At 41.6% G+C, this 141,561-nt stretch overlaps 4 protein-coding genes and 1 long non-coding RNA gene across 6 annotated transcripts; 2 read left to right on the forward strand and 3 right to left on the reverse strand.

The window, feature by feature from the left end:
- Positions 1 to 1,613: 1,613 nt before the first annotated feature.
- Positions 1,614 to 45,081, reverse strand: LOC137665990 (uncharacterized). Of its 2 annotated transcripts, none has more exons than XR_011048578.1 (6): positions 44,989 to 45,081; positions 43,836 to 43,881; positions 30,260 to 30,337; positions 21,320 to 21,358; positions 11,171 to 14,356; positions 1,614 to 4,836 (listed from the first exon to the last, which is right to left on the reverse strand). It is a non-coding gene; the product is annotated as an uncharacterized lncRNA (long non-coding RNA). The 2 variants fall into 2 exon arrangements; XR_011048577.1 differs by lacking the exon at positions 44,989 to 45,081 and adding an exon at positions 44,727 to 44,881.
- On the forward strand, positions 11,584 to 37,924 carry DYNC1LI1 (dynein cytoplasmic 1 light intermediate chain 1). Its single transcript, XM_068405525.1, has 13 exons — positions 11,584 to 11,819; positions 12,102 to 12,175; positions 23,210 to 23,326; positions 24,997 to 25,227; positions 28,588 to 28,757; positions 29,943 to 30,036; positions 31,671 to 31,806; positions 32,183 to 32,294; positions 33,727 to 33,786; positions 33,913 to 33,957; positions 34,911 to 35,031; positions 35,215 to 35,373; positions 37,702 to 37,924. Exons 1-13 carry the CDS (start codon positions 11,656 to 11,658, stop codon positions 37,812 to 37,814), a joined length of 1,596 nt encoding a protein of 531 aa, XP_068261626.1. The 5' UTR covers positions 11,584 to 11,655; the 3' UTR covers positions 37,815 to 37,924.
- CMTM6 (CKLF like MARVEL transmembrane domain containing 6) lies at positions 44,490 to 54,624 on the forward strand. Its single transcript, XM_068405526.1, has 4 exons — positions 44,490 to 44,765; positions 52,390 to 52,566; positions 53,479 to 53,577; positions 54,465 to 54,624. The coding sequence occupies exons 1-4, from the start codon at positions 44,643 to 44,645 to the stop codon at positions 54,612 to 54,614; spliced, it is 549 nt and encodes a 182-aa protein (XP_068261627.1). The 5' UTR covers positions 44,490 to 44,642; the 3' UTR covers positions 54,615 to 54,624.
- A 12,928-nt stretch (positions 54,625 to 67,552) lies between these two features.
- CMTM7 (CKLF like MARVEL transmembrane domain containing 7) lies at positions 67,553 to 92,001 on the reverse strand. Its single transcript, XM_068405072.1, has 5 exons — positions 91,699 to 92,001; positions 74,808 to 74,981; positions 71,882 to 71,980; positions 70,784 to 70,865; positions 67,553 to 70,429 (listed from the first exon to the last, which is right to left on the reverse strand). Exons 1-5 carry the CDS (start codon positions 91,846 to 91,848, stop codon positions 70,416 to 70,418), a joined length of 519 nt encoding a protein of 172 aa, XP_068261173.1. The 5' UTR covers positions 91,849 to 92,001; the 3' UTR covers positions 67,553 to 70,415.
- Positions 92,002 to 102,380: 10,379 nt separating this feature from the next.
- CMTM8 (CKLF like MARVEL transmembrane domain containing 8) lies at positions 102,381 to 140,004 on the reverse strand. The gene is made up of 4 exons (XM_068405070.1): positions 139,770 to 140,004; positions 110,581 to 110,754; positions 106,149 to 106,265; positions 102,381 to 102,922 (listed from the first exon to the last, which is right to left on the reverse strand). The coding sequence occupies exons 1-4, from the start codon at positions 139,938 to 139,940 to the stop codon at positions 102,839 to 102,841; spliced, it is 546 nt and encodes a 181-aa protein (XP_068261171.1). The 5' UTR covers positions 139,941 to 140,004; the 3' UTR covers positions 102,381 to 102,838.
- Positions 140,005 to 141,561: the final 1,557 nt, after the last annotated feature.

The following is a 141,561-nucleotide window of genomic DNA, read 5'->3' on the forward strand; positions in this document are numbered from 1 at the left end:
AATAATCTTTGGTAGATTTACAATCATTAGATATATTATTTTTTCCAGCTAGCAACACTAGCCTCTATAAAAGCAGAAGAGCAGGAAAATTGCACCATCTTTTCTCAAAATCAGTATGTTCCCTACTCAGCACAAAGGAATATGCTCTTATTACCATTCTTCCATGTAGCCTTTTATTTTCTACTACTTTCACATATTTAAATTACTTGCTGTCATACACATTCTGGTTTCAAAAAAGTCCTAGGGGAATATCATTTACATACCTCAATTTAATATAGTTCACATGCAAATAATATGACATGGAACACCACTTAAAGTAATAAGCAACATGAAGTGGTTTAAAACTCTCATTATTTTCAGTGCCTTTATGAGTGAGGTGTTAAAAGCTAATTCATTGAATTTTCGAGATTTTCCACTTTTTAGTAAAGCTTCACAAAAATCTCAAGACCACACGCCAGGATAAACAGCAACCTGTTTGTCAAATTGTGTTAAAACCAATGTTATCCCTTTTGATTGATAGAGCTAAAGTTTGGACTCCTGGAATTTGTTTCAGATAGGAAATGTATTCTAGAATCTGTTGGGGGTTTTTGTTTGTTTTTTTCCCTTTCTCTTAGAACTGCAACTTGACCTGCAGCTGAGCAGACCTAACTGCTCACTGCCACTGAAAGGGCATTTCCATCCTACTGCTTTCCAAACTCAAACTCCTTCTTCCTTCTGCTCTTCCTTCTCTCCTTACTCTCTGATCAGTTCTGTTCCCCACCCTTTGTTCTGGCTCTGCCCTTTCCACAAGCTGATTCAATTCACTAAATCGGAAAAGTTCTTCCGCCATTCTAGTAATCATTTTTCTGCTATTTTAGTGATTTAAAACAGCTGACCCAATAGTGATGAAAACCAGAGATAACAGAAGAAAGGAATTCATAGCAGGCCACATGGAGAGAGAAGAGATGGGAGCAGAAACTCCGTCTTTCAACTGTGGGAAGCTAATTTGCTCTGCTGTCTTGGGAAAACTTAGGGTCATGCAACAAGTGTTGTTTCTTGGTGGCTTTTCAGCAGCATTCCTGTATTTAGTGGTCACCATTTACTGGATGACACATGTCTACCAAAACTTTACCAGTTTTCTGCATCTGCATTCTGTCCACAACAAAATACTTCCGACCAACAACTGTGCATCTGTTATGACAGGTACCTGTAATTCAGTATATGGCTACTATTGTTTCACCTATTTTATACCTAAAGGACCGTACTGAAATTTACTTTCATGAACGGTGACTTACAAGTTCCAACACCTGATCTCTACTAAAATAACCCATGAAAGGAATGTCCATAGTTTGCATTGCAAAGCAACAGAAAGCCATTGAGAGAAACATATGAAGAAAAAAAAAAAAAAATCACCTTTTTCCTGTTTTAAAATACTACTTAAAAAGCAGTCTTTTCTGGGAAAAATAAAAATTAAACACAGCAGCAAGAAAAAACTTAAATACAAACTGCTGGCACACATAAGGTGCTAATATTGCCACTACCTTTCTGTACATCCAGAGGCTCTGGGAACGTGCATCCTTTGTTTGAAAGACAAGTACACAAGGAAACATTGTTATAAATGAGGACTCGAGAAATTGAGCAATTATGGTTTATTGCCAATGATATGATCAGTAAGCAAGCCACAATAAGCAAAGACAGCGCTGGGCGGCCGGGGAGTCACCACTCCACCAACAGCGCACCGAATCATACGGGAAACATCAATTTATTAGACAAAGCATACATATTCATTCAGATGAGTAAGGGTTATTACAATTAGTTCTGGGAATGGGTGTGATTATGTTAATTATTTTCAGGAACTCATTATCGTAAGTCTCCTCCTGTCAGTGTTCTGATAGTTCCTCTTGTCGGCGGTTGCCGTTAGTTGGTTGTGCTGATAATTCCTTACCTAGTTACAAGCTTAGCATATGTTATTTTAAACCTACTATCTTACCTAACAGGGTGGTCGTCTAGGAACACATTTTTCTTGTTATACGAATCATCCTATTTACGCCTCCCCCCTTTATACAGTCATTCGTTTTTGACAAACATCTTGTACTGCTTAGCAAGCGTATTAGAAATTTCTGATTACGCAGCTTTCACGAACAAACATCCTGCACTGCTTATTACAATTCCTCCCTCTTTGTTTTTACTCATTTTGTTCATTAAAGCGTTGTAACTCCTGACTGCTTAATACAAATAATTCAGCAGATTCATCTTGGTTCGGCAATTGTTTATATTTAGCTCTAATAAGCATCAAGTGTGCTGCTTCCAAGAGTCCTTTAACAATATTAATTACTTTGTTAAAAATACACGGCCTAAAAACTAAAACCAACGTGAGTAAGATTAATGGACCTGCTATTGTAGATAAAAGAGTCATAAGCCAAGGCAATTGTTTAAACCATGATTCATACCAATTTTGTCTTGATTCATATTCCCTTTTGCGTTTTTCCAAATTTTCTCTTAATTTGTTCATGGTATCTCTTACTAGACGTGTGATCGGCGTATACACAACGTTCTTCTTTTAATGCTGCACAAAGTCCTCCCTCTTTGAAGAATAGTAAATCTAATCCTCTTCGATTTTGTAACACGACCTCGGATAGGGATCTAACCGACTTTTCTAGGGCTGTTATGGATTGCTCTATCCTTGTAAGATCTTCATCTACGGCTACTCTCAGCGCTGTAAATTCTTGGTTTTGTTTTACTAATGCGGCTATTCCTGTACCTGCGCCAGCACCTCCTATTACCATGATCGTAGCTAAAGATAAAGCCGTTATGGGTTCTCTTTTTACCCAGCGATGTGTCGAAGCAATTTCCAATTGATGACCATACTCTTTGGGATGATACATTATTCTAGGCACTATCAATACTTGTACACAGAATTCATTCATTGTTTTTAAATATGAGACTGATACACATGATGTAACCCCTGTTTTTGAGCATACCCATTTAGCATTCTTTGCTGGTATCAGCCATTCTCCTACTTTCTTTGCCTTTAAGGTACCTTTGTTTAGACATAAGTGTTGTTTCTCCGGGGGTATCTGGCCTACGCATCTACCTTGACCTCTAACTTGCTGTAAAGATATTCCTTGTGTTCCATTTTCCCATCTGCAGGATCCAGGGTTTGTCCCATTGGTAAATCTAGGTCCATTACTTATTCCCATAGCTTCAAAATAGGGAGGTTTAGTATTAAAACACAGCCAACATTCCTTGGTTAACTCAGGGTGTGTTTTGTTAATTACTTGGTAACTTACGTCCATCAATGTCCAAAGGGAATTAGGATTTACTTCGTCTACTTGAGTGAATGCATCTATATCTGAATCATTAGTGATTATCTGACTTTTAGTCACATTAATTCATCTTCTGGAGTTTGTTTTATTCTAACTCCCCTGTGATTATGGTATTTGGCCCCACGGGTGATGGTTCTTCTGCAGGAGCTTGTTCTTTTCGTATTTGAATTATCCCTCCCCTGTCTTTTCCGGGCTCCCAATATCTGACTCCCCAGATTTTTCCTATCAGCCACCCTTGATCTTCTGGTTGCAGAACAGTGAGTATTAAATGTTTGCAATTACTACTTCCTACTATTCCTCCTGTCGAATCATGTTCGGGAATCTTACATCCCGAAGGTCCCCAAGCTGCATTTAAGAACTTATCTCGTGTATCAGTTACCCAGGCAGAAGCAACAGTTTCGCACCCCCAATAATTACAATAATATTGATTAGGGTGGTTGCAATAACCTTTCCCAGGATTAGAAGAAGGACAAAAATAATAGGCTTTTTGATCTAAACATGGTTGTATAGGTGCTAGCTGGCAAAGGGAAGCTGTAAAACTAGGGGGTCCTACTGTGATGTTTACTTTTATTATTTTAGACTCTTCCAATTGAACTAAGGTCCATTTATATGGTCTGCGAGCCGCTTCCACGTAATATATCATCGGTAACAGCAGCATTATTATAGTGAGCCAAGAGGTATGGGATTTATGTTTGTTTGCAATTGTAACCCTTGAGCCTTTTATAATCTCTAGGTGTGACCGTATAGCTTTATTCCTTAGGTTAACACTGGGGTAGTTCGGCCAGCATTTTGGCGTGGTCCCATTCGGGTTCTTGTCTCCACCATGGTTTACCCCTCTGCCTCGCCCGTCGGCTCGGTTGCTTCGAGTCACGGGGTGTACCATCTTCTCGGTAGCAAGGATATTCTTCATGAGACCCCGAAGGTCCTTGTTTAATATGTCTTTGTTGATACACCACCCAGTTACAGTCCCTGACCAGGGGAGAGTTACACTCTATCCCTTTTATAGCTTTCCGGCAGCACACCTTAACAATTTGTATTTTTAATGGGGTTGGCTCGTTGGGGTGATAACAAAATTGTTCTGGTCTTATTCCATAAACATATAATTTCCACCAATTTAAATCCTCAAATTGTATTTCCCCTGTGGATACTTTAAATTTTATAGCCGATTCGGTGTTTTCTCTTTCAACTGTATAACAACTATTACAGGTTCCATGAGGGGGAACTCCGTCTTGACAATGTGACCACCAATTCTCTTGGCACACTATACACGTGAAACACACAAAAGGATAACAATTACAATTTACATTTATACACTTAATTCTATAATCGCTATTTATGGGATACTTATATCCTGCTAATGCTCCGAAATTCTGTACTTGCACGATTTGAACTTGTAAGTCCATCTATTGTTTCCGCAGCTTGATCTTCATAGGGTTCTCAGTGGGTTCAGCTTTCCAAGCTGTAGTGTGGAGGGGTCCTTTTACTCTGCTTGCGTGTGTCCACCCCTTTTCTGCGGTCCGGATAGCCGTTTCTGTAGTGAGTAAAACCACATAAGGTCCCTCCCATCGAGGAGTTAATGAGGATTCTTTCCAGGATTTAATTAACACTTTATCTCCTGGTTTCAGTGTATGTATTTTTATATCAAGAGGGGGCCTTTGGACAATTAGCCCCTTATCCCATAATTGTTTTCGCCTTTTCAATAGTTGTGTTAAATAATATCCTATCTGTGAATCCTCAATCTGGGGATGATTTGAGGGGATTTCTAGGTCATAGGGCATTCCATATAACATCTCAAAGGGTGAAACCCCTAAGTCTGTCCTCGGCTGAGTTCGTATATTAATCAAAGCTAACGATAAGCACTTTACCCAAGATAGCTTGGTTTCTAACATTAGTTTGGTGAGTTGCTTTTTGATTTCACCGTTCACTCTTTCTACTTTTCCTGAACTCTGTGGGTGCCATGGGGTGTGGTATTGCCAATTGATACCTAATGTTTGAAAAACCTCTTTGATTACAGTAGATATAAAATGTGGGCCTCGATCCGAATCAATAGTTTCTATTATTCCGTACCAGGGAATTATTTCTTCTAATAGTGGTTTAACTACAGTCCGGGCAGTAGCCCTGGCTGTAGGGAATGCTTCAACATAATGGGTTAAATGATCAGTTATTACTAGTAGATATCGATATCTTCCTACCTTTAGCAGTTCGGTAAAATCGATTTGAATTTTAGCAAATGGTCTGTACGCTAATTCCCTTCCACCTGGGATACTTTTTCGTAATTGCAGTTTGTTTACTTTTTGACACGTTAGACACTCTTCCACTATCCTTTTAGCTATGTTATAGGCTCCTATACATGCGTATTTTATAGCAAATTGGTCTACTAGGGCCTGTGTTCCCCAATGGGTAATATCGTGGAACCTGCGCATAATTTTAACAGCCCTTGTTTTTGGTAATATTTCTCGCCCATCCTCTAATTTCCATTGCTCCCCTTGTTGTTTTGCTCCAAGCTCTGTTAATTTCTCTTTTTCCGGTACTGTGAAAGTGAACAGTGAAAATATTTTTCCATGGTGGAAGCAATGATCGTATTCGGGTCTTTCCTCGTTTGTCATATTACATCTACAGGGTACCGCATCCATACTAAACTCTTTCCAACATGCATAACAGGGGAATTCCTCTTCCCGTCCTGACCCTTTTCCACAATTCGGACAGCCCCTCCTGAGTTCTTTTGGTTCAAAGCAGGACTCATTTTCTGATTTTGACCTCCCATTACCCTGTTTAGGGTTATCTGCTTTAAGGATTAATAGAGCTGCTCTCTTTGCTTCTTCATCGGCCAAATTATTTCCCCTGACAACGGAGCTTAAACCCCTCTGATGTCCCTTTACGTGGACTATAGCTATTGCTTTCGGTTTCCGTATTGCTTGAAGTATTTGTATAATTAATTCTTGATGTATCAACTCCTTTCCCCGTGAGTTTATAAGTCTCTTTCTTCCCAAATTTTGCCAAATGTATGTACCACCCCAAAGGCATATTTTGAGTCTGTATATATTGTTCCAGTTCTATCTTCCAGTCGCTGTAAAGCTCTTAGAACCACATATAATTCACATGCTTGTGCTGACCATCCAGGATTTAATGGCCCCGATTCCAAGACTTTACCCGTTTTTCCATCTATAATTGCATATCCTGATTTTCGTTTGCCATCCACCACCCGGGATGATCCATCTACAAATAACTTCTCCCCTTCCGATAATTCTTCCTCTTCTGAGTCAGGCCTGACCTTTGATTGTTCCTCTATAACTTTTATACAATCGTGCAATAATCTTTCACTCGGTTCCCCGTACAGAAACTGTGCAGGGTTTTGTAAGGAGGTAGTTTCTAATGTCAATTTAGGGGATTCTATCAATATGCCTTCATATTTTAGAAGTCTAGAATCAGTTATCCACTTATCAGACTTCTGTTGTAAAACACCGTGTATGTTATGTGGTGTGAGTACATGCAGCTCTCCCCCGAAGGTTATTTTCTGTGATTCCTCTACTAATAATGCAGCAGAGACAATAGCTTGTAAACATGTAGGCCAACCCCTACTGACAGGGTCTAGTAATTTAGAAATATATGCTATGGGCTTTTTATGTCCTGCCAAGTCTTGTGCGAGAACCCCGTAGGCAGTCCCTGCATCCGTATTGACAAACAAGAAAAATGGTCGGTTTAAGTTCGGTAGACTCAGAACTGGCGCGTTTACTAATTCCTCCTTTAGTTCTTCTAATTGTTTCTCATCTTCACCTGTCCACCACATTAATTTGTCTTGAGCTAATTTTTCATATAGGAATTTTACCTTTTTACTATAATTCTCAATCCATTGTCTACAATACCCCGTTAACCCTAATATTTGTCTGATTTGTCGTTTTGACTTGGGAGCAGGTAAGGACAGAATACCGTTTACTCTCTCTGGATCTAATCGTTTTGTCCCTTTACTTAGTTGGTGTCCCAGGTATTTTACTTCTTGTTCAACAAATTGTAATTTCGATTTTGATACTTTCAATCCTTGCAGGCTAAGAAAGTTTAGTAACTTAATACTCTCTTGCCTTACCACCCTCTCACTCTGTCCTGCTAACAGTAAATCATCCACATATTGTACTAAGGTGACCCCCGGTGTTCGCTCGTAATCTTGGAGTATTTGTTCTAAGGCTTGCCCAAATAAATTAGGGGATTCTGTAAATCCCTGGGGAAGAACCGTCCACCTTAGTTGTTGTCTTCTGTGGGTATCTGGATCTTCCCATTCAAAGGCAAAATAATTTCTACTTTTCTCATCAAGTGGGCAAGCCCAAAAAGCGTCTTTTAGATCTATTACACTATACCATTGATCTTCAGGCCCCAGTTGACTTAGCAGTGTGTGTGGATTTGCAACTACTGGGAACCGACTCACTGTTCGTTTGTTGATCTCTCTTAAATCGTGTACAAGCCTCCATTTTCCGTCCTTTTTCTTTACGGGTAAGACAGGGGTGTTAAAGGGAGACACGCATGCTTCTAACAGACCTTGTTTGAGTAGTCTCTCAATTTCTGGCTTCAACCCCCTTCTCCCTTCTTCGGATAGTGGGTATTGCCTGATGCGCACTGGTACATCAGGATTGGATATAGTCACTGAGAAGGGTTTTATATCTAATTTCCCTGCCGAGTCTGGGGTATACCAGACTTCAGGGTTTATCTGTGCCTCGTCCTCCACCCGAAGAGGATACAACTTTATTTTAATTTCTTTATTTATTACTTCCAGATTTATTCCCAATTCAATTATCAAATCTCATCCCAACAAATTATATTCAGCTTCTGGGACTAAAAGTAATGTACCGATTCCTATTTTAGATTCCATTTCCAGTAATACATTTTTTATAACGGGGACACTGAAAGGCTCCCCTTTGGCTCCAATTACTTGTATTTTCTCGGGTGAAATTTTACAGCCTCTAGGTAAAGTTTGCACAGTTGATTTTTCTGCCCCGAAATCTACTAGAAACTCCATTACTTGCTGTTGGGGGCCCACTTTTAATTTTATCAAGGGCTCTGTTCCGTTCTGGGTCCCCAATAAAAAGAGCCCCTGACACCCCTATGCCACTTTAAACATTTTATCATCCATCATTCTTTTTCTACAGTTTCGTTTCATATGTCTTTTCTTTCCACAGTAAAAACATTCTATTGCTTCCTCTTTCCATTCTGTTATATTCCCTTTCCTCATGATCGGCCCCGTAGTTTTATCAAAGCCTCGATTCTGCACCTTTGGTCCGGATCCCCGATCCACTGGCCTCCGAGCTTGCGTTTGTGTCGTGCCTTCCCTTACTGCTGCTACCATCATTTTGACTGCTCTCTTATCCTTTTCATCTTCTCTCCGAACATACACTTTCTGAGCCTCTCTCAATAATTCATCTAGCCCACGATCCTGCCAGTCCTCTATTTTTTCTAACTTTTTTCAAATGTCTGTCCATGATTTAGCAACAAACTGCGTCTTCAGCAAAGCCTCCCCCACTGGCGTATTAGGATCCAACCCGGAATATAATTGCAGATTTTTCCTTAACCGTTCTAACCATTCTGTGGGGGTTTCGTCCTTCTTCTGATGTTCGCTTAAGGCTTTGCTAATGTTCTGTCCTCTTGGTACTGATTCCCTTATACCTTGAACCAGTATAAATCTTAGATCTTGCACATGCCCCCTATGTACCGGGTCTTGATTATTCCAATCTGGTCTCTGCAGGGGCCACTTAATATCTGCTGCAGGACCCTGTTGATGTTGTTCATCCCATATTCTCATTCCCGCCCTCCTGATCATTCCTCTCTCTTCTGCAGTGAACAATATCCCTACTATTGATTGTAATTCTTCCCACGTATACATTTGGGCCCCAAAAATTGATCCACCCGCTCTGCCACTCCCAGAGGGTCTTCCAACAAATTTCCCATTTCCTTTTTAAACTCCCTAACGTCACCAGAGTTAATGGGGACCGCTACATATCCCATACCAGCCTGTGGACCTCCCATTGCAATTTCCCTTAAGGGGTATAACCGGTCCTGTGGCTGTTGTTGATTTCTGGATCGGCTACGAGTTACAGGACCCACCGCTTGGTCGGTTTCTGACTCTGAATTATCTGTGTCAGGAGGGGGTGCAGCGGGTGCTGAGGGTGGAGGGGGTTGAGTCGGTGGCGGTGGAGGGGGTACATAGGGTGGGGGTGCTATCGGGATCTCTTCTGGTTGTCTATTTCTTTTCCGATCCCTGCTTCCTTTTTCCTTTAGGGGATATAGATTAACCCGTGTTTCTGACCTAATCCACAAAGACGCATACCCACTTTCCTCCAGGCTATACGGCTCCTTGGAGTTTACATAGATATTTAAAGCCTGGCAAATCCAATCCTCAAATGACCCAAACACTGGCCAATACAGATAATCTCTTTACCACCCCAGACTTCCATATAATAATGTATCATTCTTGTTTTACTCTTACCCTTCCTAGAAGGATAATTATCCCAATGTTTAATCATCAACCCCAATGGACTATTTGGTGGAATCTGGGGAAGCCTACCCTGCGGTTCCCCTCCCATGGAGTCAGAAGGCTTGCTTTTCTTCTGCCCCATCTTCTGAGATACCTTCACACACACTCACACACGCTCCCCTCGTTCGTGACTCGCTCCCTCGCGGGCTACGAGAACTGCACTACTGGAGGGTCCGCACTCGCTTCGTCCGCGATTGGACGTCTCACTTAGCGTATCTCAGGATACCCAGCCCCAACCGAGTGGTAATCCGGCCTATACTCACGCGTCCTGCGTCTTCACTCGGGTCTTCGTGCACAAAGTTTACGAGGCTACCGGTTTTCTCTTTGCTTATTGCAATTTGGAAGGGTTCGTTGGTAAAGGTTTCAACAAAAGTTTTCCACAAGGGCCACTTCAATAGCAAGTGGGGCGCCTCCCTTAAAGGAGCTCTCGCCAAATTGCCTTTATCCGAGTCACGGCACCAAATTGTTATAAATGAGGACTCGAGAAATTGAGCAATTATGGTTTATTGCCAATGATATGATCAGTAAGCAAGCCACAATAAGCAAAGACAGCGCTGGGCGGCCGGGGAGTCACCACTCCACCAACGGCGCGCCGAATCATACGGGAAACATCAATTTATTAGACAAAGCATACATATTCATTCAGATGAGTAAGGGTTATTACAATTAGTTCTGGGAATGGGTGTGATTATGTTAATTATTTTCAGGAACTCATTATTGTAAGTCTCCTCCTGTCAGTGTTCTGATAGTTCCTCTTGTCGGCAGTTGCCGTTAGTTGGTTGTGCTGATAATTCCTTACCTAGTTACAAGCTTAGCATATGTTATTTTAAACCTACTATCTTACCTAACAGGGTGGTCGTCTAGGAACACATTTTTCTTGTTATACGAATCATCCTATTTACACCTCCCCCCTTTATACAGTCATTTGTTTTTGACAAACATCTTGTACTGCTTAGCAAGCGTATTAGAAATTTCTGATTACGCAGCTTTCATGAACAAACATCCTGCACTGCTTATTACAAACATCATCCCCTGTGTTAGGTTTTCCCTGAACCGAAGGGACAAAACTCACGCAACGAATTTTTAATTGAATTTGAAGCCATTCATGTATTACCCTAGCAAACATGTTACCTCTGTAAATTAAGGGAAAAGAGTTGACATGCTTGCTTGCTTCTTCTGGGACTTCTAGCAAGAGTCGAGTTGTGAAAATGATAACGACTCGACCCGTCTTTTTCCAACTCTAAAGCGATACTTGTGAGAGAAGAATAAGTAACAAGTAGGCCTCTTAGGGAAGATAAGACCACCCTATCCTCCCCAAAAGGCACGTCTCGCCCCTACCCCCACTTACTTTTCTTGGATGCAAGCTGCTTCCTTCAGGGCCGGGGCTGCCCAGGGAGCAAGCGGCCCTCGGCACACAGCAGCAGCTCCCTGCCCCACACCGACACCTCGCAGCAGTAACCGGTACAAAGGCGGACGACGGCCGCTTCACCTCACTTCACCAGGGTGGCCCTGCCTGCGGGGCTGGGACCTGCACTGGAGACAGTCCGAAAGAAAGGCACTTGCTCCCCGACTCGCGGCCTCCCTCTCCTCTCCCGGGGCGGCTGATAAAGACCCGAGAGGGCGGCGGGAGCCGCGGGACGGAGGGGGCAGGCGCGACGCCCTCAGAGGGACCGGCTGAGCGGGAAGCGTGCGGGTCCCCGGCAGCTGCCTCCGCGCGCCCCCGCCCCGGGCCCCGCCTCCCAACATCCGGGTTCCTGTCAGCCGCCGCCGCGGCGCCGCCGCCCGCTCCCCGGCTCAGGGAGGCGGCGGGGAAGGGAGGAGACTGCAGCGAAGATGGCGGCGGTGGTGGGAGGGAGAGCCGGTTCTTTCGGCTCCTCTTCGTCCGCGCTCGGTTCGGCTGCCGGCTTTTCTTCTCCTTCGTCTGCCGCTACGGCTACGACCAACAACAACGCGGAGCTGCGGGCAGGCGGCGATGAGGATGATGGGCAGAACCTCTGGTAACCGCCCGCCCCGCCCCGCGGCCGGGGACCCGGGTGCGCGCTGGCCGTTACCGCCCTCGCAGCGGCTCCTTGCCCTCGGTGGGGGGGCGAGAAGCGGGGGAGGGCTGGCTAGTCTCCCCTCCTGGCGTTCAGTCCCTCTCAGTCAGCGGGCTGGGGGGGGAGGGCTCCTCCTCTTGGCGGTGGCAACTCCTGCCCTGCCCCCGCCCCGGCAGATGGCGAGGGTGGGGGGCAGGCGGCAGCGGGACCCCCCTCCTGAGCGTTCTCATCTCTCCGCGCCAGGTCCTGCATCCTCAGCGAGGTGTCCACGCGCTCCCGCTCTAAGCTGCCTTCGGGGAAGAACGTTCTCCTGCTGGGTGAGAAAAGCATCCGGATCCCTTTCCCCGTCCTGTCGGGCGCAGGCTGGCTCCTTAACCCTCTCCTGGGCGTCTGGACCTTCTCGTGTGTAGTGCCCGAAGGGAGCGGGGGCGGGGGGCTGATGGTGGCAAGGTGCTGGCTTAACCCTCTCGCTTCTTGCCTTGCATGTTTTTGCTTCATTTTCCATATCCAATACCCAGAGATGCTTTAAATATCCCCCTCATCTTGGGCACCTTGCCATAATACCCTTACTGTCCTTCTCCCACCCTAGTTCCTTAGGTAGAGATGGCTTGGAAGGGTGGTTTTTATTGTCTTTCACCCCCTTTGAGTGTTGACTTCGGGGTTCGTGTGGGTCCTTCAACCTTCTCTGCCTCGTTCGTGCAACCAGTGCTGCTCGCTGGTCCTTATGGTGTGTCATACAAACACAGAAATTGCTTCCGTGGCCCGTATGGTATCAATGACGGCTGCTCCCTGTGGGCCGGAGGGCGGGGTAGGCTCTATGGGCGTGCTGGCTCTGTCCTGCCCACATGCACCGAGCTTGTCAGCAGCAATATATATCATCAGCAAGTTGTGCAGCAGCAGCAGCAGCAGCGGCATCGTTTGCTGCTGGCTTTCATTGTGCTGCTATCTCCACCCAGTGCGTTAGTCCAGCCTTGCGTTTGGCAAGGATTAGGAGTTACAGAATGAGACTTTGACAGGGCGATAATGAGAGACACAGCTATTATTCAGTGTTGAGGGAAAGAAGAAAAATGATATGTCAAGCAAAATTAAAAACTTCATGGGGGAGGGGGAGAAATGGATGTTTTCAAGTGTGTACGTGTATATTTTTATTGTTACTAGTGGGGGGTTTTTGCCTGAAAGACTATTAAATATTATTACCAGTAGATAATTTAATGAATCCAAGTGATGGATTTGTTAACTAGCTGCTTCTTCCCTCCTTTGACAAACTCCTTGTCCCCAGAAAGGACTGTGTGTTAGTATTTGGAAACATGGTTAAAACCCAGTAAAGGTATTCACATGGACTCTATGCACCCTATGATTCTATGTAGTCTTGTGGTTTGTACTCTCCTGAGATTTTTCAAGTTAGTTTTTTCCCATAATCCTAAAGCAATCACTGTGACCCTTTTCGTCCTGTTTTGAGAAGCTGAGTGGTGGCTTAAAACTGACTATGAAGGAGAAAATTGTGCAAGGATGATGGGATGGTCTAGTGAATCTGTTACAGGACTTACTACCCTTTAATTTGTTGCTTTTTATGTTACGTAATTAAGTAGGATACTGAGATTGGAAGTTCTATTGATATTAAAGAAAGGAAAGATTTTGTAATGACTGACAGCTTTTTATGTGATTTTGAAACTAAATTGGATTACTGTCCTTGGAAGATTCTTCAAGCTGTGATCCTTGCCAAGTTTACATTCTTGTTTTTCTTCTCTCTTTGTAGTCAGGCAATCCTTAGTACTCAGTAACTGGAGACTCTGCTTCTTCAAAACTAGAGAGGGCACCATAGGATGTTTCCAAATGTTTGTGATGTTTAATCTGTTGTACAGAAATTTTCTCTTTAGCTGTTTATGTAGAGCTTATAGAATGACTTAATGTAACACTTTTTTTTTAACTGATGCATTTTTTTAAAGAGGTACAGATTTGTAGAAGAAATTCTAGTTCTCTCTCAGGAATTGTGTTTTCTAGAAGGCTGTGGTCCAAAGAATAAGAGGTCTGGCGTGTATTTAGGAAAAAGAACATCAGATCTGAGGACTGGCCAATGAGGACCATGGCCGTGTTCTTTGTGAGAATACCTAATCCATGTATTACACTTTGCTGTTCACTTGCAAGTCATGCTGCTGCTCTTAAAGCACACTGGCACAGGAAAAGGAGAGGTCTTATGTATTCTGTATGGGACAGATTCAGTATGTGAAGTTCTGTCTCCTCAGGTTCTCGAGCTGTGTGTTTGCATTTCTCTGTTACTTCACATTTCTTCTATTTTTAAGCTTTGTTCCTTTAAATAGTTTTGTACTAGCTTTTGTTGTTAATACAGATCACTTCTTGCCATGACTATTTTAGTTTCATCGCTCTTCAAATATTTTTAAGCAGGACTTGTAAAGCTGACCAGGGTCTTGATGGTTTTCACTCATTTTGTGGTAGGCAAATATTTGTAGTACAAACAGTATATTGGTCAAACTTCCTAGCTGAAACATGATATATAGTGACAAATGAATGTTTATTTTCAATACAAATAGCATTTTAAAAAAAAAAAACCCTTAGCCTCCAACCCACTCTCCCTGCACCTGGAAAAAAAAACCACCAGAAAAACCCACCACTTAAGTGTTCTTTTGTTTGCTAGGACAAGTTTTCTAATTTGCCTACAGCATTTATATTTTTCAAACACTGTATATACTTGTATGCCTAGTTGTTCTGGGAACCTGGCTGTGTCTGGCATGCTAATTCTGCTATTTCGGTTTTTATTTTTAGCTATGTTAACATCTAAACCTTAAGAACCTGGAAAGCAGTTAAAGACATCACAGAAATAACTAAAGGAAACGGGAATGCCAAATGTTAATCTCTAGATATGGCACATGGTTTTGTGAAGTGAAGGTTAACATGTAATACTGGTAATTCTCTGCTCAAAATCGGCAAAAAAAAAATAGATTAACTTATAGTTTTACTTCTTCACAATTGTTTCACTTACAGACATTTTTTCAATAACTGTTTTTCTGTGAAGACTTTAAACTTTGATTGGCACCACATGTAGTATAAAAGCATTTTTCTATTCTTGTATGAACAAATAATAAAAATGCAAGCTTTCCTAAATGTTTCTGTAAGGCAAGTATGCTCTGATTCCTAGGCAGTTCTGTCGTAGTGTCCACAGCTACCTCATTTAGCAAACTATACCAGCAGAAAATGTAAGATATCCCTGCTTTCTTAAGGAAATTGGGTACCCTCAGTGACATTTCTAGCTACTTTTTGCAGATAGCCAAATGACTGTGTTCTTGTTGTGTTTTTCTCTTTCCCCACACCCTTCCTCCCTCCTGAACTGTCTCTTCTGCTCACTCCTATAATAAACCAGTGGCTGATCAGAGGAGATTGATGCTTTTTGTTGAGTGTGATGAGAAAAGTGATGCTTATAGCTGGGAGCTCTTTTGTTCATTCCCTTCCTGCTATAATTATATCTGAACCGGGAAGTGGAATAGAGGGAGCAGCTCAAAAGTCACTGTTGCAGGTTACGGATGGAATCAATAGTGTTGTAGAATGTGTTGAAGGCTTGAATTCAGAGACCCAAACCAATCATTTATCCAGTAAACTGCAGCATGCATTCAAGCAGTAATGTTCAAAGTCATTGCAGGATGCACAAGAAAACAGGCTCCCAGCTTGCAAGTGAACTGAATAGCTGCTTTCTATCTGGCTTTGTATTTCATACATTCCTGTGTCTCTGAAGCACAGTAGGTACTTTGCCTGCAATTCTAATGATGTTAAACCATCCACTGACACATGTACACCTGACTCCAAGTGTCTGTATTACACACTTAAAGCTTCTACTGAATCACTAGCATTTTGGTTTTCTTTATGCGTTTTACCCCCCTTGGTGATAAAGGCTTTGAGTTCAGTGGGCAGTGAGTGTTCAGCTGCCTTGTGTCCACATTTTCTCTTTACCCCAGACATCTCACTTTTCAGGGCCAGGCCTGTTTGTTTGAATCTTTGAGCTCTGCTCCTGTCCAGTGGCTGTCAGGATGCTTGAGAAGACATTTCCACAGTCTACAGCTAATTTACAGGTACACTTTTTTGTGTGTACATGTATTAGGAATGGCTATTATTGTAGAAAATGGTGCATCCTGAAGAGCAGTTTTAGCTTGCTGCTTTCTTTTAGTGGACTCATGGAATATCGTGAACTTCAAAATTAAGTTCTGATACAGAAAATTGTCATGAGAGTATATAAAATCAATACAAAATCTGCTTACTTAAATTTGTACTCAATACTATAAAAATTACTTTTCCACTTTATTTTTTCCTGTTCAAATAGCTGAAAATTTCGGTGTGATCATTTTGTCATTACAGCTGGTGAAATACTGCTTGTTGATACTGTCCGTATTGTTCATCTCAAATGTTTCTTAATTCTCTAATACTGCAGAAGTTAAGTCAGCTTCTTTTCCTCCTCTTGCAACTTCTTCACCTTCTACAGGTGATGAAAGCCTTCCAAATGTAGCTAAGTTTTGTTTCAGTCAGCAGAGTTATACTTCTAAAGTGTCAATTGTTTTGATGGGGCATTGACCTAAATAAAATTCTAATTGCTTGTTTTGCAGCTATGCTTTTTTTAGAACTAAGTAGTACTTCTTCGTAGTGTCCTTCCTGCTATAATACCTTTCCAAAAAGCCAGAATTACATGAATGCTGTGTAGTAAAACTTACTTAGAACAACACAGAAAGTTCTGAAATTCTTGAGCTGCATTTATTTTGATTTGTCTCTGCTTTGCCAGAGGTGCTGCTGATTACTGGATCTATCTCTGAAATAGCTCCAAAAGTGAGGAACAGTGAAAGGAATTGTGCTGCTGTGTTCTCCAGGCAGGTTAGTGGCAGGAGTACCAATAAAGATGTTCCTTTGATAGTAACACGGGATTATTCTATTTTGGTAGTGAACCTGGGTAAAATACAGTAGCTGACGTACTGCTGTGTTAAAGGAGAAGGCTTGCGTTAGAGATAAATGTGTTCATATTCACTATAGAATTCTTTGCAGTATTTGGCTTTCTCTGACTGTAGGTTTCTCCAAGCATAAGTAACACTGTTACTGCTGTACCTGTTTCCAGTCAGGCTGTGTATTCTTGTGGTGCAGGACTTGACAAAAGGCATGCTGGAGGAGTTGTCTACAATCCGCTTTTTATCGTGTTGTAATGCAGAAGTGCAATTAAGGTACTCCTCAGAAAAGTTATTTAATTTTTCAGTGCCACAAAGATACCGAATGAGTCACATGTGAGGGAAAAGACTTATCTGGTGGAGTAAAAGAAACTTAGAGGAAGATAAGTTTTTTTTATCCAATGAGTAAATCATAATTTAGTGGCAAGTTATTTGAAGACTTGATATGACCTACTTATTGTGAACTTCCGTGTTGTTTTGAGGGATTCTAGAGAAGGATCTTATCAGCATGATTAATTTTGTTCTTCAGTTCTCTGAAAGCAAGCTAAATTTGGCTTACTCTGATTATTTTGGTGGTGTGCTGCAAAAGGCGTTCTTCAATTAGTATAGTATGTGTAAACAAGTCTCTTTCACTAATATGCAGCTGTGGAAAAGGCAGGTATTAGCTTGTGAGAAGTATTTTTATCTTGAGAATAACTACAGCACACATGCGCTTTGTTCTATTAGGAAGACTACTGTTATGTCTCCAGTCCACTGTATAAGGATTCAGACATTCCACATGGTGTGGAATAGAGATCACTCTGTGATTGTGGGAAGGCATCTTTGCCCTGTTTGGTAACTCAGGCTTGGGTTTGATGACTTTGTTCTATCATAAGTGAGATGAGTTTTTTCTATTAATAAAAATATTCGATATTTTATGTTAGAAATATTAGATGTTGTGAATTGTTCTACCCAGAAGCTGTCTTTTGTTTTGTAAAAAGTATAAAGCAAGTTCACAAAAATATGCCTTTTGGGGGAAGGTGGAAGGTGTTAATTAGGATCATTATCTCTAGTTTTGCTTGGCCTTGCTTTAACATATTTTTTAGAGATTAATTGTATAATTCCCATATCAACCTGAATTTTAATTGATGGTTTTAAAAAGCAAACAAAAAACTCCCTCAAGGAACCAGTAGGATTAGAGATTACACACAATTAAGTGCATCTAGGGCTTTTCAAAGAGCTATTGAAAAAAAAATCAGAGCCCTGAATGGAAGGGGGGCAGACCAACAATACTGATGACACAAAAGAAACATTCACCTCTGCATCTTTGCCTTGCCATATTTTAAACACACTTGACATTTTGCAGTGAAGAAACAGTTCAAATAAAAAGTCAAAACTCATGTCTGTCCTGGAGATAACACGTTGATTGCTCTTCCATGTACAGACTTCTGTGAGAAGTAAGAAATGTCTTGTTTTAAGACAAGTGAAAATCTACTCCTGTTTTCATTTTCTCAACTGAAAGAAATGTGGAAATAGCATGAGTAGTAAATATTCTTCATTTAAAAATGTTTAATTGAAAGTTTAGAGAAGGTCTGTAATAGAGAGCCTAAGTTGTCTCTAATGTGATAGTTCATGGTTGAACAGTTTAAGTAGCAGTTCATAGATAAGTGCCTGCTTGCCTGCATTCACAGAAGGCGATTCATTCACCTCATTGCCCATCCTTCCCATCTGTGGGTGACCGTTCTACTAAATTCTGTATTGTAGCAGAACACTTAGTGATACTCCATTTTCTGCTGAGTAAACATGCTTTTTGCCTGGAGTCATGAGAAGGGAGGAGGCTGGGCAGGGTTTATTATTATGGCTTCCTGTATCTTTGAGGGCAGCAACAAGAAGGATGTCATTAAACTCTCTTTTGTAGACAGAGTAGCACCTTGGACAGAGAAGCTTTGACAAGCACAGCCCCAAACTTAAGGAGCTCATCAGCGGAGTGCAGTCTAGCAGCATGGGGATAAAAATGAAACGGCTTTTGTTTAGTTGAGTATAAGACTTTCCATTTTGTTAACAAGATGGTGAAACACTGTGTGTAAGCAGATTGGTTTGGCTTTGTTTCAACTGCTTCCTAGCCTGACTTTTCTGCAAAATTAAATCTGTTGTTCTTCTTTTACTTGTGTATAGCTCGGCTTGCTAGAAGCATCACTTCTGTTTCCTCACTGTAGTATTAGTGTGTAAGTGCAGTTTGATGTAATGGAGAATTTTAGTTCGTTAGGATTTACTCTGGAAAAGGAGGACCTTTTATGTAACTTGCAAAAGAAGGATGCAAAATCTTAAATTTGTAACAGTCTACTTGAGTTTTATTCTACCTTGCAATTCTATACCGAGAATTGTGTGTCAGACATGTTTTGCTCTGTGAGCTTACATACAGAAGTCAATTGTTAATTTGATTATCACACAGTTAGAAATAAAGAAGAAGCTAAAGGATCCATCTCAAAATTTTGGAGGGAAGAGGAGGATCATGATGATTCATCATCATCAGGTGCATGAGGCTCTGTTTTATATATTGCTTCAGTAGCAGTTACAAAAAAATTCTGTTTCATAATATTAACATGCAATGATGTTTAAGTCTGAGGAATATGAAATTCCCCTTTTGTCTGAAACCAAGCAGCATTACTTTTTCATACACTTTAGAGATATCCAGAGACAACAAAAAAGATAAATATGCTTAAATGTCTTAGGTTTTGTAATTTCAAATGCCATGTAGTATGTGTATATATGTATTCTTATTGAGAAATTATTTTTTTAAAAAGCATACTTTTATATATGTCCTTGGTAGTACTTAATGCTCTTTGCATTACTATGCTGTACATTATTCATCAAACCTAAAATAGCAAATAGACTTTAATTTCCTCACAAATACTTCCCCCCTCTTCTGGTGGAGAGAAGCTTCTACAAATACTAAAGCCAGTTTTGAGAAGTCTTAAAAGCTAGCATTGCATGCACTTAGAATTAATTTGCTAATGAGATTGGTAATAACTGTTCAGGAGTTTTAGATAAGCACTGGTTTAAGATTGATTTGTATTTTGATATTTTTGCTGAAGAGTAACTACAAAGCAAAATTGTACTGCTGCTCTTCCCCAGCATAACTTGATATATTCAAAGTGTGTGACTTTTCAGGTGTTTTATATTGAAGACTTTAGATTGGAAAAATAAATTAATAACAAGGATACAAATACATTTGCAGCTGTCACAATTTTAAAAGGTATGTGCAACTTCTAAAAATACAAAGTAGATGTAGATGGAACCTCAGATCTTAGCATGTACTCTTGGCCAAGACAATCATCTTTTCCTAACTTCTTATGATAAATTGTGTGGGCAAAAACGAGGAAGTCCTTATGTCATATACGATGGTCCTGGTTTTACTTTCTGACAGCTTTTTCCATAATATTGGCTCTAATTTGACTTCAATCTGTTGAGAACTCTGGATCTCCTGTGGAATAGGGCACAGTCAGCCAGGCAGCTATCTTGCACCCTTGCAAGTGAGTTGTTGTATTTGTAGACTAGCTGGTTTATGCATTGCTAACTTGTTTTGGACCACTTGTCAGTATTGCTTTTCTCCACAGATCTTTTGGTTTCTCTTCTATAATCTGCAAACTGTACTATTCTCTTCATTTACCTGAGTAAATTAATGAAAGTAGTACCAAACCCTTCAAACTCCACTCATGCATCATTCTGTCTTTCTAGTGAATGATGAGCACTGCATGCAGTAACTTGTATGATACACTTATGTACGTCAGTGATCCACCTGCCTGATCTTGGTGTTTTGAAATGGGTGGATATCTGCTGAGGAGAAGGGAGTAGAGAATATTCTTCACAGAACAGATTAAAGTTAACTAATTCCGTAATGGAAGGCTGAAATGACTACTGTGCATGCATATGTGTCCAAAGGTACTAATTTTACATCAAATCAACTTGTCTTATGCTGTACCAATAAATTTGCTTTCTGTGTAGGCTCTGAAGATAATGACTGGAAAACCTGAGGAGGGAAAATTAAATTCCAGCTCTTGTTTTGCTGTAAGACGTTACCTTAACAGTATTGAATTTCAGTTTACTTCAGGCATTTGGAAATACGGGGGTGGGGAGGAAATCACACAACACACAGAAATGATAAGGGGCTTGTGGGACGTATATTTCAAGTTTGCCTGTATTGTTTAGCATGGGCGCTTTCAAACAATAAAGTTGCATAGGTACTAACTTTTATAAGTATGTTTTAGTTTAGACTGCTTAAATGTATCTTTTGTCGTGTTTAGAACTTTTTACAACCACAGATATTTCTTAGACTTAAGTTGCAGCCAGTTTTGTTAAGAACTGGCAGATGTACTTTGCAGAAGATGCTAAACTTCCCTAATGCAAACAAGTTGTAATCTTTATTGCCGCCTATGTGAAACAAGCTAGTATGCAAGAGAACTTAGGAGTCAGCTGTTCTGAGAAACTAGGAAAGCTGTTAAGTGCAACCCCTCTTTAAAAGGAATAACAAATCTTGTTTTGTCTTACCTTTTGAGCCTTCTGCTGGCACAAATGAATTGAAGCTGCCTGTTCAAAAAGGTAAAATAACAGAATGAATCATACAGAAATTGTTGGCAAAAGTAATAGCAACTTCAGCAGCATAACATGTCAGTGCAGCAGCTCTTAAAGTCTCCCCAGTTATTTGTAGATGACAAATTTAAGAAGCTTGGATAAGTACTTGGGTGAGTGCAGAGGAGGAGTTGTAATTCATCTCTGGTAAAGAAGCTTGAATGAACTCTTCACTTCTTGGGCAGAACTTTTCCTCTTCTTGTGAGAATATTCTTTTAAACAAAACTTGGTGTATGAATAGAAAATAGCTGTGCTTTCCAATGTTTATTTGAAATTACCTATAATTGTTTTCTTAGATGTGTCTTGAGTTAATAAAGTTAAGGACCTAGCAAACAAACTCTTAAATGTTGAAAAAGTTAAACTGATACAACTTCATTTTCACTTAACTTTTCTACACTTAATCAGATCTTAAACTTCAGTTCTGGTGTTATTTTTTTCTCTCTCTCTCTCTCTTTTTTTTTTTTTTTTTTTTTTTTTAAATGCCTTTTCATTCCATTGACTAAAATCCCGTGGGCTACTTAAACAGTCTTATGCTTTCAGGTAGCTTCTAGACTATTAGTGAAATCTGAACCTAAAACTGAACTCTAAATTGAAGACTTCATGTGGTAATCTTGGGAAGAATATGTTGAGTAAATTCAAAATCAGTCTATCAAAGTATGATTTTTCTGCTCTTTTCTGTGGTTATTTCTGTAGTCTCTTTAATGTAGCTGTAATATTGTCTGTAAGATCATGGTCAATTCCCTTTCAAGGGAAAACTTCATCATTGCTTTTAGCAGTGAAAATTACTGTCCTTGAGCTCTTTTCTTTGTTATGTAGTTAAAAGCAACTGTTTATACTCTCCCTGTATAGGAGAGCCTTGGAAAAAAAATGTTCTGTTTGGCATAACACTGATAAGGTACTTCTTAGGAACCTGGTTTTAGTTTTATAACTTGTGAGTGAATTCCAACAATTGTCTCATGTCTAACTGTTATGTGCCCATGGTACCGTCAAATTGGAGTGGCAAAACCCCGCTTCATGTCCAGATTCAGCTTGGTTATTCTTTCAAACTGGAAAAACTGCACATGAAGTTTTCCAGCTCTGGGACATATGATTAGAAAGAGAAGCTTTTCAAGCAGATTCTCTGGCAATAGTGGGGGTGTTTACACTGTGCTTAGGCTGTAAGGTTCACTGGTTATGCAAGCTGCCTTTGGAGGGGAGAGGATAGGAGTGAATGGATCTGGATTGCAGGTTTGTCACTGTGTGTGTACCCAGATACACATGTATTGTAAGGCAATGGGCTGCCTGTTTGTAGCCTCTTTTTAAGGTTTCTTTAGAAGTGTAACAGAGAAAAGATTCAAAGAAACCAACCCATAAAAGCTGAGGAAACAGATACGCCTTACTGAGCCTGGTGGTGTCTGCCATTTGATACCACAGAGTTCTAAATTGTATTCTTCTGATTGTAAGATGAGCTTACTGTGACTTGAACTCTACTTTAGAAAGACTTTGTTTCCACTTTGGTTGCAGTTGAAAGACTGAATTTGTTTGAGGTGTTTAACTACTCCTTAAGGTATCTTTTTAAAGATACGTATAAGAGCCTATTTCAGATAGGATAATTAGTGGCAAAATTGCATTTATCAATAATTAGAAACAAGATTTGAAGCTCAAGCATGTACTTTGAACATATGGATGAGTTGGGCGAAGGCCGCTGTATTTCAAAACTTAAATGAGCTCAATCACCCTGTTAGTACATGGTTTCTTTCTTGCCCCCGGTGGTTTTCAATATGTAACTGTGATTAAAGATTGAGTAGTATCTAACTTCTGTCTCTCCAGGTGAAGATGGAGCAGGTAAAACTAGCTTAATAGGAAAAATTCAAGGAATAGAGGAATACAAAAAAGGAAGAGGAATGGAGTATTTGTATTTAAATGTGCATGATGAAGATAGAGATGGTAAGTTTGTATCTCTTATAATATCTTAAACCAATTTGAAAGCAATGGTCCAGTAGTGTGATATCTGGAATGACAGTGGGATGTTTTTCTTTATAATTTGCAGGAGGCCAGCTTAAGTCATGAGTGATTTGTATAATGAGGGAGTTTCTCAGTGTAATTCGTTTAGTAGATACCATGAATGACCATTTAAGTAGTAGAGGAGGAGAGGAACCAGTCAAAAGAAAAGGCTGAAAAGACAAGACAAGGGAAGCAGTCTTAGCTGCTGCAACATTCTGAATGGATGGTAGGCAAAAGTGCATTCCTCAGGACTAAAGGAAAAGGTGCCTAGGCTCCTATCTTCCATCTCAATTATTGTATTTATCTATTTGAATGTATAGAGACCTTTGTCTTGGTGGTATCAGAATCTGCAAGACTATGTATTGTGTGTTCATGGGTAGGAAAATGTGCACAATGCTAAAGGAGATTTTAAAAACAAACAATAACAAAAAAAAAAAAAAAGCAAACCACCAACCCAAAAATCTGAAGGAAGGAGAAAGTAAAGGAGAGGTTATGTTTCAGCTGGCTTAAGTTGGCTTATGGCTGGAAGATAAAAAAGATGTTTAAGATCCAGACCCCAAATACCTGCAGTTATGGAATGGATAATTGATGCTTATATATGGGGGAAACAAGGGAAGGAGTATGACCAGGCACTGTAGAGGTTCAATGCATTATCTAGAGGCAATACTTAGAGGGAGTGGGGTGTGAATAAGGACATAGTGGGAGCTGTGGGGAAAATGGGAACTCTTGTCTATACTATAAGAACAAATATAGACAGAAGAACCAGAAGAAGTTGCCCCCTTTTTTCCTGATATAGCCTGCTTTCCTGACTTCCATGTCTGGCTATTGGTCTTAAAGATGACTTCACCAGGGTTAAGAGGATTGGGATATTGATCTAAATGTCTTCCTCAGAACTACTGTAACAAGTAATAAAAACTTACCTGAAGGCAAAATGTAATTATATTAAGCTATCTAATTTTGAATCACCAGCTCTTCATTTACTGCAGAAGTGTCTCTGAATAATGGAATATAGTGTTTTGGGGGGAAAAAAGCAATGGGATGGTCTGTTTGTGTGGTGATTGTCCTTTTCCAAATCTGAAGAATAACTTTCTTACCTGCTAAATCCATGTAAATCATTAAAAACTTGCAGTTCTGCTCCCGTTTTCTGAAGGGCCAAGGTAGATTCTGTTCTTTAAGAGTTATATAGGCATATCACATTGGAGTTTTGAAGGGGAGATGGCAGTCCTTGAGAGCTTAACAGACCAAGGGCTGAGAAAGGATGGCTGAATTCTCCCAATTCCCCACTTCTAAGTTGCATCTTGATGAAAATGTTTTTCCTCTTTAAAATGGTGAACATTAATTTTGGAAATGTTGAGTGCTATCTCTGGATTCTCACTTTCAGGTAATGTATTTAAGATCTTCAGTTACCAGCCATTAAACATCAGGGTTTGGAGGGGAGAGGGGGCGGTTCTCCACAAGCTGCGGTTTGGTGTGTTGTTGTGTATGTTCAATTGACTGATAAAACGTATCATCTGCTTTCTTCCTTGTATTTTGCATGTCTAAAGAAGATTTAATAGTCATTATGTAGTGGACTGCTTCTAGAAGTCTTATAAAATGTTTTTCTCTTTTTGTAGACCAAACAAGATGTAATGTATGGATTTTGGATGGTGACCTATATCACAAAGGTCTTCTTAAATTTGCGATGGAGGCAGGCTCTCTAAAGGACACTCTAGTTATGTTGGTAGTAGACATGTCTAGGCCTTGGACTGCACTGGATTCTTTACAAAAATGGGCAAGTGTTGTACGAGAACATATTGACAAGTTAAAAATTCCTCCTGAAGCAATGAAAGAAATGGAACAGAAGTGTGAGTATTCTGCAAATACGTAGGAATCAATTTAAATCAAATATGCTTAATGCTTTCTGCACCATTTAATCTCTCAATTGCATTATTTTTCATTCTTTGGAAATGTTACTTAAAATCAGGAGCTCTCAAGCAAGTCAAGCTTCAGATAAGTCTCAAGTAGCTATATGAAAAATACTAGTATTTCTTTCTAACAGAAGTACCTTAATTTGGTGGGGGGAAGCTTTCAGAACGAGCACAGCTGGGTTGAATTTACAATCGTGTTTCTTAGAGATTTTTCTAGATTAGATTCTCCCATGTGAAAAAACTTCTTAGCTTTCAATTTTTAAATTTTATTTATTTATTTTAAAGGCAAATCACTGCATCAGCTTCTTAACTGTTCCTGTAATTAGTCAGTCTAGAGAATCTGGGACCTGTTCTCTGCCTACCAAAAGTGTAAATGTTGAAAGGATTCATGACAGCATGGTGATGTCTGGGCCCTTTCTACTTGAAGAGTTTTATCATAATTATTATTTACACTAATGCAGCTATATGTTTGGTTTGGCATTGATATTATATAGCTCTATCAGTGTCTTGTCTTTTTAGTTTTAAACATGTAGAACACAAAGATTTTGCAGGATTCCTTAAATTACCTGACTAAGCTCACTAACATCATAGCTCCATATTACTTTTGGGTAGCCACTGTATTTCCCTTGGGGTACTGAAACAGAAATCATTCCTGTTCATCTCTCAGTGAATTACTACAAGGAAGAGCATTTGAGAAAGCTGTGTGTTAAGATCAAATAGCATGATTAAACTTCATTTATAAGTCTGAAGTTGTTCTCTGGAACTGGTATGTTCTTAAGCAACGGACTGCCAGATTGATGAATAGCTTTTTCAGAAATGCAGGTTGTAGCCAATCTGTGATAATGTAGCCCATAAGGTGACAGTTGTAGATACTCTGGAATGGGGGATGTTGGTTGTTTTGTTTATTCTTTTGAGAGAGATATTCTTCTAAGGGAAGTATCATCCTTGAGAATCATATCTTCTACAACAAGAGCTTGTTTAGGAGGGAAGAGCTGAGCTCTCTTGGATGTGGTTTTGGTTTGGTTTTGTTTTCGGGGGGTGGTGTTAGTGTGTGTGTGTGTATATGTATTAAACACCGCCTCTTGAACCGTTTCAGGATAGGATTTTACTGGATGAAAGTAGTAAGGATGCAGTATCTCTGTTGTCAGAAATGTGTAGCTGATAGTTTTGCTTTACTGACTGAGTGAACAGAATAGTGAAACACTACAAAATACAGAAAATGTGAGTGATGAAGTGAGTCAAGAAAAACAGCTACTCATTAAAAGTTTTGTCTACTCTCTTGTTCTTTTATCATCTGGTCTAATTCTTATAGATATTGATGGTCTGCATGTTGGGTATAATGGAAGCCCTGGACACAATCCAGATATGACTGGAAACTGGTTTCGTTTTGAACCTCCTGTGACATGGCTTCATGCATTGCTAGGCAGGCAGCAGCCTGACCCTGCCAAAAGGAGGAGGGAGGAATCCTGCTTGCCTAACTTTTGGCTACATGGTCCTACTTTATTCTTGTGTCAGACTCAGTGCTCCTGAGAGGCTCCTGAGAGCTGATTTAACTTGCTAAGAGGACTGAAATCTACTGAGGGTTTGTCTGTAGTTTTCTGGATACATCTGCTGCTGTGTTTGTCTACCAGTTCTAGCAACTTCAGACAGGCCCTGCGACGACTAAAACTGGTATGGGAAGGCATTAGGGAATACATAGCAGCTGTGTGTGAAGGGTTGGAATAGCTCTTCCTGTTACTGAATTCAGCTGTGTCAAATGAAGCCTTGTGGCCTGGTCACTTTAATTGTGTCTCCAAGGAAGACCTGAGATGGTATTCCACAGTCTTTGAGCTGTGATATACTACATCAGTCCTCCTTTTTACTGTTTTCTGTACTTGTAGAAAGATTAGTATGTCATGATCATACAATTGGGAATTTTAGGAAGCTGCTGGAGGACTCCTAGCACTGGAATAGTGTGATTTTTATTTTAGCATGCAATTATCCCAGAACAGACAGGATGCTGCGTAGGAAAGACTCCCTTGAGTGGCTGGCATATCCTGGTGAAAACTGTGGGTTTAAATCGTGATCAATTTGAGAGGCTCTCAGAAGCTCTCAGACCAGACTGAAGTAGCAGCATTCCCTGAATAAGAGCCTGCATTGACCGTTCAAGTAGAGATGATAATCTGTGCATGTGCGTTTTGTTATTATGAACTCCAAGATCTGTAGAAAAGTTGAATAATCTTGGCTTAATACATCTTTTTTTCTCTAGGGTGTTGAAATAAGTCTTGCTCTGTTAATTCCACTAATGCTTTTCTAGGTATAAACTCAGAGGGCTTCAATCAGTTTAGTGAAGGTAGGGGTAGATTAACATGCATCAGGACAAAGCAGTGAGAACGTACTGAATTAGTTAGATGCTCTTGTGCATGATTCAGCTAAATTGTCTTGCTGCCTGATTTTTGGCTGAATCAGGATGTATTATTCATGGAAAAGTAATCAGTGGTAGGTTTTGGTAGAATCCTGTTTCTGCTGTGTGAAACAGGACATGTGACGTGAAAGGTACAGACATTTTATGCCTAATATTGCATCCCTGACTGTAGGAATAGTTAAGTGACCCTGTAGAGGCTTGGGTGTATGCATGGGAACCTGACAAGAGAGTTACACTTGTAACTTTATCTTTTTTCTAATTCTTATTATATTCTGACTTACCCTCCTTGCTAAATTTTAAAGTAGTATCTGATCTATTGTAAAAGCATACTAAATATATAATAAGCTATTAACTAATTGTAAAGCTAGTTAATAACTCATGTTTGTGTATTCTGTTATTTTTGCTTATTACTACTGTAGATTCACTGTACAGAGAGAGAGAAGTCTGGACAAAGAGTTTTTAGGTAAAATCTGCTATATGGTAGTGGCTAAGCAGTATGTGTAAGGCTTAATTCTGTTTATTCTAACAAACCATTCCATTAATTTTGCCAAGAAGAATGCAAGGAAATTTATGTCCTTTAGGAAATATATCAAGCAATAATAGTTAATAGCAACTGCCTAGTGGTTCCACAATTATAAAATTAAAATGGTTTAATGTTGTCCTCATGGACAGTTTTATCTGGTCATGTTCTGGCTCCAAATCAAGCAGATCTCAAACTTACTAGTTCTCCCTTGTGCTGCATAGAGCAAACAAATAGGGTGCATGCTCAATTTTTTCAACATAAAGAAGCAAAAGTACTATATAATCAACAGTGCTAGAGATCAATGGCAGTGGAAATCATTGTTGAAATAATAAAGTAGCTGATCTTTTAATATAACTTTTTTTACTTTCAGTGGTAAGAGACTTCCAGGAATATATAGAACCAGGCGAGGATTTTCCAGCTTCTCCACAGAGAAGAAATACTTCATTACAGGAAGACAAAGATGACAGTGTGATTTTACCCCTGGGTGCAGATACACTAACATGTAACTTAGGCATTCCAGTAGTAGTAGTTTGTACAAAGGTTTGTTTCACATTTTAGGTTTTTTGCATATTTTATTTAAGCAACTCTGTCAATTGTGGATTTGGGGTGGGAAGCACATGGTTATTAAGTCATTCTGAATACCTTGCCTAAGAATTCTTTTAAAATGTCTAATGTTGAAGGTTGGTTATCTTCTGGAAGCCCTCATTGCATGTTATTTTGGGATTAGTTTCTCCTTTAGTTCTACCAGTTTTCAAGGGATTGAGAAATACCTCAGACCTGATTTTGCTCACAGAAGCGAGCTAGTCAGTAAGCAACTAGAATTCCCCTTGATCTCCACAGTCCTTATTTTGCAAATAGTGTTTTGGTAGGTTTTTTAATATTTCTGATCTTTTTCTGAAGATGAATGTATTTGAGAGTTCTAGTTAATAAAATGCTGCTCTATTTACTTTCCTCAGTTCTTAGGGTGTTTCTGTGATCCATTTTGGTTTCTGTTAGATATATAACCACATTCTTAGTCTAAAGAAAAAATGGTGTGATTCCCTTGTGTCTGGTTTTTGGGGTTTGGGTTGTTTTTTTTTTCCCCTCTGGCTCTTCAGTTCTCATTGGCATTAAGCATAATGCATCTGCAGCCTCTGCTGGTCCACAGTGAAAGAAGAAACCTTTTGATGCATGTGCTGTTCCTTCAGTAGAAGGCTAACCCTCTCATTTGAAAAACACCTTTTTTTCTCACCTGCTAGCTCTCTGTTATGGTTGTCCCCCCCTTCTCTTCTCCCCCCCTTTTTTTTCCTGCTTCCACATTTCTTGCTTTTGCCTCCCTTTGCAAAGGGCTAGTTAGTAACTAGATAAAAACCACTATGTCCTGTAATACCACAGTGTGTAAAAATACATTGGGCAGAAAATGGTGGTGTCATTCAGTGGGTCAGTCTTCAACAGAGACTTTGAGTTACTGCATTGCTGGGGGCGAGGGGGAGTGAATGAAAAATGGCAATCACTTAAACTCCTAAGCTAGTGCTGACCACAGTACAGGCACATCAAGTTATATAATATTAAAAAAAAAAAAAGGTTCAATTATGCTTCTAAGCTATCTTAGCAGGTTTTTGTTTTTCTCTGCACCATCCACCCCATTCCATCCCCCTTGCCCAGTTGTGACCTAGATGCATAGCAGTACTGCTACTTCAACAGATAACTGAAAGTGGTGTATTAATTTTGTGTTTCTTTTGACAGTGTGATGCCATCAGTGTTCTGGAAAAAGAGCATGACTACAGAGATGAACACTTCGACTTCATTCAGTCACATATCAGACGGTTCTGCTTACAATGTATCCTTTAACACGTCATAAAGATGATAAAGACTCAATTAAATCTTCGCATTAATTATGACAAGCTTAAAAGAATATTTGCATCTGTACCAACATAGGATGCAACTCCTTTACTGTAGCTGGTAGTCTCCTTCAGCTACCCATACAGGCAATGTTGAATTAAACTTTTCTGTTTTATTTTTTTTTTTTTACAGAGCTGCAAGAGTCTAGCATGTCCCCTTACCACGAATTTCTTTGCTTGCCTTCATTTCCATATTTAGGAGTCAGTTCACAAATGAGCACATCTTAGCTGAGAAGCTCCCTAAAATAATAAGAAGAGAATTCATTTAAGTATGATCTTGCTTCAGATGCACATAAGGCATGTTATTCTTTTTGACTTAAATATGCAGTCTCTTCAGTGTTCAGTAATTCCACAGGATGAGGTGATGAGGGAAGGAAAGAAGTGTGAATTGCTATAGCAAAGATTCACTGGCTTCTCTTGTGTTGGTACAGAGACAAGGCACATAAACTGTTGCTGTGCTATTATTATTTTTAAACTTCATTTTTTTTAAAAGAAGTGTATAAAATACTGTTTGCTGGTGTTTAGTCAGCCATACATGCTGAGATCGAGGTTTTAGATGCCAATAACATGCTTACACTGTGTCGTCGTTTGTGCTGTGGTAAAGGGAAGTTTAAATGCTATTGGAGGGACAGCAGTTAATGGATAGAAAAATGAATTCAAGGACCTGAGACCTCAGCTGAGTACAAAGATGGCACTTCCTTCAAAGGGCTTCCAAGACTTAATTTTTCAAAATGGAATTATGAGTAATTGTAATAAGTCTTGTGGATGGAGGAAGAATACAAAATATTAGTAGGAATTAGTTTCTGTGATTGTATACGCCAAGTACAACTTGCAATTCTATTCTAAACTTCACTGAATGGGAATCGAATCCCATTATGTAACTTTCTTCTAGAATTTGAATTTGAATGCATGTAGAAATAAATTGGGGGGTATGGCATTTTTATAATCCCAAAGTAAAAATTACTCAAAACTTCCCTGGCTGCTTTTATTAATCCTGTGCATAAGCTTGTTAATTTGATACTGAGCCATGCTGGAATACTAAGAACTCTCTTGGTCTTTTAGTAATTGATACACAGCACAACTTGCTTGCCTTAATTTCGCTTGAAAGCAGATCGCTATATAATGTAAGAACTTGCTCCCCTAATTTAAAAACCCAGGTGGGGAAATGGAAGATCTTTGGCTTTTTTGAAGCTACTAATGTTAATTCTGTAGTGTCTGTGTTGCAGGATGGCATGACAAGATATGGCATGAAAATTTTTGTTCACTAAAAGCAGAAGACAGTTTTGAAGGCGTCATAGTGAAACCGTTGGTATTGTGGGCTTTGAAAGTGAGAAAAGCCTGTTCTTTACTATAAAAGCAATAGCTGAGTGGGCCTAAAACAAATGCAGAAAGAAATATTTAAATTACTGAATAGATTATTTCAAAAATCAAGTGTTGGAAGTTGTTTGACCTATTTGATTTTGTATTCCCCCTCTAAATTCTACCAATAAGATAACCTTTAAACTTAAAAGAGTGTTACTTTAGTATCTCTCACTGGCCACTAAACTGAGTTTTCCTTAACAAGTTTATTCAGATGGGGCAGCACTTATTTACACTTCAGTAAAGGAGAACAAAAACATTGATTTAGTGTATAAATATATAGTCCAGAAGTTGTATGGATTTCCTTTCAATGTTCCAGCTGTTGTTGTGGAAAAAGATGCAGTATTTATGTAAGTTGTCTGCATTATGATGTGTATATGACTACAAAAATATATTTGAGCAAGACCCTAAACAGCATTTAGAGACTTTTTTTGTTTATGCTTTTTAAAGTTCCATTTAACTTTCTCATGAGTTGGAGTTTGGTGCGTGCCAGTGGGTTGAGATTCCAAATACTGACCCACAGAGAAACGTTAAAGCCAGAGATTTTGCTCTTCTCTGTTATGGTGAACCAATCTCTAACTAGTTTTACTAGTCAATAACTAGCTTGCACAGGAAAATGGGAGCTATGGCAACTTTCCTGGCTTTCAGTTCTGTGCAGTTCAGGATTGCACAGAAGAATAACCTGAAGTAACAATAGAATTTAAAGCCAAATAATCCTTTATCTAGTCCTGCAGGCTGGGATAATGACAAGAAGATAGGAATATTGCACGAGAACTTTCAGACACTAAAAGCAGAAGACAGTTTTGAAGATATCATAACAAAACCACCAGTCAGAAAGGTAAATTGAGATATTTTGGCATTCAACTTCTTATCTATTTATTTACCTGTCAGTTTTTTGACACTTTCTCTTTCTTTGAGACTTTGTTTCCAGTTTATCAGAAGTGTGTGATAAACTGTGGGGTTTTTTTTTTTCTTATTTTGTGTTTTTATTTTGTTATTGAAGTTCTTCTTGAGTTATCAAAAAAATAATTATGTATTTTTGTTCTGTATAGCTCTTCTCCAACTTACACTGGGCTTTTTTCTGCTGCTGTTACATTGTTCAAGACTACAAATGTACCTGTTTTGCTTTTAATACATATTTGGTATTGAAAAGTCTTAAGTATCATCTAACTGTTGGTCAGGTTGAGTTCGTCTTTTTTAAGAACACTCCATTTTGCTCAGAGTTGCTCGTAACTTCATAATGCTTTCTGTTTCTATTGGAGTATTTAAAATAAGAAAGCCTGAGACAGTGTAAAATTAAAAATAAACATGTGAAAACATGTTATACATATATTCAGTATATTTTTCTCTCTTGTACTATTTAACAACAGGCTTTGACAGAACTACCTGAAAACATATGTGAGGTTGTTGAACAAAATGCCAGCAGCAGTGGGCCCCACGCGTACCGAACTTATTGAAGGCAAATTTCTAAGGCTTTTTCTAACAAAGCTAAGAATTTGGCACTGATTGTATTTCCAAGTGTGAATTATTTTAGCTGAGAAAACTAATACTATGTCCTTTCTGCAATCTTTAGGAAAAAATCAAGACATAGAATGTGTTAAATGAGCGTCCAAGGAAAATATAACTGACAATTTGTTTTGCATGTTTACACACTTCAGGCCTGGATTATAAACTTTGATATTGATATTTGCCATGCTCGTTTTGGCAAAGTTTTTGTGGTGAGCTTATTTGGAGGGAGAGTGCTTGCGATTTGATGCATAGAACTGGGATCTGAGACGTCTTTGTCCAGTTCATATACCAGTCTAATGCAATGCAGGTGAAGAGTCACTTTTGCCATAGTTACCTATAAAATAATACCAAGGTGGGGCCTCAATAAGTTGAGACGTGAGCATGCTGCAGAGTGTGTGCATCTGTGAATGTTTCTTACTGATCGCAAGACCCCTGAATGTGCCTTGTAACCATTTACTTCATTTCTCTTTTACTGAACGCTTTAATGAACTTTTTAATGGGTCTTTCTACAAGTACATCTAGAGACTTATGTCTGCCAGGTCAAAGGAGTTAATGATGCTTCTATTTCACTTCTACTTAACTTAGCTTAAATGGAATCATGAGGTAGCAGTCTTAAATATAGAAAATGTGGTCTGCAGTCAACACAGTATTTTACACGTTTACTTCATTATTGAATGCCTTGGTCATACTTATCAGGAGGTATAAAAGGAAATACATTTATTTCTTTTAGTCAAAATGATGTTAATGTTTTTGTATTGCAGTTTGTTCATGAAAAAGAAATTGTAGCAGAAGATGACCAAGTGTTTCTTATGAAGCAGCAGGTAATTTTCTCTCTATAAAACAAGCAGACAGTGTTTCATTTAACGACATTCTCAATACAAATTTGGGTTTGTATTCTTAGTCACTGTAATATCTAACACTACATGGGTTTGTTTGTTTTTTTGCAGTCACAGCTGGCAAAACAACCACCTACTGCTGCAGGAAGGCCAGTGGTTAGTAATAAAAATTTTAAATATCATATGAAAACGATTCACTTTCATATATTTAGAGGGTTGCTCATTTTAATTGCACTATCAAATAGTCTTTGATCTGTTTATTTTAACTACATCATATTTAAAGTCCAGATTCTATACTGCTCTAAAATTATGACACAACAACTTGTATTGACAGCAAGGGCTAAATGTCATGGCTTTACTTGTCCTATGTTAGAATGTTAGTTGACTCCCCTTTCTGTCCCAAGTGTGTGCCAGGGAGCAAACTATGTTGGCTGAATTGCCTTTGTGAGTTTTATATCCTAAATTTGGCACTATCTCTCTAGAAATATTAGGACTCTGGCATAAAATTAAGGTCAAATGAAAACTATGACATCATCTACATTTAAAATACAAATAAAATAACTAAAAAGTAACACAAGTTTAATGGGGAGCATGTGATCTTATAAAGGTAGCTTTACCTCTTTAGATGAACTGCAAACATGACTCGTTATCCTTGAAGTAATGAATAATGCTTTTTCTCCTGGGCTACGTTTAGTCTTTTCCATAGTATTGGAGGTATGTGTTGTCTTTCCAAGAGATTTGGTGTAGTTCCTCTATGACCTAATCAGTGCAGTTTTCATTATGGTCAGAGGCACTACTGAGTAACAGATGGATTTTCAAGTTTCTCATTGGGATAAAATGAAAAGCTTCACTAGTGCTTTAGTTGCACTAAAGTTAATATTTTTAAGAACGTTAAACAAGTGTGGAAAAACTTGTACACAATCAGCAAAATCTAATCCTGTGTCATTTCAGTTGCATCGGATACTACATTATTAAAAAAAATTAGGAGCTGTGAGAAATAACAAAATGCTTCATTTCATGTACTCTTACACTGCATGATTTAATTATGTAGAAGATTGACCAGTTCAGCTTTGGAGGGTTTTTTGGGGCTTTTTTTTTTTTTTGCATAGGATGCCTCTCCAAGAGTTCCTGGTGGATCTCCTAGGACACCAAATAGATCTGTAACATCAAACGTTGCCAGTGTTACACCCATCCCTACTGGGTCAAAAAAAATCGATCCCAATATGAAAGGTACCTTTTCTTATGAGGGCACAAATGCAGCTGGGGAAGTAAAATAGCTGCTTTGCTTGCTTTCTTTAATATGCTTATTTAGATTGATTAACACATGAAATCAGTATTTACTTACAAAATCTGTTTTGTTTTGGTTTTGTGTTGTGGTTTGTTTTTTTTTTTTTTTCCTCCCTCCCCATGTAGCTGGAGCTACTAGTGAAGGAGTCCTGGCTAACTTCTTCAATAGTCTCCTGAGCAAGAAAACTGGTTCCCCTGGTGGCCCTGGTGGTGTTGGTGGCAGTCCAGGAGGAGGTGGCACTGGTGGTGCTGGCAGCAACTTACCACCATCAGCAAAAAAGTCAGGTATGATTAATGATAAAAGATCAACTCAATCTAAATTGTGAGTGGTGGATCATTCCTATTAGTTTACTTTATCAGAAGTATGAACACTACTATATTTAACTGGATGTTTTATTGGATATAGTTTTTGCTTTTGTTTTCACAGCAGTTTAGTATTACCTTTTTATGGCTCTCAGAGGGTCAAAGAAAAACTTTTCATGTAGCTGTTTAAGCATGAATTGTGTCCACATGAGTCTTCATTTTTTCCTTTGTTCCCCACCATCTCAATAAAATGGCTTATGCTATAAGCCACTTCTAATATTGTTCAGATATATTGGGACCTAATTTCAAGTTTGTTTTGCTGGTTTGTTTTTTGTGGTGGTTTTTTTTTTTTTTTTTTTTTTACAATACGGTCAGTGTTAAAATAATCTTAAATTTTCTTTTGCTAGTGATCTAGCTCTAATGTGGTGAAGGCTTTGAGTTTGGTGACAGCCTGTAAAAATACTTAAGTATTTTCTGTTGATAGCCTTTTTTTAATATGATGTGATTAATAATTAGTATTAAACTAAAAATGTCTAATAGCGACTGCTCTAAAGCTAGATGCAAGACTACTGTGGTGCTTCTTGCTATTCCAGATTCAAATGTTTCTGTATTACTTAAGCACATACCTATACAGACATCTTCCCTCCCCGCTTCCCCAGAGGTTAGTAATGCTGCACTTAGGGGAGAATGCTGGTGTTTCATTGGTACTTGACATTAGTGTTTACTTTTATGTAGTAAGGAAAAACCAACCCACTCACTTCCCACTAACATTTTGTGTAGACTGACCCTGAATTTTTTTTTTTACTTTTGTGCACTTCCCTTTTTAAAATGCAAGGCTCAGTTGTCTGAGGAAAGGTTACAAGTACTTCCAGATCTGCTGCAGGCAAAGTCAGCAATGCTAGTTTGAACAGCATATGGAGATTGTTCAAACACATGCAGCTGACACAATATGAGATGCAGAGAGCACCCACTGAAAAAACCTGTGGGGAGTGGCCGCCAGTGAGTTTGGGTGATGCCAGGCAGACAGAGGCAGCACTCCAGAAAAGTGGTGTGTCCGAGGCCATGGCAGAAACTTCAAGAACAAAATTAAACTACTAAGGAGGAAAAATGTTCTCAGAAACTTCCTACTATGCAACAACTGAAGGGTTAAGGTGTAGCCAGTTTAACATGGCAAAGGACTAGGTTTTCAAGGAATTACCATAAATAAAAATGTTTGGCTTAGATGTGGCCTCTGCCCCTTCCTCAGTATTTCCTGTTTTGTGTTTTGTGTTATCTATAACGCTCACTTCCAAATCTGAAAACTGGCTGTTAAGACAATAGCTTGGGATTTGAGAATTACTTTTCCCCACAAGAGCTATGGGAAATTCCTCTGCTTAGTAGCTGCTTTGATTTGGGTACGGTAGTAGCTTGCTTTAAATTATTTCAAGAGCAGCACAGTACATCTAGCAAAAATAGCTTTGTAGATAGTTCCTGTTAATTTGTGTCTTCAGAAAGGATGCTGGGAGAGTGCTGAAACTCCATGTGTGTCAGAATTTTCCTTTACAGCCTGCGATACTATGCACACTGGTCATGGCATAGACTCTAATGTTCTGCACTGCCTTTTCCCATATTGTCTTCTCCATTCTTGTGATAGAACATGGCAGGATAGAAGGCTAGATGAGGGAGTAAGAGTTTAGAGTAAAATGATGGGGAAAAAATGGTGTGTTTTAGGCTTGGATCAGGTCTAAGTGTGACTGCACAAATGTTTGTGCCATTCCAAGTTAGGGAGGAGGTAAGCAGGTGAGGAGAGAAAGGGATTTGCCATCCGCAGGTCTGTGTGCACCCATGAGCAGTGGTGTCAGGTTTATGCTGACCAAGTATGTAGAACTGACTTCACTGATCTGGAGTGAAACCCCTGATTCACATTCAGAATTATTTAAAATACAGATGATGCAGAAAATTGTGTAGAAGTATTCATAACTGCTATCCTTAATAGACTTTTCTGTATTTTATATTTTACATTAACTTTTCATATACTGACAATTCATATATAATTATGGAAATTTCTTTGAGATATTAGAAATACAGAAGGATGTAACTTGCTCTCTACTGTTTCCTTTCTGTTTCTTTTGGGTTCTGGCCTTATGCCTTTACTCTGCACTCAAAGTGTGCAGTAACAATTTTTAGGATTTGTCTGATGCAAAAACTGTTTTTTCTGGTTTTTGCTTTTTTGTTCAGTTTGACAGGTGTTTCTTGAAAATTAAAGATACTGTAGGCTTTCCCAAAACTGTTTCATAAATATGACTGAATGATTACACATTTCTTTTGTAGGTCAGAAGCCAGGTATAACAGATGTTCAGGCAGAATTGGACAGAATTTCACGAAAACCTGAAATGGTCTCTCCTACAACACCTACATCTCCCACAGAAAGTGAAGCATCTTGAAGACACCAAATAAAACCAATTGTTCATTTTTCTGGGGTAATTCAAACTTGCCTCTGCCTCTTCCTTCAGTGACTGGAACTAAAGAACTGAAATATCTTTCAGAACACAAACAGTTGATGTCTGTCTTTCTTTCACATGGGTTGCCCAGCTTTACAAAAGGGAGCTGTACAGATGGAAAATGGTTATCACATGATGTAGGAGTACTGTTCACAGGGCAAGAATAGTAAATTAATTTTTTTCTGGGTTTTGTTGAAAAGTCATTGTAATTCTGTAACATTGCAAGTATGTCCACTTAAGCAATAGGGGTTGCTCAGAGCAGGAAAACTGATAAACACCACAGGCACTTAATTTATATTGATTTCCCAACCTGTTAGGCAATCTTAAATAGATTAACCTATAAAGGACAGAACTACTGCTAGTTTTTGGAAGAGAAAATTAATTGCACAAAACTAGAGCAACAACAACAAACTCCAGTTACACTTGAACACTTCATTTGGAGTATGGTTAAAAGAATCTGTTTGATCTCCCTTGAGATTTACACTGCGTTCAAAAACCCATGCAAAAATTAGTGGCCAGTTTTTTTGTTTTTTTTCTCTTTGATTAATTTCAGACACTGAATAAAAGATGTATAAAGAAAAAGCAGAGGTTAAATGTACAGATTATCAGTATCCAGATTTGTCTATATATATATGGGTCAGCCTTAATGTCCCCCACTGTTTCCCACATTAGTTACGGTTTAAAATTGGTCATCAAAACTGTAATCAGTTAATAAAGTATTCTCTGCATTCAAATTTAAATAACTTTCTTTGAAGGCCTGGTGTTCTTGTTTGTTTACAGTTAAATCTAAGGATGTGGTGTGAAACGTCTTAAAACATGCTTTTTATATTTTATCTTTCAGTGAATAATATCGCTGGTAGATATTTAAACTTCCTTAAAACATTTTCTGGAAGGAAGTGGATAAGTCTGCAGTGTTTGTTCCTGGGAGTAAAACTAGCTTATCCAACTTGGGTTCTTTCTGCTGTAATGTGTTTTAAAAGCACACTAGATACACTAAGGATCCTACTGATGACTCCAGTATATTGTCTAGGAAGGAGTTCACCAAAGTTAGGACTTTACTTAAGCTTTCTGTACACAAATGAGCATCACTTTACTGTTTTGTTTCAAGTTTGTGGTCGCTTTCTACTGATAGCCACAGAATAGTAATTTTAAAAAGTACATCCTGATCAAATTATTGCCAAGAGACTTCTTTAATGAGTTCAGGTTTTTCAGTTTTTTTAAATCAACAGGTCTTACATTAATTTCTCTATTTAGAAAACTTCTGGAACACCAAAGAAGGAGGTAAATCCTCTTTACTTTGAACATGCTCGTACTCTTCTCCAATTCCTGCATTCTGTACTAGTGAATTACCTCTGTATTTTCAAAATACTTTGAATTTACTTAAGAACAACATACATTCTGTTGCGCATTGAACTCCCTAAAGTTAAGCATACTTGTTAGAATTGACTCGGAATATTGAATTGTGGACTGACAAGGTTCAGTAGAGATTCTTAACAATGGATCAATTGTTCAAACTGTAGTCCTTAAAATTTTGCTTATAGCAGTGATTCAGTGAAGGTGGCACATGGAGAAATGCATGACCTGCTGATGAACAACTGTATAGAATAAATTATGTCTTGAAGAAAAAAAAAATTAAGCTTCCAATCATGGATGAATGGCATGCATCAGCATCAGAACAGTGCTCTAGATTCTGTATGTAAACTTCCTGAAACAGAATTTGAAATGTGCTTGAGAGAATGGGTCCTGCTCATATCACCACCAGTACGCTTCCTCATACAACTGCAGTGGTATGTGTTGGTAGGGTGAAACTTGGGATTTTACGGCAACATCTTAAACTAGTTGGTACTGTCCAGGTTTTTGAAAGAAAATTTTTGTGCCTGCAGTCTTTAATTTAGTTCATTTGAGCAGCTGTCAAAGCACAATACCCTTTCCAAAGGTGAAAAACTAGACATGTAATATATTAAGAGCTATTGCACTAGGTGCCGTTTTTTGCGGAGGCTGGGACAGGGGAAATCCTTACTAATGACTCATTATAATTTCACTTCTTAAAACAAAGTTGGCAAAATGTCACTTCTGCATATTCAAAGCTTCTAAATGTATTTCTTCCCCAAACCCTGATAGCTATTTGGTTTGTTTTTTTTTTTTAATTATTATTTACAAATTATTATTCACAAAAAGGCTAAGTGAGAACTTGGTGTCTCTCTTTACCATGCTTTTTCATTCCATAAGACGAAAGTAGCCTGCTTCCCTCCTTGAAGTTCAAATTCTCTTAACGCTGCTGTCACTATCTACAGCCTGCTCATGCTGTTTGGGAAAACAAGACTTCAAGGTATCTTTACTGCAAAAGGAAAACATCTGAGAATGTGTTTCTGTGTAACCTGATGGCTTTGGCTTCTTGTTCCCCTCTGATGAGAGGAGGACTAGTGGGCTGGTTGCTTTGTCCTCTTGAGTTGCAATTCCCCTGACTACTGCTTTGATGAGAGTAGGCGATTAAGGAGGGATTTACCAAACTATCGTGCAAAATGAGTCTCTGTGACAGAAGGCCCTTTTCACAAAATGTAGTGCCAGTAAATCCTTCTCCCTGTTCTTCCTTCACCATCAAGTCAGGCACCAAAACTAAGAAATAAATTGGGTAAAACAATGAAGCCAATTTTGCAATGATACTTCTGCATAATCCGTTATTGTGCTTTCATGCCCTAAGCTGTAGATGGGTTAGGTTTGTAAGGAGTCAAATTTTAAGAAGAATAATAGCATGAATAACTTTATTTTTGCTTCTAATCATTTCTGTGTGCCTTTAATACTTTAGTGTAATTTGGTGCAAGGTTTGTCTAGCACGCAAGATGCAGAAAGCAAAGAGGTAATACAAGAATTACAGGGGATTATTTTTTATAAAGAACAATTAATACTTTTTAAATGCTTTGCAGTATGAATACTGGAAAAGCACTACAAAATAAACCAAATAAATTCCTTTGGACTGTCAGGGCTGGTTCTGTATAAACAAGGAACTGATTAGCTTCAAACTAAACGGGGGAATTCTACAAATCTCTTCTTCCTCCTCTCTACCATGTTCTTACATCAGTTCTTTGAGTATACTGGTTGTGATAAAGCTGTTCTGCAAATTTTAAGCTTGAAAATTTTGAGTAAATGGCCACTTTATTTCGAGACAGTTCATATTTTTCAGCTGAAAATGGAAGTCTCTGAAATGTGCGTGTGACCTATGGTAGCTAGTCCACATAACCTACTATACTAACCTTAAATTTCTAGTGATACATCTGAAATGCCTAGTACCAGCCTGCTGGGCTGCAGTCTCTTCTTGGGGAGGAAACTTAAATTGTGGTAGGACACTTGCAACTGCAGAACTGTTGCCTATGGAATACCTCACAGCTTTATGCTTCTCTGTGCCATGCAGATGCATGCAGAAATCCACTGACAAGAGTTGGCCTAACCCTGCATTTGGGAAATGTGGAGAGTTGAGGTTTTTTTTTTTCTCTTGTGCCATAAGGGATACTCAGAAATAGGTGTTAAAAATGCTAATTCCTCATCTTCAGCTGTTTAGAAATCACACATTCTAGCACATTAGTATGGTGATCAGGGTTTGTGAAGTTCAGTTCCAATACCGAGCCCAAAACTAGAGCCTCAAGAGCTGAAGAAGCTTCAGCAGATGCAACACATTCGAGTCTTTGCTGAGCTCTGTCGCAGTACTGGGTATATTCCATTTGTTAGCTAGTCATCCTGTATTTACTTCATGTAAGACACAGGGCTAGAGTCATGAACAAAAGCTGTTGAGATGTCTGTGTGGGAACACCAGAACCAAGACCAGGGAGAGAGCTGTGCCTCCAGCTGCCTGACTTCAGTGGAGCTCCCCAAATTGTGCAGCAGCAATAAACCTCACCACCCTTCAAATGAAAACGAGTCTGGCTCCTGCAGTGGTTTGGGCTTTTAAACTGCTTTCCCATTCCTCTACTTCCTTCTCCCTCGCCCTCCAAGAAGAGCAAAAAACACCACAACTGCATTTATGAACATGGGAAAAGGAGAATATTCATTAGGGACAAGTCAAATCAGTGGAGCCCTGCTGATGATTGCAAGCGTGAGGGATTTAGGCTTTTGCGTCATACACAGCACAAAGCCAGTGCCAAAGAGCCACCAGGGCATCACTTTATGACAACAGTGATGCATCCCTGGCTGCACCTTATTCCAGTGGCTGGCATTTACTCAACTGCTTCAAGGAACCCCAGTCACACTTCTTTGTAAATTATTTCAACATCAGTGGCAAGGAGTGGTAACCGTGCCATGCAGCTATACCGTGTACACTGTAATCTCCCCTAATGAGGTGGCTTTCTTAACTTAATTGGTATTGCTTTTTGGTCACTATGGTGGGTATCTTTGGAGAAGATGTAATGAGGGAGAAAACTAGGTCACTCATCACTAATCTGGTGCCACCCATCTCCCGCTCTTTGCCTGGCTGACAAGATGTTAGCGTAGCTCAGGATCTAACTCCCGGGCTGCTGTTCTGCCTTTAACTCTGGCCCTCCCATTCCAGCAGGGGCCCTGAAGGGGGTAAGACAGACATCTCTTTTTGGAAAACTCTGTCAGGTATAGCACATACATAAACAGAAGGAAATTAATAGCTGTACGTCTGGAATGGGATTTCCATTACGTCACAGCCAGCTAATTACAGTTATTTGCATTCAACAGGCTTGTTATTTATCGTAACTGTTGTTTTGATTTGCATTCCTCTTTAGAGGAAAGATACTGTACTTGAAAGACAGTTATGATGAAAAGGTAAAGAACCCCTGCAGTTTGTGTGAATAGCAGCATTTGTATGTTTTAACATAATGCTTGAAATATTTTTAACCTATCAGGTCCTATGCTGTTGTCCGGTTTTCATTCCTTCTCTGTCACATTATCTTACAGTTCCTGTAGCTTTGCTGATGTTTTGCTTTTCATGCACCTACTTATAAACAAATAAATAAAGTGGCCTAAATAAATTAGGCTTTAAATGGCAAGCTAACCTTTATAACTCATGCATCATTGATATGTATTTCCTGGAGAAGGCCTGAACAGGAAAGACAGCTCTTAAAGACTGCAGTAACTAGAAAAAGGTTGCCATATATTTTATCTTTTGTAGGCTTGTCTTGTGTTTCTGTGACTCCTTGAAAAGCAGCCTCTCCTCAAGACAGTTGTCTTCAATACTAACATCTGTCTTCATAACCTAGCAATGCTGCATTACGACATTGGTAAACATTCAAAAGGGAACAACTACAAAATAGCCTTAGATGCTACCAAACACCTTAAAAGGAGAACTGACAATTGCTTCTCTCTCCGTTAAGTCCTGTCTCCCTCAGACCATAGCATAGCCTAGTCACACGCTTTGTGGCTTTGGAGTTATTCATTCAGTTCTGAGATATTATCAAGGAAGAAAACAAAACAAAAAGGGAATTTCCTTCAGAAGAGAGATGCCAGCCTCTGTAATGTAATCTTATTTATAATGTACTAATATAAAAAAAAGGTAATTAAGGCACTGGGGACTCATAAGTGGTAACAGTAAATGTTACTGACTACACCTACCTGCTCAGTCCTGCAGCATGGGATGCTGCCAGCAGAGCTGCATTAGACTCATCCTAACCCTGAGCAGAAGCTAGGGCACACCCATGGCGATACCTTACTTATTTTAGTGGAAACTCCCATGCCTTGGGAATAGTTACAGAACTTGCCCTACTCATTTGCCTCGCAAGCCAATTCCTGCAGCCGAACGTTGTTTATGGCACAGACAAGTCTGTACCATCCTGCCTGGGGACGCCGCAATGTTCCCCTAGCTTGTGTTGTCTTACCGGGAGAGGTCATGCTTACGGCCTGCTGGTATGCATTCAGCACAGAGCGTGGCCCAACTGCTTTTATCTGGCCCATGCTACTCTATCTGTGCGGTTAACGGTGGCCCCTGGTGGAGTTAAAAATAGCACGTACCTCCTGGGTTGGTGTCACTCACGTCCTTCCACTTCACTGTGCGGTTCTGAAAGAGAGGCAGTGTCTGAGCAACCTGCTCTGTTCCCTAAGCATGTATAAAGCTACAGTTAAGAAAGCAAATTGCCATCTTTTCTATCAGTAGATTGCATTTGACTGAATTTAAGTGAAGTATGTCTGAACTTGACTATGAAGGACCATAATAGTTCTGTGGATAATACATTAGTAATATAAAAGTGAATGTGACACAACTTTGTGTACATACAATGGGCTCAATCTGCTCTTAAGCAGGCACCAAAAGCTGTAGCTTCTTTTAAAGTTGATCTGGGCAAAGGTATGGCAGTGTACTGATGTACCATACTGATACTCTCGGGGATACACGGGTTTTCTCTTGGCAACAAGGAATGTAAACAGGGAAAGCGTTGGCTTAAAAAATCCTTCTGATGTCATAATCTCGTGTGACAACAGGAAAGTAAATAATCGTGTAAACTCTTCTCAGCAAGCACCCCTCACGAAACTGAGAACAGCCCCAGGCCTCAGACGGCCCCTTCGCGCCCGCCCCTCGCACAGCCCCCGCCATCCGCAGGCCCCGGCCGCCCGCCGCCCCTCCCAGGTCAGGCCGCCGCGGCACCCGCGCCCGCCCGCCGCCGGGGGGAGCGATGGCGCTCGCTGCAGGAGAAGCCTTTGTCCCGCCGGGGCCAGGCGGGCCGCCGCCGCCTTCCCCTTCCCCTTCTCCTTCCCCGCCCCTCCCGCCGACACCGCCCGTTTGCTTTCGCTTTCTCGCAGCTGGCAGCCGGCGGCGGCGCGGCCATGGAGAACGGCGCCGTCTACAACGAGACCACCGAGCCGCAGGCCAAGCAGCCCCACCGCCCCTTCGTCTGCACCCTGCGGCACCTGCGCGGATGGCGGCTGCCGATCAAAGCGCTCCAAACGGTGAGTCCCCTCCTCTCCTCAGCCCGGCGGGGAGCGGCGGGCGCGGCCGGCGGGGCCCGGGCGGGCCGTTGCTGACTGCCCGCCCGCCTGCGCGGCTCCTCCACAGGCACCGGCCGTGTCCCCCCCACCCCGGGGCCGGGGACGTGCCGGGCCTGGCGCGGAGAGAGCCCCCCCTCGCTGAATGGCTGCCTGGGGAGGCGGGGGGAGAAGCCGAAAGTCTCACCGAGGTGGCCGCGGCCGGGCGGCGGCGGCGGGCTGGGGGTGAGCGGCGGGTGCTTCGGCGCCGGCTGGGCCCGCTCCCGCCCTGTCAGCGCCTGCAGCCCGTGTGCTTTACAGGTGTCCCTGCTTGCCAGCGCTGCGGCGGCGGTACAGAGGTGAGCGTGTTGTGGTGACCTCCGGCTGCAGGGCACCCCCCCGCCGCTTAAAGATTAAACTCTTCGCTGGCAAAGCGCAGTCGGGGGGAGATGGCCGTACACAGGCTCCAGGGGAGTTACCGCTGTCGGTCAAGAAAGGGCTCGCTCCGCCAGAAAGCCTGACCTCAGGCGTAGCAGAGGCAAAGCCCGGCTTTATTCTTGGTCACTAAAGCTGCACGGACTTGTAACTCAGATGGAAAGCAGACATGGTGTCTTACGATACCATCATCTGTACAGGTTCAGATTATTTTGTGGTGGGACAGTAACAGGCTTGTTCCTTCTTCATGTTCTAGCTACAGAAGCAGGTGCTGACATCTGATGGTTCCGTGCGTGGTGCGACCGAGGTTCGGCGCTGCAGCTGGCGTGGTTCAGCCGACTGCTGTCATTGTTTAAAATCAGAGGGAAACCTCATGGGAAACTTAGTATTTTCTTCTGAGGGCCATGTTGGATGAAAACAGGAGGTAGAAGCCATTGGTTGAACTTCAGGGCAGGGCAGTAGAACTGGGAAGAGTTTGCTGGGTCATCAGATCCAGACCTCCCTCTCCTGCCGCCCCTGCAGCCCATTCGTGAGCTTATCGCGCTGCGCTGTCCGTGCTAAGAGCGGGGCGTTCATTTCTCCTATGACTCATGGTAGAAAATCGCACCAGAAACGTGCAGTGTTGATGGTGGCCTATTGTATGAGACTTCGTGTTGGGCAGTCCTGTGCCCACCAGGAAATAAAAGGCTTATATTCTGCTTGCTTTTTGTTACATATAACATTATGCCTGAACACATTCAGCGGTTGGACACCTGATTCAGACTCCTGTTTGTTCTGCGTAGGCGATGGGCTCTTCCGAAACGTGCCAGTGTGACTCTGCCGATAATGACATGAGGAGCATCGTTCTTAACTCCTGGCAGGGAGGTAGTGAAACCAACAGTGGGAAAGGGCAGCTGACTGTAAATGTGTGTCAGGGTACATTTTCCAGCCAGCAAAGTGCCTTTTTAGTCAAATGTCTTATGCTCACGGGAATTGTAGGTGATTTCCAACCCTTTCTCATTACATCACCATTGCAGAAAGAGGACAGTCGGTTTTTAAACTTTGTCTCACACACAGTCAAAACCGTGAACCAGCAACGTAAGATTCTTGAGTGCTGGTAAAGGTAACAGTAACGCTGGCAAAAATAATGTTTTCTACGAGTGTTTAAAAAAAATCACACCCAAGAATGCTTTAAATAAATAAATATGATAGGACATAAACTTTTACTTCAACTACTGGAGATTAATAAAGTAAGATCTGCTGGCTGTTGCTCCCAGACAAGCAGATCATTTATATAAGTCTGTTCACCGACTAAAATAAGCTATTACATATGCAAATTTACTGGTGTACCAAAGTCTTAGACTGTGTACCTGAACACAGGCATTATTTAAAAAGCTTTCTAAGTAGGAAAAAGGAAAATTATTATCATCCTAAACAGGATGGATAGCTGCTTGATATGCTGCTAAAGAATTAGCAGTTTATGGCCTGTACCTGTCCTTCAACAAGAGGAAAAAGAAAATGGAGTTATAGTTGTTCACCCTCCTCATTTCCAACATTACCCCCCCCTTTTTGTATCCCTTTATCAAAATGCACAGATGTTGGAGTTCTTGGTCAAAACGCTTTAAACAAGCCCCACAAATTCCTGAAGGTGGAAGCCTCAGTATCTGCAGTAAGAAAAATGTTCCTATTTTGGGAAAGCGTTGATTTTTGGAATTGCCAGTGATGGTGATGATCATTAACATCTATTAGCCTTGTGTTACAATAGTGGTTCTTATTGGCACTACCCACTGATAGGCACTCATGTGGACTGCTGAACAGGCTATCGTACTCAGAAAATCAGCTGTCTTCATTATACAAGTGACCAAGTATTTTACACAATACTGTGAAATCACCTGCAGAAAAACTGGTTTCTAGACCTTAGAAATGCTCTTCTTCTGATTAATAATGGCATACGTTATAATCTTAGTCTATTTTTAAAGTTTTTTGGGCAAATGAAACAATGAAAATGTAACTGCCAAAAGGATGCTGGGAGGCATGCTTATTGCATGGGTTTCTAGATTTTTTTTTAAATAGATATAGGTAGAATGTTTTTGTTAGTCCCTGACTGGTTCAAATTCTGCACAAAGGTAAATGGCACAGTGTATATTGTTCCAAGACTGAGGTAGAAATGAATTTCTTATCTCAAGCAGAAATACTCGTCACCAACTATTGTTTGACTTTAACCAAAATGCCCTAACTTGAAAGGAAAATTCTAAGTCAGTCTTAAACGTCTGCTCTTTTTCTGAGCTGTTCACTTCCTATAGCAGTCCTGATTGTGGAGGCTTATGGAATTAATATGTGCACCCATCTGAACTAGAAGATTTCGTACTGGGATTACCACTGCTGAGCATTATCACGGGCCTGTTGGAAAGTTCATTGATCTGCTTTATTTTTGTAGCATTCTTTTGTAGCCTTTCACTTATTAAATCTGCTTTAGAAACTTGACACTTGTGTAGAAACTTCCAGCAGTAATGTCAGTACCAATGAATAATGTCTTGCTGGTAAGCGACAGATGAAGATGTTTAATTTCTAGTATGCATAGGGACAGATAGGACTAATAATTTTAAAAAAGAAGAAAAAGTTAAAAACTGCATCTCCAGTGATGCTTTTCCCTTTACAGCAAGCACTTCATGCGTACGGTGAGGTGTGGATTTTCCTGCAGGAACCATCGAACCTGATGCCAGCCTGTCTGTGTCCCTGTGCACCTCTGCAGCCTTTGCATGCTCTGAACCGTGCCCTGACCTACTTGCTGGGTAACCTCTTCCTCCCCAGCAACTCTGGCGCTGCATCTGCAGCCTGCTTTTGTCTTCAGGTGTTACCCTGGGCTTCAGGGTGAAAGAAGAGGTTTTGAGGTTCAACAAGGCTCAGTGCTGGGTCCTGCACTTGGGTCACAACACCACCATGCAACACTATAGGCTTGGGGAAGAGTGGCTGGAAAGCTGCCTGGTGGAAAAGGACCTGGGGCAGCTGGTCTATAGCTGGCTGAATATGAGCCAGCAGTGTGCCCAGGTGGCCAAGAAGGCCAACAGCATCCTGGCTTGTATCAGAAATAGTGTGGCCAGCAGGACTAGCAAAGTGATTAACCCCTGTGCTCAGCACTGGTGAGGCCACACCTCGAACACTGTGTTCAGTTTTGGGCCCCTCACTACCAGACAGACATTGAGGTGCTGGAGGAGTCCAAAGAAGGGCAACGAAGCTGGTGAAGGGTCTGGAGAACCAAGTCTTACGAGGAGCAGCTGAGGGAACTGGGGTTGTTTAGCCTGGAGAAAAGGAGGCTCAGGGGAGACCTCATTGCTCTGTACAACTACCTGAAAAGAGGTTGCAGCGAGGCGGGTGTTAGTCTCTTCTTGGAGGTAACAAGCGATAGGACGAGAGGAGACGGCCTCAAGTTGCACCAGGGGAGGTTTAGATTGGATATCAGGAAACACTTCTTCACCGCAAGAGTTGTCAAGCATTGGAACAGGCTGCCCAGGGAAGTGGTGGAGTCACCATCCCTGGAGGTATTTGAAAGATGAGTAGATGTGGTGCCTGGGGACATGGTTTAGTGGTGGACTTGGCAGTGCCAGGTTAACGGTTGGACTCGATGATCTTCAGGGTCTTTTCCAACCAAAATGATTCTATGATTCTATGAAAATCTGCCTGGAAGCTTTAGGCCTCAAGAAAATGAGGAGCTACTGAGCTGCCCCTCTCCACTCGTTATTGATGGCTCAGACAAAAGCAGTAGTGATATTCTGGGCACTGGCTGCTAGGGATTCTCCATGGGATCAGTTTGGAGGGGGCAGATAGCAAAACAAAACAGAAGGAGCTTTGGCCGCTTCATGTAAGCGTGTGGAGGTCTGCACTCATCCCAAGACTAACGCTGATGAAGGTGGATCTCTGGCAGAACAGCTCTTGGGAAACTGAACAAAATGTGGAATCTCCTGGCTTGTTTAAAGCAGCTCATGTATTTATACTGTGTCTAACAGTGGGATGTTACTAAAATGCAGATGAATAATAGAGATTATAATCTTCTGGCTAATAGTAGAAAAAATGTCTTGCTATGTTATATAGCTGTAACTGTATAAACTGAAGTTAGGAACTACTCTTTTAGTGGTATTTAAAACTTTTTGTAGTAGGACAACAGAGTAATCCCTTTTGTTTCTCATAGTGATACCAAGCAGCAAGCTAAGAAACCCAAGCAGAACTCTCTGGCAGCTTATAAATGTGCTGCTGATATACTGCTTTAATCAAAGTTCTTCAAGCCAAAGCTTTTTTAATGATGTACTTTATTTTGTTATTCAGCTTATTAATAAACAATTGAATATTTTCTTAGACAAGTCCCACATAGGACTCCAGTTGGTAAATCTCATTTATTTGACACTGAACCCTTTATAGCTTTGAGAGGGATTTTTTTCTACTTGTTTGTACACTCAACAGAGAGGTTTTTTTCAGTTATTTATAAGTCCAGATAACCATAATATGATCTAAATTCTTTTAAGGGCAGGTTTATTTCCTTTCTGTTCTGTTTCATCCCAGGTCCAAGTGATGGCATTCAGTTTTCAGTGCTGATAAAAAGAGCTAGAACTATCCATGAACATAGACTTCAGTAAGGCATTCGACACTGTCTCCCACAGCATCCTCGTAGACAAACCTGCTGCTGGGGTGGATGCCAAGGATGGGTGGACTCTTCAATGGGTTAAAAACTGGCTGGATGGCCGAGCCTAGAGAGTGGTGGTGAATGGGGCAAAGTCCAACTGGCGGCTGGTCATTAGCGGTGTTCCCCAGGGCTCAGTTCTGGGGCTGGTGCTGTTCAATATCTTTATAGATGATCTAGACGTAGGGATTGAGTGCACCCTCAGCAAATTTGCAGATGACACCAAGCTGGGTGGGAGTGTCGACCTGCTGGAGGGTAGGAAGGCCCTACAGAGGGATCTGGACAGGTTAGATAGATGGGCCGAGACCAACGGCATGAGGTTCAACAAGAACAAGTGCCGGGTCTTACACTTCGGCCACAACAACCCCATGCAGCTCTACAGGCTGGGGGAAGAGTGGTTAGAAAGCAGCCCGGTGGAAAGAGACCTGGGGGTGCTGATCGACAGCTGGCTAAACATGAGCCAGCAGTGTGCCCAGGTGGCCAAGAAGGCCAATGGCATCCTGGCCTCTATTAGGAATAGTGTAGCCAGCCGGTCTAGGGAAGTGATCGTCCCTCTGTACTCGGCACTGGTGAGGCCGCACCTTGAATACTGTGTCCGGTTCTGGGCCCTGCACTTCAAGAAAGATGTTGAGGTGTTGGAGCGAGTCCAGAGGAGGGCGACCAAGCTGGTGAAGGGTCTGGAGGGTCTGACTTACGAGGAACGGCTGAGGGAGCTGGGGTTGTTTCGCCTGGAGAAGAGGAGGCTCAGAGGTGACCTTATTGCAGTCTACAACTACCTGAAGGGAGGTTGTAGTGAAGTGGGAGTCGGCCTCTTCTCCCGGGCAACTAGCGATAGGACAAGAGGACACAGCCTCAAGCTTCGCCAGGGAAGGTTCAGGTTGGACATTAGGAAGAATTTCTTTTCAGAAAGGGTTATTAGACATTGGAATGGGCTGCCCAGGGAGGTGGTGGAGTCACCATCTCTGGATGTGTTTAAGAAAAGACTGGACATGGCACTTAGTGCCATGGTCTAGTTGACATGGTGGTGTCAGGGCAATGGTTGGACTCGATGATCCCAGAGGTCTCTTCCAGCCTGGTTGATTCTGTGATTCTGTGAAAACGTATCACACTTCAGCTGACCATGTGAAAAATGTGAAATTGAAAGTCATTGGACACAGCTGTAAGCAAATCTTTTGAAACGCAAAAAAATACTTTAAAATTAGAAATTCAGAGTTCAAAATATTCCTTGGACAGCCATTGCAGTCACTGTTTTAGGTGTTGGGCTGCTGAGAAGTTTGCCTTGCCAGCTGCTGCTGGAGAGAAGGGAAGTATGTGAAGGCCTGATAGTAAGACTGCCGTTTCCCAGCTCGGGTTCTTTCCCTTTCTGAGATCCTGTTTACTTGATATGATTGCAGCGTTTTCAAAACATGAAGCTTTGAAGTGCCCTTCTGAGGTCTGGCTTAGCAGGGGGAATTTACAGTTCCCATGTGCTAAATTGTTGTTCTTATTTTTACTGTCAGAAAACTGAAACCAAAGGCTGGTGGTTATTTTCCAAGAACAATTCTGAATTTTAGAATTTGATTTTTAATTTTTTTAAAGAAGAACTGTCAACCTCATTGTTGCCCATATGCTCTTATTAAAAATATGGTCATCGTCCTTATATCAGTCTCAATTTTATGACTGAGTCTGATTCCTACTAATTGTTTTGTTTTAATTTGGTGAACTCTTTACTACGAAGATCTAAAATCCTGCGTCAACTTTATGGGATGAAGGAAACTAACAAGAAGTGGCCAAAATGAGAGAATATTTAAATAAAGCAATATTCTTTCTTGTACAATAAAACAGGAGAAGATCCAGCAGCATATGTACGGTAACTGTACAGGAATTAACTCATGTTCTTTCCTCAAAACATACTGTGTCAGGAAGGTGAACATAAGCTTGTGCATAGATTAAACACTGTACAACACAGCTTAAACATAGTTTAAAGTTTTGGTTCCTACAAGTACAGCTGAACTTCTGTCGTTACTGGGTCATAAGCACGTGAGCTATTAGCTACACACACTTTCTCTGAAGTTTATCAAGGGAGGTACCGTTGGCTGTAAACTTCCAGGGAGGTAGCTGACACTGTCAGTGCCATCCAGTTTCCCCCTATGCCCTGAACCCAAATGCATTTAAAATTAAGTGCAGTTGTAAGTAGTAAGCAAGAGTATTTTTGCTTGTTCTGAGCAGGATGCGTGCTCACCACGCTGCCTGTCTCGTGTGCTTCCAACTGGCAAGTGCACAAAACCACAAATCGGGAATCTTGTATTTGGGTGTGTGGTCAGCTTACCCGGGTGTAGTTTATTGACCAACTTCAACAGCAAGTGTAAACTGTGTCACTATATAATTATTTCTGCCTGTAAGAAAATAGTACAGAATTTTACCGTGTTCTTTGTAGATTGGGGATTTTCCTTACAGCTGTCTTTATTAATGTTCATATCAGAGATGTCTATTTACTGAAGATATTAGAGACTTGATCCAACTAAGCATGTTATTTGTTTGCAGATTCTCTCTCTCCTGGCTGTTATTTGTGAAGAAATTGTGGAGAATTGTATCAAGTGTGGTGGACTTTACTTCTTTGAATTCATAAGCTGCAGTGCCTTTCTCTTGAGCCTCCTGATCCTGTGTGTGTATTGCACTGCTGTATATGAAACATTGGGAGAAGATAAAGTACAGAGAGTGGTAAGGAATTTTTTTTTTTAAAACAAACCATTTGTTGTAAGTGCTTGAAGACTACTGTGGAGTAAAAAGGCTATGCAGAAATAATCTCATTTTCTTCTCTATTAAGGGCAGATTAAAGTAGTTTATAGTTTAAAAATGAGTCAACTTTAAGAATCCCTTTTATAGCGACAACTTTTCCAAAATTGTCATGTTGGTTACCTGCAGGATTTTAGGACTTCTGTGAGTCTTTCACACAGACTGCTACTACTGTGTAGTCATCACATATATGTACGTATACAGAACACAGTTTACTGCCAGCATGATATTTACAACTTGCCTGTTTACCCTATCTGTTTTCCTCCTGGGTGTAGCCTACCTCATTTTTGGTAATAATCATACTAGTTACAGTTTATGCTTTTATATTTCAGAAGATAAAGAAGTAGCACAAAGTTGCTCTTTGTAAAGTCAGTAAGAATATTATAGTACCTTATGAGCGTCCCTTCCTATTTGTCTTCAGAGCAAACAGTAGGGTGTTTTTTTCTGTGAAGGCACAGATAAGGGAGTGTAGTTAAGAGATTTGAATGAGCACATTTACTTACAGGTTTCTGGTTTCCTAGATGTTTTACATAGGGAATAATGCTAGCATGGTTGATCTAAGCCTGAATTTGATTGTGAAAAAGTTAGACAAAATGAAGGAAATACTTAAAGACGATCAAAACAGGGGAGTATGTAATGCAGACTCTTTTAAATAGTTGATAATGTTGAACGTTGTTTGGAATATAGCTGTAAAATATATTTTCTGAAGCTCCCATTAGCATCAAAGTTTCAAAGCATAAATTCACTGGCAGACTAACTCAGCTGCTGTTATAATGCTTGTTCTTTTTCTGGTAGTGTATCTACAATTCTATAACATTCATTTTTTTATATTTGCAGAATTTTTGGGCCATGCTAGCCATAGGTGTCTGTTTTCTCTTAGCGTCAGTAGTGCTTGCTGTGACCAGCTCTGGGTCTGCTGTTGAACAAGCTGCATGTGTAAGTCTTAAAATTGCATAATTTACTTTGTATTTATCTTGTATGTTAATTTCTCTGCCGTCTAAACCTCATGAATGAGAAAAAATGAGTTAGAAAAGAAAGTAAAATAATTCTGTTCCACAGGCAGCACAAGCTATTAGAGATACACACTTTTGTGTCGTCATCTTCTGTGATGTTGATATATTCAAACCTAATGGTTTGAGTATAAAGTCTTTCAGGTTTTTTTTTCTCGTGCTGGAAAAACAAAAACTATTGTGATTTAAGACTTACTAGTGTCAAATTGTTTTGGGGCACACTGGTTCTGTAAAATTAGGTAAAAGTTAGAATAATGCATGCGCTTCCTTGTTTGAAAGAAGCTGCTGAAACCGACCCTCATATCACTATCTTGCCATGACTAATAATGAAATGTCATTAACAAAATGTAATTTCATCCCCCCTTGCTGACCCAGTAAGGACTTGCTTAGGCTCTGCAGATCTTATCTTCCTTCACCTTCCATGTGTTACTCTTCTTCACTTAGTCCCTTGAGTCAGCAGCCATCTCTTGGATAAATGCTCTGCTATACCACCAGTGCCATGCTTCTTTAATAACTAATTTTTGCAATAAAATTAATGTACTTTTACTATTAAGCGCTGTTTAGAACATATTGTATGGTTCAAGCTTGCTTAAGAGAATGATAACTGTAAAAACTTTTGCATTAAATGTGCTAGAATTATGATTTCTGATCTGTTTCTAATTTAAATTGAACCTCCGATTTAAGGAGGACTGTAATATTAATATATAAGCGTTATTAACATATATAAATAGTCCAGCAAATCTCTCCAAACAATGTCAGAATACTGTTGATGTTTGTACATTTTAAAATCATATATTCCTTTCACTTTCACAGGTGTTTGGATTTCTTGCAAGTGGTGCATTTTTAGCTGAAACTACCATAGAGTATTTTCACAGTCGGAAACAAAACATTGACAGACGCTCTGAAAATCCTGGCAACACTCAGAGTGCCACGGAAAATCAGCCACTGAATAAACAAAGCTAACTTTCTGGAATTATTTCTTTTTTTTTTTTTGAATGGAGCAAACTAAAATGAACTTTCAGTGCACTGTAGGTAACAACTTCTGTCTCTTCCTTCTAATCAATTTTGTATGCATTGCTCATCACAAATTTTTATAGATCCTTAGGTCAAGTAATGGCATCTTGAGCATCATGTTCTGAGGTAACTGGTCCTGCTTAATAACTGGTCCTGCCACCTGTCCAGGTGACATACACTAAAAACACTTGTGTCTAAATAGAATCACTTAAGGACAACAGTGTGCTGATTCGATTTTGACAGAGGTGACTAATAAAGGTTAATGTGTGATGCATAAATTCTGAGCTATACCCTAAAGATATTTTCTGTATAAAGGGACCAGATACTTCTGTTACGAGTTACAAATTAGTACAGCAGGATTCATTCTTGTACTTACTGGTCAAACTGTGAATGTAAAAGGGATACCTAATTGAGCCTTACAGAAATGCTTATGCTTACAGAGGGGGTTTGGATTTGTTTTTACTATTCATACGTCTCAGTTCTGTCTGTGGAGATCAGTTTAATGGAATTGCAAGCACACAGGTTTTATGGGCAGGGTAATGTAATGGTATATTAAGGAGACAGTTCAGCACCCCATGATCATCAAAGTTTGGATTTGTATGCCAGAACCTTCTTTCAGATTGTTTTGAAAGCTATAAAAGTTGCAGGAAGAAAGTTGAAAAGCCAGCTGTGAGAGGAGAAAGATGGAGAATAAATATTTTCATGAAATAACCCAAAAAAGTGGCAACCTGAACATCAATGGGAAAAATGTTACAGCACATTGGTACTAGCGTCGTGAATACTACTTGCAAGGTTAATGCCATATGCAGCTTGTTTATGCATACTAAATGGTAAGTGTTGCCAGAATGGTAATGGACCCCACCATTTTCTTTGTTTATAAATATGGCACAACTTGCTGTTGACTAGGTAGTTGGTAAACAGGTAAATAAGTACTTGTACCCTTGATTTATGGTAAAAGCAACAGGCTGTAGGACTGCAAGAAACTACTGATGCAACATGTATCAGACAGGTGACAGACGTATCAGACCAGTTGATGGCTGTAAAAGAAGTGGTGAAAAGGCATTTTTCAGATGTCTGAGGCAGAAGCAAGACTGCTAGACCTCACTGAAGAGGAAAGCCTTCAAAAGCAGGGCAAATTCCTGTAAGCCAGGAGATGTTCCAAATGACCAAAGCAAATGAGAAAAAGCTGATTATGCAAACACAATTCTTGTTTGAGCACTCATGACATTTGCTGTGTCTTCCAGGCATTAACTCCATTTCATCAATACCCTCATCTGACAAATTTATAGTCCTGTAACCTGTTGTGGCAGCATTGAGACCAAGCCCTCCAGAAATGGGCTGAGCAAGCTGTATTTGGAAAGGGATGAGGAAGCTGTAAGCTGTTGTAAGACAAAGGACTGTAAAAGAAGGTCAAAAGATTTTTTTTCCAGTGCTGCCACTTTCTGATGCATGTGGGTTTGTGGTGTTCTCTCTCTAAGGTCTGAGACTTAAGCCTAACACTACACTTTGCTTGGAGGATGTAAAATTTTGACAGGTGGTGTGAAGCATCAAGTTTAAGCTGTAGCTTAGTTTCAGAGCCATGCTTGAAAGACATACTTTCCTTCACAGAATTTCCCGCCTTGTGAACAAGAAATGCTCTTTGGACTGGCTTTTTTTCCTTGTATTTATTAGGGCCCATTTGCACTAAAACCTGATCTCATTCTAGGTGTGCAGAGCTTGCTGTAGCTGTCTCTGAAAACTGGGTAGATTAGAGATGTTTTGTTTACAAGCAGTGTTAGTGGTGATATGAAACTTGCCATAATGAGAAATATCTCTGCTATGATTTGCAATGTTTTGCTTTGGGGATTGTGTCCCTATCTACGATTAACATTCTAAGTTGCTTTTTTTTCTTATTGCGCAGGATTCTACGGAATTTATTTTCACATCAAAACGTCTATAGCCTCTAAATCTTGATCTATAATTAAAAGCTGTAAATATAGTGTAAGAGTAACACTGTGCTGCTGATATTTATTAAGCAATGCAGCACCTGACAGGACTTTTATCTTGAGGTATTTTTTCCTGTAATTTTTCTCAGCTTGAAAATACTTGAAGAGAGTTATGGGTTTTGCTTGCTTTTTCTAGAGACTTTTCCCCACCTAAGTGCTTTGTTATTGGTGTCCGTTCCTGAATTGGAGATACTGGTACCGAAAGGGATCTGTGAAGTCATCTCTCTGCCTTTGCCTCCCTATCTATGATATCTACTGCTGATACTTCACAGAGAAGCTGAAATACAGAGCAAGTTATTGATATGAAAAAGTGCCACAAGGAGTTGATGTCAGAAGTGACTCTGAGATCTCCTGACTCCCATGACCTGACCATTAGGCCTTTTGAAACAAATACTGCCAACCTTTGCAGAATGGTTTGATGGATTCTCCAACTCCATACATGCTGGCATCCCTGGCGTGTTTCGGGTTGTTAGAGTGGGGGGGTTTTGGCATGGTTTCCGTTTTCATTTTAGCTGTTCCCAGTAGTTAGTTTATACCCATTCTCTCACCAACTGACCGATCCATGTATAGATTTGAGGATCAGATTCCATCTCTGACTGAAAGGGATGCAAGCGTTGCCGTCAGCTAATGAAAATGACAGGCAGTTGTCTGGGAAACTGGTTAGTTGTTTTCCCAAATGTCACAGGAGTTTACTAACAGGAGAAGTCTTGCTATTCTTTACAACAATATATAGTGCTCCATCCCAGATGCTGTCTAGCTGGCATTAATCTGTCATATGTTAGTTAAATACTAGGAGCAGACGGGCCACATATTGGTTATAGGTTTAAGGCAATTGCTAAATTATTGCTTCCCAACCAGTTGTTGGCTAACAGAGCAGTTTCTGTATGGTCGTACTATTAATCCTAGGCTTCCAAGTATGAGGTGTTCTTTTTGTTCTGTTTTAAAATAGTTGAGAAGCAGGTTTGCTAGTGTGTGTACTGTTCTCTGCTTCTGCGAGGTCATTTTCTTAACTGCTTTATCAGCTTCCTAGGACAAAGGGGCAGGTGTGTGTCCCTCCTAGCTCCTCTGCCCTCGCAGACTAGGTGGGGGAGAGGCTTCCTTGCTGCCATGGCTGAGCAGGCTGGTCTCCTGCAGTCTTGACATGCCCCCTTTGATGGTTCTGGTGTCGGATCCAGGCTTTGAATGTCTGTCTTTTAATTAGACTGATCCCAGAGAACAGCGTTGGAGCTGGATTAAACATCTGTGTTTGCAGGAGCTGTGTGTGTGTGGCTGGATGTTTCTTACCCCTCCCATGCTCTGTCAGCAAAGGGGATGCTTGTTTCCCAGCCTGCTTCTGATGAAATCAGCCTACTTTATTCAAACAAGCTATTTAAATTGCTTACATTAAGGTGGCTGATTTTGACTGAAGTGGATTAGGGATTGTTCAGGAGAGTGGTGGGAGCTCTGGTACAAGTGCTGTTACAAGCAACTGTCTTAAATTTCTACTTCTGTTTGCAAAGTAACCATCACTGTACAATCTTAACTGGTAGTAAAACCTGTGGAAAGAAGCAACTGGCCCAGATTGTCTTCTCCCTTCTTCACCACGGGGCTTGGCAGTTGTGTTGTGAGCCTGCTCAGACACATTAAAAGCTTTTGTCTTTTCCAGTTGAGCCCGTCCAAAAATATTTAAAGGCTCTGCACCCACTTTCAGGCTTTGTTTACAGTGCCTTGAGAATTGGTGCAGAGGATTCTCCAGGACATGTGAGGACTTGTTGTGAAGTGGCTGGACTGTGAGTTTCTGCTTGGAAAACCTTCAGGTGCATTGTGTAGATTGTAAATGTTAATTTTTGTGTTTGGCGTTTAGCCCACATTAAAATCACAATGCTACGAGTGCCCTTTGGGTTCTAAGGATGTGAAGGAATTGTGCCTTACTGCTTGCAGTCTGTGCTTAAAAATAGCAGGGAAGGGTTGTGGTCTGTTACAGCTGAGTTCTACCTTTGCATCCTCCAACTTGACAAAGCAGCGAGCTATCTCACATAATTCTCAGAGCTCTGCACAAGATGTTTTTGCATAATGGCCATCATGGTGATCCTTGTTCAAATTGGTGCAATAAAAATACCAAGCTTTCTACACTGAAGGGAAGTAAGTACTTTGTGAAATTTTTTAAAGGTTATATAAAATTGTAACGAATCAAGATGCTGGTAGTGCCTTTAAGATGGAAATTCATCTTTGTTTTAGTCTATTGCTGTAGACATAAGCAGTTCTCTAGATATTAAATTTTATGCTGTTCAGAACTGTCTATCACTTTTAATACCTTTGAGAATTTCAGTGACTTTTAATGATTATTAAATCAGGATGATAATACAGTAGTTTTATATATATAAAATAAAAATTTTATACAGTTTTGTTGCCAGTGGTGCCTTGAATTTCCATTTAAATAATTTTGAAATGCTTAAATATTTTTTTCCATTTTAAACCTGTGGTCTTTTTTAATGTATTTTGCTTTTTTTGGTCTTAAGAAGTTTCTGAAATATTTTGTAATAATTTTTAAAATAAAATATTAGTAAATAACTTAAGTGTTTCTCGTTCTGTTGCTATGATGTGGTGTCGCTATGTAGTTATCCCAGAGCAAACCATAGGAAATAACATCATTCTTTGTTCCTAGTTTGGAGGAAAAGAGCTTGCATTGTGTTTGCTTGTTACTGGGGACGAGGGTCCAGCTTGCAAAGCTGGATATTCTCATGGCCAAGTTTCCAGGACGAAAGGTCCGATAAGATCAGTATTGCCTCATACCACAGGGTCCAACCCAACTAGTTTGCAAGAGACTTTACACCTACCATGGTTGTATGTTACTGTGACAAGTGTAATTCAAGTGCTGCTTTCCTATAGTCTTGATTACTTGGAGCTGAAAAAAATGAAGCAGCAGACTTGTTAAAGGAAAGAGCACAAACTAGCAAAAGCTGTTAAGAGCAAATAATTTCTTCTGGTGTAGAAGAATGAAGGTGACCAAGTTACTTGGTAGAGGGTGAACTGCTGGATCCTTTAAAAATGTTTGTCATTGGCAGGGGGCAAGGAAAAGGAAATCAACCTGCATGCTTTCTGGCAGGGTTGCTTTTTTATTTCATAATCCTACAGATTGCTTATTACCTGGTGGTGATCTTGCAAACAGGAGGAGAATGGCACTTTCTTCATTGTCGGCACTGAAACTGGAACGCCACGGTATGTTTTTCTTTATATCGTAACATTAAAGGTGAATTGGTCTCTTTGATGAAGTTGCCAGAGGTGAGTGTAACCATAAGGATTCGTAAAGGGAAAAAGGTCTCTAATGCTTTTAATTAAGTTTGAAAACTAGATGCAAGAAAACAATTGAGGCAAAATGTTATATTAAAAGGGTACGTCAGTGGTGGATTTACACAGCATGATAAAATAACTCAGAAGTCCTAAGAAAGATTAATACAGATTTAATAATTTGGAGTGTGACCACACAGTTGAAGTCCTGTTATCGCTAGAATCGTAACAACTCCTTTCTCAGGAGCGTAATCCAAGTTAGTTTCCTGTAAATCCTGAGTGGCGCAGGAGGGCAGAATATAGGCTCGTAGTCTGCAGGTTTCCTTTGGGAGTGCACAGGCACCACCTGGTCGCTGCTCTCTGTGCATCCGTTGTTGAAGGCACCTACGTGTTTCCTTGCTTTCGGGTGGGCTTTCTCCTTACAGTGAGGAACACGACCAGCCACCTGCTTTACCACACGGCCTCCTTTGTGCTGTGGTGCAGGAACCAAGCAAGGTTAACAGCTTGGCTAGGTTTTGGGTTTGACTTCTCTGTGAATTCGGAATAGCTATTCTTTGCCTGCTAAAGGAAGCACGAGTAAGGCCAGCAATGTTTTTTAAATTCTGTTTGTGCCGTCCACACAGTGCAGTTGTGTCTGCACAGGAATCTGCTGAGAGGCTGCAGGAGAGAAGGTTGCCCACAAGAGGGCAAAGATGATCCTGTATTGAAATTACTTGGTCTGGAGGACTTTTGCCATCTTCCCACCTGTATTTTCACTGGTGTTGAAGCCCCCCTTGCCCTCTGTTGTCAGTGTGGCTATAAATTGAACTGTGCATTTTAGTGATACTGTTTCCAATCATTTGCTTATTTCTCAAAATGTAGCCTGAAGGTTTTTTGATAATATAATCAGTTCAATATTGTTTCAAGGAGATACTTCACCTAAGTTTGAATTTTACTTTTATTCATTTTGGTTTGTAACCTGTCGAGATGTTTTTTAAAAATTCCTTTTTACTACAAAGTCAAGCTTCAGCTGCATGACTACACCTGCACCTATAACACTGTACTGCAGCTTGGAAGATTCCTGTAGTCAGTACTATGCTGTGGTTTTCGATGAAAGGCTTGTGGATCATGGGAGGGAGAAGAAAGGAATGGGGAGTACCTGAGCATTTCCTGGACTCTCGGGAAGTTGAATGAGAGACGCTTATAATCAAAAAAATGCAAATTATGCACGCTGGAAAAATTTCAGGGTCCACAAACAGAAATGTTGGCAAACAGAGCTGTAATGCATGCCAGACAGGGCTGCTTGCAATTCCGGCGCTCTCCAGGCACCCCAGCGAAACTTGCTTTGATCAGCCTGCGTGTTCTAATCACTCATTCAGTTTGTTTCTTATGACCTATTATCTCTTGGCTGAATATTAGAACAGGACTGAGAAAATAAAACTGTCGTGGCTGTTTTGAAGTTGGCAAGTCCTGAGGTGAGAGTCAGGGCTTCACAAGGAGGTGACAGCATAAGCACATTCTTCTGTAGCCTTGACTCATGTGTAGCCAAATGAGGACAGCACACAGCAAATACCCTGTCAGGTATCTGTTGCTAGATGGGCTGCATGAAAGCATGTAGTATTCTGCAGTGCGAAGTTTGGGGTGTACTTCAGAACTCTCTTTTTAGTCCTCACTTGGACTTAACTGAAAGCATAATATTGTAAGACAAAGGCATGACAAATTTTTTTACCATTTTTATTACCACATGCCCTACCCTTGCTTACAGAGTCATGGAATGTTGCTCAAAATAATGCAAGTCTGTCTGCACTACAGCCCTCCTTTTAACTACTTCCTTTGTCACTCTTCCAAAAAATGTCAGTGCAGATGCTATTCTGAAATCCCTGTTCATGTTGAGCTGTAGGTAAGGAAGGAACAGGGACTTAATTGTTCTGTAGTCTCTGCACACCACTAACCAAAGACATGGAGCTGCTACCCTGGTGTGAGCAACAAGGCATCCTCAGAAGGGAGGACAGACTCTCACCTCTTCTATTTTTATTATTAACACATTTTCACTCTCCTAGGCCTGTCTGCTCTGTTTCAAAGGCTGCAGATCACTGGTTATTGATACTTACATTGCAGAAGCCCTGCTTCCCATTCCTGTCCCTCAAATCTAAACTAAACCTCCCTATCAGTGCAATTCGTAGCAGCAAGAGCTTCAGCTAAAGCTCTGCCTGCTGGTTTCTCAAACCAGCTGGGATCAAGTGGCTATGGAGGTGTAGCTGAGGGGGTACACTACAGCTCTAGAAACAACTGTCTCATTAACATGAGCCTGTCTGTTTTCTGCCTCATAGCCCTCTTGCTCAGAAAGGCTTGTTTTATGAATGAACAAATGTTGTCCTTGACTTGATAGAGTTTTTAAATTGTAAATGCTTGTTTCTGGCAATTGTGCCTCTCATTTGAGGGTAACAAGGACATAATTATTCAGCTCTCATGCATCACAAACTGCTGAGCATGAGGTATTAATGGAGTGCTTTGCTGCCACCATCACTTAATAGCTACAGCTGCAGCATTGTGCTCTTGTTTGGCTGGGGTTCATGAAAAAGGGGGATGCAGATCATTAAGTTTTATGTTAACAGTGATTTACTGATGTAGAAATAACAGTAGACTGTGCTAGATGGACAAAGCACTTCTGATTTAAAAGGAGCTATTATACTCGCGGTGGTACGAAGCCACCAGCACCGGTTCACCTCCTACAACTCCCAATAATCTCAATAAAAGAAAGTTGTGCTAGTGTAATTGTGTGTGCTGGCAAGGCTGTACTGGGGGAGGGGGGAAATCATACGCTACCACCACAGCTGGCTAGCAGATGTCATAAAAGGAGGCTGCAAATGGATGCTTTTGGCTAGCCACAGACTTTGAGGTGATGTACAACTCCTAGGCTGGTCTCTTCCCATCCACTCAGCTATCTCATTAGCTCTCAAGTACTGAGAAGCAAGTGCTGGAATTAAGAGGTGAGTGTTGCCTCAGCTCCGCGTGGGAAAGTAAAAGGGGTATCTATCTACTCAGTCCTACCCTGAGATGCTCCAGCTGGGAGGCTGAGCTCTCCTGGTAGCTGACGGAGGAAGAGGCACATCTAGAGGGTGAATCAGAGGGGAAGGGTAACTCGTGCGCTCCGAGTCACTGCTGCTGTGATTCACTCTTGCCCTTCTCTTTCTTCATTGAATACACCAGGGAGAATGGCTGGCTACGAAGGCCAGTCCCATGTAAACAGCTTCCAAGACACACTGTGCTTTTCCTTGGGAGAATGACATTTACTCTCTTTGGGCTGTAAAAATAGGTGCAGGATGAGCGTTCTCTCTTAATTCTTAGTCTATTCTTGTGTGCCTAAGGGTTAGGTGCCTTCTAAGTCTACACCTGTGGGATTTTTTTTCCCCAAGGTTTCTAGAGCCTTTCTGCAATTCCTCCTGTGCCAAGAGGGCTGCTTGTCTGCTGTTGCTCTTCCTGCACAAGTGCAAACACTTAAGAAAAGAAAAAGTGGTTCAGACATACTTAATGTAGCAATGACTCTACGTCAGTGGCTTGGGGATATTCACCCCTGTGGGAAGAAATGCCCCACCATTCTGCTTGGCCTACCACATCATCCACACACGCATCAGTTCCACTTCAAACGCTGGCATATTCTTGTTGACTTTCTGGTAGCCCCTTCATCAGCCACAGAAACATGCAGGTGTTTCCTTCACCACCACACATTACATTTTTCTACACATACCCATACATGCGAAACACAGAGCACTCAGTCTGTTCCTTTTCTTCTGTGCTATTCCCTCTCATCCCCAGGTGCTTGGTTTGCCGCACAGCTGCTTGTCTACCTTTGCACGGTCTCAGCCTGTGGGCACACCTCTCTGGAGTCATAGGTGAGAGAGCCTCTGAAGGTGATGTACGTGGCAGTGCCTCTGTGCACCAGGACAGGGCTGAAATCATTTTAGGGCCCGTTAGAGCAAGCTGGGAGCTTTATAGCACTGAGTGTTGGCACTGGGACACCTGTGCCTTCCTGTGTCACTTTACACTGCTGGCTGAATTGCCTGGCACAGAGAGGAGGGCAGGACTGCTGCTCTTTTGCTTATGCTTTAGAGGTTCCAGTTTATTCCTTTCAAATGGTTGCTTTGTGCAATGCTGTTATTCTGGGTCTGTGAGCATCTAAAGAGCAATATGTGAAATCTACACCACCTTGGACATTTTGAATTTAACTCAGTTCAAGCCAGGATGCGCAAAAATGCATTTTAATTGAAGTAATTTTATCTATGTCCTAATCCTTTCTTCTGCTTCAAAAGCTCTGGCCTTCATGGCTGGCTAGTGAAGGACATATGTACTCTGCTCAAACACAAGTCTCACCTGAGAGCTGGTTAGCACTTACCCAGTGACAAAACTGATTTTGAAAATATTTCTCTTATGCGCCTTTCTGTAAAGCTGTAGTTCAGCAATATGCAAAAACCAGGTGCTGCTGGAGGTCGTATCGCGTTCAGGAAGTGATATGAAAACATTAACCCGAAGAACAGCACCGTTGTGAGCCACTCGCTCAGGAAATGTCGGGTAGCGCTGCTACTCTGCAGTGGCTCCTGGATTTTAGCTGCTTCATCTGCACTTTCTTTCCTAGCTCTGCCTTCGTTATTCTCCCTCACCACTACCCCAAAAGGCAAGGTTCCTCTCAGCCTCCTTGTTATGCACCCACCCTATCATACTACTGTCCCCCACCAGCACGTAACAAGCAGCCACAATACAGAATCACAGAATCACAGAATCAATCAGGTTGGAAGAGACCTCTGGGACCATCAAGTCCAACCATTGCCCTGACACCACCATGTCAACTAGACCATGGCACTAAGTAAGTGCCATGTCGAGTCTTTTCTTAAACACATCCAGAGATGGTGACTCCACCACCTCCCTGGGCAGCCCATTCCAATGTCTAATAACCCTTTCTGAAAAGAAATTCTTCCTAATGTCCAACCTGAACCTCCCCTGGCGAAGCTTGAGGCTGTGTCCTCTTGTCCTATCGCTAGTTGCCCGGGAGAAGACGACGACTTCCACTCCACTACGACCTCCCTTCAGGTAGTTGTAGACTGCAATAAGGTCACCTCTGAGCCTCCTCTTCTCCAGGCTAAACAACCCCAATACCATGCCTTTGGCTACTCAACACTGACGGCTTAAAGCCAAGCTTTCACAGCACTAAGCCAGAACAATGCCAAAGATTTCAGTATCTAAATTCTGCCTCCATGTAAAACTGAAAGCTTGTCTTGGCCGCCACCTCACCCTTGAGGCAGGAAACTCCTGCGGTGCTACAACTCTTTTTTTCTCTCTTTTTTTTTTCCCTTCTTCTTTTTTTTTTATTTTAACTTTCAAGCTTCCTACCTGCAGTGAAGTGCTGCTTCTGGGCATGGCCAGAGAGCTTCAATTTCACTGTCAGAGCAGCTCAGACAGAAGTTTGGCAGAGGGCGAAAAGCAGACAGATTTTTTTGCCAACTGCCCCAAGGCAGAGGGGCTGGCCTGGGCAGGTGATGAGAGCTTGTTTGATACTCCATAAATTGGCAAGTCATTAACCCAGTAAACCAGTGCAGATGTGAGATAATAAGAGGATAAAGCTACTTCATGAGCTGTTGATAAATATGGGCTTTTTTTTTTTTTTTTTTTGATGCAAGCTCCTGGATGGTGGGAACCCACTGTATACTGGTCAGTCCCTAGCGATAAACAACGGCACATACTTACCATACTGGCCGTGAGAAACCAGACTGCTGCCCCAGGGGACTAGCTGAGGCTGATGGACTCTGGGCTCAGGGACAGGCAGTATTGAAACAAACTCTGGCGTAGCCAGCTGTGGGTAACCAGTGACCTCTAGAAGGGACAGGCGTAGGAAGGAGCAGCCAACAGCACTTACTACTTTTCCTGTTTTCCAGTTGCCGTTGTGCTGGAAAAAAGTTCATCCTTCTCCAGGAGAGGAAGATGACAAATACCACCGCAACTTTCCGACCTGCTTCCACGTAGCAGGGTTCAACAAGCCCTGGGACCAGGGACTGAAACCAAGAGCTGCCTGTTCCCACCAGGATGGCCTCACAAGTGTGCAGCCCTGCGCATCTGCAGAGGAGCAAAAAGTAAGCCAAGAGCACGGCGCCTGCACCTGCGCTCCGATCTGAAAACTGGAACGGCCTAAACAGGAGGGGTGCTTAACACCACCCCAGAGCTTTGTGGTGAGGGCTCTCTCCTGCCAGGTGGGTGTAAATCTCTGCAGGCAGAAAGAATAGGACGTGGGCCTCCCACAAACCCTTTCTCTCTTACCTGCTTCTCCCCATCTCGCACAACCAGCAGCACCTCCTGGATGCCAGCCCAGCGACAAAGTCATCAGTAGGGCCCAGCGCTATACAGCTCCAGCTTTCCTTGGCTTTCAGGTGACACTCAGTCTAAAAGCAGGTCTATACTTCTGCTCCTCCGCGGAGGGATGGCCAAGGCCACTGGCCAGCACACAGCTTCTCACGCTCAGCAGCAGTGTTTTGCTCTATGCTGTCTCTAAGAACAGTGGAGTCCTGAGCAATTTTAAGTTAAACAGGGCAGAACATGTGGCAACTTGATGCCATGTTCCGCAGCCTCTGGGTCAGGTTTAGTGTATCCTACTGCAGCTTTAGCAGAACATGAAAATCCCAGACGCAGGGTATGATGTGTGCATAGCAGGCAAGCACAAATCACTCCAGGCATGTCTGCCCTTTAAGTACTGATGCAGCCAGAAATTGTTGGTAGCTGCCAGCATTTCTATTAGCACGTAATGTACTCACATTAGTTCTTCCCCTCATAAGCTTTCTACTAATGTTTGCACCCGCTCTTCCTTGTGCCCTGCTCCTTTTTGTCCTAATAAGCTCCTAGTCCTCTTCCCTGGAACATCACTCAACAACCCCAGCCCCTCCACTTCATTAAAACCATAAAACTAGGTTATCATTATCCTAGTGTCCCGCCATCCCCTCCATACTCCACATAGTGATTTGTTCCCAAAGCCTTTTCAGAGCAAAGAACCCTCTCCTTCATAGTTCACACAATGCAAAACACAACCATTTCAGAGCAACAGCAAACGTGTGCAAGCCGTCACATAACCTGCAGTATCTCCAGCACTGTCATCCTCAGGCTTTTCAAAGCCACCCTTCCTCTTTTAAAAAACGTTTCATTTCCCCTTCTCATCGTCCCAGTTTCTACCTGACAAAAGCACCATTCACTCTCAAACTTATTTCAAGCTCCTGGAGCTCAAACATCAGGCATTTTTTTTTGCAGTATGAAACAGTTTGTACTACTTATTTTCTTCTCCCAACAGTTACATTTTAATTTTCAGTAAAACTGAACCCCAAACTCTACCTGTATTGGCTCAAAAGATATACTACACTCATCTTGGAGCTGAAGAGGTGGACAACTTTTGGGTGGGATAGTCAGAGAACAGCACACCCACACACAAAGGCAGGGAAACAGGTTTTTTTCTGTGGCTCCCGCCTCTTGTCCTCCAGTTACAGGATGTATTCTGACACTCCCCAGAGAGAAAGTCACTGCTCTAGTAGAGAAAGGAAAAAAATGAGCAAGACAACAATCTGATTCTCAAAGCCGTTACTTCATCCAAATAGCAACATAGTTTTATTTTTTAAAACAGCTGGAATCCCGTATTGACAAAGTTGCAGACAGATGGAGCTTTCAGAACCAGGATGACACTGAAGGAAACTTAAAACACTTTTGCTGGCAGAGCTACAGTAGTGAGGTGCCAAAGTCCCTGCCAGACAGAGCTGTCATTCAGAGACCCCCCCCATAAAGCTGGTGATACCAGCAAAAAATGTGCTTTTCTTGGTAGACATGTTTCACAAGGAGGATTTGGGGGAAGTGAAGAAGCTTTGGCAGGAGAGATGTCAGCCTGAAAGCATCCCACATGAAGAGCATCTGGTGGGTCTATGGACCCAGCACTGCCATAACAGCAAAAGCTGCAGGCATACCTCAGACCCATCGATAGGCACAAAAGCCAAAAGGGAACTTGTAATTTACTTCTCTTATTCCAGTATAAACAAGTGCACTTGTAGCAAGATATTCTTTGGACCACCACAGAGCATAGTTCAGGAATTCTTTGGTTGTCAGACTGCATGAAATTCCCCCTAAGGTTTTTTATGCTCCACATGGTGACAAGTGACAGCGTGACACGGTAGGCTGACAAAAAGGTGCTAGTATAGTGCCAGGAGAGGGGATACAATTCCAGCAGAGTGGAAGCAGCCTTTTCTTCAGACCACGCTCAGGTTCCAGGCCCAGTCCTTAGCAGGGGCTTCTCCCCACTGCCGCCGCAGCGCTGAGGGCTCAGCTGCACTCACACTGTGTGCAACACAACAGTGGTTTCCCACAGGATTGCCAGGAGGGGTTAAAGCTTGTAGGAAGGTGCCGACTATCTATCTGACATGATATGTCAGGAGGTGAAGGAGACACCAACAGAAATGGAGCACTTCTCTTTCCTCCAGGGGAACAGAAGTTGTACCCTGAAGTACCTACCATGTCAGCCCAAATTAAAGTCAGGGTGCTGTTTTCCGAAAACTGTGGTTAAGTCAGTCGTGGCAGGAGAACTGATAATCAAGCACCCTTGTTGCAAAAAAATACATATACACATATATATGTGTGTGTGTACCTTCTTCTGCAGGTATTTTCACTCAAGGTGCCCAAAATGAAGTCCCTTGTCCCTACATCCTTTGGACTGGTCCTGTGCTGGCAGGACAAGGAAGCCCTGAACCATCACTGACCCAGCTGACAGGATTTCTAGCTGAGAAGGATGTCTGTCCTCTTAAGCCAGAGAGCTTTGAGGCATGCTCAATTCAGGTTGTTGGAAAAAAGTGACCTGTTTCTGACCAAACACAAAATATGTCATCTGAAGGTACGGGGCAGAAAAGCAGGTCAATTGTAAAGAAATAAAAAATAGTCAATATGAAATTAATAACATTAATAAACATTTAAATAACTTTAAACTAAAGTTGCCAGGGGAGGGGAACCTCAATCTATCCTAATCCTGACAGTTTGATGCCAGGATCAGCAATAGATGCCCAGAGCCTGGAGAAGGATGGCAGGTCAGCAGGAGAGCACAGGAAGAGCAGCGGAAAGGCATTTCAGGCAGTAAGTCAGCTTCATTGGGGGCCCAACTGAAACGCCTCTATGCAAACACACGGAGCATGGGGAACAAACAAGAGGAGCTAGAGACGTGTGCATGCCTTCAAGGCTATGATCTTATTGGCATCATGGAGACATGGTGGGATGGCTCCTACGACTAGAGTGTTGGAATGGAAGGATGCAGGCTCTTTAGGAAGGACAGGCAAGGGAGACAAGGAGGGGGTGTTGCCCTCTGTCAATGACGAGCTGGAGTGCGGAGATCTGCCTGGGGATGGAGGAGGAGCCAATAGAGAGCTTATGGGTCAGGATTAAAGGGAGGGCAGGGACTGGAGGCATTACAGTGGGCGTCTGCTACAGGCCACCAGACCAGGAAGACCAAGCGGATGAGGCCCTCTGCAGACAGATAAGTGTAGCCTCACGTTCACAAGCCCTGGTCCTCATGGACCTCAGCAGAGGCAGAGGAAAGAACAAACTGCATGTAAGAGGGAAAGCAGCATGTTGCTCTATTCTCAATGGGCCTTCCATAAACACTGTTAGACTCCAAAGAGAATAATTTATAGGAAATGCACAGAAATTTTCTACAGAACAGGTCTTACAAATATCCATTTTACAAATGAGTACTGGTGAAAAGGAAAAAAGAAAGATCCCACAAAACTTGAAACACATATTATTGGGTATGTATTTTCCTGTATTTGGCAGAGGGAAGTTTTTAAGAATAATCTTTGATAGTTAACAACCTTTAAAAAGTAATGGAGAAAAAACCTGATTTCAACATATACTGTTGGGGCTAGGGGGGAGTGTTTGCAGTGATGTATTCGAGTTGCAGTTCATAATTTTTGACGCTGGCTGAGCCGATGTTAGAAAAAGTCCACGGTTCTGATAGGAAAAGGTAACTAAGACTTAGGTCAGCTTATCCAGGCACAAATCAGTTTGCAACAGTTCATTTGTTAAACAAATCATCCTTGGAAGTTAAGAATCAGGTAGGAATTTGCAGGATTTCCCTTCTGTAAACAGATGGAGGAAATCAGAAGTGATTTTTCCATCCCTCTGAAAGGAGAACCAAGTGACTCTCCAAATAAGTTTTAAATGCACTTATTGCAAATAGCTGGAAATGACCTCAGCCCAGCTTGTGAGACAGAAGTTGCCTTTCTCTGTAAAGCTCAAAAAAGCAGGTTCTCCATTATAAACTTCTTTGAGGCAGGGGGAGGTGGGGGGAGCAAAAAAACCTTTGGTTCACAACATTGTTTTGCACAGGCATTCAAGTCGATCTTCAAAAGCTACTGGCTGTCCAGGCTAGTCACAAAATACCCATGCTCTCTCCTCAGTAGTGGACGCTCCTCTTTGGTATCCTATTTTGTAAGGCAGACGTCTTGCGGAGGTGGCGGAATCATACAGATGCATCTTTGAAAAGGAAGACAGTGTCACTTGTGTTGCCACAAACAAGTTTATCTACTTGATTAAGGAACACACAGGAAACCTTCTTTTGGTAGGAGGTGGGGGACGGAGAAGAGAAAGCACAGATACATTCACTACTTGCTGGAAGCAAGTTATTTTGCTCTGGTAGTTAGTTGTTAACAACTGTCAGTAGCTGCGATATGTCTGTGTTGACAGAAAATATGGCGTTATTGCTTTGTGAGTAATTTTGAGTAACAAGGAAGAGGAGGTTAATAAATCCTTCCAGGTAGACACTGCCCTGTGGCAGAAAATATATTTATTTTGGGAAGCGTTCTGGCAGTTACTAAGCATGATACTTACTTGTGGACTGCGTGATGCATGAAACCTTGTAGGATGACCATATGCTTAAAACACAAAGGACTGTAGCTAGGAACCCGAAAGTCTGGATGAGAAAAGAAACAAACCACAAATACAGAACATCAGATGACGCATATTCCATGAGTGTATGGATGCTCTAGTATATCCAGCTATGTATTTTATGACATTAACAGACCCAAAAAAGTTATTTTTAACTCCATTCTACCAATATACTAAAAAAAAATTCTGTAGTATAATAACAGCTTATGTCTTGTCAAAACAGTGACTGAAAGACAAGACTGAGTGTCATATGCAAGGAGGGAGAAAAAGCTGGACAGCAGCATAGAGTCTCACCTTCTAGACTTCTCACTAGGATTCTGCAACAAAGACTTTTTCTAACACCTCTGACTACTGCTCTTTTACTGCCCCATTCAAACAAGACTTTCCTTGCCGCCTGCCAAATAAATGAGTCAGGTAATTCTTCTAGACCGTTTGTACCATCAGGACTAAGTTTCTGAAAGCAATTCTTTATTCTGGAAGAGTTGTATTTCAGGTCCTGCTGCTGTGAAAATAGTTGCCCACACTCAGAAGTCATGCCTCTCTCTATAAAGCCCTCCAGCCCACAGAGGCAGAGAGTATCTTCCAGTAAGTCAGCCCAGGACCCCAGTGGGTTTTAGCTCAGAAGAAATTATCTTGTGTAGGGCTCTGTTCGGGAGCAGGAGGCATCAAAAGCCGAAGACTGGGGTGATATCCTTTAGGTAACTTCTAGCTGCTACAACAGCCATTTGTCAAAACTGAATTGTCTTAATTCTTCCCCTAAACACATTAGTTCCTATGAGTTAAAGCAGGACTCTTTGGTTTCAACTCTCTGACAGCACAAATACCCACTTTAGTGGTGAGTCTGGAGTCTCACAACAAAGTATTTTTGTTGGCATTGTGTCACAAAACATTCACTGACATGAGCTACAAGGTAGCTCACCCAACCAAGACACAAGCAAGGCAAGTCTGTAAAAAATAAAATTACAAGTAATAGATTTCCAATGCCCCACTTAATATATATTGTAATTAAAAAAGTGTCAAGACTAATAAACACAGTCTTACCGCTCCAGCCACAAGCCCAGTCAAATTGTAACTCTTGGATGCTGCTACAATCGATGCAATGAGAAGCAGAATTGTACCGATTAAATAATGAAGAAACTCCTGTAAAGACAAGCACAGCCTGCATCAGGAGGGAAACTTACCAGGAAAGCATATCGATATGTCTTGGAATGAAAACAAGTTACTCAAACCCAGATGACAAAACACCAGTCAAAAGAAAAAAAAAAATTAAAAAGCTTAAAAAAGCTAAAAACAAAAACAAAAACAAAAAACAAAAAAAAAAAAAAAGAAAGGGACAGAGGGCCAATCTTCAGGTCTACTAGTGTCACTGGAATAAGATCTACTTACTGGGTATGGATGCAATCCTTTCAATTCAACATGGTACATTACTGAGGGTGAAACACTGACCTTTATTGCATCAAGTCTGCACCTTACTTAAAGAGACAGTTCTGGAGAAAGGAAGAAGCCTTAAAGGGATATTTCTCTAGCCTATATGAAATGGCAATAAATGGTAGCAAATGGCATAAGTGGAAAACCAAATGCTCCTACTTCTGATAATCTTAGAAATTAAGCAGTGGATCTACTGCTGGATTTACTAAAAACTTATATCAACCAAGACTGGAAACAGGAGGGAAGCCATGAAAAGCGCAGCTACGCAGACACTCACAACCAATACCCAGGCTCCCAGGTCTGTAAGGGTGGCTGCAGCTGTCCTACTGTAAAACACGGTGCCACGCGCCTTCCCGAGAGAGCACTGAGGCACCACATTTCAGCTCTTCTCTAGTGCGACAAGTGTCAGTCCAGGCGTCAATTTTACCTTGCTATAAGCAGGGGTTATTTGTGGATTTAGATTTTGAATCCTCCCAAAGCTTACGGCAACCAACATGGGTGTTTGCAAACTGACCATGGGTTGTTTCTTTTGCATGGTGGGGTGGGCAGGAGGGTATCTGCTTACTTTATCTGCAGTGCACTACCAGCACGAACCAAGCAAATGACATGTATAAGGGAGAGGAGAGATTCCATCTCAAACCAAAGGAGAGAGAATATAGTCCCAAAAGGAAATTGTTCAAGGGAATCCCAGAAGAGAAACAGTCTACCATACCATACCACAGCTTCCCTCTGCTCATATGTTTATAAGAGGAACTTTGCCATAAAGTAAGCTCTGAGACTGCAACTTACTTTCCTCATTTGTAACCTTGTTTCAGGTAATCAATATCTCAATCCTTGCTTTTGCTAGAATAAATCATTTCTGTAAGGAGGCTTCTCTGGCTAGTCCACCATGCAGCAGGCAAATTAGGCATGCTATTGCCTCCTTAGGGACACGAAATAAAGCAGTGTACACAGGACACTACTTCAGAGGAATCCAAGGGATGGGCAAAGGTACGAAAGAATCATCAAAGGCTAAATTACCCCTGGCAGGGCTGGGAGAGGGCCCCTCTGGAGAAATACTTCCCAGCTTTAAAAGGTGTCAGTGCTGAACAGCAACCTGTTGAATCACTGCAGCTTTACTGACTGCAAATCACATCCCTGACTGCAATGTAGAGATCCTGGCAGGAAACTCAGCCAAACACTAGCTGTAGGTACCCAAAGTGTCTTACAGGCCTATTCTGTTCTAAAGATACTTAAATATGTGACTGAAAAGGAGGCTGGTTGTAAAAGGGCAGCAATGTTCAAGCATCACATCCCATAAAGCTATTTGAAGTTGAGCAGCCACAAACTGCAGTGCCTTAAACTCATTAGTGACTGGAACATTTAGGAATGATTAAACACATAACAAAAAACAAAAGCAGCCTATGCAGAAGTCAAAATGGCATAGTCCTGTTACAGCAACACACACACTAAATGCTGCTTTGCAAAACTGTCATTTATTAGCTTATTGCAATCCCTTATTTCAATCTCTGCATCTGTATTATCTCTAGATAAATAAGTCCTTTCTAGAGACAGACAGTGGTGGTACACATTTAAAAAACAAAAAGAGGTGCAAGTCTAACCATATTCTTCAGCTAAAAATAAAAAGAAAATTAAATTTTTCTCTCTGGTTAGAAGTGGATAGATGGACAAAGCATTATCTTAGATCTGTAAACCACTTCCATAGCTTCCATTAAACACCATCCAACCACTTTTTGGATTTCAAAATCTCTCTATATCTCTCCAGTTGGCTTTCCCCATCCCTTTGGTCCCTCCTCTGTGGAACTAACACATCACTGTGCTTAAGGGAGACATGTTCTAAGAGGTTATTAAAATCTGTCATCCCACACTAGGACGCAGGACTCTTCTGTTAGCTGACCTGAGGCAAAGCTACTGAGGAAGTTCAGGTTTCACATTTTCCGTGCTGCTTGTTAGTTCTCTGCTAGGATAGGAGAGATGGATTGCAGGGGAAACGCAGGAATGAGGCAGGAGCATCCTGCAGGATATCCCAGGAATGGCTAGGCTATGGCAATGAGGCTTCTATTCCTTGCTATTGTTTAAGTTACTTAAAACCATACCAAAAAGAGACACATTTGACTTAAATAGCACTCGTAGACTTTATTTTGGGACAGGATGTAGTATGTGAATTCTAGTGCTATGATCTGGTACTCTAGCAATCCCCTAGCTGCTACAAATGACCTGAGCTAGGACCCATCTGCTGAAGGCTTGATAATCAGTAGCTTCTTTTCAATTGTCCCAGAATAACACTACTACCTTCCCTGGAGTAAATCTGGATTTATATCTGTGGAAGGGAGGGCAGGATCAGATGTAAATCAGCTAAAAAACTTACAATTACAGCATCTGTTGAACTGAATACTAATAACAAAAGCAACAAAAGGATTTGTATACAAGGCAAAAAAGAATTACATGAAAGACAGCCTATCATTGTGTGATAGCACAAGAAAATGGACTAAGTAATCGAGACATCAACCCACAAGAGAGGCAAGGAACTCAGACTTACTGCAAGTGGCCAGCTAACACAAGTGAGCTTCCTGTAGATTCTGAAAATGTGGATAATGTAGAAGAACAGAATCATAACCAAGTCGCACATGGTGACAATCTGAAAGTAGCTGTATGCACTGTAATTCGTCCACGGAGAATTATTTACACTGATGAATCCAACCAGCAGTGAGATCTGAAAGACAAAAGGCACATTAAAGATTTTTACAATGGTGCTCAGAGGGCAGTTAGAAACAGAAGATGGTCCCAAAAAAATGGAGGACAAAGTAACGAGGATGGTAATAATCTTTTAAAATTTGCTATTAAACGAGCTAAAACAACCATTAAGAGAGGGGAAAGAGCCAACTGCTAGAAGGAAAGAAGCAGTTTTAGCCTGAAGAATCCAACCTGAAGAAGTCTCTGTACAAAATACAAGAGGTCTCTAATAGAGACGAGGCATTGAATGCCTGGAGTTGCACCAGCAACTGAAGCATCTAAACCCCAAGGAGTGTCAGAAGGAAATCACTGAAAGCTCTAAAAATGAAGGTGCCCATGAACACATGCGCCTTTACTTCCATTTAGTGAGAGTTCTCACATGCAAAATCGGAGGATGTGGCTGCAACCGAGCGAAGAGTTTTACCCTTCCTTTTCTACCACCCACAGAGCAGGAGTATTAGCAGACTATAAGGTAGTATCATAGCAAATAAGATAAACATTTGGAGGAATTGATTAATTCACCCCACCCCCAATACAAGAGTTATAAAGCTTTAATATGTTAACATTGTCACATAAAACTATAAAGCATTTTTGTGCAACTTTCAGTTGTAGGCTTGCAAAGGACAAAAGCTATTTTATTTTTTTAATCTACACCTACTTGTTTATTTTAATAATCTTGCTGCTTCTACCAGCCTGGCTAGCCCAGGTAATAAAAATAAACCTACTGAGGATATACCTGAATATTTTCATATTACAGACTTTGTCAATGCATGCTTTCAGTCACTGTAATTTTTAGTTCATCCAAAGTCAGCCAGGAGCAGTAATGATTCACATTTTAAGTGTTTCTCCAAGACATTAAAAAACTGAGGAAGCCAGCACTTCAAGACTGCGGCGTCCTTTCCTGCACACTCACCTTCCAAACCCCTAACCAACTGCATCCATTATCAGAATAATTTCCTTAAGATTAAAAAGGAAAAAAAAAACAAACACCCCCCAAACAACATAGTTTAGATTCTTCCTCCTGTAGTTTCAACTGAATTTCACCTGCTCAGTTCTAAGTGGACAGGCTAAACATACGCATCCTCAAGGGCAATCAAAAGCTCTATACGCACACAAGAACTTCACAAGAAGTCCACAAAAACCTGTCACCTTCACCAAACTCCATCCAAACAGCCATATCAATGTCGTGACAGTGAACCACCTCAAAAAGGTGGCTCCAAAGAGGAAATGGTGGCTCCGGGATCCTTTTCCACACAAGTGGCTAAGCTATTGTTAGATCTGGTCCACCTCCATTATTTTTACTGTGGCAGTCCAAGTAGCTGATATTAGCATTGAAGTGATGCTCAGTCCAAGACAGTGACAGGCTTCTGAGCTAGAGTAAGCCTACATCTCCTCCCACCTTTGAAACAGATATAGAGTAGGGAAGACAGGACTTTGAGGTGCAGGGCTAGATCATGCTCAATGCTTCTCAAGAACGGATGTTACATGTGCCTTTGAAAATGCATGATATTGCTCAGTCCCTGTGTCCCCAAATATGTTCCTGCCCTCCAGTTTGGGAGTGTAACGTCATAGCAGCATCCTGTGTGTTTAGTGCTTCTGTCTGTACCATGCTTGTTCTCCGAGTCTCACAACCTAGCCACTGTGGAATCCTAAATGCACAAAGCCTTCCATCTTGTGCATGGCAGAGCTTTCCGAGATGCTATGTTTCTTAGAAGACAACAAAGCAGTGCTCTCCACAATTCAGCATCTAAATACTTCTGGCCCAGTTCTTTAATTCTGAGATAATTTTAACGAAGTTTTGTCCAATTATGTCTACATACACCATGTCTACATTAAGCTGTGGTTTCATGAGGGGCCATGGCCTTTGTCATCTTCTCCTTCCCACCCTGATTTCACTCCCTGTCATGTACTGGCTCCTCCACTCATCTGTGCTGAGCCACCTCAGTGTACTAAGCCAGCAGAAAAGTGAACTACTAAAAAAAGCAAATAGCTTTCCTCTGACTCTGCCATCCACACAAAGCAGGGCCAGAGGAGCAAGGGAATGTGAGGGAGAAACTAGGACTCCAAGGGAAAGGATAGGAAGGACTGAGCAGGCAGGATGGCAGCAGCCAGTAACCACGCTGGCTAAGGCTGCCACAGAACAGCCATCTTGGTTCCTTGAATCTTAATGTTATTTAAGCAAAGAGTCATCTGACTTAGCTGTTGAACAACTTGAACAATCAGAAGGAGATCAGCAGGTCATTTACCCTATAACCTAGAACACTTAAAGTGATACAAGACACAGCCATTTTCATGAGAAAATGAAAATTAGATTTAATGAAATTTCATGCTATAGGACCACTCAACAAGAAGTCATGGCAAACATTGAATCATGCTCTTGGATAAAGGTAGGATGAGGACAACAATTCTCTAACGACCGAAGGCTAAAAGAGGTCTCCCTTATTCAGGTGCCCTCACAATAATCAGTTCTCAGTTTCAATTACACTGTACAAATCAAGAAGGAAGCATTCACAGAAGTATTAAATCTGCCTATTGGCTCATTTCATGCTTGAACCATTAACTTTATCAACCTTTTTACTGTGGACATAGGATAAGAAGGACTGGACCCTTGAAGTACAACCACCATCCAAATAATAAGAAGCACTCGTAAAAAAAACTTACTTTAAACCAGACCTGGTTCTTTCAACTTCATGGAAGCATAAAAGTATTTTTTTTCAGTTAGAAGGTATAAAAATTTGAGAAGAAGCATAAAGATGAATGTGAACTATCCAAGGACACAATGAAGTTGTGTATTTACTCTGTTTCACAGAAGTTGATCGGCTTAAACTAATCCACTTCTTGACTTTCCACTGGACCAGATATTTGAAGAGAGTCCTAGCTCACTGTAAATTGGTATTTATTTCCTGACTGTCACTTATTTACTCAGAAAAGACTTTGTTATCATCTGTTGCAAAAAAAACACCACACACAAGACATTGCAAATAAACTGTTTTCTAACTGGAAGCATAATCTTTAATGCTAAGGCTACTTTACTATTTATCCTCTTGACCATTCCTGACTGCTCTGTACATCACATTATCACTCGCTCGTATCCAGCTGTTCTTTCACAGTTCTGTTAATGACTGTGGAGTAAGGGTTACCCTTCCCCACTGTGCCTGTACAACACCCCGTACAGCGGTGACGTACTAAGTGTGGCTGGGATAGACTTAACTGCCTTCACAGCAGCTCGTATGGCGCTGTGCTTTGCATTTGCGGTTAAAACAGTGTTGATAACACATCAGTCTTTTGGCTGCTGCTGAACAGTGCTTGCACAGCAGCAAGGATTTCTTTCTCTCTTCTCCCTCCCCTCACCCCAAAGCAGTAGGCTTGCAAGTGGGCAAGATGTTGGGAAGGGACACAGCCAGGACAGCTGACTCAAACTGACCAAAGGGATATTCCAGACCACATGATGTCATGTTCAGCAATAAAAGCGCAAGAAAATGAGGTATAAGGGGAAACGTTCAAGGCTATGGCGTTTGTCTTCCCAAGCAACCATTACACACGCTGAGGCCCTGCTTTCCAGGAAGCGGCTGAACACCTGCCTGCCGCTGGGGAGCAGTGAATGAATTCCTCCTCTTGCTTTGCTGGCATGTGCAGCTTTTGCTTTCCTTATAAAACTGTCATTATTTCGATCCATGGGTCTTTTTGCCTGCCTTCTATTTTCTCCCCATCCTGCAGGAGAGGGGAGTGAGTGAGAGGCTGGGTGGGTGTTTGGCTGCTGGCTGGGGTTAACCCACTGCAGGTGGCCTGCTCCTTGCCTGGGACTTCCAGCTGCTGCCGTAGCACAAAGAACAACTTAAAAATCTTCATTGCAGAAAGGAACTGAAGGTGGTTTTTGCAAATCCCAAGATCATATACTGAACTGACAGGCTGAAACTGCTCTCTTACTGTGTAACTTTTAACTATGGATAGTAATTTTTTTTTTCTATATAGAAATAAGACATGAAATGCCAGCTAAACTGTAGGGACAAAAGATAATGTCAGTAAGAAGCAAAATTGCCTGAAGGTGCACAGTTCTAGAGAAACACTATAACTCTTATATCAAAGATTTACCATAATACGGTGACACACACATTGTCATGTACAATCTACTCAGCACTGCATTATCTTTTTATTGAATTATTTTGCCATGCAATGTACAACCACATTCTTGTTTTTCTCAGAGTATTTTTTTTCTTTCTTGACTGTACTCCCCTCTGCTATACTCTCCTGTAAGATGTTGTACTATGACTTTTTGTTTCCAGTGTTTCTTTTCCTTTTTTCCTGCTCTTTATTCCCCTTTCCTCTTCTTTCCCTACATTACACTCCATGTTTCTTCTCCTTTATATCTCTCATTCTCTCCCATACAGATTTCCCTCTATACATGCAAATGTACCGTACTTCCCTCTTTTAATGTTTCCTTGCTATCTTCCCCACTCCCTTGCATCAGGACATGCACTGCAATTAGCTAACTAAAAATTAGCACCACCATTCAGAGGAAAAAGGTCAGGGGACAGGACTCAGCATGGTATTACAGCTGTACAAAGACTGTAGGCAGCAGCTCTGCTTTACCAGTCTCCAGTTGGTAGTTGGCAATACCTGAAAGTGCTTTCCCTTTCCATCCTTCTCTGACAATTTAACCATCTAGAAGACAGAAACAGCTTTTTTTTTTTCCCTGGATGCTGTAAAACAGCACTGAGAGGAGAGCTTCTCCATTGCACTTGCTGGAGTACTGATGAACCTTTGTACACTTTAACATCCCTCCTCCTGAATCTGAAAAGAGGATGACTCTGAGAACTATCCATGAAATTGATAAAAACTGGTTGATTTCCACTCTCTTAAAACTTACCCATGTTCTAGTGCAAGCAACAGTACAGAAACTGTCTGTCTGCAGATTTGGAGCAAGGGACAGCACTGACTCATATCCAGTTTTATAACAGCCTTTTTAAAAAACAATATATTAAGAGCTAAATGCTTTTTGTATTTGAAAGAAAAAAAGTCAAAGTTTCCAGCTTGTGACACCAGCCAATATAGTAAGCAGATTTTTCCATCCCTGAGTAAGCCAATGGGGATAACTGTGCCCTGGAGAAATGTCACTGACGGCAGCTGTACATTTCCAAATGCTGCACCTCAACACAGTGAAGCGATGCCCATATATTATTAAGTACATATTTCTGGACAGAATAAAACATTTTTTTTTAACAGCTTCCCAAAACAGAAAGATGAGCGAAGCACAGGCCAAGGTTACAATTGTAGTTCACGCAAGACTGGTTCAGCTAATTTAAGCAACAACTGCTGCTGTAATCGAGATTGCCTTCTTCCAGGGCGGTGTTGGAAATGTGAGCTGTAACAGCCAAACCCTCACTAGAAAAAGAAGATAAAAAACCCAGTCCGTTTAAAACTTCACTAATGACAGATGAAATCAGCTGCCTTCAAGTGCATGGTTCTGTGAAGCAGTCAGTCTCTGGTTGCACAATAATCTCTCAGCCCCTGCGTCTGGGCAGATTTCCTTCTTGTCTGGCTGCTTTGCTAAAATAAGGAGGCTGCCTGGCCTCTGATAAGTGACTTCTCTTGTGCATCCACCATCCACAGGCTATTTATTGAAGATAAAAATGGTGGAAGGGTGAGAAAAGGCGAAATAATCTTATTCAGACTCAGATAAGAGGACAATCCTAAGTACAAGCAAGTGGCATTCTTTATCTATTAAGAAGAAGTTATCTATCTGCTCAGACACAAGCCTCCGTGGCACGAAAGGACACGGGGTAATCACAGAACCAGCATATGAATGACATTATTAAAGAGCCCTTGTTACAGGATGTTAGCCATGATCACTAAAAAGGCAACTCTTTGTAATGACTAGCTACAATTAAGTCCTGCCTACCACTGATCACAGTGTATGCAATACCTCAATCCCACCACTGCCAGTTTAACTAGCTCCCTGCCCCAATCCCCACAGCTGCCTGCACCACCCTGAAAGACACCATACAATCCTGTACATTATTAACTGAAAGCTGAGGACTTTCCAGTTATGTGGCAAAGAATATGCCCCGCAATACTAATTTATTACTCACAACGACCTCATAATTTTCTCTCCAATCCAATATTAACAAATCAACTTAAATTTAAAACATTTCAACTGTAAAAGCACTACCAGTAAGTTTTTCCAATCTACATAAAAGATGCACATACAACACTCAAAATATTGCAGCAATGTAAGCAACAATTGAGTAACATTGCACAAGTGCCATACTCAAGTCACAAACAATTCCCAAAACACATAAAACTAATTGCAAAACAGTATTCACGGCACAGCTGATTTTCAGCGTGTCTGAAAAGGACAGGAGCCGAATTTTAAATACAGCAAATGCCCTAGCAGGGTTTTAACGCTGGGAAACACAGCTGCATTCCCAGAGGTGCTTCTGTCTTTCTAGACACCTGCAAGGACAAACGGTACTACTTTGGACAAAGGCAGGAGACCCCTACACATTGCAAGCACATAGCTTGTCTGTCTATTAATAAGGAATTACTTCTCTGTGCAGGCAACAGCCCTCACATAACAGCTAGCCTGCACCCACTCCAGTGGTTTCTCCTGTCTGAAATCAAGTCAGCATCCCCAAATCAGAGATGAACCCGCTGTTTCAGGTAAGAGCAAAGATACATCCTCTGTAATTGGTTTTCTCTGCAGACTGACAGATACAATCACTGGCTCAGCTTGCACTCTCTGCCCTCCTCCCAGGCAAGGTACTGGTTGTAGTGCTTGTCGGAAACCTGTTGTCCCACACCACCAAGCCAATTGCCCATTTAGAAAAATACTACCTGACTGCTGCAAAAAGCATGCATGCACGTGGCTCCTGCTGTAATTCACCCCACTGCATGGTAGGGAGAATCCCGATATCACAACCCACAAGACTCTAGGAAGTAAAAAACACTGTAAGAGACTTGAATCTCCAGAGTCCTCTAGTAAAAGTGGAGGATCTGGTGATAGCAACCAAAGATGTAGGGATTGATATAACCAAATCTCTGCAGATTCAAAAATTGCACAGTAAACTGTGATTGTTACTTCTGTCCTTTGCAAGGCAAGCACTTCAAACACCTAAATCCTTCTGGAGAGCCATGTTAACTGTCCTCTCGGCCTGGTAAACCCTAGAGTCAGACAGAATGACAGGAGAAGTCAGTCCACAGTGTCAGTAGATTTCTGTAAATGGAGAAAGACTGCCTCAAGCACACAAGGTGCTTCTGAGGCAAGAAACAGAAAAGGACTGGGAGGAGAAGAGAACTGTAGGCCAACAAAAGCGGGTTTGGTAGAATCTAAAAATTAAGAGGTTGGAGCTGTCTTAAGGAATGGCAGAAAAGTGGCTCTCGATGGCATAAAGGAATCCAACAATGATGTACAGGAATGTACATGCTCCTGGAGGTACAAAGACACCTAAGGTATGTAAACACTGCTGGAAAACTTTATCCTTTGAGGCTGTTGCTGCAAAAGCAACAGCAGAGTTCACCAATCCTGGGTTTGGAGAGGGAGCCTTCCCTGGGGGCAGGAGATTGCCCACCTCACCTGCCATACTTCCTTTTAGTTGGCTGGGAAGAAGAGCCCCTTGTAAGAGCAAGGCACCTCTGAAACCACTACTCTGAACCATTCTCAGCACATACTGTTTGGGTTGTTTGTACTGTTTGCCCTTTAAATAGCCAATAAAGTCCCATATTGTCAGTAATATACAATATAGAAAGAGCTTAATCCTTACTTGTGAGCTATAGAGCTCTTGTACATGAAGTTCATGGCTGTCTATAAATGGATTTACCAACCATGCATGGCTATACCACCTACAGAGAAGGAGCCCACGTTGGCTGACCAGCCAAGCCTGGCTCAGACTGGCGGGCTGCTTGAAGCCCGGGGTGCGCAGTGTTTATTATTAACAAACACCCACAAACTCTGCACAGCAAGCTGCAAAGTTTCCCTCAACCTGGATATCCAAAACGTATCTCACAGCATACAGCTACTTAAAACTCAAATAGGAACATACAAGACAAAACCAGCACCTCACGGCAACAACCATTCTAGCAACCTATCAAAATAGATGCACAAAAAATAAAATGCATATGCAATCTCATCTTCCTGAAAGTAGTTACTGAGATAAGGAATACCTTGCGAACCACTCAGTGAAGACTCAGTGCTTTATCCTGCTAAGCCTCAGCAAGCAATCTGTTCATCACTCGCCCTTACAGATGCTGCTCACAACGCAACCCGTTCTCATTGTCTGAGGCATTTATCGCTTGACTGATTCAAATCTTCAGTTAACACCTGCCGTACCTCTCCCTGCCCCAGAGAACACCACACTGACATCTGGCAGTTGCACAGACAGCAGTTAAAAAGTTCATATCTGTTATCTCCAGCAAAGGCTTTGTTAGCCATGGCAACAGAGACTTGAGCAAGGTCTCCTTGAATAAGAGGACGACTTGTTTACATCACTGAAGTCCACGTTGTTAGCTGTGCTGGCACATCATAATTTTTAACAGGAAAAAACAGGTGAGAGCTCCCGAAAATGCTGACATCATGACAATTTCCAGACCAACTGGCATCATCACAACCTGGCTGCTGGATCAGACTGGGCCTTAGCACATAAAACAACCTTTTCTAAGTGCAAACACTTGATGCTTGGCAAGGCGCCAGAGAAGCGAAGGGCTATGAATGAGGGGGGAAAAATGAGAAGAGATGACATTCCCCAGTGGCACTGTCGCAGCTGACAGCTTTTAGTGACCGCCTGGAGAATGGCAGGCCTCTCAGACATGCTGGGACAGCGCTCCTGTGTCTACCAGGAAGCTTCACTCAAGCAATCTACAAAAGGCTCAATTAGCCAGCAGGTGACAAGCAGCAACTGGGGACTGTTTTTTCCCAAACAGATCATCGAGCTCTTGAAGTGGCCTTCCCAGAGTGTGATTACAGACTTGCAGGGAAGTATGCAAAGTCTTTCTGTAGTTCTGCGGCTGCTGCTGGTCATCTCAGGTGAAAGGCATACTTCTCTCCTAGCAGTCAGTACTTGTTTCTTGAACTCACTAATGGCATTTAAAAAAAAAAACAAAACCAAAACAACAAACCACCAAAAACATTCTAAGGAAATTCCCCCCTGAAGCAACTTCTCAAGTTTGTCATAATTCTATTTCCATTTTCCTTGAGGGAAGCTGTGAGCAGGAGAGGAAGCCGTAAGCGTTGCAGCTGCTGCTATAGTTGCAAGAACAGCAGCCAAACTTGCTTTGGCTTTGAAAGCTGCTGTCACCTCGCTTTGAGCAGTCAGACGCATCTGCACTCGCCATTACACTCATCAAATTACCAGCATCGCAGTGCAGGGAGTTGTTTCAGCCTTGATGATCCCTTAAGAATCTGAGTTACGCAAAAAAGAGGAAGCTCACAGGTGGGTGAAAGGAAATCACAGCAATTTTAGAGCTTGATCTCTGTGTACAGAAAGTAGCAATTTCTGGCTGCTGTATACTTGACATCTCACCACAAAATAGGAGGACAAGGCCACAGCGCACATGATGTGACAACAGCGCAAAGGAGACAACTCGGCCGCAGTACTGAGCGAATACCTCACACGGACTCCCCAGGGAGGGGAGCGCAGGAAACACTCGCTCATAGTAAGCAAACACTGTCTGGCTTTGGGGGACAATACTCCATTACCCCCGTAATGCAGAGCAGGTACCTAACAGAGCCTCACGGTCAGGTATGCTGCCCTCGCTGAGGTACAGCCACGGCTTTACTGGATCACGATGCGATACAACAAATTGTTCCAGCATTTACAGCCCTTGAACTCAGTGAAGGATGGTTGGCAAGATGCTCTTTATCATTTATAGGCTCCGAGCAGATGGAGACTGCACTTGGAAAGAAATGATGGCCTGGTTTCTGCTTCTCTGTGGCAGGAGCGGAGCATGTTCAAAGGGACACCATCTCCAAAGAGAGTGAAGACAGGGAATACACTGCACTTGCACATCTCAAAGGAAAGTCACAGAGCAGTAAGAATCCATGCTTCTCACCACATCTGATTATCCACGGACACCATGTATACCTGATTCAGATTTTTAAATGGCATTTGCAAATCTAACTTCCTGTAAAACAAATGTGCCAGGAAACCACTGCCAATACTTCACTCTGCTCTTTCAAGCATACTAAACACGTCTCAGGTAATGTGGTAAATTTCTAGGCTTCATTTCCTTTTTTTTTTGTTTCAGAAAACGTATTTGCTGACCCTTGTTCAGTCACCTCTATATAAAGAGCACTACATGCACTCAGGTTGCTAGTGAATGTATTGCAGCAAATCCTAATGGATGGGTCAAATGAGCAATGAAAGGTAGCTCCAACTTTGTGCTTGTAACCTCTTCTGGGATACAAATAAAACATTCACTGACATTTTCAGGACAGAGATTCCCTAGTCATTGTAGTTTAACAATGACTACAATTGCCTTTTTACAAAAGGTAGTGGAGTTGATTTTTTAGCCTTCTAGAGTAGTTTCGACATCAGAAAAATTACTAGTTTCTTTTTTTGTTGAAACAGATAGAAATGAATACAGATGGTACAAAACCTTCCCCTGCCCAAGAGAAAAAGAACTAACTTCTCAGCTTGTGGTTTGAAACATATGGAACCACTTCAGGCTTATGTAGTTCCTGCCTCTATATGCCAGACACTTGCTCTTGCTGACAGCAGTCTCTATGGCTGCACTGTTCTCTAAAAACTCTCACAGAAAAAAAGAAAACTGAAGAAAAGCTGAAGCAAAGCTACATCAATTCCCTGGTTTGGTTTACTGTGTAACCTTGTGAACAGCTGCATCACTGCCGCTGAGAACAGCTGCATGGACGTGAGATGGAAAGGGAACATTACTTATACTGGTGTTGCCTGTGAAGTTTCGTCTCATCAATAAAACCGTGTCAGCCTACCACCAAGCACTCCTTGGTTAACACACAGAGAACACACTGTTTGCTCCCGGCTCTTACGCAAATACCTGGGCAGAAACTGCAAAATGGCCACCCAGAGCAGAGGCATGGAAAATATACAACTGGCCGAGCCAGCCTGTTTCAGTGATCTCAGAGTGGGAATAACAGGACTTCCCAGACCTATTGGTTTTAATTACTAGGCTTGGACATTCCTCACTCAAGTGCTTCTGCTTACTTTGGAGCCACCTAAGACTTAGATAATTTTTTTCTCTCTTTGCCCAGCATGCCAAGCAAGGTCCTTCTACTGCAGCTTCTAGCAGAACAACAAAAATAATTAGCAGCTACAACACATAGCTCTGACCTTGGCCTGAAAAGAAAAACTTTGCTGCTAAAAAACATGTCCCACTTCTTATTGCTTAGCCAGTAGTTTACCACACAGTTGCAGACTGAAGACATCTGCACATTCTTGGGGTGGTTTTCCTCAATTATTTTCTTTGCAAACACAAAATGCCTCCTGCATGCCTCAAAATAAGACTTTTTGTATAATATGTCATGACATCACTGATAGCTATTACAGCATTATTTGTCATGTTTTCTGTTATCAGCCAGATGAAAAGTCAAGCAGAACACGAAACTCTTTGAATCTAAGCTTTGTAGGTTAACATCCGGCAACTTCCACCAAGCTTGTTACTTCTGGCCATTCTTATCCCTTGGAAGAACTATAGACAAGAGTGACAGTAGGGGAAAGTTGGAAGTATAGTCTTCACAGGACCCAGAGACAGGCTTACAATTTCAGCATCTCTGCATATCACCAGAATCCCTCTCTTCTGACTGAGCAGCATTATTACCATACAGTCAAAATCATACATGACTGACACACCGCTGCAAAGAATTAGATGTTTTATTTCAATCACCTCCATGGACAGACAGAAGTTTCAGGCTCAAGATCAAGTTAGAAAATTGAGTAGCTCTCAAATCATTCCAAGCATCATTTGCTTTTGTGAATTTCCTTTTCTTGTGTCAATGTTTTTGATTAGGAATTGCTTTCTTCCAGTAACAGATTTTGCTTTCTTTTCATATTTTAACTTCTTCTGAATTTAGCTTCCCAGTAAATTTGTCTGATACCATCCAATACATTCAGGAGTTGATGATCTTGGTTCCAGCAACCTAACTACCAGCATTTTCTAGCTTTCAGTGTTAGACATGTTAATATTCTCTTGAATACTATTATTCAATTCTATGTTAGTATATGAATAACCCAGAGAGGTTTCAGTACACTTCAAAGTTACTCAGAATTACAGACTGTCATGCTGGCCATTCACATATCAAGTATGTAAATGCTTTCGTCAAGACACACTTTGGAAATTTAACTAGATACTCAGCAGAAAGTTTTAACTATTGCCTTAGCATTTTTAACAAATTAAAATAATGTCATTAAGTCAACTGTTATTGAGTTTATCCTTTTTACCTTGCAATTGCTTGCAAGTTTTTTCCTCAGCCTGGAGAAGATAACTTTTTCTCCTTGTCTATCTGATGAAACTGCTCTTTCAGATTCAGCTGGAAGAATCAGCACTTTTTTTATCTTAAAACACCCTGTATACTGAGGCTGTGCTAACTGTGCCAGAACTATTGACCACTCAGTAACTACAGCATTATTGTGGGAACAATCACCTTCAGTCTGAACTGTGGTCAAAGTTAGCTTGGCCCAACCTGAAGGAGGTGAAAGAAAGGCCACCTTTGCACCTCTCAGAGTCCAGAAGCAAAGAACAGTCCCAGAACAGTTTGAGAAACCTGAGACACCTACAGAAGCACACGCTGTGCCGTGATGGCTCTCCTACACATGAGCTCTCAGCACTTCTTTTTTCTCTTCAGACTGTCCTGGTCACACTTGTAAATCTCTGCATCACTTTGGACAGTGACACAATCACAGCCATTCCCACTGGCCAACTGTCTAACATAGTAGCATACCTATACCTATACAGCATGGGCTGTGCTCAAAGCAGGACGCAGTCCAATACAGTGTCTGTGGCATCCTCCAGACTTCAGTTGTAAAAATACAAAAGGCACATAAGGGCTCCACAAAAAATTCAGCTGAATCAGACTTGTTTCAATCTATGAACACTGCCGCTTGAGCCACCTTGGTGACAATCCGGATGCAAATTCACACCACTGTCTCTAATGGCACAGGATGCCTCAAAAGGCTTCCAAGAACCCATCTAGTGAGAACTCACCAAGTTAAGTAACATAGGTTCCTAGAAAGTCTTACAATAAAACAAGCCAGCAGTAGCACGGACACAGAGCAAACGTCCTTCAAACAAATCAGCACAGTTACTGCGGCGTACTGAAGATTGCCACGTGTGTTGATTTTGCCAAGCTGGCTAAAATTCAGTCATTTAGCTTCTCTGGTCTAAGTGTATTGTGCACATTGATACACACCCACTCGCACACTTACTTAGTATACTGCTGCTATAGAGCCAAGGTGGCCACAATGGGATCCTGTGTATATCACTGTGAATATAAAACATCTTGGCAAAACTGCAAATACAAAAAAAAAGGGGGGGAAAAAAAGCAAAAGCAAAAGCAAAGGCTGTATTAATCACCATCAAGTTAAACCAGCTGAAGTGGGTTAGATGTTGAAGATACTTCATAACTTCCCGTTAAAATCGGAATGTCAATTCAGACCGGATTTTGAAAATGGAGCCCCTACTAGCATTAGTAATATTCACACATGAAAAACAGCTTTCAAACTGTCGTACTGCCATGTAAAATACACAGGTCACAGAACTATGTTTTCTCCTCCATCTTATTTTCAAAATGATTACAGACCATTTCCTAAGCATTAGAAAGCCAGGAACTCAATGCATAAAACGCATTATCTTTTCAAAGCTATAATCATTCTGCAAGGTTAAAGAAATTCTCTAGCAAAAACGTAAAGGAATTTGTGTAGGCTTACAGGCCAGAAACACGTTTTTTACTTCCTAATTTCATTCTATGCTAGATACCACAGCACCCAGGATTTGAAGAGAAAGCACTGGTAACACGGAGACAGTAGCGACAATTCAGTAATCATCAGATTGCTGCACAATCTCTCCATCTTGTCCAAGATTGCTGAGTTTTAGTCCCTGTGTTATGATCTGTCTTACAGAAGAACAGCTGTAACATTATCTTCTACTTCCTTTGTATAATTTCCATAGCTTATTGATGTAATTTATTAGAATTATTTCATGCATACATACAATCAATTTTTTTTTTAGCTTGCAAGCACTGCAAACAGCTCTTAACATTACAGAAAATGATGAAATGTTTATTTCTGTTCTCTCTCATATAATTTATTTCTTGGTAAAAGGGACTGAGGAAGAAAGAGAAGACAGAACAGTAATGTTCCCTTTTCATAACCACAACCATTCAGGGGTCCCGTACACAATTTAGTGTGATATATGCCTAACCCAAAAGACTTTACCTTCGTCCTCTGCCAGCATAATGGTTCTCCTTAGTAAGACCACAGTCCCACCAGCCACATTAACACTAATGCAGGAATGTTTATAGGTTTAGCATCAATAATTCTGTTCAAAGAAGGACACTGCAAACACTTCTTACTAGAAGAACTGAATGCTAATACAAATGGATCCATGGATATAATGGAAATACAGTCTGCGAAGAGATACAGGTGACTTGAGAAAATAGTTAGCTCTCCGTATTTTATTGGGTGCAGGAGCTAATCTAGAACTAACCTATCCTGGTTATTTCTACATACTGCAACACAAACGTTTAGTTTTCTTAGGGAATTATTTGAGAAGACGCTATCGTGATACCATATTAAAAGTTCATTTGCCCCAAGTTCCTTGGATAACTGAGGTAACTTCTACTGATGTTATTTATAGGCAAGTTGGAAAGCAGAAAAATGTAAGAAGATGAAAGAGCTTCATTTACATTATCTTAACTTCTGTTAAAAGTCACTGCAGAAGACCACTAGCTTAAATTCTGATGAAGTTGATATTGAACAGCATTGACAAAATATTACTTTATGTAAACTATGTGAAGTATTACATAAAATTACATAGATTTACATACATTACATAAAATATGTAAAGTATGTAAAGTATATGCACACAATTTACATGTGCACCAAAACTGAAATTACAGCACAAATAAGCGTGCCTGTGCTAGCTGTAAGAGTCACACGTCATAGTTGTGGTGACACCACAGCAGGATGGAGAGCAGAGAGGACTAGGTATCTCTAGTCCATAAAAGGAACTGTTCTCTCCACAGTGATGAAGCAAAAGGATAGATAGACTTCTAGCTAATCAGTAAAGTTTTAGGACTACAAGTTCATTTGCAATGTAGACACATGCTCAAAACAATGTAATTTGTCTCCTGAAGAGATACTCCAGATCCACACAATGGTTTGGGAACAACCCAGGTGAAGAGAACACAGCAGACAATGTTTGTATTTCTATCGAACAGAATTCATAGTGAGGGACAACTCTGGGGTCTCACGAGCACAGTACAAATGCTCAGCAAGTGCAGGTAGCCATGCCCCATCACATTCAATTATGTCTCTTGCTACCGAGGCTCATTTCTAAAGGCAGCTGATGGCTATTAATGAACTGGAAGAAACTGTGTGCCTTTTAAACAGAAACTTTAGGATCTGGTATTACTCTGCTGTAACCTAGAACAAAATGACTCCTAACTTCTAATGTCAATTTAGGACTCTGTGGATGCCAATAACTTGCACAAGTTACAAAAATGACTAGACAAATGTGGGGAGAGGGGAAAAGGCATTGGGGGCTATCAAAAATGAGGGCAACAACTCGACCATAAACTGTTGTCAAGGTACAAGTTTTTGCAGGATGAGACTGTATGTGAAGAGGTATCGCTACGTGTTGTCTTCCACACTCTTTCCTCGCCGTCCGCCATTTTTCACTGCCATTACTGGAATTAAGCCGACAAATCACTCCATGGACTAAGAATAATTACGTGCCACAGAAATGAGAAAGAGCTCATCCATCTGTTAATCTTCTCCGTATCGGGATGGAGCAAGGTTTCCTGCACTGAGCCAAGCGAAGGCACCAGCTCCGACCCTGGCAGCTCTCTGCTATCGATTTCTTTTGAATTTCTGCTTTTCTGCCATACGTCTCCCAGATCCCTCTCTGGGCCACTGCCTGGAGGTCTCTGACAGACAGGGCGTGGAGCCAGCCGGACTAGTGGCCTCAGCCGTGGTGCCCACCCTTGTCAGTGCTGGCACTTGGCCCCGCTTTCTCCCGAAAACTTACCCATGCTAAGGAACGAGGTGTTCCGCTGGGGCCTGATGTGCCTTTCCATCACAGTGTCACCATTGTTATTAATGGCAAAAAGTTGTTAATACTAATAATAACCATTAGCCACCATTATCAAAATAACACCACGCAGTACTTCGAGCCAGCAGCGTTACCCGCGGCTCGCACACGCCCGTCTGACTGGCAGCGTGCGCCCATCGCTGCCTCGGGAAAGCGCAACGGCAGCTCCTGACAGACCTTCACGCTTCGCTTCGCCAGAGGAACCGGCACTTCTTCGTCTTCTTCCCGCGAGCTGCGAGAGACGAGGAGTAAAACCGCAGCGGCCAAACCGGCGCTGAGCTGCGGCCCCAGCACCCCCGACGACACTCTCCAGTCTCGTCCCCAAAGGAAACACCCAGCAGGGGTGACTGGGCGCCCGCGCGGGCCGAGGGTCCCAACGGCCCCCCCCCCGGCCGGCCGCCCCCGCCCCGCTCGCCCCTTACCATCTGGGCCACCTTCAGCATGCCGGCGCAGGAGCGGAAATAGGCGCCGTCCACGAGCTCCGCGTCCGAGCCCGCCGAGGAGGCGGCCGGTGGGGCCGCGGGCCCCCCGCTGCTCACCCCGGTGCGGATCACTCGCGCCCCGTGAGACATGGCTCCCTCCCGCGCTCCCCTCACTGCCGCCCGGGCCGGGACAGGGGGACGCGACGGGGCGGGACGGGACTGCCGGGGCCGGGCGGAGCGCGGCGCCTCCCCGCCCGCCCTCACTCCCCGGCTGGGGCTGCCCAGGGCGGGGGCCACGGAGGGGGCGGGCGGGGAGAAGGCGCGGGGGTTTCCCGCGCAGGGGCAGCGGGGCCCGGGAGCCCCCCGTTTCGTCAAACGCGGCAGCGGGGCGCGGGAGCCCCGCTCGGGCAGGCAAAGGGTGGCCGTGCCGCGGCTCCGGCCCGGCGCCCCCCCGCACCTTTCCGGGCGGGCAGCGGGACGCCCGGCCGCGCCCCTCCCGCAGCTGGGTTACACGAAAACAGAGGCCGAAGCGAACCCTTCCGAGGAGGGAGAGGGACGCCTCGCTGCACGCTGCGGGGTCCCCGGAGGGGAGCTCCGCCCTGAACCGGCCACCGCAGCGGTTAGTAGCTTTACTGGAAGGATAAAAGACCCCTCGGCGTGTCGAAGTTTGCCAGGGATGTTCCTGGAGGGCTGCTGCTCCGGTGCTTCGCGGTGGAAGTACAGCTGCGAACAGCATCTTCCCCCACGACAGTTATTCTCGCCAAAACAACCCAAACCTTCCGATTCATGATCTCGTAAAAGATGAAACATTCACATTAAATGGGCAGCGACAGGCAAAACTGTAACGACTGTCTAAATGCCTCAGCCCCACTGTTTGAATTAAATCATGCAGAGATACTAACAAAACTCAGCAAAGGAAGCTATATATTTCCTCAAGTTTAAAAATAACTTGTTTTGCTTTCTGACAAGTGAGGTAATATTGGGCCTCCGAGCTGGGCATTACACAAGAGTAAAACACTTGCTGCTCAGAAAAAACTTTTTTGTTTTTTTAAACAGCTTCCTTTTTTTCCGTCTTTCCTTCTCCTTACAGTTCAAGTTCAGAAGCATGCACATTTATAGGTTTCTTGCAAGCCCTGTGGAGGAAGGTTCTAGTAACTTCCGTACTTCCCATGAAGAAATACATTTTTCTTACCCGCTGATTCATCTTTAGTTCTTAACTTCTTTCAGAAGTGCATATCTGACTGGGGCCCTGCTGATCTGAGTTCAGCCCAGTGAAACAGAAATACCTCTAAGTTAATACAAGTAGAATAACAGTCATATTTTCTACTCAGAAATGCGGGCATCTTCTGTAAACCACTAGCACAAAGTCAGTCTAAAACACTGCTGAAGTTGAAGTTTTTATTACAGTTCCCATGCTATTTACTTCATCTTGTTAAGTGCATCATGTATGATGATGATAAGAGCTACTGACAACTCCTTAATAAATGAAATCTGATGGCCATAAGTTGACATCAAGTATCTTCACATATGGATGACTTAGATTTTTCAGAGTTTATCTGAAACAAGTTATTTATAATGTCAAATACCTTCCTTTCGCAAGCTGATTAGCATTTTGTTTATTCTTCTAAATATCTGTATTAAGAATTTCACTAATGATTTCATCACTTACCAGTTGCTCTTTTAAATAAGGTTTCTTTCAATCTTATGAACACTACGCAAAGCCTGCAGCCTTAATTGTTATATGATAAAACATAGCTAGCTTACCTTCTTTATCAATATTAGAATATACAAAGGCATAAGTCATAGTCTGCAAGTCAGTATTTAAGGCTAATGCGCTGGAAGAAACAGACAACCTTTTGGGTGCTTATGCCTTTCTTCAAGCCTGAAATAGGAGGAGCAAACTTCAGAAGTAATTCTCAGCTTGTACTGATTCCTCCAATTTTAACTAGATATTCAGAAGACCTGAAAAACAGGCAGTTGTTACCTGGGGAACATCTGAGAAATGAGACAGATGAGAAAGAGCACAGGAAGTAAGATAATTATCTTTCTAAAAGGAAAGAGCAAGGCAGATAAGTTATGGTTCATGGAAAAAAAGCAAAGCCAAGCATAAAGCAAATTTCTGCCTAGTATGTATTTTTAAAAATTCAGAATTAAGGATTCAACTCACAGATTTGCCTTTGGAAGACATTCCACACATCTTCCCTTGAGGATCAGCGCTCCAGACTCAGAGAGGTGGTAGATTTTTTGCCAGAATCGTTCCTTATCTGGTAATAGCATGGGTTTTCTCCTTCATTAATGGGTTTATTCTGACATGTAACACACAGTTTCCATGACAGTTCTTGGTAAACTGGATGAAACATATTACTGCTGCTTAGCTCTACTCCCTCCTACTACCTCTATCCACAAACGTTGCCTGGGTTATGACTTCAGACCAGACCATCACAGTTATCACAAAATCATGAAACATTTGTGCAAACATAGTCACGTTCTTTGGACTTAAGGTAGGTACATCAAATATTTAAGAAAGAATTTCTATTACTACGAAAGCTGATGAGAAATCACTGATGAGATTTTAATTCTGGCTAGATTTCTAGTCACATTTTATCAGTTGACATTTGGATCATTTTTATGCCTTTGATTTTTTTTCCAGCAATGGAAAAGAGCATATGGGATTTTAATGACACATTTTATCTGTGTAGATAAAATGCGTAGTTGGTAGCCCTTCTTCCTTCTCACAACTGGATAATTTTAGCAAGCAGCAGACAGCCTGACCTTTGTTGTACAGGCCAGATGCAATGTGCAGACAAATATAGGTTTTTAAATAATATCTTGGCTTCCCTTACACTGAAATCCTGTGACTCCAACAGATAATCAAGAACAGAACAACGTGAAGAGAATTAGCTGGCTGCTGATAAATCTTCTTTGTTGCACCATTTAGTTACAGGGAGAAATAAAGAAATTTTTTAAGCAGTAAGATTTCTCTACTACCATATATAATCATCCAACTAAGTTTTTGAAGACTGGAAGAGAGTCCAAATCTTCTTAATCCAAGAATAAAATATGAAGAATAAAGTAGTTTTAGATGAGGAAAACTTTAAATAGTATCAACAAAATAATCACGACCTTACACTCTCCACATAATTCCTGGATAAAATTGCTTAGGTAATTCGTATTTGAAAGTCATTTTCAAAGGTATCTGTTTTGAAAGTCATAATCTTCTGTCATACTTCTGCTTGACTCAAAGCTTTTTAAATATGAGCATCAAATTAAAAACTTAATTTGTTAAACTAACAACTCACAGATGATGCCAGTAGACCGGAAAGGAGGGAGGAAATTCTTGGTTTCTAGCACTGGCATTTCAACAATTCTTCTATGGATTTAATCTTTCTATCACTTAATAGGATTTAGCAGCCCAGATTTTAATTAGGACAGATTAATGGCCTAATCTGAGGGAAAAAGAGAAAAAAACAGTCCCCTGAGAAACAAAATGTATTACCTTTAGTAGGTGTTTTGTGATATTCTCAGTAGGTTGAACACTGAGCACTAAGGGTGTATTGTCTAGACTTATGCCTTGGAGCCTGCTGGATTGAGAAACTGTCACGGTTTAAAGCTGGGCCAGCTATTAACCAGGTGGCAGATGCTCTCTGTTAACCCTCTCCCCCCCACCTAAGGGAAAGGGAAAGGGAAAAGGGAGAGAGACTTATGGGTTGGAAAGTTAAAACAGTTTTAATAAACTATAATAATGAAAAAGAATATAATAACAATAATAATAGAAATAACCAAATATATACAAATATGTACAAAACCAAGATCAAGAGCTTGGAAATCCTCCTCAGGCAGAATTGCTCCCCCCAGTACAGGCAGAGGGGAAAAGGCAGTAGCTCCCCCCAGCACGGGCAGAGGGCAAAATGCAAAAGCTCCACTGCCATCACACCTGCAGGCTTTTAACTGGAGATTTGGCAAAGCTGGTACCAATCAGTGGGAGACAGGAGGGCCCCTCCCTCCTGGGCCCCACCTCCAGGAGGCAGTGGGTTAGTGATAAACAGGAAAGTGAGAATGACATGTATGGGATGGAATACCTTGCTGGTCAATCCTGGGTCACCTGCCCCATCCACTACTCCCTGCAGGTACAACCCCCTTCGGCTCTTTACTCGTAAGCAGTGACCTTGGGTTCTCTAAGACTATTTGGCCTGGTTTGAGCCAAACCAGGACATTCCACCCCTTATTCCATACCATTCATGTCATACTCAGATCACCACTACCTTTTCATTTTCAAATATATATATACATATCACTAGTCTATGATTCATCTTTATGCAAAAAAGTCCATCAAGTTCATTTGGTTCAGGATTGTGGGTTTGCATCTGGTTAACAGTCTCTCAGCAGTCTTTCTGGCTAGCAGTCTCTCTTTTGTCATGGTTCGTGCCCACGGGTTGCAGGTTAAAGATGTCAGACTCGAGGAGGTTACTGGACGCCACTTGATGAAGCTAGCTCCGGTCGCATCACCACTGTCTTAACCTAAAAGACACTTATGCAGCAACAACATACAGTTCAAAATTAAGTAGTCTCACCCAGAATCAGATCACCTTCAGGGACACATCGGACTTCACCATCTTGCAACATCACCCACCAAGTACATCCAGGTCCCTGAGCAAAAGCAATCCCACGAATGGGTTTACCTTTGCCCGTTACAGGAAGAATCCAGACAGTTTTTCCCAATAGATTCCTTTCATGCACCACCGGGACTTTATCTCCTTCTACTGTATGTAGAAGGTCTGACTGAGCAGGGCCAGCTCGATTGATAGATCCCCTGGTGTTAACTAACCAGGTAGCTTGTGCCAGATGTTTATCCCAGTTTTTAAAGGTTCCACCCCCCATTGCTTTCAGGGTAGTTTTTAACAGCCCATTATACCGTTCAATTTTCCCAGAGGCTGGTGCATGATAGGGGATGTGATATACCCATTCAATGCCATGCTCTTTGGCCCAGTTGTCTGTGAGACTGTTTTTGAAATGAGTCCCATTGTCCGACTCAATTCTCTCTGGCGTGCCATGTCGCCACAAGATTTGCTTTTCGAGGCCCAGAATAGTGTTCCGGGCAGTGGCATGGGGCACAGAGTATGTTTCCAACCATCCGGTGGTCGCCTCCACCATGGTAAGCACATAGCGTTTACCCTGGCGGGTTTGAGGGAGTGTGATATAGTCAATTTGCCAGGCCTCCCCATATTTATATTTCAACCACCGTCCCCCATACCACAAAGGTTTTAACCGTTTGGCTTGCTTAATTGCGGCGCATGTTTCACAATCATGGATAACCTGTGCAATAGAGTCCATGGTTAAGTCCACCCCTCGGTCACGAGCCCATCTGTATGTTGCATCTCTCCCTTGATGACCTGAAGTGTCATGAGCCCACCGAGCTAAAAATAGTTCACCTTTGTGTTCCCAGTCCAAATCTATTTGGAACACTTTAGCAGCTTGATCCGCTTGTTGGTTGTTTCGATGTTCCTCAGTTGCCCGACTTTTAGGTACGTGAGCATCTACATGACGTGCCTTCACGACTAGTTTCTCTAGCCGAGCAGCAATATCTTGCCACAATTTAGCAGCCCAAATAGGTTTCCCTTTGCGCTGCCAGTTGCTTTGCTTCCACTGCTTTAACCACCCCCACAAGGCATTTGCCACCATCCATGAGTCAGTATAAAGATACAGCCTTGGCCACTTTTCTCGTTTAGCAATGTCTAAAGCCAGCTGGATGGCTTTTACTTCTGCAAATTGACTTGATTCACCTTGTCCTTCTGTGGCTTCTGTGACTCGTCGTATAGGACTCCATACAGCAGCTTTCCACTTCCGATGCTTTCCTACAAGACGGCAGGATCCATCGGTGAACAGCGCATACTGCTTCTCATCCTCTGGTAGTTCATTATATGGTGGGGCTTCTTCAGCACGTGTCACCTCCTTTTCTGGTGGCATTCCGAAGTCTTTGCCTTCTGGCCAGTCCATGATTACTTCTAAGATTCCTGGGCGATTAGGGTTTCCTATTCGAGCCCTCTGCGTAATTAATGCAATCCATTTACTCCACGTCGCATCAGTTGCATGATGGGTAGTGGGAACCTTACCCTTGAACATCCAGCCTAGTACTGGTAGTCGAGGTGCTAGGAGAAGTTGTGCTTCAGTACCAATTACCTCTGAAGCAGCTCTAACTCCTTCATATGCTGCCAGTATCTCTTTTTCAGTTGGAGTGTAATTGGCCTCGGAGCCCTTGTATCCTCGACTCCAAAATCCTAGGGGTCGACCTCGAGTCTCCCCTGGCACTTTCTGCCAGAGGCTCCAGGTAGGACCATTGTCCCCAGCTGCGGTGTAGAGCACATTTTTAACATCTTGTCCCGTACGGACTGGTCCAAGGGCTACTGCATGCACAATCTCTTGTTTAATCTGTTCAAAAGCCTGTCGTTGTTCAGGGCCCCACTGAAAATCATTCTTCTTTCTGGTCACTTGATAAAGAGGGCGTACAATCTGGCTGTAATCTGGAATATGCATTCTCCAGAAACCCACAACACCTAAGAAGGCTTGTGTTTCCTTTTTGTTAGTTGGTGCGGACATTGCTGTTATTTTGTTGATCACCTCTATCGGGATCTGGCGACGCCCATCTTGCCATTTAATCCCTAAAAACTGGATCTCCCGGGCAGGTCCCTTGACCTTGCCCCTTTTTATGGCAAAACCAGCTTTCAGAAGAATTTGGATTATTTTCTCCCCTTTGTCAAAAACTTCTGCTGCTGTATCACCCCACACAATGATGTCATCAATGTATTGCAAATGTTCTGGAGCTCCACCCTTTTCTAGTGCAGTCTGGATCAGTCCATGGCAAATAGTAGGACTGTGTTTCCACCCCTGGGGCAGTCGATTCCAGGTGTACTGGATACCTCTCCAGGTAAAAGCAAACTGTGGCCTGCACTTTGGTGCCAAAGGAATAGAGAAAAAGGCATTAGCAATGTCTATGGTGGCGTACCACTTGGCTGCCTTTGACTCCAGTTCGTATTGAAGTTCTAGCATGTCTGGCACAGCAGCACTCAGCGGTGGCGTAACTTCATTTAGGCCACGATAGTCCACAGTTAATCTCCATTCTCCATCAGACTTTCGCACTGGCCATATAGGACTATTAAAGGGTGAGCGAGTCTTGGTAATCACTCCTTGATTTTCTAATTGTCTAATCAGTTTATGAATGGGGATCAGGGAGTCTCGATTGGTGCGATATTGTCGTCGGTGCACCGTGGCAGTAGCAATTGGCACCTGTTGTTCTTCAACCTTCAGCAACCCCACAACAGAAGGATCTTCTGAGAGGCCAGGCAAGGTAGACAGCTGTTTAATGTCCTCAGTCTCTACAGCTGCTATACCAAAGGCCCATCTATACCCTTTTGGGTCCTTGAAATACCCTCTCTTGAGGTAGTCTATGCCAAGGATGCACGGAGCATCTGGGCCAGTCACAATGGGGTGCTTTTTCCATTCATTTTTAGTTAGGCTCACTTCGGCCTCCAATACAGATAACACTTGAGATCCTCCTGTTACTCCTGAAATGCTGATAGATTCTGCCCCTTTATGATCCGATGGCATTAGGGTGCACTGTGCACCAGTGTCTACCAGGGCTCGATACCTTTGTGGTTTTAATGTGCCAGGCCATCGAATCCACACAGTCCAATAAATCCGGTTGTCCCTCTCCTCCACCTGGCTGGAGGCAGGGCCCCCCTAATTAAGAAATGGATTCATGCTGCTCACAGGGACTGGACCTTCATTTCTCCTATTCACACTTGGGAAAAAGTGATTTGAGGCCCATCTCCCCTGACTGGGGTCCTGCTCACTGGTAACTGGAGCAGCCATCCTCCTAGAAAAATTCTCTCTGGTATTTCTTTTAGCTTGCAACTCACGTACTCGTGCCTGTAGGGTACTGGTAGGTTGTCCATGCCATCTGCTCATGTCCTCCCCATAACCACGCAGGGCAAACCACAGGATACCTCGTGATGTGTTCTGTTTCCTTTGAGCTGGTCCTGTAGGAGAGCGTTTTCTCCTAACGGCTGCAACGCGCGCCTGTGTAGGTAGAGAGTCAAGTTTATTCTCGATCTTGGACAGTTTGTCTGACAGTTGTTTAAATGAGTCCTTGTTCTCCTTAGTCAGTTTTTCCACAGCCGAGATGCGTGTCTGCAGTGGGGAAGAAATACTATCTTCATACTGTCGCATACAGTTAGCCATTTTGCCCACAGTAGAATGTGCCATATCATCTTCTCCCCATACTAATATTGACAATGTATGGGTATATGTCGGTGGAGCATTCTTCACAACCTTCCGGAACATGGATCGGTTGCATTCCACTTCATCAGGATCTACAGGATCTACAATGTTCCGTGGGTGTCTATAAATGATCTCTTGCACAGCCAGTTCTCTAAGGTAGTTAATACCTTTTTCTATAGTGGTCCATTTGCTTAGGTGACTCATAACATCATCTTTATAGGGATACCTGCTCTTTACAGCTGACAAGAGTCGCCTCCAGAGACTGATAGTGTTTGACTTTCTTGCGAGCGCCTTATCAATACCACCATCTCTGGACAGGGATCCCAGCTGTCTGGCTTCTCTGCCATCCAATTGCATGCTGTCTGCCCCATTATCCCAGCATCGGAGCAACCAGGTAATAATAGGTTCACCGTCATAACGGCTGAAGTCTTTCCTTATATTTCTCAGGTCCTTCAGGGATAAGGAGTGGTAGGTTATCTCTACGTCTGAGTCCTCCTCTTGTGATAGTTCTGCTTTAGAAGGGCCTTTCTTCTGTGATGGGTCTGTTTTAAAAGGACGATCGAGGAAACCCCCATCTGTGTCAGGCCCTAACTCTGCCTGAGAAGGGCCCTCACCTGGGTCATATGATGGCTCTGCCTTAGAAGGCTCTGAGTCATCATCCTTCACTTCACGAGCTGATTTCTTTTGGTATTTCTTCCTGGTTACAGGAGCAATTGGTAGAGATTCGATAGATGCTGGAGTCTGAGTAGATGCAGTGGCTGTCGTGGGAGTGCTGAGAGTCTGAGTAGCTACAGTGGCCATCTTGGGGGGTGTAGCAGCTGTGGTACAGGCTGCCGAGGTTTCAGTGGGTTTAGTGGCTGTAGCAGCAGTACACACTGTAGGATCTGAGGTGGCTGCATGACACCTACAACTGTCCCTGCACTGATATTTAATCTTATCCCACATCAGAAACACATTCAGGACAACCAAAAATAAAAACATGCCACCTAGACAGCACCATCCTAATTTCGCAAAATCTAGTGGAATCAGCTTGGCAGAAAAGGAGAAGGTACTATTTCCCAAAGTAAAACTGGAAGTGTAATCATTAACAGAATCAGCTAAAGGGCGCCTGGAGCGTGCAGATGAAGTTGCTGCTACTGATTCGCGATTAAAGCTGCCCATCATTGTGTCATAGAGATAAGAGATCGGAATATTAACTGCCCAGTTTATCACAGCATAAATCAGTATCAAACCCCATACCAAAACAATACATTTCGACCAGCGCCCACTGCTAAACTGCATGTAAACATTCATAAGAAGCAAGCAATAACACAGTGCCCACGGCAGGTAAGGCATCATTGCAATACTCAATTGTGAAAGAAACTCCATAAAAAGATGAGATAACACAGCATTCAAAAATGACATCACCATCTTCACTATCTGTTTTAACTTTCCAACCCCTCGTAAATCTCAAAGGAAGAAATCTGATATTCTCTCAGCTGAGCTCTCTGGGTCTCCTCCCACCAGAGCCAGGATTCAACTTATCAGAGCAACCTGTTGGAGCTTCTCTCGAGCCCCACGTTGGGCGCCAATAAATCTGTCACGGTTTAAAGCTGGGCCAGCTATTAACCAGGTGGCAGATGCTCTCTGTTAACCCTCTCCCCCCCACCTAAGGGAAAGGGAAAGGGAAAAGGGAGAGAGACTTATGGGTTGGAAAGTTAAAACAGTTTTAATAAACTATAATAATGAAAAAGAATATAATAACAATAATAATAGAAATAACCAAATATATACAAATATGTACAAAACCAAGATCAAGAGCTTGGAAATCCTCCTCAGGCAGAATTGCTCCCCCCAGTACAGGCAGAGGGGAAAAGGCAGTAGCTCCCCCCAGCACGGGCAGAGGGCAAAATGCAAAAGCTCCACTGCCATCACACCTGCAGGCTTTTAACTGGAGATTTGGCAAAGCTGGTACCAATCAGTGGGAGACAGGAGGGCCCCTCCCTCCTGGGCCCCACCTCCAGGAGGCAGTGGGTTAGTGATAAACAGGAAAGTGAGAATGACATGTATGGGATGGAATACCTTGCTGGTCAATCCTGGGTCACCTGCCCCATCCACTACTCCCTGCAGGTACAACCCCCTTCGGCTCTTTACTCGTAAGCAGTGACCTTGGGTTCTCTAAGACTATTTGGCCTGGTTTGAGCCAAACCAGGACAGAAACCTGTTAGTATAATGTGTTTCAGGTGCAACATTCCTTCAGCGAGCTTCAGACCTACAGTAACAGGTTCCAAAAGCAATCTCATGATTGTGAGAAGCTGTTAGACTATGCAAACTGACAGGATCATCAGAATTCTTAGTAGTAAACATTTTACTCTGAAAAGTAAGTTAAAAAAGCAACCTTCTAGTCCCAGTTTACAAAACATGCACAATTGGGTCAATTATTTATTTATTTTTAATGTTTGCGTGGGTTTTTTTCTGCACAATGTCACTTTTTATACATAACAAGACAGAATCAATCTTAGTTTTGATTTGTAGCATTCAGTATCAAAAGTACACGTGTAACATTTAAAAAGCTACATTTACAAAATTGGCACATTGTCCGAGTAAGATTTATTAAAGGTTTAGTAATAACGTCTATACAATGTCTAGAAAAATACCATGTTAATTTTAAAAGAAGCAGTACGAAATTTTAATATACAGTAAAGTCAGTGTTAGATCTCTCTAAAGATGATACTGTATTATAAATAACCACTTTAATCTCATCTTAAAATATATTGTGTCCATTCTAACAGAAATGTCCAAAAAGACCTCATCCCTTTTCCAAGCTTTTGTCAAGAGTATAATCCTCAAGATATTCTATACTACAGAATTCATTTTAACAAAATATTTACTGCAAAGTTCGTGATCGCCAAGATATAAAGCTAAAATACGTATTTCCAGCATAGCAGGAGGTGACCATGAAGGCAAAGAACTGTAGAGAGAGGGGGAAAAAAATATATTAGGAAAAAATATATTTGAGAGCACTGTCATTTCTATGAAAAAAATAGCTATGGGGTTTGGAAAAAGGAGAAATAGCAAGCTGACTGAAATGGTAGTATTTCACATCCTTGTACTTGCGTGGCCGTGGCAGTCAACACCGTGTAAGTAAGCTTATATTATGTGTAGAAATATGGGCCTAGAAGCAGACAAAACATGGCGTATTTCAAGTCTTCACGTTATACTGCCTCAGTATACTTGCTGCTTTTAACATCAGTCGCTGGTTAAGCTTGAGGGATAGTCCATGGGACAGTGTGAGCTCAAGCTAACACTCCTGCAGTGCTGCTGTGTTCCAGGAATTGCCTACAGCCCACCAGTACCTCACTGTGGCACACTGTGCATGAAAACAGGTTTGTTTACAAATTGATTACAGAATAAGCTTTCTCTAGTAGGTTTATTTTATATTCAAAAATTAAAACTACACAGAATTAGTGGTGTTGCTTCTGCAGTCCTTACAGCAGATGCGCACAAAAACCAAAGAACAGCTGTGAACTATTTCAGTTGTACTGATAAAAGTCCAGTCCAGTGCCAGTGGTTAAGTTCCTGTTAATCACTGCATGTTGTTCAAAATAGACACTGTTCAAAATGGTCTTATGATAAGACCAGAATGTTTTGTGCTGGTAACTGAACCAAATAAAGCTGACACTGCAAATAGGATTAACACTACTTTTCTTGGAGGTGAGCAGTGATAGGACAAGAGGGAATAAAAGCAAGGTACAAGAAGGGAAATTTCAATTAGATATTAAGAAAAAAAAAAGTCACAATGAGAATAATCAAACACGGCAACAGGGGCCCAGCAGCATTATGGAATAGCCATCCTTGGAAATACTCAAAACTCAAATGGACGAGACCCTGGTAGCCTGATACGAGTTAGCCTTGCTTTAAGGGGGGAAAGAGTTGGACCAGATGACCTACCTCCAGAGGTCCCTTCCAGACTAAAAATATGTTATGATTCTACCAATGTTTCTTGCTCACATACCATCATTGGCCTGGGTAGGCACTTAGCTCTGAGAGCAGGGCACTACTAAGCATGCATACAGGCAGTAAATCTAAGCCCTCCAACAGCAGGCTCTTGGTGAGTCTTGTCTAATGTAAATTTAATCTGTGGCACCAAAAACTGTAGATGATGATGTAAAGTATTATTACAATAGAAAATTGCAGCATTCTTTTCCAATAATTTTGTTTCCTATGAAATAAAAGCTCCATCTAAAATCTAACAGAGAATTGAAAGGGTTGGAGCCCCAAGAACAAGGAGGGCGTTGTAAATACCTTAATTACTCAACTATCCTGGGTGCTCAACTAAACACAGGAAAGCCTTTGCAATTTGGAGAGCGGTCATGGCCATGAGATAAGGAGGCTCCGGGATGTTCTCACTTCAGATGGCTGGGCCTTGGGATGGGTGGATGCACGGGAACAGAGAGAGAAGGGAATTGCAACAACAGCCTCGAAGGACATGGCCTACATGATTCAGGACTGAGTTTGCGCAGAAGCAAAGGCCAGTCGGAAGACACAGTGAGGAAGACTACAAGCCTTCATCTGAAGACCCCCAATGACCACCAGGGAACATAACTGTGCATGCGGAGCGTACATTTGCGTATCTCATTGTTATGTAAATGAGTTTTCGGAAATCCTATGACTATGTATAACTTTATGGCATATAGTCTCTGAAAATCTGCCAAATCAGCGGAGCACTCATGGTGGATAATCCCCAGTGCTGCCCAGTGCTGCAATAAAGAATGCCTGCTTAATAACACACTCTGGTGTTACTGAGTTTTCTTTCGGACTCTTTACCCAGCCGCACGTAGCTTCCCACTTCGGTGAGGACAGTTAGAAAGCAAGGGGGTTTGGAGATTTTCGATTTTTGTATCAGAATGACTATGGGGGATAGATGATTTGCTAAATTCTGACAAATCCATCCATGAAACCCTTAATGGGTTCAGAAAGCAAGAATCTACATTTAATAGTTTATTTAGACAGTGCATTAGAAAAACACTATTAGGAGGTATCAGAAGAGATTCCAAACATCCCATGAGACACTAAGTGTTCACCCATTTTGCATAAAACCTGAATCAGCATGGAAGCTTATCTAGCAGCAAGCAAATTCCTGTCAACAGCAGTGGCTGAGTAACAGATCAATAGTTACAAACTGCCAAGAGGAGAAGATCCTGAACACCACTGAAGTGACAGGGACGTAGTTATCCAATTCCCAAGACAAAAACAGAGCAGGTGTTCAAGTCTCTGTGTTCATGGCCACATACAATAAGATTCAGACAGAAGAAAGGATTTGTGAATAGTCCAGAGAGGACAACTGCAGAAGCATGAACAGTCAGCAAAGTAGATGTAATTCGGAGTAACTCTATACAATTGAATTTGACTACTGCTGCCACAACATGCAAAAAGTTCTTTTACAACTCCCTTAACGTAGCTAGAGATTGTGTTCACCTACTCAGAAAGTGACAAGGCTCTTTAAAAAATAAAGTTGTTTCTCACCCACATTGACTGACTGCTCTGGATTTCCAAATCTAAGTAGTAAGACAGTAATGTCAGACTAATTAATGATTTGCATCCACTTTAACACACTGGGAATTTACATGATTTTTCAGGCATTGCCCACCCAACTTAGAAGAAAGATTTTCAGAAGTTGAGGCTGTAACAGGAAGATCACTGTAGAAACAGCGATACCACTTCAGGACCTTCCGAAGGTGCTGTGTATATGGCTCAGCCCACAAAAAGCTGAATGTACCTTATCCATGTGTGTGCAAAGTTAGCTGAGTTAGTTTAAACTGCTTTTGAAATTGTCCAAGTGCATTGAGGTGACTTGGTGCCCACCTAGTCTGTTTTGTCTACTCTGATGTGCAGGCTATAACCTCTGCCAGAGAGCTAGTAATAAATAGGGGCAGGGAAGGGGAAAAGCAGTATGATCTTAAAAACATTACAGCCTTTTCTAATGTGACTGTCATCTCCTGGTGGAATTTCTAGTCACCTCCAAAAACTATGAACTAAATTACAGCTACCCATAGGTTTTGTGGGTGAGGTTCCTCTATCAGTCTGCAGCTTTTCAAAATGCAGAACGCATGCATTCCCACCCACACTTCCAGCGAGCCTTCTTTTGATATAACTTGATCGGACATAGAACTGATTTAAACAAAAAATGAACTCACTGAAGAAGCTGCCCAGCTGTTGTAATTGTGACTGTCCAGTTCTTTGGTAACTGAAGATGCATCTACAATGGCAGCAATGAGGTACAAAATGAAGGCACTTCCATTAAAACACAGACCCTGTTGAAAAATCAAACAACGTAAGTAATTAATATGCACATGCATTTGTTATCACTTTCTATTCCAACATTACAAAAGTCTCCTCTGAAATGTAATGTACACATGCAATGTACACAAGAAATGTCATTCTTAAGTATTTTTACCTTCTTCCAAGTCTCTATCTGTAAGATTAAAATTTAACTGCTTATTTTGAGGTTCCATAAACATTAAAGCACCTTTTGGACAAACTGTTATCTCCGTCATACTAAATCCAGAAGAGTCCTAAAGCTGGTGTGCTGTGATTTTCCAAAAGTGAAAATAAGGACACAGTTTGGCTACCAAAATCTAAGTGTTAGGGAGTAAGAATACAACACTACATGAAAAAAAAAGATGAAAGAAAACAGAACTGCAATTTGATTACATTTCTAATCTACACAAAGATACATATGAAGAATATTTATAAAGCTTCCAAAACTTTGTTTTTCTCCACTTCTGAAGGAGATAGAGAGGGTGTAATTTTTTCAGTCGTATTCTTACACCTTTCAGTACCTTTCCCTTCTGCCTGTTTTTGAGAGGAGAAAGAAACAGACAAAACCAAGGAGGAGAACAGCCAGAATGGACGACATGGGTCATCAAGACCCATTCATGGCAGATGCTGCATTTTCTCTTTGAAGGAACAGAGTTAACGTCTCAGGGTAACTATGTTCATTACTAAGAAAGAAGCAAAGCAGGTAACATTGATCTCACATAACACTACAGAGAACAAATAAGAACAGGTTTTTTTGGGTTTTGCATGCGAGAGAGAACAGGAAACGAAGGAAGAACAGAAATCTGAGAAGATGAAAGACAGATAAAAAGGCATGAGGGTTTTTTTAAAGTAAGTAATTTTAATACTTTGTCCTTTACTTACTCACTACTTGGTCATGGCTACAGGAAGTTTATTATTTAAAAAAAAAAATCCCCCAAAACTCCACCCTGCTACTTGTCTAAGGCATATGAATTCGGCCATAAAATACACTTTTAGTTCACTGGTGCCATGTTGAAGTGGAATACCTATGACCTGCTTTGCACCTAGTTACAATTGAAGGAATTAATAACTCAGTTTAGACCAGGTTCTAATGTTGTACATGATCTGCTCCCTTCAGCTTCTGGCCCCATGTTTGCATTCCAGAGTGTCACAGAAATATCATAACCCTTAACTCTGTTGCCCCAGTCTCTAAATGTTGCCATACTGGTGCAGCTCCAACTTACTAATTTCCATGGTGTGATGCTAGGAACATATGCCAATTGTTCACTATTGAATTCACTAGTCACCAACTCTGGCAGAATCAAAAAAAAGAGCTGCAGCCCAAGAAGAGAAGTTCAGAAGGCAGCAACAACAGCTGTATCCACATCAGCAATTCCCTCAGTGCACCAAAGCATAGATCAACAGCTTCAAGTGGTTGGTATGGAAGCTCCTCACATCCATCTCCAGGACATTTGGTTCTGGCGAAGTTTGCGTCAGACTTGGTGGAGTCTGGCCCACTGCCGCACGCTCCCATGACACACAGGGTTCAAAACTTTCTGAGGGGAAATCACTCCCCAAACACGTGCTTTCTCAGCTGCAGGCCCCTCCAGAAAGCAGCATGCTGTGCTGTCATCTGTCAACATGTTGGTCTTCAAGTCATCACGGCCTATGAGAGACTTCCCATGCAAAAAGCCGCCTTACAGTTTTCAGAGCAGGCTGAAGGGCAAGCATGTCCTCCTGTGGTTCCTAAGTCCTCACAACTTCAGGGCATTTGGAAAAGAGCCACTTACTCACCCTTCTGCAGGGAACCATGGGCAGTGCCTCAGCACTCAGATGGAGTCCAAGGCCTGGCACTCGAGGTTTGCTTCATACACTTATAAATGAGTGGGGTTTATCTCACCTGTATCAGTTGATCTAATAAAAGGTATTATCTCTATCCACAGATCTCACCTCTCTTGTTTTATCTGGGCATTACAGTAATAAAATATCAAACTGTCAATTTTAGGATAAGATACCAACAATTGGCAGGTTCAGGTGAACTTCTGTAAAGCACTGATTTTCAAACTCCAAATTTGATTGCCTAGAGTATATGTTGTTGTTATTTTTAGATTTCCTGTTCCAAAAAGACTCAATTACCTTGGAAAGCTACAAATCCCTGCAATATCTTGTCATGTAGAAAAGAAAAAAGCACATAATTTTTGAGAAGTGCTGCTCTGGGAAATAACACTGTTGGGGAAGATGGAATGCAATGCAAGCTGATTGGGCCTTTACTGCCAATATATTACTCAACCAAATGGTTCACGCTAAATTACCATCTGCTTCTTAAATTCAAATTTACCGGATTTTAAAAGCTTCCATTGATTGTTTCAGCAAAGAACTTGCACTATTAAGGAGAGTCAGTTTTGAAGCACATCCTTTGGGTTAATTCACAGTAAAAGTAACTGCATCTTAAGCAATTTGGTAATGTGCTTAACCTGAAAAAAGTGGATTTATGATAGAGAAGTCCAGATATAATTTTGGGTACTGCATAGAATAGGCACAGTTTGAGCTAACTGTCGCCTAAGGAGCAGAGCAATAACTACTAGAAACTGAAATTCAGGATACTTCAGAGAACAGGGTGAAGGTGGGTATAAACTCACTCACTCAAAAAGGTGTGTGTCATGCTCTCTTGAATGAAAACATTACCAACACCTCTCTGAAAAGAGACTCAACATTCCTCCTGACCAGCCAGGAGTGGCAGAGGCCCAATTCAAAGGCTGCTCCCAACAGCTCTTTTCATATCTTAGGGCAAAACAAGATGGAATGCAAGCATCTTCTATTTATTTTGCATTTGTTTTCTCTTCATATTACCCTTTACTATAAAAGGAGACTACCTTCTGGACCTACATTTATGTGAACTTATCTACAATATGTTTGGAACTCAGAGCAAGAAATACACTCAAAATGAAGTAGAAACAAATCAAATACTCCAGCTTGTCTACCACATAGATCAGGGGCAACTCATTTATGTGCAGCTGTTGTCTGATAACAGTGTTAAACTGATGAAAGAGGGGTAATGACTAAAGCTGTATCCAAATGGATACAAAGACGCTTTCCCTTTGAATGTACTTTACTTACATCTAATGCAATGGGAAAAAAAAAAAACGTCCCACACCTTTAAATGTACCCAGACACATTACTGCTGTAATTGAAATAATCCAACATTTCTATAGCAGTGTTATAGCCTTAATGGTAATTGCAGGTCATGAAACTTGAAAACAGAGAAGCTATGTGAACATAATCCTCGTTGTTCTTATTAGTAATTGCTATAGCTGGCTATTTATTACAGCAGCAAATGGGAAGACGAAAAGAAAATAGTATTCCATTTTAGTCACGTACACAGTATAGCTGATAACAAGCTGTTTGCAACACAGAAGTCAAACACATTTTATCGTAAAAATAACAGAATTCTAGTCAATAATCTTTAGCTAGTAAAAAAAACCAACAGTATCTCATTGTATCAGACAAACGCAAAGCTAAAATTTATAATCATTCTTAGATGGGTCACAAATAGCCAGTTGGCTGAGGTGACAATGACTTTTAGGATATATTACCCTGAACACCAGCCTATTATGAAAATCATGTAAAAATATACTGTTGAGAGGTACAGCTAGCCAGGTTTGTTCAAACCACAAAAACTGGATCTGAATTTTAAGTGCCTGTGAAATTTTTCTGTAATTACATTAGCTGTTTATCTGATTTGCATCAAGTCTTGAGATAAAAGCAAAGGATTACGTGGCACATATTTTACATATATATAACATTAATTTTCAGTACCATTTTCACAGTACACCATATACGGATTGTCAGACTGTTGCTACCTCTGAACCACCTTTGCTTTTACTTTAGCAGAGGAAGACTCATGTTTGAAGAGCCAGGGTCCCACTTTCAGTTCACGATGTTGATTCAAGTAGGGATTTCTGCTTTTTAAACCATATGGTCAGGTCTGTTAGCTCAGAGGCAGCAACAGACTCATTCTTCATGGGATGTAATCACTACGGGAACAAAAAGAGGCCACTGTGCATAAGTATCAGTCACATGCACATTATTAAAAATCAAGTCACTACATCAACCGCTGAACAAAACAGTGAAACATCATAGGAAAAGTGGTTTAAAAGTGTCTGGGTAGTATGAAGGTTAAACACTGCAGGTATGCAGCCACACAGTAATTGGGGAAAAATCTGCAAAAAGCACAAGTACAGCTGGTTAACTACACCCACAGAATGCATCAATATTTTATTCTCTTCATAACCCAGCAAACCTGAAACAACAAAGAACGGGTGTATTTACCACTGTGGTCCATGGCACCTGGGGGATCCTGGTGTAGGTCATTGTCATGTAGATGATCAGAAAGAAGACGGTGAGAACCCAGTAAAACACAGCTACAAACATCACCCAGCCGAAGGCTGGATACAGAAAGTATTCTGTGCCAGCAATCAGGGTCCACACCAGCAGCCCCAATACCTGCAAAAGTTATGGAGAAGAAAGAAAACTGTTACACAGTCTTAGACCTCATACATTTATTCTAGGTCAAGGAGCAACACCACTGCCATTCACGTAACCATTTGATGAGCTGAGATGGCATGCTACACTGACAGAATACTAATCTAACAACAAAGAAGAACATCTAAAGCTGGTTTTGCTGTGGCAGGATGTCACAAAGGGAAAGACAGAACAAGGTGTCTCGGTGTTGATTTAGCTCACCTTTAGCTATCATGGAGCCATACTTGCAGTGGTTTTACAGCTAGCTCTCAAAAGGATGGCTTATTATAGCCTACTAGCTTACATGCCATGAAGGTAAATACTATTTTGCAGTCAGTGAAGTCATTTTAGAAACAGAAGCCTGTGAAAGACCACTGGGATCTTCAGGTCCCATCTGCCATAATCATAGGTAACTGAGTAGTTGGGGTCTAGTTCAAAATGGTCCACACCTGCTCTGTGGACTGCAGGCACCACAGACACAAAACAATTCCTAGGACCTTATTATAAAAGGCAGTAGTAAAATATCAACAGCCATCACCACTGTAACATGCTGCTGGACCAGAGCAGGTCAGGTTGGGAATGTCATTATATTCCACAGTTCTTAAAACATCTCCCAGGTGACCTGACCCTAAGTAGTAGACAAGAACTCATAGTCAAGCAAAGTCCTCAAGCAAACCAGTCTGGGGAACAAAACTCCCTCCTGATCCTGAACCTGGCAATCTGTTCACATCTAAGACATGAAGAAATACATGAACCAGAGATTTCAACATACTCTCTCCAGTTTTCTCTAGTGTCATGTGATCTCCAATGCATTAAGAAGGATGAGGAGTAAACAAAACAGAAGTCAACTCATGCCACAGGAAGAAAACTTGTGTGTTTTACAAGTTGTCCAGCAATTAGAAAAATCTTCATTATAAAAAGAAAGGTATATTTTATACATTAAAACCTCCAAACAAAAAAACCAAACCCCCACCACACACGCTTTACTGGCGGCAGATGTGGGAACTAAAATTCTTGTATCTGAAACAAGGCTTATCTCTTTCTGCCATCTGGACTATGGTGAAACTGCCTAGCAGTGAGAAATGGAAGGAAGACAAAATTAAAGCAAATAGCAACACACTTACTTAACAGACAACAGCCATAGCTGGACAATCTAAAGAACCTTCCACCCCAATATTCTGTCTCCAGCAGTGAGTAATAACAGATGTCTGAAGAAATATATTAAGAATAGACCATGCAATAGTAGTATTTCCTTGGACTACCCTCCTCAGCTCTCAGGAATGCACAGTGGAGGGACTCCCTGAGCCTACTGTGGTGTCTTTGTAATCAATAGCCCCTGACAGAAGATGACCGTTTTGCTATAGCTTCATTTGCACAAGAGCTAATCCTATTCCCATGCAAGCTGTTGGCCACGGTCCCATTTATTTTTCTACTGCAGAATTGAACATGGAAACATTAATGATAAATCTCTAAACATTACAAACAAGACAAAACAATACCGTTAAACAAAAGTTTATTGTAATCGCTCCTACTAACTTTCAGCAGCTACCTGGTATCTGTTTATTTGGTCTTTTATTCATCCTCCAAATTGCCACCCAAACTTAATTCAGCCCTCAATTTGTTGTCCTGTGTGTTCACAGTACATTCCTGTATATTATTTGCACATTCATCCACATCTGCACCATTCATACATAAAAGCACCGCACAAATATCTGTTCCACTTTTTTTTTTGGTCTTGTAGTAGAGAAGGCACATAATGGTCTTTTAAAGAGCATTTTTTCCACCGTTTTCACCAATTCAGCAATTTCTCTTTAATAGGAAGCCCTAGCACTTGCTCAGACTGGGATAAAAATCCCTACTTTCTGCAGCATACCAGGGGAGGGCAGCATTGCCTCACAAGAGCAGTCCAAATAGCATTAACTGGCTCGTTTAAAATACACACTATTGTTTAATGCAAAGTTAGCAATGTTCAGCAATGCTTCCCATAGTTCATTTTAATTCTAGTTCCAAAAACATTTTACTAATAGTAGCAATTCAGTTAACAATGCCTCAAATTGCATGAACTACCCATGATTAGATTAAAAACCAACTCGATTTTAGTGTAACAACTGCTTTAAGATTAAACAAACTTGATAGACTGTTTAGCTAACAAAATACCATTTTCTTAGGATACAAAGTTGCTTTTCATTGTGCCCATCCACTTTAATCCGAATTCAAATTTGTCATCCAGAAATTACACCAACGAGTAACTGGTCTCATGCTTGATAAATATTTATTAAAGACAGATTTATCCTAGATCTGAATATCTAGTAAAATACCAAGAACAGAAACTTCAAAGATAAGACAAAGAAAACAAAGAAATTAAACATTATTAAACACCATAACCTACTGACACAGTGTTAGTTTTTAGAAAGCTTTTAAAAATAGAAGTAGACTTTTTCATAAAAAGCTCAAGACTATGAAAAATGCTTAATACTAAATTCAACACAAACAAGATTGATAAGGACACCTCGGCTTATATAATGGATTATTTCTGGAAAGAGTAAAAACTTCACAAGCAGCAAATTATTAAAATTTATAAGGAAAATTTTGAGGTTATATGAGACCACTAATCTTACATTACCACACAACGAAGCTAGCAAGACCAGTGTCTTGCTGGTATTCTCACTGGTCACTGGTTTTTCCAGTAATATTCTAACCAGGTGTTATCATCCCTCTTTCAAGTTCATTTTAATATTTAAGCAACTGTACATCTCACATGTATTCCAAAGAATTGCTTTTAATGCGTGTTTTTAGCTAGCCCATATCAACGGCAGAACAATTTATCTAAGCAATTGAGATGCACCACGGATGTTACAGATTTATATTCTTAACCAGTTCTTGGTTCATATGCATCGTAACTTTGATGGGTTGCACATTAGAGCGCATCTGACATTTTCAGTTAGATCCAGATACTCTTACTGCATATTACTGGAGCTGACAGGCTGAAATAATATTTCAGATTTCTTGATTAGACCTGAAAAGGTCAGATCAGCTCATGGTCAACAATTCACTCTGTGTGTAGTTAAATGATATGACAAATGGTTTTATTGCATATGTAAACATATGCAATAAATTGATTTAAAGTTCACGCTGGCCGTCAGCATCTACAAAATACCTAAGGAGTCAAAGGAACACAGACATCCAGACAAGTCTTTTGTGATTAGCTTGTCTTCTCAGCATGTTAAATACTGAGATAGCTTCTGCGGTGTTAAAAGCCTGTCTTGTAGTATTCTGACTGTGCCTTACATTACACGTTTGCTGTTCAACAGATCAGTCCAAACTGGATGACACTTGTGCATCTGCTGGAGCCGAGAATGCCGCTTTTCCTGCTGATTTGATAACAAACCTCCCCACTGGGAATAACTGGACTATATTCAAATGGCATCTCAACGAGCATCTAGTGTACAGAATCTGGCAAGTGAGTGATAGGTATGTGACACTGTAAAGCAAAGACCAGCAACTGCTGGGGAGTGCCCACAGTAATTCAGCATGCAGACAGTACACAGCTACCTTCATTGCTTCAGATCAGCTGGAAGACAAGGGAGAAAGGCCTGTATCTTCTTATAACCAGGTAGAGTGTATTAGCAATAGCTAAGTATTTCATTTTAATTTATGAGCAAGTCAGAATATGTTTATTTAGAATTACAGGAACATTCTACAATCCTGTCAAAAATGACTCTGAGAAAGGAAGGAAAAAGCATCAAGATGACCAAAGAAAGTAATGCCTGTGGTAGCCGACGAGAGGGGTTGCTGGGTCCTAAGACTATAAGGGCTCTACCAACAGGGTCCAGTTTTTCAAGTCAGATGGGAGACAGGGATTTCACTCATCAGTATATGATAAAGGCAAGTAGTTAACTGCAGTCTCCAATTCCACCTCGGACATCTATTTTGTGATCATTTGGCTGTTGCTTGATCAGGTACCTCCATTACTAGAATGCATTAATATGTCAAATGTACTAATGCATACTTCAGCAGCTGGCAGATACCACAAAAAGGAAATAACTTTGTGGCTAAGTCCAATATTATTGAGTGTGCAGGTTTAAAATTAGATGCTTAATTGCATATTCAAACCCTTAAATAAGTGCCATAATTTTTCCACAGCGCTGAGAACTTCAAAAGTATCAGACTATTTAGCCACTTAAAAAAAAATAAAGGCTTTATTGCCTAGTAGATGAGACACATCTTGTCTCATGTCGCTGGTAAAAGTCAGCAGGTATGAAAGCAGGTGTGAGCTTGAATCTGTGTATCCAGTTTTGCTTTTTGAAGCATCTTAAAAACTGTAGAACTGAATTCGTACTTGCAAACTGTATCTAAAAAGCCTACGATGTAGTGACTCCTCTCCACTGACGCTAGTGTTACAAATTCTGCTGCATTCATCTTGACTGGTTAACTCAGCAACACAGTTAAAAATGTTTATGCATTCCTTTCAAAGGAAAAAGAAGTCTCATTGTGGCAGAACTGACAGGGAGAAAAAAACAAGGCTCATACAGTTTAATGAAATAAAAAAAAAACCAACACACATTTGGCCTGTTTGCCTGAAGCTTTTCCTATTTTTTATCCTAGAGATGCTTCCTAGGACCATTTCAGTTCCCTGTATGCATAAGTATTACAGGATTTATACAGAGTTGCTACTGGCACAGATGGAAATGATGGTAGAAGGAAACTAGAAGCATTGTGCTTTTGCAGTAACAGTTGTCTCCTGTATTGAAGCCACCTAAACATGGATAGAATCCAGCAAGTGGAAAGCAAGACATCTTGCCTCTCCTTCCAAAGAAAGAAGATTTACGACTAGAAGAAAGAGAGACCGTTCTAAATTATTGCACATCATTATTTCACTACTAAATCACAAGTTAGGAGCTACCTCAGCAGCAGCACCTCCATCCTTCTCTTCCCTTGGCTACTATCTGAAGGCAAAAAAAAAAAAACAGGGAGTCTTCTGTGGGCAGGGAGAGCATGAACATTTCTCATTCCTGCTCCCTAGTTTCTTATCTCACCTTCCATGGCACTTGGGAAGACAAGGCTGGAGATGCTTTTCATCAGGCACTGAGCGGGTAAGCAAGGATCCCTAAGGGCAGCCAGACCAGCAGTTCAGCACTATAGGGGCTACCCTTATTGATGTTGATTAGTCAAGCACCCCTTGGGTGTCTGTAAGCATTTGGTAAGATTAACATTCTTCCAAACCTGTCATGACATGGATCACACACCAAAACGCAGGATCTTACACTGTGAATCAAAATATCCGAGGGGTGTGTGTGTACTTATTTAAAGAGAAAAAAGAGGGGGGGAAAGGGGCATTCCTCCTCTTGTTCCTGTAAGACATGCCCAGGACAGTCAGTTGTAAGAACAGGCAGATTTAATTGTCTGATATTTGACAGATACAGAATGATTTTTTTTCTTCCAGCTGTGGCTAAATGGAGTAAATGTTTGCACTGCACTTAAATAATGTCTTCAAATTGGAGTTTTTGGGCTCTCATACACAATCTATCAAGTGACATACAACAATTTGCCTTCTGCCACTAGAGAGAGCACAATCATCGCTTTTTTTTTTAGAAAAACGCTTTCGAAGGAGGCACTTGCGCAGGCTTCCGATGCCCAGCAGGAACATCAAAAGGGGCAATTCGCATTCGGTGCCAAACCCCTGCAGACTGAAAGGGAACGCTCCAAATAAGCGATACACATACAGAAATCTTTCACAAGGGTTATGCTAAGTTAGAGTGTCTGCACAAAGCGACTTTGATAGGTTCACTTCCATACTGGGTACAACTGCAACATCAAACATAGATTTATCAACAAACTACTCGAAATAAGGATCATTTATTTGTTTTACTTAAAAACCAAACCAAAGCAAACAAAAAAAACCAAAACAACCCCCAGAAAAAAACAAACAAACACAAAATAAAAACCTCAAACCCACAAAATTCTTCCCCACTGTTTAGAAAATTGTATTTTAGTGTCCATGGGGGAAAAATGCCTAAGGAAAAATAAGATGAAAGCCTACAAGTACTGGATAAATCAATCAAATATCAATCCAGACCAAAATACAAAATATAAAAATCCTCTTTGTGCTGCAGTGAGAGAAAGTGATAAATATGTTTTAAAACTTAGCTTTTAAAACTGGAAGGATTCAAACTTAAATAAGATTTCTATTAACATTGAGTAAAGATGGAAAGACAAGGAAATTCAAAATCACCTTTCAGCTACATTTTTTAGAGATATAAGATCCTTGCTTAAGTGTCTTGAAATTTCAAGGACCATGTTAATATACTCTGTAATAATCTAATCAATACATTGCCTTAGCTTACTGCTTCTCTTTCCCAGTCTCAAACACTTTTTTAACACAAAACATTACAATGAGTTGACATCAGCCAATCACTACCGTCCCCCTCCTCATTACCGACAACACTGTACCACTTCTCCTCCCTAAGCATTCGGTGTCATCAGCAGTTGGAACCATTTATTTTGCCCAGTGCTCCTGGGTGGAGGAAAGCTTTGTGATTCATCTGGACTCTCTTCTGATGAGACAGTCCTGCAGAAGAGAACTCGGGCTCTACGTACATGCAGGAAAAAAATTCTTTGAATTCTGCACGTTTTTGCAGGTTGTACACCAAACAAACAAAAAGGCTAGTGTTTTTGCTGAGGCTTTTCAGAACTTTGCCTTCCTAGCAAAATTTAAAAATCTACAGTGCTCGCAGAAACATGCCAGTGGTCATAATGGACATACCAATCTAGTATTTTATCATTTATACAGTACCACTCTTAGTGTCAAACTGAGTAGCAGCTACAGATCTGAAGTCTCTCCTACCTTTGAAAACATTTCTATTCATAACAAAACTGTGCAAAATTCAGTCTCTTATACTTTTACAGAATTTCTAAAAATTGTCTGAATACCTTTTAAATTATTTTCAAGCAACCAGTTTCAGCATTGAATCTTCCCCCAAGTCTTCAAACTTTCTGTCATGCTCTTGGCTCTATGGCAGCACCAGCAAGCACCCCTCACTACAGACCAAACGTGAGGGCTCGAAATACTGGCAATACTAACCATCACTTGAGATAACTCCTCCACAGAGTTGTTTTTTAGGATAGATTTCCTAAGAAAGAAAACTACTGGAAGCAGCATGTGCCAAAATATGCTCCAGAAGTATGTCTTCACTAAAGACTGAACTCTCTTACTCAAGAGTTTAGTCCAAATCCTATTACAAGCCATACAGAAAAACCTTCTGACCCAGGTTTGAAATGGGTCAAGGCCCACTGGCAGACATTTCATTCAACAGGGAGCACGCCTACTCTGGAGTGAGAATTCAGACCAAGCCCTTCAACAGCTGACGGAGCTCCAGTGCCTTTCCCACAGCTCCACGGAGCAGGGAAGTCCTCACACACACCTACCAATTCCCCAGGAAAGACTCCAAGAGCACCTTCACCTAAAAAAAACCAGGGACCAGACCTCCCCACACCTGAGCCAGTAAAGAAGGGCTAGTCTTCATGTTCAGACTGTGACGCTCATTATCCAGGTCAACCATGCAGTGAGGATGTACTGAACTGGCCGTGGCATGCGTAAATAAAGGTATCAGCTTGCACTTACGAAAGGATTCACACTGGGAGGCAAAGCCAGTTTGCAGGAGTGCCCAAGAAACTATAAATTCTCATTGGGAAGACCAGAGAGAGGCAGTTAGTGGCTGGTATGCAAGCAGGAAACTTATTTTTCTGATCAAAATTAGTATTGCAATACTGGAGTGCTGCCTAAGCATAAAGACAATAGTACCTGAGCAAAATGCAGTAGCACACCCCAATTTCATGTTGCTTTAATGAGTCTACCACCTACTAAAATGAAAAAATCACAAAGGTACTCCTTCTCTAGCCTCCACTGTTGACTCCGCTGATGACACTGCAACTCATGCATGAGGAGTCTTCTGTGATAGAGTGCTCCAGCTCTCTGCAACTGACAGATGAAAAAAATAACTCGGGGTTGGGAGAGAGTAAGGAAACTGTACTCTCCATCCCAGCAGCATATTACAATGCTCAAATGTTGCTTCACCTGAGAAATATGCATGGAATGTGTGAGAGCAGAGCTAACATCAGGAACACAGAACAAAAGGAGGCAGCTTGAATTAAAAAAGCAAGAGATGTTTTCTGGAAAACACAGACTGTCCCATCTCCCATCAAAATTGTGAAATCACTACAAAGGAGTTTATTTCTTACAGTTTCTTAGGAAGTTTTGTCTGAAAAAATAACTAGAGGTAGGGTAGTGGATATTCAGAAGGTAAACAAGAAATAAGACTGTGCTTGGGTTGTAAATTTTGTTCCATGTGATCAAAAACATCACGACGGAAGATTAGAAACTGTTAAAAAAAGGAATAAAATAATAAAAACCACCACTAAACATAACATATCACAGTGCTTTATAAATCAACAGTGTACCCACACATTGAGTATGTTCTGTTCATTCCTCTCTCCTGTTTCTAAAATGATTCAGTTGGATTATGCAAGGCACAGAGAATGGCTCCTTCAAGAAAATAAAGTTAAAGCTGGAAAAAAGATGAGTCTAATTTTCTGTTGAAGACTGAAGGAGGATATGACAGGAGTCTGCAGAATGGCAGGCGGCATAAAGAAGGGAACAAGGACTGGATTAAGGCACAATTGTCAAGATGCAACCTTCAGCTCTGGAAGTTCCTATATGTGCAGTTCGCTAGAAGCTAGAAAACTATAGCAGACAAGAATCTTGTCGTATGTGCTCCTTCTTACACTCCTCCCTAAGTTTTCAGTATCAGTCATTATCAGGGTTATTATCGAAACAGCCCACTGACCAGATCCATTACAACTACCAATACTAACTTCTGGTTTTAATTCGCCTTACTTTCTTGCAGGAGACCCTAGCAACCAAGCACTGCAATCTGCAAAAGCGTTAACAGAATAGGATGGGATGACTACATGCCACATCAATATACGATTTGTTTCTAAAGTAGAATTACGAGGGATAATCTCAAGCAGTGGTGAAGAAACTGCCTTGAATTATATCATCATAAAAATCTATCTTCTCAGCAGAGCAGTGGTTGATCATTAACAGGTCATTAAAATGAGTACAAAGCATAAAGATTGGTCCTTGTCCCAGGGCACTTTCCACATTAAATGCTTTAAGGTTTTCGAGGGCTGCATTCAGGAGCACACTACTGTTTACTGATGCCTGTAAATTCTAACTTAACGCTCATGTTTTGCCTGAGGATCTGTACACACAGAGACATTTATATAGGTTACTGTGCACTACACATATATTAACTTATGCACCCTCGCTATCACAGTGCTAGCCATCATTTTATCTACACAGCCACAGCAGAAGACAGCCTCATTTCTGCCCATAATGTTCTATTATCTGACTAAAGTACCTCTATGCAGAATACAGTGCAATGGGCCCGTCCTAGGTCAGTCAGGAGAAAGACCTGCAACCAGCCTCAGAGCTGCTGCAGCTGACCAGGAATGCACTGGTTACTGCTATCAGCAGCTCCATCAGGGCCACAGTTTAATGTAAAAATAAAGAGGGGTGGTGCAAAATGCCACCAAAGACAAACAGCCTGTCCTAAAAAGCACTTACTCACCTCTCCGGAAGGGCACGCGCTGAAACAGTTGGAAGGCAATGACCTCCACAGCGCTTAATCTCTAAATGGGACCTCAACTCAAGAAGACCACCTGGCCTCTTATCTAGCAATCCTGAGGGATGCGAACAAACAGAACCATGCTGCTCCCTCTTCCTTCCACTTCAGCAAGGCCTGGCTGCAGCAGGGATTACTCCCACCACCTCGCATTTCCCAAAAAGAAACACCGTGTAGCAATGCTGTTGATTTCAAATTCACTGGGAGAAGTGGTACTGCTATGGCAAACACCACGGTATCGTGGAGCTGGGAATTATTCGCTGGAATTCCTGCTATGCTTTACGCTCCAGCAGCAGAGAAAGAAAAAGGTGAAGTAATAGTCTATTAGATTCAAACACAAAATAATCTGCCTTTTCAATTACTTTCTGAGGAAATTTTCACTTAATGCTGCTTTCGAGTATGAATTTTAAAGCAATTACAAAGCAAAAGTGTCACACAGAGATACATATGGCACAGGATATGTATTTCTTTGTTTCCTAGCAGTTGCTTTTGTGCAGCCTCTAGAGGTATGGGGAAAAACTTGAAGATTCGATACAAACCCCTGCAGTTTTAAAAATAGCATATAAATTCCATACTCTGATCATTTCTTCTTTTTAAAACTTTGGTTACAAATCATCAAGGTAGGTGAAACTACAAGGTTAAACGTTTTTTATTCTACATTCAAATATTAATGCATTTTGGAGCTCTGAGTAAAAGTTGTAGCTGATTTCTTTGAGAAGTAACATTTACAACTGGGTTCTTTAAACAGTTCTGTCCCTGTACGGGCAGTATAGAAGCAAAAATATATCCTATATGATCCACATGAGATGCAGTGGTAATTCATTGAGTTGATTTGTAATAAGTCCTATTATCAAATTCATGCAATGCCATATGATTTCATTGATTTCAATTTTAAGAGATCTTCATACCACAAAATTGCATGCAGGTTTGAGAGGTCATATTAGTAGGGAACATCAGCTACTTGGTGGAAGGACTAAAAGGGCTTGCAGTGATTCTTTGCTGCAATTTTTTTTTTTTTTTTTTTTTTTTAAAAAAAAAGGAAAACCACACTGGCAGGCTTTTTGAATTCTTATTTTGAGATCTAAAGCTGAGATTTGGACAAAGGAAGAAATTTCCTCTCCACATTTAACAAGAATTTCTATAGATGAGGAATTCCGTATCTCTTCTCAAGACAGAAAGGATTTCAGGAGTGCAGCCGCAGTTTAACTGGGGGGTCTGCCCCCTCCCAGTTCAGAGTTTAGGGGTTTTGGGGGGGCGTTTCTTGGGTGGGGCAGATGACAAGCTTAACCTACTACCTTTTGTTTGTGCAAATGTAGTGACTGGTTCACAAATATATGGGAGTTTTTCTGAGAAGGGCCCCAGGCTTTGAAGTCAAGTAGTAGAGACGTATTCTGGAGGTAAAGACCAGCGTATAGCCCTTGCGCTCCGAGTAAGATTTCTCTTTTATATAGCACACATACAAACTGTGAGTGCACAGGTTTAACCTGCTGCGTACACTGAATACATGGTTGTCTTTGATACTTTTGGAAGTGCATTGTGAGGAAATTATTCCCCTTGCAGAGAAAAGTTAGAAAAAAGGACTACTAGCTTCAGTAATCTCCAACTCAGTAATGTCTTTTTACTTTTTCTTTTTATTATTTAAAGTGGAAAAGTTCAGAAGTGGATTTTGAGCTCAAAAGATACAGGGTCATATGTGTCTGGCTGACTGTGTCTTCCCCAATGTGGCTATTTATTACTATTTTTATTACTACAGCTACCATTGTTTCTTAATGGAACATGATGGCAGGAAGGGTTTGCTCTTTTTTTCCAATAATATCATGTAAGTGAAAAGAGGTTTGAGTTACCTATGTGTTCTTCTACCTTGATCTTGCCTCTTCTATCTACATACAAACTTTTCCTTTGGAAGAAGTTTTACAGCACTCTGTCTTCCTTTCTCCCATCTTCCCTGAAGGGATACAGTGCCTGAGGGTAGAAAAATACCAGCTTCTCAATAGATGGCAATGGTTTGTGTAAGTTACTTTTAACATTTGTTGCATGCGTACATGTAAAATACACAGAGCCACAAAGAAAGTCATTCTGCCATCATCTGTACGTTAGTAAGATGAACTATTTTTAAAAGAGAATTCCTAACAATGGCTACTTATGAATTATGACCAATTATTTATGTAGTCCACTTTGTTTAACTGGTGTCTGCGTTCTTGAAGAGAACAATGCTGTATACAGCTGCTTTATTAATAATGCCACTGGCTCTTTGTTGCTATTTTTACATCTCCATCTTCCTGTTAGGCCTTGTAAATAGAGATGCCTATAATTAGCGGACACACAGCATTGTTTCACAAATCTTAGCTGTTACATTAAAATAGAAGGCTTATTACTTCTTTGGGAATAACTTTTATTTTGCCCTACAGTTAGGATACACAGTCATAAAGCCAGATATGACACAATGGAAAAATCAAAGAGTATCTGCTAAGAAAGGCTATTGCTGCATTCTGCATCCATTTAAACATGAGTAAAACATTAACTACCCATTCAAAAAAAATTTTTCTTTTCTTTTTTGGAATGAAAGTATCTTTTCATTTCCACCTGAACACCACAGAAATTGGTGTTTTACAGTACAGAATTTTTGTTCGCTGTGAGACAAAATCCTCTAGTCACCAAAAGCTGTACCAGTTCCCCTTGCCTGACAAACAGAAGACATGGGAAAATAAGTCCGCATCCAGATCTGTTGTTGTCCGCCTTTTTAGAAGCTTATTGTACCTCTTGACTATTTCTATATTGAGTCCCAAATATAAAGGTCCAACCCCAGGAACCATTATCCATGTTTTTAGGTAAAGATTAAGGATTTTACAGCGAGTGATCCACATGTTGGTAGAAGTATTTCATTGAAAAATCTTTTTCCTTCTCTGGAAAAATTGTTTTCTTTCCTGAATATATTTTGCATTAACAACATAGAACAGCATGCCTATAAATATTTAACATTTGCATATGCTTTTCCGGGGGCATTTGTCTTCACAGAGCTCACAGTCAGAAAGGACCATTTTGGCCATGGGGGCAATGGTATAAAGATTTCAACCTACAACATGCTTGCTGGCAAAAGCAGACATCATGGCATAGACATTGCAATGGTAAGATTCATCTTGTCTCTAAATAAGCTGCCATAATGCCTATTACTCTCATTGTTAAAAAAACCTCAGCCCTGCTTCTCAGCTGAATTTGTCTGAGGTCAGTTTCCAGGCATGTCCTTTTCCGAAATCTCCATCTGTCACCGATGCATCAAAGATAACTTTGTACTAAGAGCTGTATTTAAAATAGTTGACAAGACACAACTGAACAAGAGATAACCACAAATACTAGCATTGTTTCTGACAACAAGCTATGTTGTTGGGTTTTTTCTTTTTTTCTTTTTTCTTTTCACGGCAGTAGTAGAAAGAGTTTACTTCGAAGGAATCAGGAACAGGGCAAATCCAGAATTAAGTTTTCAATAGAGACCTATTTAAGAGTTGTTACCACTGTCCCACAATTAATGTTTGCAGAGAAGTTTAGGGTACAAAAGCAACTTTAAGATGAAGAATTATATGCAAGTGAAAATATTAATGTCAAAGGAAGAAAATTAACTGGACAAACATGTAAACAGATGCTGTGGATCAGTCATGCTTTTAGAGAAGTCCTTGTTAACGTGCTCCATAACTTTATTTTTAAGGTTCTGAAGAAAAAAAGTCCACAAGCCTGAAGGACTTCCAACAGCCTGTCTGCTCTCCATAATAAATACTCAAGTGGTGCATGCAGCACGAGAGAACAAAGTAAAAAGCTCCGTGGGATACCTGACACTTGAAATTCAAACTACCAAAGTCATAAATTAAGTATATATGCCTATGTGTGAGGCAGGGTATAATGTTCTCCAACTGCTTCAATGGGCCTTGTATAAACAAAGAACAGAACAACTGGCTACAAATGTCAACTTTCTAGTGCAAGGAAGAAATCTCCAATCAAGAAAAAAAAATTTTCAGGGCCTGAAGACATTGACTTATTCAGATTTAAATAAGTCAGCAGAAATGATTTAATGTCCCTCAGATGTCGGCTCTGCTTTTCTGCCAGAAGTTGCTGTCGTGCAAGGGTGACTGCGTAAAAAGCTGCTCCTGAATTACCACACTCTGCTGCCCAGTGTATCCGAGGTAAACAAATCATTGGTTTGGGTTATCAGCACATGCTGAACCATGAACCACAGTGAACAGCAAGGCATGGAGACCTTTTCAGGTGCCTGCGTTAAAGAGCTACCAGCCTGAAATCAGAATTTCTGTATTTGCCTCCTGTAATACATAAACACAGAAAAGTCAAGAAACAAGCAGGACCAAGTCCTTCATAGCTGCTGCTCTCACGGCATGCACTTATGCTTCACTGTCCCCACAATACAGCTCATAGATCTGGGGTTCTCAAGCATACTCAATTCCATTTCTCTCTCTAAATCTGATTTTCCAATACAGTTCACCGATGTCAGAACTGTTGCAAACTACAGAGATTACTATGGATTAGAGGTTCTTTCATGCCTGAAAGGTAAGTGTTTAGAGCAATTACCCCTCATAGTGGAAAGGTATTCCCCATACATTCTCCTTCTAACTCCTCTGCAGGCATAGCACTTTCCTCTGGGAGACGAGCACGTTGTTAGCCTGAAAACTGGTACAACCCACAAACATATCTAGCAAAGCGTGCCCACAGTCCTAGCACAGGCTAGAATTTTGTCCTAAAATTCAGGCAAATCTCCTCAGCATGAGATCAAAATATTGGTCTAAAATATAAGCACTGCTTGCTCTCCATCCCATCCATCCTCCCCCCATTGCCTGCATTACAGAAGCTGAGTCAGCAGATCAGGACACCAGCTCTGTCTCAGGGCATGGTCTCATGCATAGGCATAGACTAATGAGGACAAGGCTACTACACAATCAACCACTGGCAGATGAGTAAGGCAGATAACTAGAGGGCAGCCACCTTGTCAGCCTTCAGCACCAAATTTGCCACTGCCTACCAGTCAACTGCCTCTGCAGCACTCAGGTCACACTTCATCATGGTTTAAGGTGATGGGAAGTGTGACTGGGACAGCTTCTGGTTCACTGGAGGTGGCCACGACCTGACCTGGCAGGCAGCTGGCAGCACCAGAATCCAAAAATGCAGCAACTGACTTTGTCAAAGGCTATCTGCACCTGACCTGTGATTTATTAGTAGCAAGTGATGCAGCACACATGCCGAAGTTTTAAGGAGGAGAGCTCTAGGTAACGTAACAAAAGCCAAGGAGCTGAGGGTACACTGCTTGGCAGGAGGCTCCCTTCCCACCCAAGTGGTTCTTCTGAAAAACCCAAGCCTTTTCCTGTCGTTCTGTTTATATTACACCATCCCCAATACACACAACCAACTAAATTCTATTTACTTAGCTAACTTCCACACCTTTTCCCTTTCTCTTTCCTCAGATTTGGATCACAGCTTTCTTCTGCCCAGTATTTTCTTCCCTAGAATGACAATAGGGCAGATACAATAAAGAGGTGTTACCAGTCTTTGTTCAAATACTCTTTGTTCAGTATTTCAGCTATGTACCTCCCGCTTGGAAGTTCCTGTTTTCCTACTGAGGGGGGAAGGGAAGGCCGTCTATGGCGGCTTTTTGTTTAAGAAGTCCATATGCAGTCAAGAGATATTTCGTACGTGTTCCCTCCAAAGCATGATATTACTAGTTTCAAATCAAAGAGGGAAAATTAAAATCAAAGAGGGAAAATGCTTTAAAGAACTCAAAAAAATCTGACTACAAAAGTAGTATTTTGCAGGTACCCCTTTCTTCAAGCTACCAGCTGTTCATACATCAAAATGCTCAAATCCACACACACTGAAAACTCAGCTCGCTATCGCGAACTGTGCACAAGCACAGAGGCATGTAGTGTAACCTCCTATTGCTGACAATATTACAGGCCTTAGCAAGTAAAACCACGAAAGCAGAAAGGAATTAGGCCACTGAAAGACATCACTAGCTGGGAGCTTTGCTAGTTCACACAAAGGGGAAAGGAAGAACACAGCACGCAGGAGAAGGCATATGTCATTTGATAATCCCACGATAAGGCAGGAAAGCCATGGGACGCACTCATTTGTTGGACTGAAGAAACACGTTTAGATTGACATTTGTGATGTTGAGCTGTTTTGACATCTAGGGTTCAGCAGTATCATAAGGTTATGGCGATGTGGATGTAACAAAATGACTAATGCTTCATCATGAAATAAGATACCTACTTGTACTGTGGGATACACGACTACAGGGAGCTTTAAAGAAATATGTAAATTAGACATTTGGGTTATGAAAGGGCATGTCTGAGGAATGGATGTGCACAGCTTCCCCTTTTATCATCTATCAGCTACTCTGTTCAAGCCAAAGAAACTACGCATATGAAACAGGTAAGCAAACTGGTAGCACACTGGGAGGAATCTTGGTAAGAAGTAGGTTAACTGTGCCTTTAATTTTCCCAAAGTCAGTTTTAGCACAGTAGATCAACACAAAAAAAAAGGTAAAAGGTATTAATTAGGCTCCTCCTAATCTCAGTCTAATTTGACAGCAAGTACTCCACAGAGGGGTATCGGAGAGGGAAGGTTTTAAGGGAGGTGATCTCTTTTATTAGATTAATCCTTAGAGTTGGCAAATGAAACAAACGGGGAAAGCTTCTCGGCATACACTGCTCTTCAGCACTGAACGGAAGGAACAACAGAGCCTCCCCTTTACCAAATGCTAACAAGTGGGTAGGAAATGACTGTCGGAAAGGAGCTGCTGATCTTTAAGAGCCTGACAAACAATATAAGCGCCAATTAGCATGTATAGCCTTCGCGGTAGGTAGGCTTTCATGTGCTTTTTATTTCATGCACAGATAGGTTGGGATGACTGAAGTCAATGGAAAATCTGCAACAGGTTTTAATAGCATCGAAAACTGATTCATTATAACCGTCTCTTCATAATGATACCATTTGTGTACATTAGATCTTAGTCTGATTTCGTTCCCATCAACTCATCTGGACTCTATTTGCACCCCTTCTCAGGGTCATCTTCTAGCTTATGTACATTGTCTATGTAATCTTACAGAAACAGCAACCACCACAAGTCAAAATTACATGTTCTTTTAAAATGCACTTCACCATTTTTTTTAAACCAAGACCTGAACTGAAGGGGCATTTTGAAATAAAGCTCAGTTTTCAAAGTGAAAATTACTTCAGATGTGGGTTGGTTTGGGTCTTTTTGAGGCTAGCATTCCACTGTTCAGCTTAATAAGAAAGTGAAAATTAGATGTAACCAAGCTTAGAGAATTCCAGTTCATTTATTGCTGTGTACTCTGTTTAATTTTAACTTGACTTGGTAAAACACTTTCTAAGAGACCCATCTCACCTTTAACATGTTATCTTGGCTTGCTTACTTCAGGCAAACATTTCCTAGATAGTCCCCTGGTACTGCATAAAGAGAATGTCAAGTTCTTTGTACAGGTACCTGGTCATGTTTCATGATTGCCAAAGTCTAGAAAGAAATCCCAAGTTTGAACAAAATGTTTGGAAACCTTATTCTCCTGGCTAAGATTCCTACCCTTTTTGCTGAGAAGATAAACAGGGAAAATTCTTTAAATATTCTGAATGGAACAATGAAGATGTAATTAGTAACATAAAAAGTTGTTTATCATTATTCCACTCTTGGTAAGTCTCATCGTTCAATCACTCATCAATTCAACATAGGCCTGTGTAATATGTTCAAAACTGGCTTTATACATCTTCAGATGGACGTCATAATTCAAACAGAAAACACACCACAAGGGAACCCATCTCTTCAAGCAGGTCATCACTTTCCTCTTGCACTCTGCCTTTTGAAGTCCAGTCTCATTAATGCAAGAATCTACTCAAAACAGTAAAATAAGAATTGTGGTTTTCCAAAACTAAATACAGTAGTTTCTCAGTGACAACTATCTTTCTGTCCACTAGGAATTTTATATGCCATCCAGATTCTGACATTAGCCAAACTCCTGTGCATTTGGAGAAGAAAAAAGAACACCAATACTGTATTCATTTGTACTGTGCTATATCTTACTAATATCACAGGGAAGAAGAAATATTTTCATCTTGGAGGTCAACCAGCAATCCACAATAGTAAATAACTGTTGTAACTGTATTGCACAGTCCAATGAACATGGCTTATGCACACGGCGTGCCTTCAAAATATGCATCAGAAATCCCAACAGAGACCCCGCTTTTCCATGTATCCTGAATTTCTCACATTGAAGAACTGTCACCATTTAAGGCTAGGAGGGCTGTCAAGTGGATGACAGACACTCTCTATTAACCCTTTCCTTCCCCAGAGGGTAAAAGGGAAAAGGGAGACAGACTTGCGTGTTGGAAAGTTAAAACAGTTTTAATAAACAGTAACAATGAAAAAGAGTATAATAAACAATGAACTATACACAAAACCACTACTGAGCTCCCCCCGCTGACAACCACATCACCGCTGATGCTGCAGGGCAGGCGCTGGGAGTCCCAAACCAGACACGGCAGCAGCGGGAACCGGATTCAGGAGCGAAGGCAGGAGCATGGGCAGAGTCCTCCCAGATGTCGGCCATAGGGGAAGAGAGCATGACCCTCATGGTCCCTCAGCTTTAAACTGAGTATGATGTGGGTGGGATGGAATACCCCGTTGGCCAGGTTTGGGTCACCTGTCCTGTCCGCTCCTCCCCACAGGTGCAACACTTTTACGGCCTTTCCTTTTGTGGAACAAAGAGACCCAATGGAGACCCTGGTTTCCACAGCAACAAGCGTGTGTAGTCAACTTCAGAAAGTACAGTCACTTTTAAAACAAACTTAACTGAAAAGTCTGTCCAAGTTCAAATCAGGACAAGAACCTTTCAGCCTTTTTCTAAAATCTTTCATTGAGGTCATCACAAGATAGCGGTAGGTCTGACAAAACCCAAGTCCATCCAAAGTGCTCTATGCCTATGGCTCAGCCAAAAGCATTTGTTTATTTAAAAGAAAGCACCTGCCGCAATGCAAGAACCAAACATGTCACAATATTCACCAATAAACTCCTAAATCACTGTATCACTGTAAGTATTTCTAATATTCTTCCAAAATACTACAGTATTTTTCATAGTTTGGCCCACCTACAGCTTTATGAAACCATTAAAGATGGATGTCTCACCTGAGCAGAACCTGTTCTTTCAGACACCTCCTTCTCATAAGGCCTCATTTTGCCAAATTCTTCTTTTTCTACGTTGATTATCTGTGTTAAGCCTGAAGAAGAGCAGTCTGGATGAAGATCATGAAAAACAGGCCTTCGGCAAGTTGCCCTGAGCTGCTGGGCAAGGAAAGCTTGAAGGAATGAAGGGACAAAAAAAACTCCCACAAGCAGAAGAGCTGGAAAGTTAGGACTTGCGACAGAGAGGCAGAAGAGGGCACAAGAGAGAGCCAGGCACAAACATATGTTGAAATACTTTCCATTAAGTATGCAACAATGCTGGAAATAAAGTTCTTCACACATCTTAATTCTATCACTAGTTAAGTATATACATTATGGTATAGTCTGTAATTACATGACCACGTACGTTTCCCTTCTCCACACCACCGCCTGCGTGCAGCAACAGAAGGCAGAGCCTTCTTCAGAACTAATGCCTTCCGCTATTCTGCTTTCTCCTTGTTTACTTGTGTGCCCTGCAGACTTGTTCCCAGCGTGCAACTCAGGGCTTTGTATCTACATGGGCTTTTTAAAAATACTTTGCTATCTGAATTATCTCACAAGTCACTAGTAAACTATTAAACACATCTCTGTGAGATAAATATGGTAACCCAATTTTACAGACAGTGCACTAAAATTAAGGTCAAAAGTACTTGCCAAATTTCACTGGAAAACTTTTTTTTCCCCACAGCACTTAACATGGCACTGCATTTGCCTCTTCAGAACACAGCTCCTACTGACTTCAGCTACAACTGAGAATAATAATTTCTTTTGGATCCGAGACCCACAGTTGGGAATCCAGAAAACAAGTAGGAAAGCTAGCACACTGAAATGCCAGGCTTACTTGCCTTATCTAGCATCCCATAGGAACACTGTAGTGCAAGCAGAAGATAAAAATCAGATTTTCCAAGGAAGCAATTAGTCAGGAGACCATCCTTTCTCTTTGAATAATCCCTTTCCTTCCTTATAAGTGCTGTATACGCAATATCCCAGTAACTCCCAGAAAAACTCTCCCGTGCAATGACCGTGACAGAAATTTCTTGATAAGAACAATGTGATCACGCAGGTTTTGACTGGATTCCAGGGTCTGCACACAATCCAATACCAAACCAACACTGCCAGGGTGAACATAAATTCTGGCGCTTCTTAATTTCCAAGGCCTTCAGCTATAATTTTTTTTTTTTAATGGTTTTATATGTGCCTATACACCTGCAAGCTCTTTGGAACAGCATATGATGTTACTGGCAGCAAGGTACATCATGGTTTAGAAATTAAACTAAAACCAAATCAATGCAGGTGCTGTCATTTCTGGGTGGTTTTTCTCCCCTCTAAGAATTGAATAAAAGTACCACCCTCCCCAGCACGTATCACAGTTGTGCTCTGAGCCTGCAGAGGACAGTTGTGCATCTGTTTATGCTTTCCAATCCACAGTAGTAGTGGCAGGCATCCAACCACGGATCCACCTTCCCCTCACCTGATCCTTGTCAGAGTCTGCCCTACAGTGGCTGTCTCCACTTGGAGACAACCAAGGCTGATTTTATCAGTTGCAGTGTCATTTTTAAATACATTGCAGAGGTTTCTAGTTTGTTAGAGGCTTTTTTGCCTGTTCCCCTGCCCCCCAATGCTCAATTCCTGCCTGCAACACTCTCTGTGTCTCCATTTTAAAATTTCTCCTGCGGTTGCTCATACTCCTCTCAAAACTGCACTGCCACATTCAGCTATTAGGTGCTGCACGAGCTGGAGCCTTGGGAATGGCACTACTGTTGAATGAAGAGAACAGATACTAAAATACACGTTAAAGAGACTCTTTCATGTAATCACTATACACACATACAAAGGAAAAAAAAAAAAAGGGACCCTGTTAGTGGCTGTACAGCTTTCAGGCTAAATAAATGGAGTCTGTGCGAAATGGTGTCACCTTTAATATATTTAAAACCAGGCCTGGACATGGCAGTCACATTTAAAGCTGATGATACAAATCAGTCTTGTTTTCAGGTATGAAGCAGAGGTTCTTGACAGGCTTCCTTCCAAGTTGTGCACATCAGGCCACCAGTTAAACACAAGCAGCAATTACTCGAGTACGACCAGAGAAAGTGCTTTCCCCACATGGCCTCTTTCCAGTCCTACCTAGCATTTTTCAATATATTTATTCTTTGTAACTAGATAATGATATATCCAAAGACTGACAACATCTTGCTGATTATGACCATGCTTACTTAGTTCACCTCAGTTCTATAAAATCTGATTTTAGCACATCTCATATTGGACCAGAAACACTGTGGTTTCCCAGAACAAGCTGCTGGGACAGCATCTCTCTAATGACACCAATTTGTTGAAATTGTTTTTGTTTTGCTTTGAAGATTTTTGTCTCAGCAAACCTGTGGTTGCATCAGTGTCATCTGCACACCCATACATTGCAAAAATGAACAGCGTAAACCCTCAGTATTGTGCTCTAACTCGGCAAAAATGCAGTCACACCCAGGACCAATCCAAGTCTACATAGTGATCTGGCAAAGCCTGGATCCAGTATTAATGAACATGGAACCAAGACCTCAGCCTCTTTCAGTTCACTAACATGAGCTTAACACCAAGCCTTCCTTGGACCATACCCAGCTCCCACTGAAAGCAGTGACTTGATTCTTTCCTTACTCAGTCCCTCCTTCACTGCAGTTTTACCAGTCCTTTCAGAGCCACCCCTTCAGAGGCAGGTGAATCAGTGCCAGCAGCTTCCACGGGAACTGGCTCAGGCCGTACCCACAGAACTACCCTGCCAAAGGTCTGATGGACGTAAAATCTATTTGCTATTTGACCCTAGAAAAGAGGGCTTGGTCCTCTCTGCAAGGACACACTTTCTACTGCTTTTCTGGAATTGATACATGAACAAGTGCAAAAATATTGCACTGTTACAATATGTACTTTATCCAAAAGAAAAAATGAAGCTAAAAAAAAATACATATATACGTGTGTGTGTATATATATATATATATATAAAAAAAAATATATAAAAGCAGGACCATTAGACTATATGGCACTATTCTTCCCAGGAGAGAACAGGAAAGAACAGCAGGCTGAATGAGAAGGCACTCACCAAACAAGGGCAGCACATCATAATTGCTGCTATGCTTCCCATTCAGAAGAGCTCGGAGTCCCTAAGAGGATTTTTCTGTAGTTTTGAGAATTCAATTTTTAAGAAGAGTCCTTGAGCCACTGCTGCTCTAAACCTGCCTGTTGCTGCTATGCAGTTGGTGCAGGACATAGAGCAGACACATCCACTGGCTCCCCAGGTATGCAGGAGTGCTCCCGGCATCCTAGGGCAGGGAGTGAAAGGCATCTGCTCTTGCTGCAGAAGCAGCACTTTGTTAATGGTTAAGACTAAGAGTCAGAAACTTGGGGGCCATTTATGATTTTGCAAGAGTCCTGCGTGACTCATAGTCAACTACCCTCTTTGTCTTTGTCCTTTCCCTGCTCGCATTCTTACTACACTGCCAGCAAATGTACCTCTTTATCATATGTGCCATAGAAAACGTTTTTTTAGACAAGCATACACTACTTCAAGATCCTCTAATTTGAGGTCTTAATAGTGTGTAATAAATCATTCCAAGGAGAAGGCAAGAATCCCAGTGTGAAAAGAGGGAAAAAAAGAACATAGCATGAGGGAGGGAAAAAACCCCAAACCAACAGTCACAGAGAAAAGAGACACAGGCAAGTCCAGGATTTGTAGTCATTTTAGGACAAAATGCAGCATCAAGGAGTTCCACCATTTGCTGTATCTGACAATACCTAGAACCTCTTCACAAGCACCTCAGTTCCCATAATACAGTTACCCAGGGATGTGGGACTTCTGGAGGGGGTGGCGGGGGGAAGTCTTCCATAACTTCCATAATGATTTTTATTGGACCGGATTGCATAGCTGGAAAAAGGCAGTATTCAGGGATGCAGTCCCAGTCTCTTTCCAGCTGTATCATCAACCTTTGTCCTCAGACCGTGATGGTTTTAGCCTCAGCACTCATCCTCATGAGTCACACACCCAGCCACAGCACCATGCTAAAGCTAAGCGTCTAGGAAGCTGTACCTGTTCCATTAGGAATAATGGGAGGACTGCACATTTCACCAACATACAGACACAGGCTACTGAAGGCCAAAAAAATTATTTAAAATTAGCTTTGAGTTGCATAAGAATTTTTGTAGGTGCAAAAGAAAGAAATAGTTTTCTAGAGTTTGGGAGGGGTGAGGGAGAAGAAATTATATTATATTCACTATCCACCCAAGAACAAAGTTGATGTTTAAGTATGTCTTTAAAGCATTCTTCTCATGAAGAGATAATGACATTTCATACATATTCCACCTTAACCTTGAGGTATTGAGAATATTTTGCATTTTTGACCTTTTGTAAAATATCTGCATCCGATTTGAGAGGCATTTTCACCCTCTTACCATGTCAGTCCTAATACTGTTTCTATCTGCACTTGGAGCACGTTCCAGATAACACTTTCCAAAGCTTCTGTTTTCTTGTGTCCTCCAAACAGTTCTGTCTTCCCAAGGAAACACCCCGATCCTGTCCAGGAAACCAAAGACCTTTAAGGAAACAGAACTTTAAACAACGATATGATCCTAGAGGAAGATGGAAATCATATAGACGTGTGTATCCACTACACTGAGGACAGTTACACTAAGGGTTAGAGACGGAACAACAGCACCTAAAAAAGGGAGAACAGAAACCTGACTTCAGTGAGAGTTTTGTCTGATCAAGAGCAAAGGAGAGAGCTTAGACTTTATATTGCGTGTTTTCTTATTCATGCACATGACGATGAAGCTCCCGGATGAAGTGACTGACTAGTACAGGATACTTCTTTTCACTGAGTAAGTCAAAGTGAATCGTTTTAAGACCCTGCTTCTGTACACCTCCTCCAGGCAAAGCACTTGTTCAACACATCCAAAGGTGCCTCAGTGTTGTCAACTACATGCAAGCAGCCATGCTATGACTGGAGCAAAAATTGCATTATAAGAAGAAAAAAAAAAACAAAGACGGAAAAAAATCTCTACAGTTCCTGATAGAAGAGAAAGTCTTGCTTCTACTCAGGTGAAGAAAGGGACTTTGTGAAACTCCCTCTGTGTTTCTGAGGGCTATCCAAGAACTGGGGGTGCAGGCGAAGCATGGGATCTATACACAAAACTCTGAACTGCAGTCAGAGAGGGCATAAGACTGAAAGACAAAGCTAAATGCAAGGAGAGCTTTAAAAAATGAAGCACAATTTTTGCCTTTTAGCTTTTTCACAGTAGATGGTCCCACTGTATTACTTCTTTTTTTCTTAACATTTATATGATTTTATTGCTAACTTAATTCAAAACCTGAATATCTGTAGAAGGTTTTGATGCATCTCTTAGGAAAAAAAAGGGAGGGAAAGCCTATTGGACAAACATTTGGACATGTCCAGTTGTTCCGGTTTTGGTAACCTCAATATCTTAAATTTGACATAACTTTCAACATCTATTTAATACTTTGAGGCTCACCACTCTGCTAGAATAAACAAATTCAACAAGATTTCTTTTCTCAATTAAGCCTTCAAAGGTCTCACATTTGAAGAATAATGAAATAGTGATCAAAATTATTTTTATTGTCCAGAAATGTAATTTCAAAACATAATTTTATGTGGTGCCAATAATGTAAATAACCTCCTATCAGGCTTCTATTTCAAGTACATATCTTATTCTGGGCATTTCACTCAAAGAGTAATCTGCATAGAATAGCATGAAGAAATGCAACTGTAATTACAATTTACTGAAATTTACACCATCACAAGCTTTCACTTGCAGCCGCAGCATAGCCACCTTCCAAACCTTTCCAAGCTATTAGTATGTGTTTTTGTTAAGGACAAATAGCCATCACAAGCCTTAAAATTAGCAGGGCAAGTTTTATGAGAGACTGTATCTCTGGTGTGAAGCAACAATCTGAAGGAATCAATGTCATTCTGCTAGTAAGTAAATATTTTTATAACTACATCCATAGCAACCACAAAAACTCTCCACTTCTGCAAAGTGATCCATAATCTTGACTTCAGAAGCTAATTTAAAGCTCCGAGAAGGTATCACTAGCCATCATTTATCTTGGCCATAAAATTCCCAGGAAGACAAATATATCGTCTTTCTGGGCCATCATTGTACAGAAGAGAAACACTCAAAAGACAACTCTGGAAATTGTTATACTTGCTTCTTTTGAAAATATAAATCCTCCTTGGAGGGGGTGGGCTACACTATAGGAATAAGTATCAATTATCTCTATAGGATATATTTTTACTGCAATGTCAACTGAGGTGATCAACATCTGAATTAAAGACTTTATGTAACACCGCTTATGCTTTATATACTACTTTTCACCAACAGACCTCAGTGTGCCTTACAAAGATTTCTATCCATATTCCACGAACGGAGAAGTCATTCAGAGAAGTTAGAGAGATGCAGATAAATTCATTGACAGTAGTCACTGGCCAACTAAGGCCAGTGAATCCAAGTCTCCCCAGTCAGAAGCCCCTGCCCTGTTCAGCAAGCAATTTGGATGAGCTTCCACACACCAAAGCTGTGTTTTATGCCAGTTCCCAATGGCCCCTCTCAGAAATCCAGTGGCATTTTCTATTTTGCTCTTTGCAGTGAAACAAACTGACCCCAGTTCTTTCCCAGTAAGTGCCAGGAAACCTTACGTGCTCTCTAGTCACAAAGGCAGATATAGAAAGTAACGGACATCTGTCAGCAGCAGGTAATTTAGCCTACACTTCAGGCTGCACTTCTGTGTTCATTCATACTAGATGTGTGCAGTGCTAGACCAAAGAGCATTACAAAATTAAGCTGAGCCAGGTTTGGGTACATGACTCCATTACTGCTGAATATGCACAGTCAAGCTCATCTCAGATTCATGCTGGCTTTAAATCACCTGCGTAAAGGACAGATAATACCTGAACCATCATAAAACCTGTCTTTATAAAGCTAGCTCATTTTGAACAAACTAGAAACGGCACACTGAGTTAATGGCAGACCAGTGTTTTGCAGCATTGCATAGAATCTCTTAGTGGGAGCCGTTACGCTGAATTTACTGTGCCATTAAACCACAGCCTCAGTGCGGAAGCAGGCTGGTTACCAGCGCACGTGGAAATCCATGCAGCAGTTAATTCATCTTCAGAGAACCCAAACTAGGGAGGTAAGAGCAAAACCTGATCAAGATCCTTCACTTAAGGGGCTGAAAGATTTAGTTTATGTGGTAACTTTGTGCTTTTCCGTTCTCTTTGGTTGAAGAATAACACAGATTTGCACTTTGCCTATACAGAGAAGAGAGCTCCAGTTTCAGAGCCAGGAGCCACAGACTCTACTCCTCTTGGTGCATGCACGTCACTGATTGACAGAGGCAATAATCAAATATTTATGCAGCCCCACAGTGCAAACCCTCAGAACATTCAGCACTGTTGTCTAACACCCCTATCTTAGCTTTAACATAGCATCCTGATGAACACGGGGTCTGGCAGATGAGTAGCCACAGTGATAACAGATATTACTAAATACAGTCCTCTTCCCTGCCTGTCTCTCAGGTGTCTCCAGAGCAGGGGCAGCAGAAGCAAAGGTATGCTCTCACCACAGCTGCTACACTTCAGAGCTTGGTGCTCAGACTGAAAATGATCTATCAGGCTGCAAACTCCTGAGACTGAAATACCGACACACATATAAGTTCGTCCCATTTACAGGTTTGGAAATCCTTAGCAGAAGGATCATGCTGTGAGCTGGGGGATCAGTACTGAGGGTCAGAAATATCCTGAAGAGCCAATCTGTGCAGGCAAGCCACAACTTGTATATGTATAGGATAATCAGAACAGGCAGGAACTGACTGATTTAGGGTACAAAACTCACATTACCACTGAATATGCACAATTTTGAAATAGAGATCTTGTGTAAAGCTAGTTATGCGCTCTTAAAGCACATTTTCTCTCAGAAAAAAAAAGAACATACAGAAATGGTGGAAAAGGTTTGACCAAAAACCAATGCCAAATATATATATACACACACATATATACACATATATAAACTCATTTATTTGATTTTAATAACTGATTCTATTTCAGTTAATTCCATATCAAGGTATTCACTACTATGTTTTTCTTTTCCTTTAATTTCACAGAAGAGCAGCTACTCTACCTCCTTTAAAATAAGTGGGGTTAAGAACCAGAAGTATTTCCTCAAAGGCAGTATCTAGCAATACTCTACTTCCACAGGACCTGCCTTATTGCTTTTGACTTCATATTAAAACTGTCAATAAAAATAGCCACAACTCTACACTAGCCTACAAAGTCAGGTAGCATTGAGGTTCTTTCTGAAGCTGGTAAATGTGTTCTCAAGTACTTATGAAATTTAAACCAAAGCTAGCACAAAATGTCAATATTAATGGACCCAAGCATCTCAAAATGGTGGCTGAAGAATCATTTTATAATTAGTCCAGGAGTCAGGAATGGCTGATAGGAAACAAAATCCCCCCCATACCCGCCATCACTCTGTTTAGAAAAGTAAGCTACACAAATATCATCACCTGTCAACACAAACTAGAAAGCACACTTCCAACAAAGAGTAAGCAAGAGCCCGTCCATGCCCTGTGGCCATGAGCTCAATTTAAGTGCAGCTGATGCGGTATTCACAGCCAGGCTGAATATACCACACTCCTGCAGGGCTTGGGAAAAGCTTTGGGTACCTCTCTAACAATCTACAGTGGGATCACTCTTCAGAAAAAGTACAAGAAAGGCTCATAATTCTGTTGTAATTAGTAACTGGAAAAAAAGTGGAAAAGAAAGAAGCTTTTATTTCAAAAACTAAAACTTCTTTATTCACAGATCTACCACAACTCTGACAACGAAGCATCCCCTGTATTTAACAACTGAAACAAACCTACAATCACCTCCCCACTAAACATTGCCAGAATTCCCATCCATGCTGGCACACAAGATACCAGGTGGTAGCAGGCTCTGACTTCACACCCTCACTGCTACTTGCCCGCCCAGCAGCTGGCATCTCAATGCGCATCCTCTCTGTTGCTGCCAGAGGTCCTACACTGCCTGTCATCCTGAAGCTTCGTTTGGTTATTTTAACTTTGAAGTCAGCAAAACCAACAGTCATTCCACTGCTCTGGTGAAGCACAATGTTTTCAAGCCTTGAAAATGAATCGGGTCAGATAAGTTAATCCTTCCAGCATCATCAAAGCAAAAACATCACACAGGAAACTCAAAAAAAGGAGTTGAGGCAACCAGCTGTTTAAGTTCCTTAACTATTAACAGTGTAGACGAGCAGACTTAAAAGAAACGCATTATTTTTAAGCGAAGTTGTTGGGTATCTATTGCTTAACACACCGAGAGCAGGCAGGCCCACGGAGCGGTCCCAGCGTTGTGTTGTTCACTGCCTACCACTAAGACGAGGGACTAAACCCCGTGCTGCCTGCCCGTCTGTACATGCGTTTGCACCTTATAAAGTACCTGCAAAAAAAAAAAAAAACAACCCTACCAAAACCAAAAGGTGTTAGTTCATATCCCGCTCTGCACAGGCATAGCTAATCACTAAGAGCATAAGGAAATGTTTTTTATTGACCTACAAAATGAAGATAACTTGCCTAATTAATTCTCACATCATGGCTATCTGTGCACTGTGAAGTACAAAGCATATACAACCAATGTAGTTAAAGAAAAGCCTCCAAAAATCAGTTCCCAATCTGCCAAAACTAATTTTTCCAGTACGAGCGGTGGTGACACCGCAAACACTGCGGGAAACTAATGACGCTGTATTACTTTTGCATCTGTCGATAGTTCCGAGGCGGCAGCGGTGTGCTCCCCCCCAAAGCCGCCCTCGTTTACAAGCCGTCCCTTCCCTCCGCGTCACCTGCCGGTACGGACCCCCCGAAGCCGCATCAGGTGATGAACTGAGGGGACGCGGCCCAACCTCCCAGTCACGGCGGGGACTCTCCACCGCGCTGACCCGCAAACCTGCCCAGCGCTCCGTGCCGCCCCGCCGCCCCTCCGCGCAACCCCCCGGCCCGGCTCCTCCACGGCCGCCGCCAGCCCGGGGTCACTCACGATCTCGGTCACCATGAGGAGCCCGGGCGGGGTGCGCAGGAACTCCCTGTCGTAGGCGAGGGTGCTGGAGCTGGCCGACAGGTTGGCCGTGAAGGAGCTGCTGGTGGTGGTGACCGTGTGGGAGCGAGGGCGCGGCGGCTGCTCCTGAGGCGGCGGCACCGGCGGCTCCATCGTCAGCGCCGCGGGGCTGCCCCGCGCCTCCCGCCAGCCCGGAGCCCGGCGGCGGGGCGGAGGCAGGGGCGGCTGCCGCCTCACGGGCGGCGGGAAAGGCGCCGCCGCGCGCCGCTTTGTGTGGCCCCTGCGCGGCGGGCAGCCCCTCGCCTCAGCGCCCGGCCCCAGGCAGAGAGGCGGGTCCCGGGGGGTGCCGCCCGCCTAAGAGGCCGCCCAGCCCTCCCGTAGCTGCCCCCGGGGCGGGCGCTGGGGTCTGGCTGCCAAGGCCGGTTTGGGGGGCCCGGGCCGGGGTTGGTGGTTCGGGGGAACCCCAGCGCTAGGGAAGGACCCTCTGAGGAGGCAGCGCGGGTCCCCTCTGAAACCGTCTCCTGACCCCGCGAACTTCTATACACACAGGGGCCTTGGGACCACGTCTGCTTCCAGTGCGGCCGCGGAGCCAAGCTGAGCCAGCCGTTCTCTGGAAAAACACCCCTCGGGAAACCATGCCATAGCCTCGTGGGTGAGCACAGTTTGGGGGTTCCAACCCCAGCCGCCTGCCATCGTTGTCCATCTAGACTGTTGCCCCTGGCCCCACGAAGCAGCAAGCGTTGACAGGAGACGTGCTGGCACTGCGAGTTGTCGTCCCCGCTGGCTGCCATCACTCATCAGTGCCATGCTGTTGGGAGAGGAACCACTGTGAAGTGCAGCGGGCAGGGAACAAGAGGCTAGGAGATACCACAGCCCTCGCAGAGGTGGAAATGAAGATTTAGCTGGGATCTGCCAAACCCCCACGAGTTCCGTGATGCAAAAGACATTTTAAAAGCCATGAAAGTCACTAGAAATGGAAAGTATGAGGTCATTATTGGCCTGCTACCTGACAGTGTTGAGCTGTTCCCTAACCTGTATTTTTCAGTACTTTTCCAGTCTAAAGTGTCACCTTTAAAAAAAAAAATTGTTTCCAGCTCATTTAAGAGCTTCTAAAGTGATCTTCCATTCCACAAAAAGTATGGTGTTTCAACAAACAAGCAGGTTATAGGTTTTTTTCAACGTTCAGGAATTCTCGTTAGCAAAGTGTTTGCATGTGGCAGCTCAGTAAAAATGAACTGTTTTCCATATGTCTGGTGACTATTGTCCTTGAGTTGTTTACTGCTGATCTCCTACTGGCTAACAAAGGATGGATTTTGCAGTATTACCTTTCAGCAAGGGATTTAATCAGCTGGGGAAAGGGGAGGAGGATGGCAGAGTTTCTCCCAGAAATAGGGAAAATGTGAATTACCCAAAGGAACTGGTTCTTGTGCATGCTTGTGCCTCCGCTAACAGCGTGTGTCACAGCACAGGCTGCAGGGGCTTCTTGGAATGTGTGTCTTGGCTCGGGCTCTGTGGAGCCTCCACATCGTACTCATAGGCACTGGTGATTTTTTTATTTAAGATGGCAAGAAATGTGGCAGAGTTTTGCAAACATGAACTGCAGGTCATCAGAACGAGATGCCAGCTACTCAGCATGGTGTGATATACGGATCATACAATTTCTTTGTGAGGACAAAAAAGACCATTAGCAAACCACAGAGTCAAATCATTTAGCACGACGTCTCAATCATGAAAGAGGAATTTTACAGTTTTTGGCAAAACCATTTTTTGTGGC

The sequence above is a fragment of the Nyctibius grandis genome, chromosome 7 (assembly GCF_013368605.1).
Source record: "Nyctibius grandis isolate bNycGra1 chromosome 7, bNycGra1.pri, whole genome shotgun sequence".
Lineage (NCBI taxonomy): Eukaryota > Metazoa > Chordata > Aves > Nyctibiiformes > Nyctibiidae > Nyctibius > Nyctibius grandis.

Coding starts and splice junctions, on each gene's coding strand:
- DYNC1LI1 (XM_068405525.1), top strand. CDS start 11,656: ATGGCGGCGGTGGTGGGAGGGAGAGCCGGTTCTTTCGGCTCCTCTTCG. Junction 32,295..33,726: donor CAAAACCACCAGTCAGAAAG/GTAAATTGAGAT, acceptor TTTGTATTGCAG/TTTGTTCATGAAAAAGAAAT. Junction 33,787..33,912: donor TGTTTCTTATGAAGCAGCAG/GTAATTTTCTCT, acceptor GTTTTTTTGCAG/TCACAGCTGGCAAAACAACC.
- CMTM6 (XM_068405526.1), top strand. CDS start 44,643: ATGGAGAACGGCGCCGTCTACAACGAGACCACCGAGCCGCAGGCCAAG. Junction 52,567..53,478: donor AAGATAAAGTACAGAGAGTG/GTAAGGAATTTT, acceptor TTATATTTGCAG/AATTTTTGGGCCATGCTAGC. Junction 53,578..54,464: donor CTGTTGAACAAGCTGCATGT/GTAAGTCTTAAA, acceptor TCACTTTCACAG/GTGTTTGGATTTCTTGCAAG.
- CMTM7 (XM_068405072.1), bottom strand. CDS start 91,848: ATGTCTCACGGGGCGCGAGTGATCCGCACCGGGGTGAGCAGCGGGGGG. Junction 74,982..91,698: donor TGCTGAAGGTGGCCCAGATG/GTAAGGGGCGAG, acceptor TTTGTCTTTCAG/ATCTCACTGCTGGTTGGATT. Junction 71,981..74,807: donor GTGTTAGCTGGCCACTTGCA/GTAAGTCTGAGT, acceptor TTGTCTTTACAG/GAGTTTCTTCATTATTTAAT.
- CMTM8 (XM_068405070.1), bottom strand. CDS start 139,940: ATGGAGCCGCCGGTGCCGCCGCCTCAGGAGCAGCCGCCGCGCCCTCGC. Junction 106,266..110,580: donor AGGTGCCATGGACCACAGTG/GTAAATACACCC, acceptor ATTTTTCAACAG/GGTCTGTGTTTTAATGGAAG. Junction 102,923..106,148: donor ACAGCTGGGCAGCTTCTTCA/GTGAGTTCATTT, acceptor CTCTCTCTACAG/TTCTTTGCCTTCATGGTCAC.